Genomic DNA, 134289 nt, shown 5'->3' with positions numbered 1-134289 from the left:
GATCAGGAGAGTTGGGTGTGTTGGATTGAACAGGCAGGGTGTTTGAATTTGTTTGAACTACTGATTCTCCTCCTGCATCTTCTTCAATATATATATTTAAAGATGCAGTGCAAGGAGTGCGAGCTGTTGGAGGCCTTTCATTTAATGTTTATTTGGTTGTCTCCTCGCTAACACTTTTTAAAGAAAACTTTGTGTGTGGTAGTGAGCTACTGTAAGACCAAACTATACATACGATTCTCTGTCCCATCACTCGACATTTTGGCAATCTTGGCGTCAAGTGCGAGAATACAATAAAAGGCGCTGTCAGTCCAAATGGGAAGATTACAGGAGTTAGAGGAGATTCGATGATTTGCTTGACAGGTGAGCTTTACAGAAGGTTCCTGCCATCTTTTCAAACTGTAATCACCCTCTGTGCTCTGAGTTTGCTGCTCGAGCTTCAGGCTACCTGTTATGGGCTGACTAGAATAGGTAGTAATTGGTACAGTGTCTCTGTTCATCTCACTCCAGTCAAACCTCCATAGGCTGTTCACAGAAAGGTAGACTTTTAAAGTCCTCCTCTTCCCTGAGTGCTTTTTAAAAAGATCTTAAATTTTGATTAATTATAGTAATTATGTCTTTGTTTTATTTATTTGTCAGTCTTTTGCTACAGCCACTTTAGCCTTTGATTATATATAAACAGACTGAGATAAACTTTTGTTTGTTCATTAGAAAGCAGTCAGCAAACAGAGAGCCGAATCATTTTGCAGTACATATAGAAACTGGACATTCTGAAATAAGAAATGGTGAATAAATGTAGACAAAATATAGAAACCAAAAAAAATAAATCTTTGCTTTTCAGTCCAGCAGTTTTTATTTATAACGATCTCAAATGATTATTTCACAACACTGTTTTTCTTAAATAACCATTGCCTCACAAATCCTTGTGAAGCAACCTGTGAAACATGACAAACAGTCAGACTACCATCCTGTTCATTCATAGTTTTATACTGGATTATACCAATTTTCGCAGCATTTAAATGCTACAGTCTTTCACTTGAGGCACTGCAGACTTCGACAAGGACCTTGACTCTCATGCTGGCAGTCCTTGGACTGATTGCATGCTGAGACGTTTAAAAATACCTGAAAATATCTCTGTAATTCAATAATTGAAAGGTGTCCACAGTGCCAGCAGTGGGCTGATAATGTTTCAGGAGGCCTCATGCTGTTCCATATCATGGTGTGTGTTGAAGTGTAATATTAAACTGGTGTTGTTTTAGAGCAAGCTTTTTTTAATACATTACAAACTGTAGCTCACTAATGTAATGAAAGTAAAAAAAGACAGGTTTTACTATTATTTAAACCTTTTCATGTTGTGTATATATGAAATCCACAAGCCCTATGCAAATAACAATGTGCTACCCAAAGCTGCTTCGTACATAAAAGGAAGAAGCTGACATTTGGGGATTACTTCCACAAGCGTCCCAAATCTGGGTGTTTGAAAACTTGCCCTTTACAAGCCTTTGTTGTGATCAGAAAACTATCGTGAAGTCTAATTATGGTTCTGAGTTGTTTTATTTTCTAACTTTGAACTTAATTTCAATATTTGTTTGATGATTTGTTATTTATGCATGAAATTAATTATTTACTTCTTATCCTCATAAAAGTATTATCAGTCAATTCACAGTCAAGTTCCCATGAAATGCCTCTAGACTATGATTTCCTTAGGTGATTCGATGTTTTCTCCACATGAAACAGGGCAGTAGAACTGAATTTAACATCACAAGTACTTTGAATTTGACTATATCACTCGCTAAATATATGGTTTATATTATCTACAGAAACAAGTACCACCAAAAAACAACTATTTATTGGGCAATCAACCAACAACCTTCTAAAGGAGTTCATTAATTTCAGTAGAACTAATTTGAAACAGTGGTTCAGGAGCGCCTCACCTGCTGACATTCATTAGGTGGTTTATTCACCGCTCTGACCATTTCTGTCTGTTATGTTTATTTCCAATCTAATGCTCTGATCTAACATTAAGTAAAAAGCTAATTGTGTTATTTCTTTAGGTGTAGATTCGTACAGCTACAGTCTATGAAAAAGCCCACATACCTCTTTCACAACCCTGACTGAAGAATGATTTAAAGCATTTTAAAAGTCTACAGTTAACTTTTCCAGCAGAAATCTGAAGGTTGAGTCATGGCATCTGGACTTTCAGCAGAAACTGACTCCTGTGTAATCAAATTCTGTGCAATCAAGGCCTTTGTTTTACATGTACCATTGCTAAACTAGTTGCTGTGCACTTCTCCCTGTGTGTGACCTTGTCTGCAGCTGGTATAAAATATTAGACTTCTGCACCTGTAGCTTTGTGCAGCGTCTCCTCTCCTCCTTCAGTTAATTGTCTTTATTGACATCTGTATGATTTGGAGGAAAATTCTTTCTTCTTTCTTCCTCTATCCTAAAATAACGGCTTCAAAGTCATTTTTTCCTAGATTCTTTCTTATGATAGTCATTATATTTGAGTGTCACTAATATCTCTGTTATTAAGTTCAGGTTGTTTTATCAAGCTTCTCTCTGACATGTAGCAGACTAGGTTTTCAGTAATGTGTATCGGGCTCTGCTTTGCATTATACTGGGAAGTTCAGAACTTTATTCTGTCTGCAGGACCTGACACATCCTGTCACAAGGTTCAGTTTAGTCAAACCTTTAACAAGGCAGGACTATGTCAGAAATACCTATGATGACCAGGCATTGTCACCCTTTCAGTCCAAGGTGGTTTAAGTCAGCAGATGACTTATTTTGAACAGACACCCACCTCTCTGCGGCTTCATGCTGAGGGGTGATGAGGGTTCGAGCTCGCTGTGTGGGCCTCGATTCCCTTTTGATTGGTGTTCATTTAGAATCTCCTGCAGCGATGAATGCTGCAACACTGCTGGGAAGTCACAGACATTTCTCAGCGCCTTCCAGCAATTCTTTCCTGTCTGGCTGCCTTCTCCAAAGTGATGCTCATCTGTTTTTTGAAGGTGGTGGGTGTGGTGCGCTGTCACAGCACCATCAGGCATGAACTGTCTGGTGCACTGACTGATTGTGGCCATTTTAATAATTTAGTTTTCTTTAAGTCACCTTTGCAATCAGTGGTGGATTACTTTCTTCCCAATTCATTACATCCCATCTCTTTGGACTTACTTGGCTTATAAAAACTGCAATTGTCTTTTCAGGGGAGGGATTTGATTATTACACTACCACAATTATATCAATGGAAAATTAATCATCCACAGACACCTTCAGGACAGGCTTGATCAGCAGTTTAATCAAGCTAAGTACTCAACTAATCCTTCTTGGGTCCATTTTTTGCAGCAATTAATGCCCAGTAAGTATAATTCACTAAAGACATTTCAAAGTTTTTTATTCCATTTTCTTTCAATCACATAGTTATCAGGAAACCTGGTAAACAACTTGAACCATAGTCAAGCAGTTACTGAGAGTCAAGGTTGTTCTGCTTTTACAATACAAGCTTGCTCCTTCACATATATTCAGTTTATCCAAGAACAGCTAACAATCTTTCTGCTATTTACAAATTATTGCTGAAGATGTTTGATGGGATTCTCAGATTTTCAACCAGTTGAAAAAACAAATCATCAGACCAAATGCATTTATCTGTCTCCACCTGTAGGAAACTATTTGTATTTGCTACTAATTTGCACCAGCAAAACATAACACCAGCCAGATTATATTTTTACCAGCATAATTCAGAAACATTTCTAGGAAGGTAATTGTCAGTGATGCTTTCTCAGTCTGTTCCACTGTACAATGCCCCAAGTCAACCAAGGCTCAGCAACCAAACTCACATGGGCTCATGACTAATTCATTTGCTGGACAGTTTGTGTAGCCTGACATCCAGAAAGGTTAGAGGCTTTGGCAGCTGTTTGTCATCTTGATGTCCCGGTCAACACACAAAAACAATGAAATATCCAATCTAATCAGGCAGGTTTGTGCATGCCAGCTATATTTTGTGCATACAAGGATTTTATGTAGAGGAGTCTTCTGACTGTCTCTTTTCTTCCTCCCAGTGTGTGTTTTATTGTGTTGGCTTGTCCATTAACGAGTGGCTTGAAGACCCAATAGTGGTCCTGACTTTGTACGTAATCTTGTCTGAAAAGTGATGCCCTCGCTTGAAAGTGCCGCAGTGATCTTGTTGACAACAGCGGCGAAATAACGAGCAGGCTCTCACTGCTTTTCGCCACTTCAAAACCTTACTGTCTAATGGGTTGGTGAAGAGGCTTGGTTTGCCAACAAGGTTGTTGGAAGAGGGGAAGGGGAGTAAATGAGGGAAAAGAAAACTGAAGAAGAGTTTACAGCTCAGACACTCCTGCCTGGCTGTTTCTCTTCTCTCTCTTCCTAAAGCCTCCCAGTGCTTTCCAATCTGTTTTGTAGCCAGGCATGCTACTCCACTCCCAGTGTTTATCTGACATCATGAGGGGTCTCAACTTCCCCCGATCCGCTGACAGCACAAACCCTTCAGAGTGCACACGCAAGCCTGCTTGGCAGATGACAAAGCGCTGCTGAGCCTGTCGGCAGAACCACACAGCTACCAGCATGCTTTGCCCTCAGCACGTCACTTACCTGGTCTGGCACACTCAGCCTCAGAGACCACCTCATTATTCACTTTGACAGGGTTTTATGACCCGACAGCTACGACCAGACATGTACTGGGAGCATGAGCAGATGTTAAATTTCTTGCCGTGGCACTGTTATCAAACCGCAACTGACTAAGGAAGTATAAACTGGAGTAAATAAACAGGAAGGCAAACATTTTAGTTGGGATTGTGGTTTGTGTTTACTGGAGGAGAATATCAAATAATTTGCAGTGTGTTGACACTTAAGACAAGTCACAATTTTTGAACCCAGGAAAAAAAGCATGCTTGATTTTGAATTGAATTGTTATGCTGTGCAGGAATAGAGGTTCAAAAGAAAGCCAGGAAAGAGCCTATTAATGCAGCACACACATCTGCCTGCAGGTGCATACTGATCAGTAAAGCTTGATTGAGCACAGGATGATTTACCCAGGCCTTTATTTTGATGGAACAATTCATGGCCACACTTGAAGGGCCACCTTGCCATCCCTTTGGTGGTGAGTCTTCTCATGAAACACTGGGTAGCAGCCTGTTGCTAAGGAATGTGGCAACGCAAGCCCTAAATTTTCCACAGGCAAAGGGGAATTTTTTTCAATATATTTTCTCCTCCCTTTAATCAAACGAGGTTTGACCTTACTGTCGTTGGAATACAAAGTAGGCAAGACAGAGAGCCCCTCTTTAAAGCCAGATCTGAATAGGGTGACACAGCTTGGAAACTAACACTATCAGCACCTTGCACTCTCTCAGATAAGCACAGTCGGCTAAAAAAGAAAGAGATACATATGTTTACCATCAGTATACTTTGCTGCATCAGGGAAAAAATGTTAAGGACACACAAAATGGCTGACCTTCATAATGCTGCAGCAGCTGGACAAACCCCTCAAACAATCCTTATTTCTTAGGATCACAATATGCAAAATCTGCTGGAAGCTAGCAACAATATTTGAATTAAATAGATTACCTCATTAACATAGTTTTCCTGTGACAGTCCTACTTTAGTGTGTAGTGTCCCGTTGGTTGCACTGTAGCATTGCATGGTTTTGCCATTTTAGGCGGAACTAGAAATTAAGGGCTATCATTACAGATATGCTGTTCTCATCTGTCTCGTATTAGTGTTGGTCTTTGAAATTGTTCCAGACAAAATGCTGTTTCACATAGCTGTTAATGAGCAGCCAGGCAGAACATAGAGGAAAATGCAGGCTACAGACTTAAGCATTGTAGAAACCTTCTCATTGTTAGCACTACACAACCTTTTTAAGCGATCTGAGACGTGATTAGCACCGAGATGGTCGGTGATTAACATGTATTAGGAGTTCAAGACCATTAGGGTGTTGAATAAAGTAAATAGAGAAGCAGGAAGGAAAAAGTGTCATGTCATTTCTTGTATGTAGCACAATCCCTCTGGGATGTGATGTCAGTACAATTTCACATATTGTCACTAGTGTCTTAAAATTGTGAACTGTGTGTGTGCACATCTAGGTCTGTTCATGCATGTACGGACAAAAGAGAAACAATACCCTGCTGTGTGTGTTCAGTGCCAGCTAAAGGCCAGGCCAATCGATGAGCAGGAGCTTAACAGCTTATTCAATGAGCACATTTCAGCTTGCTGCTCTACGCTCTGTGGGTTTCCTGTGCCATGGTTGTTGTATTGCTGAACTCAAACTTTGAACACAGAGACAGAAGATTTTACAAAGTCTGACAGTGACTGAAATGTTTATTGTGAATATGTGAATTCACGAGGATACGAGGCTGCACTGAAAGGGTGAAATTAACCGATGGAGGTGAAAAGGTGAAAAGTTTAAAGTATTCTAGATGGGTTTGGATTATTATGGGAAAAACAGACTAAAAGTTAGTAAATTATCAGACTCAAAAACAATATGAAGGGATGGATGAAAAGCAACTTTGCAGACATTTGATTGTTGTGACATTTGATTGTCATGTCAATAGACCCACACCACATGGACCTTATTAGTTCATTGTCATGATCACTGGGAATTGAAGACCCAGGTTTCAGACCTTTTTCTAAAGACAAGAACAAACCCTGTCACCTGATGTCCTTTATGATCACATCAGCAGAGCAATGAACTGTGGGAAATCTCACTAGTACTCTCTACACAGTAGCAGTCTCTGTGGAAGTCCATACAGAGCCCACACCAAATATTCGCATGAGAGCCCTTGCAGACTAAATGATTTCTGGCAAAGGCCTCCCCTAACCCCTTTGCAAAGCCCGCAAGTCAGCAAGTCTGGGCGAGTGTGGACTTTCTGGATTCAGCACATCTTCTTTCTTTACCTCGTGGAGTTGACTTACTGCATCTGAAGTCTCTGAGGAAACAAGAGGCCTGAGCAGAGATACTGTGCTCGAGCATCTGCAGCTGGTTGGTTGTGTTTTCAGCGGCTTTGATTACCGTGCTCCAGCGTCCCACATCACTGGAATGCACCGCCAGTAGAGAGGGGGAGGAGATGCTCCTCTTCACGCAATCATCTCTGAGGACAGGGCTGACTGAAGGGAGAAATATGCAACACTGCTACTGTGGTCTAAAAATAAACACCGCTGGCATCATGAGGTGCAAGTCAACACTAATGGCAACCTGACTCCTCATTAAGTGATTCAAGCATTCCGTGTCAGCTGCCACATAGATTAGAAGGTAAATAAATCATTCTGTTTAAATGTTCATTTTCATTATTTGTGCTAATTTAAAACTGCTTTATTACAGTATATTTTGCAGATAAGAAGATGGGGCCTAATCAGGGAATTGGACCCACTCAACCAGCCAAAATCTCCATCCACTTACTTTATTCATTCTGTCACATTGAGAAAGCAGCTTTAGATGGATAAGAGGCAACAAATGAGGCTCATTAGAAAATGCATGTAGAAAAAAAGAAGCTGCAAAAAAGCAAAGGCCTATTGAGAGAGGAAAGCTGGTCAATGTAGGTCAGTCTGACCAGTGGAGTCATTAAGGCAGATCACAAAGGGCTCACAGCGTTTCCATTGATTCTATTATGAATGTAAGACATTTTCTGTAAATTTTCAACAGGCTAGAGATGGTATCACAGACAGAACCCACTATTTTCTCTCTAAAGGAATCTCAAATTAATAAGATTTGCTAATAGTTGTTAAATCTCCTCTGCCAGCAAACTCCACCTTCTTCTACTTTTCCTTTGGGCTGCTTCCTTCAGGGGTCGCCACAGCGAATCATCTGCCTCCATTTAACCCTATCCTCTGTATCCTCTTCACCCACACCAACTATCCTCATGTCCTCCTTCACTACATCCAAGAACCTCCTCTTTGGTCTTCCTCTAGGCCTCCTTCCTGGCAGCTCTAACCTCAGCATCCTTTTACCAATGTATTCACTGTCCCTCCTCTGAACATGTCCAAACCATCTCAATCTGGCTTCCCTGGCTTTTTCTCCAAAACATCTAACATGAGCTGTCCCTCTGATGTCCTCATTCCTGATCCTATCCATCCTCGTCACTCCCAGAGAGAACCTCAACATCTTCAGCTCTGCTACCTCCAGCTCTGCCTCCTGTCTTTTTCTCCGTGCCACTGTCTCTAAACCAGACAACATTGCTGGTCTCACCACTGTCTTGTCCACCTTTCCTTTCATTCTTGCTGACACTCTTTTGTCACACATCACACCTGACACTTTCCTCCACCCGTTCCAACCTGCTTGCACACGTCTCTGCACTTCTTTTCCACTCTCTCTTCGTTGCTCTGGACTGTTGACCCTAGGTACTTAAAATTCTCCACCTTCTTCACCTCTACTTCCTGTAACCTCACCGTTCTACTTGAGTCCCTCTCATTTACACACATGTACTCTGTTTTACTGTGGCTAACCTTCATTCCTCTCCTTTCCAGAGCAAACCTCCACCTGCTCTCTGCTCTCACTACAGATGGCAATGTCATCTGCAAACATCATGGTCCACGGAGATTCCTGTCTAACCTCATCTGTCAGCCTGTCCATCACCACAGCAAACAAGAAGGGGCTCAAAGCTTATCCTTGATGGAGTCCCACCTCCACCTTGAACTCCTCTGTCACTCCTACAGCACACCTCACCACTGTCTTACAGCTCTCATACATGTCCTGCACCACTCGAACATACTTCTCTACCACTCCAGACTTCCTCATACAAAACCACAGCTCCTCTCTCGGCACCGTCATACGCTTTTTCCAAATCTACAAAGACACAATGCAGCTCCTTCTGGCCTTCTCTGTACTTCTCCATCAGCATTCTCAAAGCAAATATTGCATCTGTGGTTCTCTTTCTTGGCATGAAACCATACTGCTGCTCACAAATGCTCACTTCTGACCTCAGCCTAGCCTCCACTACTCTTTCCCATAACTTCATTGTGTGACTCATCAGCTTTATTCCTCTGTAGTTTCCACAACTCTGCACGTCTCCCTTGTTCTTAAAGATGGGCACCAGTACACCTCTCCTCCATTCCTCAGGCATCCTCTCACTCTCCAAGATCTTGTTAAGTAGCCCAGTCAAAAACTCTACTGCCACCTCTCCTAAACACTTCCATACCTCCACAGGTATGTCGTCAGGACCAACTGCCTTTCATCCTCTTTCAACACCTTCCTCACTTCATCCTTACTGATCTTTGCTACTTCCTGCTCCACAACAGTCACCTCTTCTACTCTGTGCTCTCTAACATTTTCCTCATTCATCAACTCTTCAAAGTATTCCTTCCATCTTTCCATCACACTTGTGGCACCTGTCAACACATTTCCATCCCTGTCCTTAATCACCCTAACCTGCTGCACATCCTTCCCATCTCTGTCTCTGCCTCGCCAACCTGTATAAATCCACCTCTCCCTCCTTAGAGTCCAACCTATTGTACAAATCCTCATACGCCCTTTGTTTGGCCTTTGCCACCTCTACCTTCACCTTATGCTGCATCTCCCTGTACTGGCTACACTCTCCCCAGCTACTACTTTGCAGTCACTGATCTCTTTCAGGTTAAACCAGCAAACTCCACCTTCTTCAGTCTTTTCCTTGTTCTTGCAGTCTTAAAGACTGTCTGTAAAAATCCTCAGTTGAAAATAAGGTAACAAATTGTAGCAATTGTTCATGGCTTCCTTAGGTAATACCTAATACGCGCTATGAATATGTAGAGTAGATCTTCTGTAAGTATAGATTGAGTAGTTAATAACATTAGTATTAACGAACAAAGACACAATGTAAGTTAAACATCTTCCAGTTGTTTCTACAAGACAGACATATGGGATTGGCATTGATGTTCCCATCCCATTTAACCAGTCTTTGAAAAGTTCTTAATAAGGGTCAATTGGAGCGCTAGAAGTATTTTTTTATGTAAGGGAATTCACATAAAGATATTTGTGTATTTATTTACTTTTTGTAATTTTCCTTGATTTACTTATGAGGCATGCTTTTATGTATAGTTTTCCAGAAATAACATGGGACTGTCATTACAAAATCAGATGAAAATCAGGTCTGAAAACAGAAATTGCATGTAAACAATCTCCAAATCAGTTTTTTAATCTTCTTCTGTGATTGTAAAGTTGCAGGTTGAATTGTGAGCCACTGTGATCAACTTCTTATTATTGGGGTTATTTCTGATTGTAGGGGCTAGATAAACCACTTTCCGGGGAGAAATGATGGACACAAAGATGGACACCAGTAATCTTTAAAGGTTGAGAAATTCACTGTGACATGCACCTTCTGTACCATTCAGAAGCTCCCAGACATCCCTGGGTAGCCTCACTCGGCGATTATTCTGCTCTGCCTGTTGCTTATTCTCCTGCTCTTGCTGGACAGAAGGGGACATCTGGGATAATATTCTGAAGCAGATGCAAAGAGTCCATTACGGTTGGCCCCCCCAGCTCTGCAGCCATATTTCTACTGTCACTGCAACCACAGCAATGAGATTCTGAAAGAGGTGACCAAGAGCTTGGCCTCGTCTCAGGTGCAATCTGCTTTTAGGGCGGCAGAGCAGACGTGGTGGCGCAGCCATACGTGCTCACAGGCTCACACGGAGGGGCCGTGCCACATGGCCACGCCACATAATGAGGGTCATTAATGTGTTGCTGAAATGCGTGATTGACAGGTGGTGGGGTGCACTGAGTGGCAGGTCCATCCACAACCAAATAGATACAGAGACGGTGTCATGGCCACATTGGTGCTGTTTATATTATGATGCACCGGTGACAGTGTCAAAGCTTTTGCCTGGCGTGACCGAATCATTCGAATGAGACTCCTGATGAAATTGTTTGGATATTTATGTAAAAGTTTAAGAAGCTTTCCTGGTCCCCTTGCACCAGAATATTATTGATGCCATTTTAGTCTTGTCTGTTCTGCTTGGTTTGAAGTACTGTCATGGCTCGATATGATTATAGTGGGCCTTTTTCCAGGCAGAGGAGAGCAAGAGAGCACTTTCTGCAGTGGGAAGGCTGATACCTGGAAATATCACAGGCTTTCAGGGGACTTGAGTCTATGAACCAAAACTGTTGCGACTGAGAACAATCATGAAGATGAATGGCAAACCTAGGCTTTTTCTGAACTACACCTTTTACTAACTGGTGTTTCTGACAGCAGCTCGTGCATTATGTATTCTTACATTAGTAAACAGGTGAAGTTGCAGCAAAATACACTGGCTTCAGAAAATATTCACCCCTTTGAACAATGACTGTGTTGGAGATTTCATTTAAAAGGATAACTTTCTGTTTTAGGAAGCATTTCTTATAGTTAAAATGCCAATTTGATTCATTTCTGTTATTCAATACAATCTTGTTGACATGTTATATAACTGGAATCTGCCCAAACAAAGTGAAATGATTATGGCTCTTTAAATTCTAATGTTTGATTGTCAAACAGGAAAGCTTATCATCACTAATGACCGTTTCTCTGCTGACCCTTCAACCGAAACACAAGAGCAATAACACTTGATGAGGTGGTTCAAATTTCTCTGTCTTCATATTCTGTTGGAAAGTGGAAAAGGCTGTTGGATTGCGACACATGGCATTGGTGAAGTTGGGATGAGCTGGGGATTTTTGTGTTGAAATGATAAAAGCATGTTGGTTTTTGAGGCCCCGGGAAGAAGAGCTTGAAAAGTTCCAACTGGGGAGTGAGAGTTATTGCTGTCCAGTCCAGTCTTTGGTCAGCACCAGAAAAGCATTTTTATTACTTAGAGAAGCTCTTTCTGGTTAAATATCCAATATTAAAATTTCCTACCTAATATTGGATGCTTGTATTTCCAGTTTACAGCACACCAAACAGTAATAACTTTTGCACAACCATTTAACTTTGCTGTTTATTAGAGTTGCAAATCAATGTCTATGTGACTGGCTGGCTGCTCTACCTGAACTTATTAGGCTGTGTCTGTTATGACAAGTGGCAGACTGATGTTCTTAAATGTTTACAGACGTAGATAAAATGATTGAGCTGTAATAAATCATATTACTTTAGGCTATATATGGGAAAACAAATAGATGCTCCAGTGATTATACACAGCCAGATTAATGTTTCTTCTTGTCAACTTGCAGGAAAGCTCATAAAACTAAACAGCACGGCAAAATCAATAACATAACAAATATTGGCCTGCATTTGGATTTAGATTTTTGAGCCATTTCAACTTGGCAACCATGTTTCTCAGGTTTTACACTGTTTATAAGTTTGCTTTACAACAGAGATGCTTTTAAAGCACTTTTCTGTCTTTTAAAATGTATGTTGTTAGAGTAAGAGGTTTTCATTTTCCTAATAATTTCCAAGAAGAATTTCTGGAAAGAAATATAAAACAAACATATAAACAGTTATCAGGCTACACATAAATGTGTGCACTGGCTGCTTTAGTTTAGTCAGGTTACATTTATCAGCCATTAGAGGAAAGAGGAAGTTTGACTTACAGAAATGTGATGGGGAAATTTCCAGTGCAGGTACAATGAGATCTGACTTTACACTGTAGTACTATAGGAAACTTTGCAATGACTTTGCTTTTTTCCCTATGCCAGGAGTTAGTAACCTACAGCTTCAGTGGTAGGTCACTTCATCAAGGTGGCACTTCTTCACGATTCTGAAAATTAAAAGAATTTAATGCAGAAGAACATTAACAGGACAAGGGGCCTGTTGAGTTTTTTTTTTTTTTTGATTGCTGCAGAACTGATGGTCCCAGCATGTGGCTCCAAGGGCACATGATTGACATTTCCAAAGACCTCTAGAGCCACAGTGAGAGCCTGAAAGCGGCCGGATTTCCAGCCGTGTGAGCGGCTCCCTCGAATGCCCATCAGTGCCGAGGCTGTGTGTTCCACCCACATTAGGCATCTCCTGCTGTCTGAGAGACATTAACAAGGCGGGTTGTGCCCTGTCCTCTGCTCTCTGGTTTTTCCTGTTGACTGTTTACCACATTCTCCCTGTGCACTTCCTGGGAAGAGGTGACAGACCTGTGATGGTGTGTCCAAAAACACACTTTTCAATTTTGCAGTAGTCACTGTCATTGCTTTTCCTGCTGTGATGTTTAAAAGTTAAAAACTATCTTTTTACCACCGGGTGACAGCAGCTCTCTAAATTGTGTATCATTAAATTGATCAAAACACTTATCCCACACTCTGATTGGTTACTATTCAGCACTGACTGTCATTTAGCAGATTAAACTTTGAGTAGAAGCGCAGCTTGGAAAGCAGACCTCACCCCTGCAAAGTCAACCCGATACCCAAAATCTTTTTGTTTTTCTCTTGTCAGACAGCCTATGGGGAAATTAACAGATGAGATCATGTTGGCAACAGGGTTGCTATAGAAACTTCACATATAAGACTTAGGCTAGAGTTTGTCACCAGAGAGAAAACAAGAGAAGAGGTGGCTGTGTTGAATGCTCACTGGAGAGATATCAAAGGTAGAGTCATTTGCAACACAACATTAATGCCATGTTTTATTTCTCCTCTATACAGTATCCTCACTGCAATATCCACAGAAATCATCCCATCCTTCTGAAGACCTGGCTGGGATACCTGTGGGAGAGGATTTCTTTACATTCCAGCACAGCGTGTCATAAATTATTAAGGTAGACACCATAATTTTCTGTCACAAGATTATGAACAGCATTGGACAATAACTTATACTTATTGCCCATCACCAGAACATTCCTTGCTGTCAGTTTGTCTTTGTTTATTTCAGGAAATCACTTGTTTTGGGTGAAGTGACTGAGCAGTGTCAGGGTACAGGATGCTGTGTTGTTGAAAAGCTGTGTACATACTGATCAGATGTTCTGTTACTGGCCCCTAGTGGTTCAGGTTTGAAACAAGAGTGCAGTATCATAAATGTGGATATATGTCACATAAGTGTGTTATATATGTCACAGTATAATAACCTGTGTAGTCTTTAGGAAAGGTTATATGGTATGATGTATAAACTTTTACCTGTATAGCTAATGGAAAATAAACTTTTATTCTGCTGGGAAGTCTTTACAGCACTTCTGCTGCATAATCAATACATTAAAGTTTATATTATGTCCCTTAATGTAGTTTATATTGCAGATAGTGGTGCTATGATTTAGCAGGGTATACTGCGTTTCCTGCACATGCCAACATAGCAAAAAAAAAAAAAAAAACCTCTGTAAGGACAGATTGTTCTTCTGCATAGTTCTTTTTTCCAGACAGTAGCATTCAAATCTTTCATTACTGTGATTGAAAACAAATGGATAGCACATCTAATGGAGTGAGCAAAAGGATTTGGACTTTTCTTGAACAGCCTTTAAAGACATTACTTACATTTTTTATATAATCTATTTTCAGTTAAAGGAGCAGATGAGAAAAGCTGTACCTGTAGAGAAGAGAGGTTAAAAGTGATTAAATGGTGAAATTCATTTATAGCTGCAACAGTTGCGAAGGCAGGCTCTGCCCCAGATTTATGACTATCAGAGCCCGTCCTAATCTCAGTCTGTGTGACACATGAGCGTCGGCGCTAGTCTGGCAGGAGAGTTGCAGCACTGTCTCCCATCACTCACTCTTTCCTCCCACCAATCTTGATCCTCTTCTTTCTAAACTGCTTTCTCTGTGACTTTTAGAGAAGAGGAGTGAACATTGTCATGCTGAGCTACACTCGACATCTCCATCAAGTATCAGTACCCCCTGGAAAAAAGTGTTTTAGGAAAAAGACAGAAAAACAGTTTATTTTGAACGCGTTTCTGCCCATCCTCATCTCCCCCAGCACATGCTGCCAATGGGAAGTAGCAAATGTGCACAGGAAGCGTGTACATGCACAGAGAAATATGTAGTGAGACATTCAAAGCCAGATACTGCTGATTTGAGATTCTCAAGCAGATGCACTCTCCCCTGCTCCATCTATACATTGTAAACAAACACAACCAAACCCTCTCCACCTCTTTTTTAGTCAGTGGTGGCAGAACAATAACACTTCCTCAGAATAAACCTAACCCAGAGTTGAATAGAGTTGGAGTTGAGTGAGAGAGACAGAAAGTTGGAATGTCACCTCCTGCTCCTTGGCATCTCAACTGGGAGGGCCACAGAGAGTGCAACCGGTCACAGTGGGGGCCCCTCTGAACCCTAGCCTTGGGACAGATGGCAGGTTTGGACCTTCGGACCTGCTAATGAGTGGGTCGTGCCAAGCGGTGTAGGACACAGGGACATAGGTTAGGTTGCTCCATCAAAGCCGTGATCTGCTGTGTCAATGAGGTGTGGCTACGCCCATCTGCTTAGCTGGTGGTGACATGCAGTAGCTAATATTGGCCTGTTGTCCAGGGCTTGTGCTCATTCAGAAAAGGGTGGGGAGGGTTCAGGTATCAGCATCTGGAGTTAACTAAATCATGTGGGTATATATGTTAGTACAAAGTGTTAAATGCAGATTGGAATCCAGATTTTCAATTAAAAGGTTTTTGAGGGGGTTGCCAAATCCTGTCAAATTGAGAAAGTTTGTTTCTTAAAACAAATCAACTCTTACTCTAAATGTGGTCTTAATTAAGTCATCCTCCTACATTTTAATGGTTGTGGCAGTAGTTATCTTCCAGTAAGTGGGCTGAAGTAAATTTTACAACACATAAAAAAATAATGGCTTAATGTTGCTTCAGCGATGTGGCGTCTACAATATAACACAGTAGTTTAGAATAGTCTGTGTAGTTTTTTGAATGGAATTAAACAAGTGGTATACTGTATGTGTTGAATAAATCAGCATTTGTGTGTGTGCATCACGCCAAACCCCGTGTTTCCTGCCAGGAAACATTTTCTCACCTTAGACATCTGCATTTTACACCTCAGTGTCAGCCTGGTGGGTCTCCAAATTGGCCACTACAGTAGCTCCAAGCTATGATTGGCTCCATGTAGGCGTCAAAACACAAGGTCACGTCCAGTGGAATATTGTCTGGTTTCTTAATAGGTCTGCCAAAATGTGAAATTCATGTCAGTTTTATGCAACATGTGTTTCACCCTCAGATGGATGTAAAGTGTCTAATCTGCAATTCTGATTGGAAAATGTGAAAGAAACAAAGACGTACTATTTCAGGTCCAGCTAGAGCCAACTGCCCTTTGTCTGTCTTTATTTGTGAAGCCTTAATTTTCAGAGTGAAGTGAAATCGTGTATCTCCATCCTGGTTGTGGGTTTTACTGCCTGCACTCAGATATAGAGCTGTTTTATCTGAGCCAACACTTTAGTTTGGCTGTGAAGAATAGTGTGGAACTCTGACTACTGGTGGGATAGACAGGCTGCATCCAGGGAGCTCATTTGTAAAGAGTACAGGTGTAAGGAGAAAGCAAAGAGACAGGTGGGAACTTGTGATGGATGATGGAGGTACACAGTGGACCAGTGACAGAAGAACATCAATAGTTAAAGGCTCAATGATATATTGCATTTTGTAGTTTTGCAGCACTCAGTTGAAGTTGAAAGTAGTTGAGGGATTGCAGCAGCCCACACCCAGCGCTTTGCTTTGTCATATTTAGGAGGCGTGATGTTTTTGAAACATTATTGTCATGCACAATCAGTCATCAGCCTGCTCACTGGAGGCGTTTTTGTTCCTCCAATCAAAGAGCTGAAGGGCAGCTGATTGACAACACATGACAGTCCCTCACATTGTGTGTAAGTCAAAGCCTCAAGTCCTGCCTATTTGATATTGCTATATAATGTGTGTTTATGGGGGTTGTGTACATTTCTGGGTGTGTATTTATAACTTCCATATATCAGCATGGAGACTCTTTTAGTACCAGTGCCCTGCTTCACCTTCACACACATTTCTAGGCTTGAACTTCTTGGATCAAACAAAACTTCCTGCTGTCGAAAGCTCCAGAAGAACACGTGACCCCAAAGCCTTGTTCAGAGGCACAGAAATGTTCTCTGTCAAATTCTGTCACAATTGAGCATCATATTTATTCCTTATGTGTAATACGTTTACTGCCGACTCTCTTTTGTCAGTGAAAGTGGTATATTATATTGATTTAATTTTTTAAAGTTTAATGTGTACCAGCCTTTTCTTTAATATGAGAGAACAGTGAAATCAACCTATGACTCATTCATATGGTGTAGAATTTGAAATATAATGACTTTAGTGATCATTTGAGAGATAAATAGAATAATAAGAGTCTATAGCCATGCCATGCTTTTTGACTTATGCAATGCTTTGAAATAAATACTAATGTCAGCAAGCTAAGTATTGATCACAATAACCATGCTAGCATGCTGGTGTTTAGCAGGGCTAATCTATATTATTTTGCTTTTGCTGCAGAATATTTAAGTTACTCCCAAAATGAGCTAATGAAGTGAAGCAGGAGGGTCCTCCTTCCTGCCATGAGTCAGCCTTACACAGTTCACACATGAAATAAATCAATTACCCATTGATTAAAATTGTTCTACAGCCATCGTGTGCAATCAAAATTAAATCAAAGTTAACTTTCAACACAGAGGGGTTTTAACGTACACTTGAGACCCCCCTAGACGTCTTCACACACCTCTTCCTTCTACAGAGCCTTGTGAATGTATGTTATGGATCATTTTACCACAGTAAGTTGGTTCTGATACGTAAAAAGTCTTAAAGAGCAATCATATGACACTATATATAAGGTTTACTGTAAACAAACAAACACAGGAGCAAAGCATGGTGAGCTACAGGATCACTAAAGTATTTGTTATATCCACATTATATATATTTTTATTTTACATCATAATACATTTGTTGGTCCACAGACTTTTTGAGTCCATATCCACAGAATGACATCATACTCGTGTTGAAGTGAGGTGTGCTGCTGCATCATTGTTTCTGGGCAGCAAAGAGCCAGTGTGTCTCTTCTGCAATGAAACAGTGCCATCTATGGAAATGCTGAGTGTGAGGCCTCTTTTTAATGCACACAAACCTCTGGCAGTCTCCTCAAGTGTAGAACAAATCTTCCTCTGTGGACGTACCAAGGGAAACCTAAGCATCATGCAGCAATTTGTTAGAAAATGCTTCATATTTTTCTTCAGCTGCTTTCTACGTATTTTTATCTGACCTCTCTTTAGGTTTCCTCTTTAAACGATAGAATGTGAGAGAGAAATTGCTCTAAAATTAGTCATAGATAAATCCAGGGTTTATGTGACTGTACATATCCTGCTGACAGTTGGAAATGACACTAGTATGTCAGACTTGGTTGCTGTCAGTCATACTCAGAGGTTGCTGCAAGACTTGTCCCTTCAAAGCTCCATTGAGTTTCACCAAAGTTTTTATTGAAGTTTAAGACAAAAATTGGCAAATAAGTTGGACATAATAGACAAATAGGGAAAATTAACAAAAAAGGGCATATGTTACACGCTTTATCACTCATTGTTATTTTAGGAAATATATATATATGAGGAAATATTTAATCTTTTAATATTCTGAATCCCGATCCCTGGTGTATCTTCCGTACAGTATTGGATGGATTTCCTTGAAAACTGGAATGAACCCTACTACTAAATTAAAAATGTTCACTTTGGTGCTCCAAGACTGACATTCCCATCAGCCTCAGCTGTACCCTGTATGTAGTGCTAATTAGTAAACTAAAGAAAGATAATGACTCTACTAAATATTTTACCAGCTAAACATTGAGATGTAAGCATCACCCTGTGAGCATGGTATCACACTGATGTTAGCATTTAGGTCAAAGCACGGCTGTGCTTAGCAGCCTCACAGAGCCCCTAGCATGGCTGTAGGCATCTCATTTAGCCTTCTGTTTGTGCTGGGAATTGCAACATCTATTTGTGTTGCGCTTGCTGTCGTACAGTGTTAGTGCCACATTTCTAATAACAAGGAAACAAATAATATAATTTCATTTCTAATAAACAGTGTGAAATGTTGATGTATTGAACATCAACCAGTTTTGTCCTTTGCTTCAGTTAATCTTTCTCTCCTGCTGTCTTCACAGACACTTTTGTTTCTGGGAAGTTGTACTGACTGGGGCAGAAGAAGACAGCGAGGTGGTAAGTAAAGTTGGAGACAATCCCCGAGCAAGCAGATAACAAAGACCGAATCTCACTCCATTTCTGTTCTCTATTAAATGAGAAATGTATGGGCCCATCCTGGGCTGAGGGCTCTGGGAATGAACCAGTGCCTGAGGATTCTTAGAGGCTATGGGTTGGGCCTCGAGGGCCAAGAGCCTGTCTGTTTCTCTCCCAATCTTAGCCCTCAATTACTGAATCAAAGGCGAGAGGAAGCCCAAATCCCATCCTGGCCTTGGTCCTCATCTCACCCAGCTAGACCTGACATGCTATCTCTTCCTGCATGTTCACTCGCTCTAAATCGAACGCTCACGGAGCATAGCTCTTGGGAACCTTGCAAGTGAGCTGCTGGTTGCACTCCAAAGAAGCTTCAAAGTTCATTGCTCTTTCTTGGCAGAAGTGCAGATGGGGTGAGTTTCCTCCTTTTCCCACACACTACCTCACATGTTGCTTATTCCTGAGCTGCCCCCACGTGAATATGTGCAGACGGGGTATGTCAGTGTTGTTTTCATCCCACATCCACTGGTTATCTCCCTGCCTATCCTATGAGGAAATACACTTTTTTATCTTATTTACTAAACAATTTTGAAGCTTATAGCATAAGAAGTGAGGAGCTTATCCCAGCAGAAAAAAACTGCTGCAGTGACAGCTGGAATATGAGTATGACTGACATCACTTGGCTGGTTTACGTGAAATACACACCAGCTGTGAAAAAAGCCTCTTTTTTTTATTTTCCTTGGGTACAGCATAGATTTAAGACGGATATTCTCCAGGTGATTTCCTCTTGGGATGGGGGGATGAAGCGTAAATGTGCTCTCCTGAGGAAAAAACTTAATAAAAAGCAGCATCAGGAAAGGTAATGTATTATGGCAAGCCAAATGTTTTGAGAGTAAACTCAGATATGATGGAACACCATACACTGTAAGGTATATATGCCTGCCACACTACCGTTCTTATTGCTGAGTTATTGTTTTCTCGAAGTTTAGGTGTTTAAAGACTTCCTAAAACTAAAGATAAACCATCTTAATGTGAAGTGAAGGAGGAGGAGCAACAGATAGCAACATGAGACAACAATAAAACCTAAATATCATCAACCTTTGGTCATTCTCGACCTTGGAAACAGCTGAAACAATGTCTTTTGGAGCTACTGGCTGTAGCAAACAGGCCTCATCACCAGTCGACTTGACAGTTAATTTTTGACCAATAAAGATTTCAGTCCTGGTTGAGTTATAAACACCCAAATGAAGCACAAGAGTGGATCCTCAGTTGGGATTGTTTTGTCCTTAATCTTTAATGTGCTTTATTAGCTTTTCTTATTTTATTATCTAAGACTTCCTTTAAGATTCCACAACATAATTTCCTCATTCATTTGTTTTTTCAGATGGGTGTGACATCCATCAATGTCTTCACCTAATTTATTTAACACTATGTACGTCACATTTGCTGTAACTATAAATATAAATTTGGAACTTCTTTAGGGAGTTTGTGTGTCATCATTTTAAATACAATTATCCCTCGAAGCTCCTGCTTTTTGGCTTATTTCAGCAAGGCTGTACACTTGGTGCACTTTAACATGTCTAACTCAAACCCAAGAGGGTCATGAATATTTAAAAGAGGCCTCTACTGTAGTAAGAGCCTGTTTTAAATCACATCTGATTCTAATCACCTACACTCAGCAATGAGCGTAGCTGTTGATGTTGATGAGCCATAGTGCTTCAATACATTCAGTGCATCGAATAGATTCTTAATAGGCATCTCTGGCAGCACCGTGTACACGTCGTCTTGCCTTTGCGGTTTTCTAACAAGCTCCCGAGCATCGTCATGAAACAAAACAATTGATATTTAAGTTAACTACATGCTGAATGAAGCAGGAGAGCTGACATACGTTACTGTGATCTTGAATGAAAAGAGAGAAATTAGTTCTATAGTGTCCTCAGTGTTTCAATGTAGTGCAATTAGTTGTTCTCAAGGAATTGTCTTCAAACTGTTGAATATGTATATTTAGTCAGTATATGAATAATAGAATTTTAGAAGCTCTTTACCTCGACACTGCTATAGAGTGGAAATAACGTAAGAATGTGAATGTCTCGTTTTACATATTGACATGAACTGACCTGCTTCGGATGACGCAATGTTGGAGCCCCAGACTTCAGCAAGTTTAGTTAAGCAAGGCAAATAAGATACATAGCAGGGAATCGATTAAAAGACGCCCCTCTGAAATATGAACAAGAGTAGTAATTAAGTCATAATGTTATCCACGGGTTATAATTGTATAACTCCTGACAACCAGTACGTTAGATAAATGTAATTGGTGACAGCTGCCAGGCTGCTGCACTGAGCTGTGGAAAGATAACTGACGCTTATAAAGCAAACTGTTATCAGGGATGACAGCTGAGGACACTCACTGAAAACACAGTTAGCACTGGTGTGGACAGCCATTAAAATGGTCTGAATTAAGAGCCCTGCTTTCAGAGGTTTGGTGCTGCATTCTTTCTGTTGCAGTGAAATTTCTGGAAGACCCTGCTCCAAAGCCTGCGGTGATGGGCCACTATGCGGCAGCATCTTTGGACCAGGGAGATGAACGAGCAGGATGCTTATGTAAGGACTGTTCTGATTGCATCAAGTATCAAATACTCCAACCACAATTCCTAACAGTGTCATTAATTTTGTATCACTTCTTGGCCTATTTTCACAACTTAAATATAACTAGTCACTTACGGACCACAGCACTTAGAAACTGTTCTGACCTCACATTGGTAAAATAAGGGCTGTTTTAATATTTAATCAGAATAATTGGTATAAAGTTTATCTGAGGTGGAGTCTTAGTCTGAAGTGTGCTGAGAGCGACTTTGGGGTAATAAATGCACAGCTGTACTTGTTCTAGGTTGGCAGGGAACTTGTTATTCAACACAAAAAAAATCCCAATGTCAATAAGTGTTGATTTGTCAAGGACGAGTGTTAATTGGAGAGTTGTCTGTTCACGCGTATAACTCATATGACTTCAAGAAAGTATTCAAAACTGTGAGAAGTGTTTCAATGAGTAAATGTGGGTGTGTAGGCTTAAACAAGCTCTCTGTGAGCTCCAAGTTAAATTAACACTTCTTTTTTTTTTTTTTTAATTTGGCTTGAAAGGATTGTCTGAGCATGTCACATGGTTTAAACAACGAACAATGACATGTTGGACGAGTTTGTTTAATTCTGTAACAAGCCTATTGTATTGGTTATGCAAAAGCAGCATTACTGCACATGTAAAACATATTACTAATTGAGTAGCATCTATGTATTTGGTGCCAAAGAGTAAATTTCAAACAAAAATGTTGCCAAAAACTTTATGTACTTCCTTTTCCGCTGTAAAATCCCATTGTGAAACACACTCACCACTACAATATATTGTCACTTTAAAGTTTTATTGTTTTCTTGGTGCAGTAGATTAAAGTGCATTTATTCTATATTGTGTTTTATTCAATTGCCTCCATGGTGAGTTCCTGTTTTTATCCACTAACGTTTTTGGTTTTTCTTCTTTGTTTCATTTGAGGTGAGACTTTCTCATAAGTACCTGTAGCTTTTTAATCTCACTTTCACTAAATGAACATTTCTCTTTTTGTAAATCACGATGCAGACAAACTAATTAAATGAGGAAAAATAGCAATGAGAATTCAACTTACTGCCGTATATCGTTTGATTAGCTCTATTTCCACATTAGACAACAAAACCTGGATGTCTATACAACAGATATTCTTGGCTCTTGAATACAAAGTAAGAATCATATTAACACTCTATATTAGGAAGTGTAGTTATGTGTTATTGTGAGGAGAACTGACTTTCATCTCATGTCTTTACAAAGTGATTTAGTTGAAGATTGCTTGGGTGTATGTCACATATGCACCTACATGGTGTGGTTGTTTTTCTGATCCTTTTCATGGCTCCCAGCACAGTGTCCCCTTCAGCAGTGCCAGCTCCATCCTTGTCCTTTTAACGAGGTGATATCCAGACGCATGGGAGCAGATGTTGCAAAGAAAACACACTGTGACGTGATTGTGATCGATGCGCACCTCCCACCATATCCACTGCTTAATTTCGTGGACGGGATCAGGATAACAACCTGCATTATGTGGAGACAGCTGTCGCCATGGCGCCCGGGCAGCCATCGCATTGGCTCCCACCTTATTCCAGGCAGAGGCGGGGAAGCCAATTAGAGTGATTTACAGCTTGGTTGTGTCGTCACCACCTTGAAACTTGTATCTCGGTCCAGCTAAAAAAAAATGTGCAGCTAGTGGGTGGTAATGAGGAGGACATACAGTACTGAAATGGTTCTGGTCCACACTGGAGCTCTGTTAAAGTTAAACTTGTCCTTCAACTGAAGTTTGTGGAGTTTTGTGGAGGACAACTATGAATTTATGAAAAGAATTCCTGTATGACTGGAATATTTAAAATGCACCTGGCTGAGGATGCCTGCATAGAAACTCCTGGGGACCTTTTAATTTCTGTATGTGTCTAATTCAGTCTTAAGTGTTTTGAGGGCACAGGACTTGTTTTGGGGAACAGTGTCGTGTACAGCTGCAGAACAGCAACTAGGTTTTATATTTTACTCTAAGAGTACATTTCCATATATGTCTGGTTTTGCATTATTATTAGCATGGCCTATCTAAGCTGTGCAAATATGAATGACCTCTGTGTTGCAACTATGCTACCCCAAATACCTTTATATCAAACACACATAACCATTGAGAACTGTGCTGCCTGATTTAAAACAGAAAAACCTGACTGATGTAAATGAGCAGCGGTAGCAGGTTTGAACATTTTTGCAGTAATGAATCCGATACACAGCATTTGATGACATGGTGAGGCAGATGGAAACTGGGAGATGGCAAGTGTGTGAAAAACAGGAAAAAGACTCATGATTGACTGTAGTCACCGGAGAAAGCTTTGAAGTGTGGAGGCTGATGGGAGACAGTTTGCATGTATTCGCACTTCCATCAACAGCTTGAGAGGTCGTACGAACAGCACCTCTCACTGTGAGAGGAAGATTTAAAGTGGGCAGCTGTAAGATGATATACAGCATCAGTCTGACAAACTAGAATGAGAATGATGGTAGTAATTATTTTGCTTAATTGATTATTCTCTATTGATATGCTGCAGGGCAGCACGGTGGATGAGTAGTTAGCACGTTGCCTCACAGCAAGAAGGTTCCTTGTTTGAAACCCATCAGGGACCTTTCTGTGTGGAGTTTGCATGTTCTCCCTGTGCTTGTGTGGGTTTTCTCCAGGTACTCTGGTTTCCTCCCACAGTCCAAAAACATGTATGTCAGGTTGATTGGTGACTCTAAATTGCCCATAGGAGTGAGTGTGAGTGTGTGAGGTTGTTTGTCTCTATGTGGCCCTGTGATGGACTGGTGACCTGTCCAGGGTGGACCCCTGCCTTCCACCCAAAGAGAGCTGGGATAGGCTCCAGCAGATCCCTGGGACAACTAAATAGGAATAAAGTGCCTATAGATGATGGATGGATGGATGGATGGATGGATGGGGCTGCAGTTCATTTCAGAAAAATCCTACCTAACAAATTAGAGAACAGCTTTGTTGCAGTAAATTAAAACCTGTCAAATAGTCACACAAATGTTATCCAATTGCCTTTATATGTATTTAACGCCACAGAAAGGCATGTGAAGCACAGGCCTGCAGGAGGGCAGACGAGCAGCGGCCCTCCAGTCCAGTAGGTGGCACTAACAGCAACACTACAACAAGTCGTCGCTTTCTAATGACTCACTTTTCCCGCGACATTCAACCGGAGAAGGAGCTTTTTTTTGTTTCCTCCCAGAGCAGAGATTGTGTTTTGTTTCACTCCAAAATGCTCAAAAAGAAATCCAGTAACACGGAAAAGAAAAGGAAACACTCGCAGTCTGACGAAAAACGTGACGGCAGTAAACGCAGAAGCACGGAGCCCAAACTGGAGGTGGGTTATTTAAGCTAACAAATGCTAATGTTGTTTGTTTATTAGCTAGCTAACTGCAGCCGGCGTTGTTGTTGTTACAGCTGTTTATTGGCCTACAACAAACACAGTTCAAAGGTTTAGCAGGAGTCTTTTTTATTTTATTTATCTAAGAAGTTTTTGTTGTTATCGACGCTAATTCTCTCAAATTATTTTGATACGCCGATACAACGTCAGCACTACGTCGTCGTTTTGATTGTTTTCCACGTGGGAATTTTGCTTTTAAAAATAACTCGTACGTGTTTGTGGCAGGTTAGAGGATTTTAAATAATCCTGCACCTTTAGCTGGCTAAAACTGCAGTCTACTACAGCTGTTTTATTTTAATTCGAGGTATTTGTTTGTTCTGTGGGTGTTTTAGTGTGTGGTATTAACTGGTCACCATCTGAGAGGTGTTTCTAATGTTTTGTGCATCGCATTTTATTATTTAAACCAGGAGCCAAATGGGTGTAATGAATAGAAAACCACCAAACCACATACATTTTACGATGTTTTGCATCCTATGGTGTTGTTCGAAGTCGTTGTGTAAATTGGTGTATGCAATACATACATACAATGAAATTGCTTGAGTAATCTTATCTTTACGCTTGACTCTAAGGATGAGCTTGCTGACCCAGAGCTGGACAGGATTGGCAGTGACATTGAGGAGGGGGGACTGGACCTCAACCTGCCATTTCAGCCCATCACTGCTTATGTCTCTGACAAGCAGGAGATGCTGGAGCAGTGTTTCCATGCACTGGGGGAGAAGAAGCTGCGGAAGATGCTGCCAGATGAACTCAAGGTGATTTGTGAATGTCTGAATTCAGTGTTACACAATTAACCCAGCGTCTCAGGACTCCTGATTTAAGACAGGCTCAGTATAAATGTTACTAATGATTGAAAGTTTGGAAAAAATATGACTAGTGACCAAAGAGCATTTGTGGACTAAAGAACAGGGACATACCATAAACCACGAACCTGAGAAATAACTCTGTCTACCACAAATTTCAACAAATGTCATATTCGTTATCACACTGTTTTAGACATACATGGTTTTATGCACCTCAAGGTATTGCCTTCCTATGATATATGTTGGAGACATAAAACTGTGATCACAATTTTGCACTGTCGTCTTAGTTCAAACAAAAACTTGTACTTGTGATCGTCCCTTTGAAAGGTTTCTTGTTCTTTTTCTAGGCTTATTTTATGGTGCACATTACATCTGTGATTATTTCTCATTTTACCGCAGGTGATTGAAAGCAACCTTATGTACGTTTCAGTTTTACAAGAGTTAGAAATTCATTTGTTTTTCTTTTTTTTTTATAAACTTAGACATTTCTAAAATTCTGTTTTCTCTTTGTCATTATGTGGCACTGAGTGTAGGTTAATGGGGGAAAACAATTGTAATATCAGGCTGCAACATAACAAAATTGAAAAGGTGAATGGGGTCTGAATACTTTCTGTATGCACTGTAGTAACAGTGCTAATGTCCATGGTGTGTTGCTAGAGATTTTCATCTATAGCTATTATGTAACTCTGGAGCTGCAGAGTAAAATTGATCACAATTTAAGTTGAACACATACCTGCAATCGTGCCAACTTGAGAAAGTGTTGAAAATTACAATTAAAAAGTGACAACATAATTCACACAAATGAAGAACAAAGACCATAGTCTTCTAGACTGCTTTTTGCTTTAGTGTCTACTGAAGTAACGTCACAGATAATATGTGGACACCTGATCCTTTACAGGACTGTAGTTTAACTGAAATCAAAACGTTGTGCTGGGAGCAACTGGAGTCGATCTCAGAGAAGCATCTTACTCAGATATTATCAGGTGAGACTTCAGGCCAATTTGGAAAGTTTTTCACAGCTGTGTAATTTCTGCACTGCATGTATCAGTATTTCACATGAAGCATTTTCATTCAGTTAATGCTACTGTTTATTGTGTCTAGGGGAAGAGCTGACATATGGAAACACAGAAGAGACCCTGGAAAGCCAGTGAGTGAGCAGTTTACCAAGTAACTGAGGGCATAATTTCAGAGTGAAAGTGTGTGTTCTCATACTTTTTATGTGTTTGTTTCATTTCTCCCCATCAAGGCAAGACAATAATGTAGACTCTACATCCTCCCTCAAAGAAACAGCAAAAACCGAGGAGCCTAAGCAAGGTAATTAATTTGCAATGCACATAAAAAGCATCCCTCAGGCATTCAGTCAAAAAACTTCAAACAGAGAATGTTTTTTTTTTTGTTTGTTTTTTTTTTTTTTTTTTTTAAAGAACCATTTACATTAAATGCCTTGGTATATTTTTCTTTACAGAGGGTGGTGGTTCAGGCGAGGAAAGTGATGTCCTAAGCATAAATGCAGACACTTATGATAGTGACATAGAAGGACTAAAAGAGGAGCAAACTGTTAAAAATGTGCCTTCGGCAGTGACAGAAGGGGAGAGCAGTGGGGAGGTCGGTGACCTAGCTGTAAATCCTGACCCTGCAGATCCAGAGCCTGCAACAGCCTCTCAACCAACACAAGCAAAGAAAGATATTCAACACGACATTGACAGAAGTGTTAGTGAGATTTTAGCGTTTTCTTCCACTTCAAGCAACGAGGTAGCTAAAGAACAAAATAAGCCACTGCAGTCTGCAGATGTAGGTTTGCCTGATCAAGGAGGACCGATTTCAAGTTGTGCACCTGCAGTTTGTCAGCCATCCATTCAACAGCTGGAGCTTCTGGAGTTGGAAATGAGGGCTAGGGCAATCAAGGCTCTGATGAAAGCAAGCGATGGGAAAAAAACATCTGCAGTAAAAGGTGTTTAATAAGGGTGATTATTTATTTATGTGTTTAATGGTTTTATACACTCTGAAGAACTCAGTTAACAAATGAAGAACTTCATTTTTTTCCAGCTTGATGTATTCTTCTGAGTGTACCATTCAAACTGTCTTATATTATTACTCCATATTGGAATGAGGTTAGACTGTTTAATGGTAAATTTAACACAGATAGTCCTGTTCTGCTCTTACTAATTACCAAATGTAGTTTTTCCCTTTGTCCACTTGGTGGCACTGTTATTCTGCCACAGTAAATGCATGGTAATGTTTCTCATTTGTGCTTTGGAGAGCAACAGATGATTTATTTGCTTAAATTACAATAAATATAGTTATGAGAGTATGAACGTTGGGGTTTCTTGGTAGTGAAGTTCTTTAATAATCTGCAATAGTCGATATTCTTGAGTCAGTGGTATTGGATGCAAACCTAAGCAGGTGGCAGTAGTGTCGTTCATTCAGTATCATTTAAACATATTTGTTGTTTGTTATTGAATACCTGTTTGACCTGTCAGGCTGGAGCATATATAGTGATATCGTGTACTACCACCTCTTTCATATGTGCATCTTCTAAAGGTTCTGTCTGGTTTGTAAGACCACTTTTTGTTTGGCAGCCAAAAGAAAACATCCTTTCTGTCGCTATACAGGCACAACACAGAGAAATGCCAAAAATGAAATATATCTCAGATAGAGCAGCTGTCCCTGCATATATATCAAGTTGAAAAACCTGCCAGTTTATTCCACCAGAATAACTTTCAGTTCTTGTTTCCTGTACATCTCTATAGCAGCTAGAACTAATAGCGTCCTCTCACCTATTACTGTAGTGTTTTTGCTGTAATTTATTCTCAAGCTGCTTTGTTCCGGTTATAAACTGTAAGGTTACGGTATGTGTGCAATTACATGCAGATGCAGAGCAAAACAACTCTCTAACCCATTACCTCAAAGGAGACAGTGAAATGTATGATAAGAAGCCAGTGGCCTCCTGAGTATTTGCATATAAAAGGGTTATTTCATTGCAAGAAGTGAGGGTGTTAAGGGTTAAAGGCATTATTCTTTATGCACACGTGTGCAGGGATTTTTGTAGTCATTGATGATATCAAGAAGAAAATGGCCACTTTAGTTAAAAAGGGATACAATTCCATGATTGGTGAGTATTTATCAGTGTCATTTTGCTGCTATTAGAATGCCAATTATAATTTAGTATGAGCAGATAAATGGCTTTTTAAGCAGACCTCAAAATGAGTTGGCTAAAAAATGGATTGATAGAGGTGAGATGGTAGTGTTTAGTTGAAGGAGTAGTTTTTTGAATTCAAATGAACATGATGAATCATGATAAACCATTGAGGTATGATGTGCCTGTGAATGGTGCTATTATCACAGTCAAAAACAAGGTTGTACAAAAAGATCTTGTGCCCACTGATCATTTTGTTTAATAGCCACATCTGTCATTTTCCTTAGTGTTGTGACCCAGCCTGTGGTTAGTGATGCTTATTAGAGATTTTAAAAAGAAAATCATTGTTCTCTAAAGTAATTTTAAAGTGGTTAATTCTTCTTAATTCTAAGCTTTGAGAGATTTTCTGGTTCTGCTTTCAAAGGTTTATGGGGAAGTTCTGGACCACATACATACTGTGCTGTAGGATATAGCAAGACTGTTGTGCTGTTAGTTAATTTTGTTTTACAGTGCTCAGCATTTGGGGAGTTGCTGTATTGCTCCTTAAAAACAAAATGCATAAAGAAGTGAAATGGGAAAATTAGGCGGATTGTCACAAGTACCTAAACAAGCACAAAAAGCAAAAGCACAAACATTAAAAAAACAGGCTCTGAATGCACAATGCTGCAAATGTCAAACCACAATAGAAATGTGCTACAAAAGAGACACAGCGGGTTGAGTTGAGTTTTAACAGCATGGGTTTAATGATGGGGATGTCTGTTGATCCATAATGAAGTATTTTAACAATTACTCAATGGATTGCCATTAGAATTCATAGAGACGTCCATGTTCCTAAGATTGTGAATAATTTGATACTCCTACTTTTTTAGTAGCACCTGCAGATAAAATATCCACTCCTCCAACATTTTAGTTCATGAAACGATATCTAACGTGAAAAATGTTTGAGCCAGTTCATGTCAGCCTCAGCCACCAGCTGTGGTAGGACTATTTAGATTCCCGGCTTATGTAAAAGAAATAATGCATCAGTGTAAAAATACTACTACAAAGTACTGCTTCATTAAAAAAAAAAAAAAATTGATTTATTATATTGTTTGGTATTTTATGAAATAGAAAAGCATCATATTTGATAACCTTATAATTTGTGTAATATTAAACAGGTACACCCACAGACCACCCAAGTTGTTTTCACTTGTTGCTTCACTGACATCTTCGTCCTCTCTTGCTGATTTTGTTGCATGTGTTCGAGAGGGGCAGCTCACCCTGGCATCATTGTAAGTGCTCGCAGCAGCTTGGGAAAATCATTTACAGTTATTCCCAGCATATCTGCACACAACTCACACCTGACCAGAGATACAATCAGACAGGGTCACTGAAAACTGCTGTGTGGTGTGCAGAAGTGTAAAGTCGTGAATGTTACAAGGACCTCAATAGTTCAGTGTATAATTTAGTAAATGTGGTGACTTTCCATGGTTGGCTCTGCTGCAGTGTGCTTAGATTGCTGTGCTAACTTTAGTAACTATGCCTGTTAGCTCAATACAGCTACTGTAAGTTGGTGGTAAGTAAGATGCTTTGTTGACAAATGGCAGCTGAAGTTGATCTACTATTGAGGCACAAGCTTGTATTATATAAGAAACTGAGTTTGAGCACTTTTTAAATTACCACTGTTGAAGAACATGGGCCTTTCTGCACGTTTTTGCTGGAGAATTGGTGAGATTGATCTTAGTCTTTGTTGCTAAGTCAGAAACAGGTTTATCACTTCCTCCCCTAAAGTTTCTTTGGTGCACATTTCTGCTGTTTATCAATGTTTACAGCACTTTCTGTTTTGTTTTGTTTTTTTGTGTTTTTTTGTCATTTTTCTCACATGTTTGTGCTTTTATTCTTATGCTTTAGTGTTTGCAGCATTTCCAGGTTTAGGGTGCATTTCTCCTAATGTTTGTGCTCTCTGTGTTTTTATAGTAGCAGTAGAAACACAAATATGTTTGTGACAAAATATAACCTGTCAGTCTGTTATAAATCTCTAGGTGTTACAGTGGTACCACTACCTTTCTCTAAGGACAGCAGCAGTGAAAAACATTGTCATTTTTTTTTTTTTTTATTTCAAGAGCGCATCCTGTTTGCATAAATAAAGTAACTCTCTTTAGATTTCCTCCATAGCATCTGTGTTCTTTTCTGCAGCTAGAAATTAAATTGAACTAACAGCTCATGCTGACAGGCAATAAATAACTTAGCACCTCTGTATGACTAAATGAATTGATTTCCCCAAGCAGTGACTCATCAGACACATTTCATTTTCTTAAAGTTTCACTGAGTGTTTTTCTCAGTACGACAGGAGAGGTGTTTGTTTGTTGAATTTTTTTTTTTTTTAGTTTAACGTCCAATTCTGTGATGGTGCTAATTATTGTTGCATTAGAAATAATCATGACTGCCATTTTAGTAGAAAATGTAAGCACGTAAAGCCTTTCCTTGCCGTTACATTGTAGATTTTCTGGACAAGGTGTAGTGTATAATTTGAATGGTGGATCCTTCTGTTCTCTGCTGAATCCTCAGTTACTGAATGGGAAAGACTGACAATTGTTATAGTGTTATCACAGGTGTGCTGCACATCTGTTAACCATTCACTTCATTTGCGTGCGTAAATGCTTGGCTTTTTCCTCACAGAGCCATAAGCTTGGCAGAGCCCTCTCTGAAAGACGTGAAGCAGGTTATTGTCAGTTTAGTGCTGTATGAAAGAGAAAATCTCCCTTTTCTCCCTCCAAGAGAAAGAGAAAAAGTGATTTGAAAATTTAATATTCCACTCCAGTGTAGTATCTGCATTTGGAGAAAATTCCTCCCCCTCCACTGGCTCTGACATCTGACTTTTAGATTCTGTTCATGCTCTCTCCGCATGGGTTTTCCCCCCCCACACACACAACTTCAGGGTCTGCATTCAAATGGTGCATTAATACCATCAAACAACCATTGAAATTCTGCCGGGTAGGCCAACAAGGCAATAAAGCAAAATGCTTTGGAAGGATATCGAGAGACATCAGGCAGGATGGATCGCCTCGCACAATCAAATCAACATAATCGAATGAAATATCACAATATTACATCAAAGCCAACTCCCACTGCGACAGCAACAGCAACATGATCAACAAGCTCAGTCTTAAGGGTATCTGTGCTTTCTCACAGAAATTTGTGGTAGATGGCCTGCACTGAATATATTTTTACCACTGATGGAGTCGCCTTAGTAAATCTGTAATGTTGTGTGGCTTTTAAAAGCTCACGTTAATCTTCACTCAGTAAACATGAATGATTCCCACTGAAATGAGTATGCAGATTGCAACCCTAATTTATACTGGAGAGCCAAAGATTTAGCACTACTATGAGGATTAAGGGTGATAGCACCCATGATAATTATGTAAGCTTCAGAATATATTTCTTTTCCTACATCAATAGCACAAAACGCTCTGAAGCCCATTTGAGTATAATAATTCAAATAAGAACTTTCACGTCTAATAAAAGAGGCAATATTTAAAAATGCCTCCACTCTGAGTGGAAATACACCTTAATGGAATATTACTGAAATTATAACTAAACAATATAACAGCAACATATTTTGCATTGTCTATATTTGGTAATGATAAACAGGCAGAATTTAAAAAAATATTTGCATGTTTGCCTTTTCTTCCTTCCACTTGATCGTTTGTGAGTGCAGTCGTGCTGGATTTGTATCTGTTAGAACTACTTTAAGTCGCACCAGCAACATCTCCAAAACATACATTAACCGCAGTTTGTACTGTAATGAAGCGCACATGCATCCTAATTTGTTTTTTAAAGACTTAGAAATGTGAAAAAGTAAACTCTCAGGCTTTTCTATATCCAGTTTCTTTAAACTAATCACACTTTCTGAGAAGCTAAGCTTTAAACAGCTGCATGGTTATAGTCCCAGCTGTCCCATGGACCACCAAAGTGTCCCCCAGACAGATGATAGATCGCAGTGCACAACCCTGATAACTCGTATTTTTATGATGCTAGGTGAAGACTGCACCATTTGTGCTGGAGCTGAAAGACATTGAACTGTCAAATCGTTGTAGGATGCCATTTATTTATTTTTATTTGGATGATTTATTTCCCACAGAAGCACAAAAGGACTGAGCCAAGTAAATTACTTTTGTCAAAGTTGTGATAAAACTGTCAAATTGCTTCCCAGCACCAGCAGGCAAGCAATTGTATTACATAAGTAATTGTCAAAAGGAATGTCAGGAGAGGAGTATATTGCTTGGTGAGTTTCTGTCTGTCTTACTATCAAGGTTTTACGTTCCTTTTCTTAGTTTAATGACCTTGTCTTGGATTTTAACTACCTTGCAGCACATAGCTCTCTGGGGATAACAGGTACTGTAGCACAGATACAAAGTGAATATTAGCCCTTTTGTTTCTTTAGTTTATCAGAAGTTTCAAAACAAATAATATGTATGTTTCTGTTTTTGTGACAGGATCTTAGTTCTTAATTTTATAGTCCACTAAAACAAGTAGAGCCAATCACTTCTGATTGATAGCTGATCACTTTTTTTTTTTTACAGCCTTCAACTTAAATAAATTAATAGAAGAGAATGTGAAGTCGTAGTCAAACTATGATACACTAGACATGAGTAATGCGCCCAGCAAAGTGAGCCACACAAATCTTACCCCCACACCGCCACTTAAAGTTCAAACATCTCCGCTTCTTCATCACATCATATGAATGGAGTGCTATTTCAGTCCTACGTCTTGACAGCCAATTGACCAGCTTTTGTCTGCTTTACGCTTCCTCAAACTGATTGCTTATCCTTTATTCTGATTGTGAGGGGTTATACAGAAACCCCATCTTAAAAGGCTTTTTGATGCAACAACAATCAGGAAGCGTTTCTGATGGCCCTGAATCAAGCGATATCAAGTGCTGCTATTTATAGTTTTTATTATTTTGAGTCAGGATGGGTATTTACAATGATTTCAGCTACATAGCTGTTTCTTCCAGCTGTGCTACTTGTTTTAATGGTCTAAAATCTGCAGTTCTACCACCAGCTATGGCTGGATACACAAGATCCTTTTTTATTGCATGGCTGTTAGCAAATTCATTGAAGGATTCATTACAAAGATGCTTAACAGTGTGAGGAAACAAGCAAATTTCAAAGAACCATGTTAACCTTTTACTCTTCAGGTTCCCAAGGTGTTTTCACCCTTCACTGCTCTTGCAGTTTATCTGATCATATAAATATACTGTAACGTGGGGAGGATATTTTTATAAGTGTAGTAGTATGAAAGGTTAAGAATGTACCAGTTTGTGGGATTAAGTACTATGAGCAACAGATAGTTATGGGTTTTTAGGTTTTAGAAAGTGTCCTGATTTTTCTGCAGGCTGGTTCATTCTTAGGCTGCAGTGTAGTCAGTTGGATAATGATGGTTATTTGGCTCACTCATTAATGAACCCCTCATGTTTGGGCTTTGAAAGTGAGGTCATATTAGTAATGTTCAAGCAAAAACAGACCTGATGAGAGATTCAGGGACAGATGTTAAAATGTCATTTCTCATATGTATCTCAGCAGGAGCAGGTGTTACTTGGAGTGCTGGTAAATGGAGTCAGCATGCTGGGAGGAGAAGAGAAGTGGCTGTTTTTCTTCACGTCCATATACGCAAGCTTCCGGACTGGCTCCTCCAGCTCTTCAGGACCCTGCACTCCCACCTGAAGCTGTAAGTTTATGCCAAGTGTGGCTGCACATTATCATTTGTCAGTTCCCTCTGCAAATAAGTCAGTGGAAAATGATGATGGCATAAGTATTCATTACAAATGAGAACGGAAAAACCATTTGGTGCAATGTTGATGAGCAGAAATGTCATTGTCAAATGAAATTGTGCTACGTGCATTGTTTATGAGCTTAGGAAATGAACTATTTGTTTGTCAGACACCAAATAGTTCAGCACACTCATAATGATTTCTGTAGAATTAATCAAGGTGAGTTAAGTGACTTTAACATTAATTTAACATTAATCAATGTCCCCCTTCCATTCGGTTTAATCTGGTCCAACCCAAACTAATCAGAAGCAGGAAATGCAGCCCCCTTAAGGCTTCGCAATTGAGCTTCTATGCCATTTTTCCCCAAAGATGAATTGACTACCACTCTGTGCAATTAAATGTCATATGAAAGTGATGAGTCACTTCAGAAATCAACATCCTCAAACCAAAAAAATCCATCATGAGTCATCCTGCATTGACTGCACCTATCCACCTATTATAGTGTCCCTCAATATTGATAACCTCACCTCAACCTATTCCTACGGTGCTTGACTCATTAGTCACTGAAGTAATGATAAGTCATAAAAGAGCAATCGATGTTCTGAATGTGAGTGATGGCTGTGGCTTAAGACATGAGAGCTGTGATTCAGTGTATGTCTGATCTCAGGAGGTTTGGTAATTGCAGTTGGAGCCAAAGAGATGCCCACCCTATATCTGTTTTCTGTTTTCTCTGAGGTAAACAAACAGCATCCTGCCACAGAGGGTTAGGCTTAGCATTCACATAACAGTCATTAACAGTCATGTTGGATGTTTTATCAAAGCTTTATCATCCTTACGCCAGACTCATTACACGGGTGCAGAGGCACATAATAAAACGTGACTTAATCAAAACCAAGCAGGCCTCTAGAATAATGGCTCCCCACAGCAGAATATGTGAAGCAGTCGGGCAGGGGCTACTGTTGTACTTAACCTCATCAAGGTCCTCATTTAGGTGATGGAGGACACAGATGCTGAGGCGAGTGGCTGCTGGGGTGTTGTTTGTTATTTTCAATTTATGGTTGATGAAATGAGTCAGCAGTTTAAGTTTGGAAGCAGTAATTACAGTAGTACATTTTATTATATGAGCCTTTTTTATTCTGTATTAAAAGCAGAGCACTGTGTAATTGTTTTAACAGCTTGGGATGCCTTTATGGGTTTTTCTTAGAGGATTTGACCAGCAGCATTTGTTGCTTCTTCTTAAAATGCCTTTCACCCCCCAATGTCTGTAAATAAAGGCTATTGGCAGAATTAAATGACGCATGGGAACCCCAGAAAAGCTGCAACAAAGTGCCACACGTGTGCTTGTGCAGGTATTGCAAGAGTCAGCTTTAAAGGAAATTGCAGGTTTTTAGACTGGGGTTGAAATCTTCCTCAAAAGCTTTTCCGAAATGATGTGTAAGTGTCTGTTTCTGTAATGGGCTATGCCATGGGAATGTTTCCATGGTAACACGGCAAAGGCGCTAGTATAGCTCAATGCCGCTCTCTGGGGAGTATCTTGGGAGCTTCTGCTTAGTGGGAAATGATGATAATAGCACCGAGTGTTGGATAAAACTCAACTGGGGAAGACTAACCCCTTCATATTTCAGGGAAAGGAGACGACATTCATCTTCTTTTGGAAAATCTTTTGCTGTCATTTTTTTCCCAGTTCCCCTAGTTACCAATACAGTATGTTCCATATTCATCGTATTCATTTTTAGGACTTGGATCTCTTGCACCTTGACAGGCAGCATACTATAAGTAACTCTTTAGGAAGATACACAGTGGTGCTGATCATGTTCTAGAAAACCTCAGATTCGACTTGTATAGTCAGATTTCTGAGTAGAGCTCTCTGTAATTTGTCATTCAACTTATTTGGATCCATACAGTTAATTGTGAAAGCTTCTGCTTCTGTGACTGGTTTTAAAATTGAGCCTGATATGCTGAAGCATGTGCTGCATATTTTGTAGAAAATAGTTGGAAATCCTTCTACAGATGAAAAATATTTATGTACAGTTGCTCACACTGTGGTCTTAGGAAGTAGCAGCCTGAAAGACCATTTGACCTGGTGACTCCTCTTGCAGTGCGGAACCTCTGCTCCAATCAGATACCCGTTTATACCCCAACAGCACTCTGTTGCTCTTTTCCCAGCGCTGATATTCACACGTGTGTGCGTGATGTTCACTGTTAGATGGTAGATTTGAGCAGCTTAGAAAACACAGCTTTGTATTAGATCACAACCGAACGAGACTGAAACACTTTCAGTTGAAAATGTCACATTAATTTCAAACACATTACCACCTGCCGGAAAACTTAATGAAGAAGCCTATTAGAATGTCATACCTGCTTACTTTATCTGATATGTCTGAAAGAATTACACAAAGTCTTTGTGATAAGCAACTGCTCAGTGGACCTGAACCCCCACTTCTACTTGGGGAGCAATTGGATATTTTAGACACAGCTGTGCTTTGAATAATTTCCACAAAGATATTCTTCTTTGGCAAGGCACTCTGTGTTTCCCCCTGCCAGCTTAAAGGTTTTGTCCTTGACGCCACTTTGCAAAGTATGTGCAACTGATATGAAATCAAGACTTTTAAGATCTGTTGTAAAAGGAGCCTCGGCTGCTATCTCCAGACCCTGCACACACGCAGAGACTGACAGGGTGAGGCAAAATGCTGTCGAGTAAAGGGTCCAGTGACTTTTAAACAGAACAAAAAGCATTTTCTACTTTTCTTATAAGCCTCTTCTCTGTTGTAGTATTCATTTTATTCCATTGTGCCAGTAGTACAGTTCCAGTGTATAGACAGCTGGGCAGACATACTGACAATAGTATACATACTGCAAACATTTATAAGGAATATATAATTTCATACATTATTTACATTGACTTATTATGAAATCTGGCCCACTTGTGTTTAAAACCTCATCATTTTTATTTACCTGTATTCTCACAGTAGAGTTTGTGTCACTGGGGACATAGCATGTTTCATGTCCTCCGCAGACACATTGCTGGAGCACTGGATGAGTGACTAAGAAAACAATTCCCCTGGATATGACTGTTGTCTCTCTCCTCCTCTCTCTGGCGCTGTCTCTCTGTATCTCTTCGGGGTTGAATCACATTTCTCTTGCTTCCCTCCAATGTGTCTCTGTCATATGTAGGCGCATGGGCACATGCACACATACACAGAGGCATACGCTCACTCCTTTGACACACACACACGCAGTCTGACAAATCCCCCCTTCTGCCAAAAAGTCGATAAATAAATGCATTGTCTCTTCACTTTCTGCTGTTGGCATCAGCCTGTCTAAATTGTCTGAGAAGGCAGTGGAGTGTGAAATTGAGTTCAGAACTGTATGCTGTGTGAGGGGGCACACGATGAGCGTATGTTTGCTTATTTATTCATATTGCAGCAGCATTCAGTAGTGGTTTTGCAAGAAAGGGTCAGTTAAGCACGCTGAGGTGGTGTTGGTGGAAATTTTTGTTTAAAGGAAGAGGCTTAGGCAGTGGCATTTTGCCCTTACCAGGGGAGCAATAGGTTATTCATCTAAGGGTAAATGAAGCTTTAAAGTGAAATTGTGCAGTTACAGTGAGTCCAGTAAGTTTTTTATTCAGTCCCCGGGTGCCGTGAACCAGGATGACTTCTTTCTGACAGCCGCTATCATTGTTCTAAATGCCATCTACACTGAAGCTCAGTAGTTGCATACAAAGCAAAAAGGTAATTTTACTTAAATCACTAGGTAGTGATTGAATAACTTCACAGTGATTTGCTGGCTCCTATTTCTGAAAAGATGAATTTCTTTCCCAAAGCCAAAGAGTTCATGCGAGAATAATAGCACCTGCCCACACTAATTTGCCAAGAACAAATGATTTTGCTTGAGAATGTAACTTTTGTGCCGCTTTCCTGGGATTTAATCAGAGGTATTACACAAACCTTCCCTTCCTCAGCTCTTTCCTTGCCATTCTATGATGAATGTGTTGTTACCAGATGATGTATGTTTATAGATTGCTGAGGATAACTGCTGTTTTGAAGAGTTATAGCTTCCCCTCACATCACAGAAAGTGCCTCTGTGTGAAAATCATTCAGGGATTTCAGGTTTGTCTCTCAATTTCACTGAGTGCAACACAAGATAAATGTGCATTTGTTTAAAAAAATACATCCCTAAACTTTGTTTCCAGACTTTTTGATCAGGCTGTTTGAATGTCAGTCCCTACTACAGAATCTGGCAGTCAGTGGAAAAACTATTTACATATTACATTCTTTAAGCTTAGCCGCTGTAGTTGAAGTGTCCTTCACTGTCACCAGAATCTCCAGTATGAAGGGCAACCTCAGACTTTTTTTATTTTAGAGTGACAGAAATTGTAATGGCAGCATAAATCCCATCACAGCCTTTGCATTCTCAGCATTACCTGTAAGAAGTGTCCAGAGGTCGACAGATAGTGGAGCAGTCTTTATACCGCAGTCCAGTAGTAACACCTCCTTCATGACGGTGATAATGTTCAGTTTTGTCAATTCAACTGTGTGACCATTTTGCACAGCTGTTGAACTGTGCTGCATTATACTGTTATTTATATTAATTTGTCCATCCCACTTATATCATTTAGTTCTACTCCAAATAGCAGAAACACTTTACAGTGCAGGGTAATTTAACAGCAGCACAAACTACAGCCCCAATTTATTTATCCGCTTCCTTTGTATACCCTTATTCATTTACTGCATGTTTGTGACTTGTGGCCATTTTCTTCTCTGTTGTTGTTGTATGTTTATGTCTCATGCTACTTCCACACACTTCCACGGTGCTGATGCTCGGAGATTTCACATGGTCTCTGAAAAGTGTTCTCTGAATCTGTACTTGTTGAACCCAGACAGGTCTGTTGTGCATCTACATGTGACCAAATACTACAGGTGTCTATTCCTGGGCTTTCTTGGAAATACATTTTCATTTCTTATTATAGGATAGAACATGACGTATGAAATCGCCAATACCACAGTGATAAAGTGTGATCGAGCCTGAAAGGAAAAAGAAAGCCTATTTATGTTAATCACAGTACCTTAAGGACATATTGGCCTATTATCTACTTTTAAATATCTGCACTAATTAACTGAGTAAATACACAATTGCTGTCAGACTAATTAACATGTCATTTGGCCCTGTCCTTAATTATCAGAGCTATTATCTTCTATGGCTATGTTACATGCGCACCAACAGACGGATTGTTTTATACTATAGGTGTTGTTTGACCTTCGCTGAAATGCGGAGCTGTTTTAATGTGGTTAATGATGTAATTAGCTGTCCTTGAATAAGAGTCTACAGGCAGGCCTCTAATGCCTGTGCCTGCTGGATCTCCATTAACTGTCACATTGAATGGAGACTGGCTTGAGGCTCACTTTTGAGGCATCAACTCAAAAAGCACATAATGAACGTAAGCCTAAAATGCTACTGTTAGATGTCCTTTTATGCATGCAGTTGTATGCTGTAGATAGTAATGTTGCTTGATCTCATCGGTTTACCAAATATGCTACGCTGTTAGTGAAAGAAAATGCCATTGCTTTGCCAACGAAGCCCAGCCCGTAAATGTCACCCAATTTCTGAATTGATCGTCAGGGTCACTTTAACCTTTTGTTTTTTGTTTAAACTTCACTTCTTGCTGCACTTGGACATAACTTTTTGCAGTAGTGATGGAGTGTCCCTGGATAATTATCCATACATTCCTGCCAAGCACTTCCAGTGTTACTAAATTTAAAAAGTCTAGTTTGTCTTCTTTCTTATTTCTTTGACTCTCTGAAAGCCATCCGCTCTATAGCCATTATACTAGTGCCAGCCAGCAACTCCCTTGAAGTTTACTCAAATCAATATTTCATTGTAAGTTTGTCCTTAAACAAGAATAATTTTCCTTGACAACCTGAACAAGCGTTAAGCCAGTTAGAGGAGGTTTGCTCTCCTCAGAGCCCATTAAAAGGGTTTTAATGAGGGGAGAGTGGAAGACAGCAGTAGACCCCCTACTAGCTTTTGATACAATGCTGTGTCACCTCATTAAATCCAGATGACGTTCAGTGGTATTCCAGGACAGTTGCAAGACCCATGTGTTACTCTGTGGACGCTCAGTCGTCGTGGGGGCACTGCCGGGGGGCTGAGGGTACCAGCTGGACTTGGCACCACAGCTTGGCCCTAGACGATGATAATGGCCTCCCTGCTTCTTGTTCACATCACATGCTTTGTCACTTTAAACTGCTCTGTAATGGCCTTTATGGGCTGCCATGAATTGTGCAATAAAGAGAGGCATGAAGGCAACCCAAACAGAATAGTAAGCAAGCTGGAAGTTGGCTAAAAAGGTCTGCCCAGTGCTGTAAGTTTGCTAATTTGATCTGTTGTGCTGACATGGCCTAATGCAGTGGTCCTCAGTCTTGTCCTCTCTTCTAAAACTTTAATTTCATTAAAATAACCATAATATGCATTTTGTCATACTTTTCTCAAGAGTTAATATGCACATGTGGGGGGAAAAATGGATTAGTTTATGGACAAAAGACCAAGGATTCATCAGACATGATACAAACCTGTTTTATTTTTTATTTCTATCAAAAACTTGCCCCATCTGGTTGCATTGTTTTAACTTTGCTAACCCAGTTTTCCTTAGTAAATTCAGATTCAGTAAATGTTAGATGCATGTTTTGCAATACTTTAATTAGAATTGCAAGTGGTATTCATCCCCCATGCAACTTTCATCTTTGATTGATTTGCAACACTGGATTACAAATTAATTAATATCAATGAAAGTATTAATAGCAATAAAGTATTATGGCAAAATAACAGTTTAAGTAACTGGTGAAGAAATTATTTCCACATATGTAGAAATTATTAGTTCCTGGTTTATCATGTTTTCCCCAGAATATTAGGATGTTAAGATATTATATTATTATTATTATTATAGGCTCATATTTCTATACAAACACTGTAGCTTTAAATAATAAGCCCAAACATTTCAGTAATTTCCCAGTGAATAGAAAATCATCATTCAACATAAACTACTAGTGAACCCAAGTTTGATGATTTTTTTCACCCGAATGTGACAGCAGAACTGATGGACAAATTAAATACCATTTTGTCTTGCTTTCCTCTGAAATACATCATTTCCAGCGGAGGAGCATTTGATAAATTGTTGTCTGGAGAAAGGAAAACATTTTAGTCTGCCAGCTTTGTATTTTGGTTTTGTGAACAATATAATGTTGTTTTGTTTGGAATACGTAAAGTGCCCCAGCTCCTCGAATTAAGAGGTTCTCAGCTCTGAGCAAAGCCATTGCTGAAAACAAGCATGAGCAAATCATGTCACTGTTGTGAGCCTGTATTGTTTTTCAATTTGAATTAGTGCCTAAATGAAGAATTATGATACAGGCTCACAACCTCTTGCTTTATTATCCCAGCCTTTTCTGCAGTTGGTGTTATTTTAATCACATTGAAGCATGGTGTAAGCAGAATAATATAATTGCTAATTTTAAGAGCTTTCATTTTTCCTTTGACTCAACCAGGAGGTGTATATATGAAGGCTGATTCTGTTTTTTAGGATGCAGTTTGTAATTTATATGTCTGTGCTATTCCATGTCTCGAGACACTCGAGGCTTAGCAGCAGCATACTTAAGCTATGATAGAAATGAAATGTAATCTGTCACTGTCATACTGTGAGTTTTTCAGTACACGGATAATATCGTATCTCTCTATCTGAAGTTTTACACGGTCGTATAGAAGAGAAAGTCATAATGAGATGTTGAGATACAGCAGATGGGAAAAAGTAATAGAAACACAAGGCAATATACTGTAGGAATATTATTTACTTAGTGAGGAATATGGCCACCCTTTGGCCTCAGAGCAGCTTCATTCTTCCTTGTAATTTTGCACAAGTGATGAACTGAGAGGTGGGAAACTGAAGCAGCCCTAAGGAACGAAAAACTCCAGTTCTTTGAGTGATGAGGGAGGCGGAAATCAGGACTCCAGAAATTCCCATAATGCAATAGTTCCCCAACTTTTTCTCCCCTCAGACCAAAACATTGCAGTCTCTCCTTGTTACCCTCAGTTGCACAGGTGAAGCTGAGGGAAGTTGTGCCTTAAGTTGGCAAAGACTCATGCTCTGCTGTAACGTTACATTTAGCTGGGAGCCCTCACATAAACTACATTCACAGCAAAGACAACTTCCACACTTCCCAACCTTTCCTGCCTGTCCTCTACCAAAGTACATCTTTTACACGGTGTACTTCAAAAGACCAAGCAGGACAATACTTGTGTAAAGCACCAGAGGATATGAATATAGGTGAGGTATACCAGCAGAGAAGTCAGTAGTATAGTCTTACACATGTTCTACCACAGCCAGTCTGACCTTCACTTTGATTTTGAGCATGTGCTGTTTGTCACTGAACACATGGTGTATTGTTATCTACTGTGCTGTTATCCTGCACAGTAACTGTGGCCAGTGGGTGGAGGGTGGAGGGTGGTCAGAGAACAGACAGCAAAAAAGGCTTTGTGGAAGGCAAGAGATGCTGGTTGCACACACATGACACCTTTATGTCATATTGATGTTATTTAGTCTGTTGTCCCTGCTAGATACATAAATAAATAATGTAAAGTATTAGAAAAACCCACACAGGGTATTTTACTGTAAGTGTATTTAAATGAGCAAATGTTTCATATTTGTGCACCTATAAACCTGCAATAACAGTATAATAATAAACAGTAATAAATACAGTCAAGTTGTCAGCAAAGATTAGCTTATTTAACATCCAGCAGACATGGAACAACATTAGCATTCATGTAGAGTTGTGTTCGTGTCTACCTGGTGAATTTAAGTCCAATATCCAGTCTTCTTCTAACACTTGTCTCCAGTAACTCCTGATGGAAAGGTCTGGCTTTTTTACTGCTACATTTTCCCCAGTGTAGCAGTAAGTGGCTAAGTTTTCTGTCTGCTGTGTGGTGCAGCACAGGGTGTGTCCAGGGGGTTTTATTGCTCCATGCTGCCTGCTGACACACTTGTTAGTGAAGTTCTTAGTCGTAAATCAAAACACTGAGAAGAAAGACGGTAAAATGAGCAGCAAAGTCAAGTGATAATTCTCTGTGGGTTTGTGACTGTGAGTGACACCGTTCAGTTTGCACATCCTCATTTGAGCCAATGTAATATAACCGTTAAGGCACTGATTATAGCTGATTTAAATAACTGGAAATACTTTAAGCTCAGAAACTATCCTACCTCTTTGAATCTCGTTTGGTAACTGGTCTTATACTTGGATAGTGCTTTTCTACACACATGTCTACTCAAAGCGATTTTTGTCCGTTCACCCATTCACTCACACAATTTCTCCTGCACTCATACACCAGTAGAACAGCCACTGGGGGCAACTTGGGATTCAGTGTCTTGCCCATTAACACTTTGACCTGTGGACCAGTGAAGCCAGAGACCGAACAACCAACCCTGTGGTTCACGGTCGACCTGCTCCACCTCCTGAGTCACAGCTGGCCCATTTTCATTTTCTTAAAAATCCTGTAGATTATTTTTTCATTGCTCTTTAAAGCTAGCAGATAGCCTAAATTGACATTTAACTAAATGTTATTTACCTGTGTACCAGCCTCCAAATTTGCAATTAACTTAATTAGCAGCTGATGTCCTTTAACGGTGATTTGTTATTTGTCTTTTATGTGTAACAGCAGTGAGTTGCATATGGTTGTGTATTAGCTCAGTTTTTAATGATTTTTCAGTCACTATGAAACCTATTAATTGATGCATGCAGTTCACAGATAGTTATTCACTGGAGAGCTGAGTCTCTGAACTGTCCTCTGCCTAATTTCCCTGTTTACATTTACAAAACTGTCTCCATTTGACAACAGTCATTTGCCACTTTGGCATTTGTCACAGCAATTACATATGACTCTTCTTTTCATTCCCATTGCTTTTCAGTCATCTGGACAAAGACAGAAGGAGCAATTTTTCATACCATTCTGCATGCCCACTTACTCACTGACAGAGGCACTGTTTGTAATTAGACTACTATTACTGTCTGCCAAATTACTGGTTGTTTTTCCTTCAGAAGCTCCAAACCATCATATGCCTATATTTGCCAGTGAGCAACTAAAACCATTTTGTCCATTCTGGGGTAGATCCATAATTGATATTGTGAATTTCATTTGAAATATGTGACTTGGCTGAGAACCGGTTCCTGGCTGCTGCAGATTTGATAAGCCCCCTGCCCTTTTGTCAAGTTGAACACACTGTAAAAGAAGAGAGATGTACCCCAGGGACCAATGAGCAGCTAAACAGATGACATGAATCCGAGCAAGAGTTCCAATGAACTTTCCTTGAACTAGAGAGCGCTGGTGATCCATGGCCATATCTTTTTTCCCTCTCTCCTCATTCTCTCCTTTTCTCTCCTTCACTATAACTCATCTCTCTGCTCCACCACCCCATTTCTCGTTTTATTCATTTTCCCAGCTCTCTTCCCTCTCAGAAAGAGCCAAATGCAGTAGTAGTTCTTAAGCTAAAGTCACTAACAAGGCGCTGTCACAGTGCAGTGCCACTTCGCTGCTTTCCCATCATGTGGGATTTTGGTTTGAAAGACAGCAGTTCATTTTCCAATGTGTGGGCTTTCACTCCTACCATCCCCTCCTCTCTCTCCCATTGCGGCTGACCAGGAGTGTTCCCAGGCCATTGGTTTGATTTATCCACTCTGCTCATGCAGTAAGCAACAATAGACCACAGAAAATGAAAATTCCCCAACTTCTCAAGATATGCTTAGCATTTTAGCCTGGGGTTTCAGATTCACCATATTGCACAATGTCTCTGACAGAGTCCTGTACTTTCACCAAGCATGCGATTGCATATATTAATCTCCACTTGTAAGTGAGAATTTAGCTTCTTGTCAACCAATTTTTTAATTTAGAGGTGAGTGAAAAGCCTCATTAATAATATGTTTACAGCATTTACCTTCCATTCAGGCATTTCCTGTTCATGGTCATTTAGACTAAGGTTTTATATTGTTAAAACATGTTAAGGAGAAAAGAAAATGTTATTCCTACATAAATTGGTGACTTTAATCTATGCAGGCTTTTGTTGTGCAAATCTGTTTATGACCAACAGGGGGCAATGTAGGAGTTTATAATGGTGATTTCTTTTCAGAGTCAGCCACATCCTGCCTTGCCTTTGAGATACACAAAGGAGTGAGGAAGCATCGATTTACATACATCAGCGGTGTCTTTAAAATACTTTCAAACACTCATAATCACTGTCTCTTGGTGTCTGTCTGTCTGCTCTAACTTTCTAATCGACAGCTCCCTCTGCAAAACGGCAAGAAATAGCTTATTGGTCATTTCTTATGATGCACTTAGCAAAGTCTTATACTCACTAAAATGCACCTTAAAATGCCCACACACATTTTTGCTGCTGAAACTACATATTGTTTAAAACAATGCAGTGTGAAGAACTATACGTACAATAACTATGGATTTGCTCAGAAAGAGGCTTCGTGCATGTGCAACAGTGGATGCTTTGCCCAGTGAGCTGTGAAGTCTAATGTTTCTAGTCGTTTGCTGTGGTGTTCTACCAGGAAACTTGCAGCTGAGTTGATGCTTGATACCAGGATCACCCCCATCCACCATCCATATATACACCCCATAGTCTTAATGTGTATCCTGTCCAATGTCATTTTAAGGCATTTGCTTTTGCATTGTTTGTAGGACAGAATGTATAGGCTATTGTCTACCAAATTTAAAGTGGTAAAAATGAGAATTTTGTTGTGAAATGTGATGTATCTGTTGCTGTAATCATTTGTCTTAGACATGTCATCTACTTTGGCTTTTCTATTTTGGCTTTTTAATCATCTGTAGCTATCGACTCAGTTTTCGTCTGTCTCTACTTCAAAAATCTGTTTTTCTCTACCTGCTCCACCTCTGTCTGTTTTCGTTCCTGCAATATAAACAATTTACAGAGTGCATTAAGTAATTTATAACTTTTATCAACCTCTGTTGGTGACCGAGGAATTGGAAACAGTATTGACATGCCTCTGGCTCAGCTTTATGTAGGTTAAAGATGGGCAGTAATATAAAAGTGACAGATTAACAATAGGACAAAGAAGCTAGCTTATTGCAGCAGAGATCCAACAGAAACATTTAGTGAGCATAATAATTCAGCTTTGTCCCTATTTATGTGTTTATGATGAAGTGACTGTTGGTGCCCATCAACAACCCAACGCCTGGCAGATGTGCAGTATATTGTGGTTATTTTTTGCCATTTCAAATTTCTTGATGCTGAAGGATTGATACAGACAGTCTTGCATCTTATTTGACCTTTACAAATCTCAGTAAGTGTGATTTGTAATTTGACATGACATGTATTGATACTGAAGTTTCTGTGGTCTCTTTAGCCTCAGTTTTGATTTAGTCTTGACGTTCTCTGAACCTGATCTTGATTGAAACTTGATTGGACCTGGTCTACTGAGTCACACATGACTAAAGTAGACTTCTTGGCAACAGCCTGAATCCTAAGAATGTAGGAGAGTGATTCCTAAGATGATTTGTTGGCATGAGATATCTACACCTGTCAGTGCTAACATTTAATGTAAGCAGACCCTCGGGGTGTCCCCGAGTGTTTCACAGTTTTGAGCAAAACCCAAGAGAAATGTCGGACTGGTACAATATTTGCTCATAATACTGCCTAACGGCCACAAACACTGTACTGTCTTTAAGTGTGATACTATGATGTGTAATGATGAGTTATGAATACATAATGAAGTGTCACCTTTGCGTCTGGCAACACATTCAGACTTGCATGCACTGCAACTTACTGTAATTATTAATCTAACATAAATCTTAATTATGGGCTGAGTATTGAGTTGAGTTTTCAGGGTGCCACAACAGCCAGATTATTCATTACCTGCCCATTACTGATTTAATTGTTCTTAATTGTTGTCAAGTAACTTTAATTATCTGCAAATAAGCCATTACACACATTAGGCTTCAACCTACGAGGAGCTTTTTTTTTTTTTTTTTTTATTCTTTTGCTTTTTTAGAATTGCAGTCTTCAAGTTCCACAGTCAAAAGTATTATCACAGAAGTACCTGAAGTGAAAAGTAGACTTTTCACACAAACCTTTAGGGTCTATACACAATTGTTTGTCATGGTTTACAGCACTAGCTGTCAATCACAGGAAAGTGTAAGAAATACATAAAGGAGAGGAAGACGGTCAAGACAGAAAAAAATGTAGTTAAAATTAAGAAAATGAGGCTTTTTTCCAGTCATTACATTTTAATGTTTTCTAATTTCAATTCTGATTTTCTAAGCCTAAACAAACTATTTAAATAAAACAAGTCGTAGGTGAATTGTCACAAATGTAACAAAGGTCATTTTGACTTGAAGGGCCACCTTTTAGGGTGCAAGTTAATACCATTTTAGGCTGATCTAAACGTAGAGTTAGAGGCTGTCCTGAGATGAAGAGTCATAGCATTAGCCATTTGTTCAAACACTTTAAATTACCTATTTTCTTCAAAGGAGCTTGTGGTTGTGAAAGTACATAACTTTAGTCTGTCAGACATAAAGGTAGAAGTATTAGACCTCAGGGAGGACCAACATTCAACACTGATTTCTTTTAACCATTACCACAATTCTTCCTTAGATTTCAAGGTGTGTGTAATAAACCTTAAAATCAATCAAACCTTAATCAGGACATTCTTACAAGGATTATTATGGGAAGAAAGACAGCGGCATATGAATCTCTGAGAAGCTTTTGTATTCAGTACAGTTCTGATGTACCTTTTTCTGTAGGTGCAAAAAGACACAACTATGATCTTATGCCTTAGTGGAACTTTTCAATTGAGACAGCCAACACATGCTTCAAGTAAAAGCTCTTTCTTCCATGTTGTGTACATCATGTCTAGGCCAAACCTTCATAGCTGAAATACTATAACCTTGAATATTAAATGGAAGGGAAAAAAGTATTACCTGTGCTCCTAAATAATTTCTTTGGAAATGAACGTACTGTTGGCGAAGAACAATAGTGATAACTGGAGGGCTTTAATTTATTTATTTTTTTAATTGACTTGATCACTGATGCCGAGCTCAGCTTCTTTTGCTTTTTAAAGCAATGCTTTAAGACACATAGAAAATCATTACTGGTCTGTTTTGAAAATAGTCACCACTAAGCAATTATATAGGCCTTCCTAATTGGAATTAGATCTGGAGCTTTCTCCAAGCCTTTTGTTTACATCACTTTATATCGGGCATTTACTGGCAGGATGCCTCATGAAAAATTAAGCTCCAGCACAGTGATACTGTGGGGAGAGAGTAGTGGGTACAGGCAGACTGGCTGGTGCATCACTTCTTCTGAGGCTGCAGGAAGTTCCATTTGGGGGATTAAGGTCACATTATTCCTTATCTGTAGTGCAGAGCCCCCCTTTAGCCAGCTGGTACTTTCAGATGAGATCTGGACCTTACTGCTTCTGACAGCTGGATTGGCAGTCTATATCCCCCTCCTCCATAACTCATATCCTGGGTGTTGTCATAATAGAATAGAAGGCAACAAACTGGACAAACAGAGGGATCTAATATAAACCCAGAATCTGCACGTTATCACTCCAACACAGCTAAAAATTACAATCCTGTTTTCTCACATACAAAGGAGACACATCATGAAAAGAAAAATTGTTGCAGGACTTGAGGCAATTCAGGATTCCCAGTAAATAGAATTAACGTATGTGGTTTTCCTTTCCTCAGCAATGTTCAGAGGCTCCATCATTAATTCTTGTCCGATCAGGATACAGAAATACATTAGGGCACAATGAAGGTGCATTATAACATGCATCAAATTATTATTATTCTCTTTTCCACAATTCTGTGCTTGGTCATTGAAACAGTGCTAAGTGCAATTAAAGCATTTAATTAATTTTACGAAACATTCATTTGTATGAATGCTTCATGAAAATAAAGAAAAACACCAGTGAAAGTATTTTAAGAAACAAGTGCATTATCTTTCCACACATTTGTGAAGTGATGATGTCTGGTGTCCAGTGTTGGCTTAGTCTACAAGTAGGTTCTGGGCCTTAGGGTGTGTTATCCAACTTGATATGTTGAGATGACTAGACAGATAATCGTTTTTTTAGGCCTGTGCTGATATTAATATATGAGGTATAAAAATATGACAGCAATTTGTCAGGACATTCATTTTTAATAAACATACAACACATTTTTGATAAACGTCCACGAATTTCATTTTCCTGATGAACTGCTACCTAGGGAGCATGTGCTATAATTTAGGCTTGAGACAGTCAGTTACAGTCATTCTGTCACCAGAACAACTTTACAGTATACAGTACAAACCTAGCTTGGATGTGGAACAATGGACGCAATTGCTCTATGTGAGAAAGAAAAGGTGTTGTATAGCTTCCCACTTCTGCAATGGCTATTTATAAATGCTATTTATAAACCCTTGTCTTAGTCACTCACTTTACAGTATCTTCTCTTTTTAACTATACTGGCTGATTCTTCTCAGCTACTTTGGAATTTACCTTTTCTGACTAAATTTAAGCTGTGATGCTGTGACTCCCTGCATAAACAGGTGGCGGATGTAGATGCAACATTTTCCTGGCACTGTTTTCCACAGGGCCATCCCAGGTTTTTCAGCCTCACTGCTGAGCCTCAGATGCTACTCTGATGTATTTATGTTCCTTTTGTATATTGTATTTCTTTGTCTGATATTTTTCTATAGTGCCGACAGTTTTCCTGGCCAATAGGACCTATTCTCTGTATCTGTCTGTTCACTCGTCATGTTCGTAGTATTTGTATAAAGCCAGTTCAGTGCACAAGGTCTTTGTTTGTATCTAAGCTGTTGCTACAGATCTGTCTAAGGCTTCGTTCCTGCCTCGTCGACCTTAGTAAAAGCAAACTTAACTTCCTGACAGGATGTTAATTTGTTTAGAAAAGAAGAAAAAGTTTATTTTTAGATGAATGTCCCTTATTCACTGTGTTACATTAAACATACTGTTGTTGCATTTTAGAAAAGTTCTTACTGATATTGTTAAGATGATGTTTTGTATGTATTTCTACTTAATGCCTATTATTTAGTGAATCAGAGCTGGAAAAAAGGACATATGGACACATAACTTAAGACTTCCTCTAAGTGATATAATAGTGATTATCCCACTTCCCCTTTGTGGTTTCTGTATTTAAAGCTGTGGACAGGTTCATAAATCACTCACTTAGCTAATGTGCATATCCTTTTTGGAGAAAATGACTATGGATTTGGAAGTGATGGTGATTGCAGAACGAAAGTAAGCACATTTATCATTGTTATCATTCAGACTGGTGCTAGCCACTGAGGGTGCTATTCAGGAAATGATGAGACCCCGGGATGTAAATAGGCTGGGTGAGCTGAGGATAAATGGGAAATGCACTTAAATTCAGTCATTACATCGGTGAGCTCTTCTCTTTGGGCGTCTTCAATGCTACTAGATAAATGGTGATGAAATGGAATATGTGAAGGAAGGTCTGTAAATAATTTAAAATGTCATATCCATAGGTGATGACAGCACAGACATCATCAAACCATCAGGACATTACAGATTTCAAAGAACATTTGCTTCTGTCCCAGCTGTATTATTCTTCACGTTGCTGACCAAGAACCTTTCTACTTGAAAGTGGCTGGTTGGACCCAGAGTAAACCCAGAAAGCGTTGGCTGCTTTAAAATGTGTCCACTGTTAGCGCTTTTTAAACATTTGCTTTTGTTGTCTGTGGTGTGAAGTGGCAACACGAGATTTATCATGCAGCCTCAGTGTGGTATCAGTTTGACACAGCTCGAAAATGATTAATATCAAGAAAGTGCTAGTCATGTAAGCATGGTATGAGGCACACAACACAACAGCTGCAGCTGATGGGAATGTCATTAACTAGTCTTGCAGGTATTTGATCGTCAGTGAAGCTGTTAAACAAACCAGGTCCATCTGTGCAAAATAATAGGTCCTAACTAACCCATTACCATTTTTGGTAGCATATGACTACTTCAGTCAGTTTCGCACATTTCAGTATATATATATATATATATATATATATATATATATATATCTTTTTTTAAGAAGTAAAAAAAAATAAAATATCTCATGGATGCACATTCCCTGATAAAGTACAAGAAGTAAAATACATGCAGAACTTATAAGCAAATATTTCTTTTGGGAGAAATAAATTAATTAATTTAACATATACATAACATCAAATTTTAATTTTATAATGCTAATATTTTCTTGTCTTTCAATTTGTTGTTCCCAGAGAAGTTCAGGGTAATAATGCAGAGTACATTGCATTTTCACTCTACTACATTAATGACAGTGGATGGCTCACTTTCTGTCGTCCTTTTAGAGCCAGGCCTCCGGCCCTCTGAAGGAAGGAGCAAAAAACTTTGGGCCAAATCAAATTTGATACAAATTGCATTTGCTCCCAAGGAGGAGACATTGAAACCTTCTCACTAGAATAAGCTGACAGTGATTTCATTTGTCTAAGTAGATAAATCATACATATTGAGCTTCTCTCTCACGGCGTGTCACTGCTCAGACCTGATTTAATTTGCCTTTTTCTGGTCGAGCAAGTTTCCATGCTTAAACATAGAAACTCTGAAGGTTACACCATTTCAGCATTTTAATTAGTTCCCTCACTTTTCACATCCTTCAACTGGTCAAGCTCCTGTTCTTTGAGTTTACTGTCCATTGTCTTTGAATCACAGATGACTGAAAATGGGGATATTGCTTCTAGTCTAAAAAACACAACATATTTGTTTCATTGACATTTTCAGCGTTTGGGCATATGGTGTGACCTTGTCCACCCCCTGCTTATTATAAAGTCATTACCAAAAATTAAATAAGGGAATTCAAACAGCATCCTACAAAATGACCCATAAATTAGGTGCTGTTGGAAGGGTCAAGTGTACCTGATGTGAGATCAATTGTATTGAAGTGTGGCAGTAACTTTGCAGTGGGGTGGGAGCAATGGGTGCCATGTCTAACAAGAGGACAGAAACAGTCACAGGAAAAAGCAGTGATGAAAGACAAACCATTTGTGCCCACGACTGAATACTGAAAGCTATATTTTACAGCTGCTATTCTACCAAATTGCTTTTGTGCATTGGGGTGGCTTTTTAAATAATGCAATTGGTTAAAAGCTCTCTGTAAATGCTATGCTTATATAGCGTGGGAAGCTGGAATGGAATTGAGTGCATTTTTAGGAAAGAAGGTTATAATTTATGCACCATTGAAATATGGCCACTTTGTGTTTTTCTTTGCCACTTTGATTCAACAGGGTTCAACATGTACACAATATGTTTGGAGATGAGATCACAGACCCTTTGGCCCACTGTCTTTAATAACAGTCATTCAGATGAGTCTGGACTGTTTTGATAGCAGGGTTTAAGAGTATTATGATATGATGATAGCAACATGTGGCCTTTGCTTCATTTTGCCTTTTCAAAGAAATGATTAAAATTCACACTACTGGCAGAGCACCATTACTGACACATCAGTGTTTTGTACAGTAGTTATAATAAGAGCATTTTGCATCTCCATCACTTCTGCCTGCTTCTCTCTTGTAATTAAAAGCTGTAAGTGGCAGATTTTAGTATGGTCACGCATGCACTAGGGAGGCGTAGCTTGTTGACTCTCCCCACCACCGCTGCTGCTGCTTCTCATTGGCAAAACACACAGTTCACCCTCTGGACAATGGCTGACAAAATGATGGATCAGTTCTTCCATATTGGCTTGTTGATCCATAGTCACACCTCCTTTTGCCTCCTCGAACAGAGTGGATATTGGCATTTGCCACTCAGGCGGCTGGGCCTCAGACTCCTGCAACTGCTGATTAGTCAAATGAGTCCTGGCCTGTGGAATAATTAATGTTTAACATTGGGGTCTTTTCTCTGTGGATGACAGAATGGTACGAAGGTGAGAGTGGCAGGAGAGATTGGACAGCAGGGGCCTGGCATCCTGTGAGGACGGAGGCTGCAGCCTGATCAATGTTAATGTTAACCTGGCTTGGCCTGAGCGTGCTCGTGATTGGTGCACGGTGAGGACGAAGGTCGAGTGAGGGATTGGTGTCTGACACTGGACCTAGCATTTAATTCTTAATTTATGTCTTTATTGCTTATTGAATTATGGGGGGCCATTTATAACGGCAGGAATGGAGAGCCACATGTGTTTGTCTGTCATAATGACTCTCAAATGTCACCAAGTCTCTTTGCCTGTTAGATGTTTTGCCTGGAGAGCTGCATGTTTCTTTATTTAACATGTTTAACTGTGCTACCGTTGTGGCTCTGGGACAGCAGCACTGGCCTGTGGGCCTGTTGGTTGGTCAGTCAGTCCACCACTGTGTCCCAGATTAAGGTTTCTCAGCCACTATCATTTGGATTTCCTTAAAATGTAGAAATATTCCTAAATTTCCCCTCAGGGATTAATAAAGTTTATCTTATCTTTATCTTATCTTATATTCATGGCCCCTAGAAAATGAAACTACTGACGTTTGGCAATCCCCTGACCTTTTTCTAGTGCCAACATAAGACTGTAATTTTTGGCTTTACCTGAAATGCCCTGACAGCTGTTGTATATTGTCATGAAATTTGGTGCAGAGGATGATTCCACCTCATTCTAGCAACTTCTCATAAAGTGCTATCATCAGCCCTGTTTTAAGTATTACAGACAGAGTTGCTCACTGTAGACTTATGCCTGTTTGATATTCAGTCTGTTACATCTAATGCATTTGAGCTGACATGATTGTCAATTATTTGATTAGTTGAAGGACAGAGAAACAACGTAGACCCATTCTGGACTATTAGTTGGCAAAAACAAGCTCTTTGAAGACATCTAAGTTTTTTCACTTTTATTTTTTTCACTGTTTCTGACATGTTATAGAACAACCAGTCAACAAAATAATATGAGATTAATCAATAGTGATTATAATTGTTACTTGGAGCACTTTAATGTCTGCAGAGTGGCTTTCTTGTGTAATCTTACCAATCAAAGCAAACTTGTTCAATACACAACCTAAAAAACATTGCCTAAATATCCTTAATTTGATTCCTTCCATTGGAGACATTGTCAGTGATGAAACACATCTCTGTTTTGAAGATTACAGAAGACAGAAAATAACCTGGTGATCTCAAAAGAGGAAAAAACCCAACCCTGCTTATATTGTAAACACCAGAGCTAAAAGCTGAATGACTTGCAGGTATGTTGGAATTGGATGTACTATTTTTCATTTTGAAGTAATGAAATATTTAGTGGCGAGACAGAATACTGTGTGACATACTTGACCTTCAAAGCAGCAAGTCTGCCCTGTTATTACAGTATTTATATGGCTGTTCCTGCCCATGCAAGCATAGATATAAAAATATTTAATTACTCAATTAACTGAGGTTGAATATGACCCCGCAGGAAACAGGTGAGGGAATCAGGCACACGTGACCAGATTCATCAATAAGGAAACCACAGATGAACACAGATGAACAGTGCAAAGGCAAATACGTTTTCTGTGTGATAATATTCTTTTAATTTACAGAGTGCTATATGTGGTATATAACTTGAGATAAAATGAGGTGACGTTAAAAACAGGTAAATCACAGTCAACATTCTGAGACACCTCTGAATGGCATTGATGGAGGAATAATAGTGGCCTCAATGGATGGAAACCAATGGATTTTGTTGAAAGCACTGTATTGTTTTCAGTTTGTCAAGGAAAAAAAAAAGCTCTGAAAGAATATTCTCTTCTTAGCTCTGTCATTGCGTTTCACCCGTGATGTTATGGATTTATGGGGGAAGAGAACATTCATATCCCAGATGGGGGCTCTAATGTGGCCAGATTCAGTTCATTATCGATTGTTCCTCTTTTAACTGCACGGAAAGCATTCAAAGGAGTGATGAGAAAGGGATTACCGTCAGCGGGTCGGAATAAAACTTTCATAGGTGGAGTTTGCTGTGCCTTAATGCTCAAAGCTACTTTGAAAGTAAAATTCCAAATTTACATTTTTGTATTGCTTCACGAACTGGTCTGAAACTGCCCAGTCCAGTGGGCAAGAGCTCACAGCAGGAATCAGGGATATTGTCTGATGAAAAAATATACTTCTGTGGTCACTGCAGTTGGGTGCTAAGTAATCTGGAAATAAGTGCCCGGAATACCTGCCTAGTTATTAAAATGTTTATTAAAACCATAAATATGTATAGGTGTACTTAAAATGTCAATATACTGGATAATAAAGACACCCTACTGAGCATCCATTTATCTGAAACTTGCCAGTGAATATAATTACACCACACTTATTCCATAGTACTTTGATTATTTGCAGACAGTTAAACAAACAGCACTGTTTAAGCAACTTTAAAATTATCTTTTGCTTCCTCTTTGCAGTTTGAGGTCAGACACTGAATTACTAAGTACAGTTTATATTGTAATTCATAATAGTATTTGACAATATGCGTGTTAAATAATGATGGTGAATACAAAGGCAGAAGAAAAATGTAGAAACCTTAATTGTATTTTGCAATTCTGCAGGGAAACTCAGAATCAAAGCTGACAAAAGTCACCCCCTTCCCCTGGTAAATGAAAGTTTTTTTTCTCTTTTTTCTTTTTTCTGTCTGCAGACATTGATTAATCATCTTTTGAGACGTTTGAAGGTCCATTCATAAAAATGGAGGCTCCATTTCGCAGACTTTATGGGAGAGATTAATCATGTTTTGATTTCTTAAAAGACTGCTGAGTTGAAGTTGTCATAGAAACTTATTTGATCTTTTTTTTTTTGTTGTTAACAGTTTTCTAATAAGCAGACTTGTGCTGACTGCAGACAATTCATCCACGAAATAAATACTTAAGTTAAGGTAATACTGCCCAGGTAAAAGGAAGCATGCATTAAAGGCTGCCATGTTCATTATACCTTATTATTAGTGATAGTAAATATGCTACAGTAGGTAATGGTTACACATTACCTTGTGTTTTTTTAGATATTTGGAAAATTTGGCCTGATGAGTTCATTGTGTTCATTGCAGGTTGCCAGGCATTGACTTGTCAGAAGTAGTGGCACAAATGTTGAAATGTTGTGTAGTTTAGCTTTTGACTAATTTAGAAAGTGGCAGACACTTTTTCCTAATGATACAGTCCTTGCTGATTTAGCAATAACAATTTAATGAAAAATTCTCTTAAGGCCTAAAACTTAAGGGAACATTTTTGCATTGGACCAACAGTCAGAGGGGAAAAACAAAAATTCAGAATATATTTCTAGGGGCCATGAGCATCCATACCAAACGTCGCTGATATCTCGAGCATAGGTGCTTGAACATCTTGCTCAGGGCCAAACAGTGGGTTAGACCTTCAGATGGATTAACATTGCCACCCATAAGCCCTACTGCTACTACTGCAAAAGCTACACAGTCACACAGTGTCACAATGCAGCACATGCATTAATGCATGAAGTGCTTCCAGCAGTTTCTCTGTTTAGCTGTGGGGCCTTTTTAACAGCCTTATTATCTTGCATTAGCTGAGACATTGATTCAGATCATACAGCAGGAGCAATGCAGTATCAATTACAGGGAATACAGATCACACATCTTTACCGTGACACTCTTCGGCAGTCTACAAGATTGACATGCAGTCAATAGAGTCCAACCATTCTGTCTAAGGTGCATAAAATATTATAATAATAGAAGACATAAAAAAAAAATGCGATTTTAAGGCAGGCAGGTTAAAGCCCTGATAATCATTGTTAGAAGTGAGAAGTAAACCAAAAGCAGATTGTGTGTGCATCATACAGTACTGTATCTGTGCTGGTAGATTTGGAAGGCAGTCTAACCCAAGCCAATTTGTTTAGGAGGACTCATGCCAGACAGCTGCGCAATTACACCTCAGCACAAAGCTAAGCCAATCTGCTATAGACAGTAATGGCTCGCATTGATATGCCTGTGTCTGTCTGAACAGTACCCACACACTGAATTGTCAACATAATGTCACACTCACATCTCAGGTTGAGCAGTGGAGCAGTGTCCTCCCCGCACCCCCCCCCCCCCCACCGCCTGTTACTTGATAATGAAAGCAAGATGATGGCAGCGAAATGCACCCATATTAATCTCTCAGCATTTTCGACCATGACAGCACAATTTTCAGTGCCTTCTCAAACGATCATCCGCCTCAGTGTATATGTCTCTCAGAGCAGATGCAGACTACGCTTACATCTCCCAGATCCAATTTGGATATAATGTTTGAGGTCCGTCATTGTGAAAGAGAGAGAGAGGGGGAAGATGTTGACATGAAACAAACCTTGGTCAACATTTAGGATTTCAGGATCTTTCTTTAATGTCTATAAAGCAAATGTTTTGTTATTGTCACTATGAAACTAGGAATATGAACTTTCAATACATTTCCTAAATCTGAGGGACTGTGAATATAAACACACACCAAAGAGAAATTAATGATTGAGGATTGAACCTGCACAGAATGAAGAAGCCATTTCCTGCTCTGTTCTGATTGCTTGCACCTTCATTATTTGCTTGCACAAATTGAATGCAGTCCAAAAACTCAGCTTCTTTCTTGCTTCACCATTCATCTCTTTCTCTTTTAGATTGCAGGCTTTCTTCAGATTGAATTTTTATGGGCTTGATAAGCAAGGTGTCTGTATCTCTTTCTGCACTGTAGTAAACAAAATGATAAACACAGCCTCTTGCCATTCATAGAGTACCACACATTATTTCCAGGAAGCTTAGCTTGGTTTGATGATAGTTTCATGTCATACTGTGCAGTTTGACAGTAAGACTAAAAGATGCTCAAGGTAAAAGCAAAACTACACAGGCCTTTGGAAGTAAAAGACTTGATGAATGATACTGAAAGTGCTTCAAGCCTTATTGTAGAAACACACTAATAAACCACAATGCTGCACTGGGTGACATGTTCCTTTATTACAACAAACCTTGCCGCCATAGTTGATTTTTTTCACAACAACTGTATGGTAATTGATGCCTGAAAATAGTGCCCAACAAAAGCAATTTTTTACTACTGTTGATTTTAGATCAATCCTAAAGGGCCCAGTTGTGCTAGAAACTCACTTAACCTTTTTTTTTTCAATATGAAACTGTATATTTATTTCCCAAAGGAAGCGTGTGGCTGTTTAACCATCAGAGCTTCGCTGTGTTTGCCAGTTAAGTTTTTGCTCTCTACTGTTCAGTGCTGCTCACAGCGTCCGGTGGGTTAATCAGATCTCTTGTCGCTGTAAACAGCTTGCTAGTATGGATAAAAGCAACGCTGATTAGAGCAGCTGTAAAACCGAAAACCAAAACGATAAACAAAAAGACACTAAAGAGAGTGGCTTAGTCAGCTCTCAATAAAGGCAATAATACTAGTTGATTATCGATGGATATAAATAGCATCTATGAAAAAGTTTCGTGCCCCGTGCTGAAGTAGTTTGCTGTTATTAGGGATGTTTTAGGGTTGGTTTTTTTTTTTTGTTTACTTTAATTTTCTTGCTGTAGCTCATTTATTGTCCAATTGTTGCTGAATGTACTGAATGCACAACTTCTGATCTAAGCAAAACTAATTACTGCACTATCATGCCATGGACCCAATTGTGTAATACTACACAGAGTGTCATGGGAATACAAAATTTACCAATGCATGGGTTAATTGTTTTTTAATATGCAAACAGTTTAGGGTATACTAAATAATACATATTCTGTAGAAATGACTTGTTTTTCTTTAAATTGACCAGTAAGGAAACATAACACCACTTTGTGTCCTCCGTCTAACTTGACATTGAATTGTCGTGTACCGGATACGACTCAGGCCACATTTAAAGCCGACCTTTTTCAGTGACATTGAAAAGAGCAACAAGCTAAGGAGGCACTTAACAGCTTTGTCAGTATGGAGTGACAGGGGTGTTGTGTGTAGAGTAAAAGTCGGCCATGGTGTCTCCTTGAAAGATACCACATAAATAGTAGCACTGGAATGCCTTTCTTGGTTGCGTTTTCTGTACCTTCAGGTTTTCGAGGAATCAATAGGTATTAGCCATTTTGGACTAACAGGTTCTCAAAGAATGTTGCTTTGCTGTGGTGCACACATGGACACCGAGGCTTGGATTGGCTTTCTGTCTTACTCAGGCATAGAAAAAATATGGGATGAGACTGCAGATATGAGGGGAAGGCAGTAGAAGCAACAACAATAAAAACTCCACTGTGGTTCTGACTTTGGATGAAGACTGGACTGTAATAAAGGTTGTCTGCCTTTCTCTGTTATCTCCTCTCACTCTTACTAAGTCTCCTATTCTCCCACACCATATTTCCTGGGACCATTTTCTGACAGGAAACATTACCGCCATTACAGATCACTAGATACTGTTCGCTGGATGTCAAAAGAATCAGACTGATCACATGGCATGACAAAAGTGTTGCACTGTGGCAGAGGGGACAGTCAAATGGCAGAAAATAATAGGGTGCTTGCCAGGCCTGACAGATAAGTTGGAGGAAGCCATACAATAGGCGCGCAACATGGCTGAGCTCCATAATAGAACAAGCAGGAAATGGCTTTGCATTTCAGTCGTCTTCTCATTTCAGCTGACAAGCCAGATAGCGTATGTCACGCTGTAGAAAATATCTATGCAAGGATACAGTGAATCACAGCTGCAGGCATCCAGCGACCTCCTGTTACAGGCCAACCTGCAAAATGTGCAGATGCAGAAAAATTGGTTATTTTTGGTTGCCACCAATACAAGACAATTCCTAGATTCATGCTCATTAGCTTTTAATTAGAAATCAATTTCATTTGAATAAAAATATCAATCCTCATTCAAAACAAGCAATTTATCTACAATTACAAAACCCATTAAAGCTTAATTAGACTTTTATATGAAATATCACATCAAGATAAAACAGAGACTTTTCTCCAGTGAAGAAGGCAGGATTATGAAGTGGCTAACACTTATTCAGTTCATTGTTTATTAAAAGAATATTTTAGTAATTATCAATTCAGGTTGTATCATTAAATTGCTGATATTCCCATCACCCTCATTTGTTTATTCACTAGTGGTAAACAGTATAGTAAATAAGTCATGATGGGTCAAGATAAATTGAGACTGACACAGTCTCTTTTTGCTGGCATTTTTTGAGACCAAACAGTAATGGGTAGATTGAGCTATAATTAAAATAATCATTAGTTGTACCTCTACATATCATATCCGATCCTTTATAGATGGTTGTCAGAGGTTTGACATATAAAATAATTTATACCATGGACCACTGTGAGGACAAGATTGCATTAGTGGTTACCAAACCAAGCAGAAAAATAAAGAAAACAAATCTTTGTTGGTAACATTTTATGACCATCGATTTCCATTGAGAGTCAGATTGGCTACTGAATAAACAGAAAGTGAAATGCTTCGTCTGGCGAGCACAGTCCATTCAGAGATTGATCAAATTGTACATTGTACCATCTTAATAACAGCTCTCCCATCACATCTTGACTATAAAGCTTCTAGTTGTGTGCAGTTGTAGCAGCAGTGCCCTGCAGTAAAACCCCCAGGTTTCTCCTTTGTGTGTGGGCGTTGGCGTTCACACATCTTGTCATAAAATATACTGTTAGTGCTGTTTAACCTTGAGCTGTTGCTACTCGGGCACATATCACCTTTGCAACCCCCTTGGCTACTGATATAAATCAAACTGTCCACTGCCGTTTTAAAATGAATCAGCAGTTTTGGGGGATTGATTGAATTTTATCTTGATTTCATAAAACATTTAGACAAACCAATTAAAGAGGTGGCTGACTGCAGCCACCAGCACTTAATCCATCATACTGTCAAGGGGATAAAATCAGATTGACACTAATGTAGTCGATATGTTGGTGTATTTGCAATCTGGTACATTAAGGTGCAAGTTAATTAGAGTAACCTGAAGAAAGAGTCATGTTTGGTATGAAAATGGCCACACCTTAAACAACAAGCCATGATTATTTTAGAGCATGAGGTGTAAATTTTTAACTATATTGGTTTATCATGCCCAACTTTCCTGTCCCCTTTGACTACAATGTATTCCGCCTCACAATGCAGCAAATCCATTGCAGGCCAATGGTATTATACTGCAGTGCGGTTCAAATATTATAATAAGATGGATGGCTGCTGCACATTTTCCTGGAGGATGGCTTTTTTGGTCTTGTCCACCAACTGCAGGTGAAATACAGCATGCCCATTAGCATGCAGTGGTTCTCTCCGGAGTTAACGGCATACTCCCACAGAACTCCTTCTCCCTTTGTTTTAAGGCAGGCTTCTTAATTACTAGCTGTCCCATTCAGGTTGTAAATGGCCCTTTATTACCATTCTGTAATCAGAATAAATCCTCAAGCCTATTCACTGGCCTGATGCCCCTTTCTTTGATTTACAAATGACCCATGTATTATTAATCCAATGTTTTTCCCCTTTTTACTTCATTATAAACCCTATCTGAAAGTAAAGGGCACCTCTGAACAGTGTGTTATCGCACATAATGGTGTTTTTCCCGAATTCTCTCTGAGGTTTGTTTTTCGATATGATACTGTGTTGTCTTGATAACAAAGAAAAGGCAAAGGAGTGCGGTGATATCAGCGCTTCCCCCTACAGTTAATATGGAGCATATCGCCTTTATCTCCAATGTTCTTTTGTGCCTTTTCTCTTTTGCTTTAACCTTTGTCTTTATAGGAAAGACAAAAGTACACTGTTACATGGCAAAGCTGTATAAAATGTACTTTTAAGCAGGAAATTAAAGTTTACAGCCATCTAGGCAGTTGTGAGTTTTTCAGAGGATGTTTTTGTTTTTTTAGAGAAGACGGTCAAAAGACAAAGAGACTTCAGCTGCTTTGATGAATAATGTTGGGCCTAGAAGCTTGATGTAAAATAATCTTCTGAGATATATTTTCATGACAAGACACTTTGATGGTGACCATACATTTTCTTACTAAATAATACTCATTATGCAATGTCCATGTAATGCATTCTATTATATGAATTGTAATTTGAATGGTTTTGCTGTGTTTTCAAAGGTTTAATAACATGAACTGAAAAGGACACTAAATGTGCCAAGGACATGGAGTGAGGCTAATATAACACAAGACAAGCAGTGCAGTCCAGAGGGACTTGTCATTTAAAACTAAGCAAACATCTCACTGCAACACAGCCTGTCGTAGAAGCTATTGCCAGCTCTTAAATGAAACTGAAGATGGTTATCGTAGAGATGCATGTTTCCAGTTCGTTGAACCACTGGACCTCCTAAATATGGGAATTGAATAAGATGTCTTTATTGACCCCTTAGTTTCACATTACAGCCTGAAATGAGATCACAAGAATGATAAAAGCTCTGATCAATGCCACAGTGGAGCACTGAAATTAATAAAAGTCATGGCTGTATTGACAAAGCCTGTTCTAGATAAAGGCAGACTCAGAGAGAATCACAGTAAATATGATTCATATAGTTCAGATAGTTGTTTTGATTGTACTAGGCTTCCTATCTGCTTGTAACATTTTGGAGATTAATACACTGACTTCACTCTCAAGTATTTTGCTTGTAATCAGACAGCTGACAGATTTTGTATGTGCCATAGAAGGAAGTTAAATATTGAGGAGATTACAGGCCAGCAGCAGGAGCTGAAGCACTAATTAATAGGACAAAGTTAACTTAAATTTGAAAACCATCATTAGCTATCTTAGCTTGTTAGATAACAGTAAGGAGGAGGTGTGGGACAATTTATATTGAAGCTGTGCTAAATTAGAAGACCATGTCCTGAGCTTCTAGCAAATTACCATGGTAACATATGGCCATTGTCTAATATGTTACACTGAGAAGAAAAATGCTTGTGAAATAGGATTAAAACTTCAAGCAACATAAACTTCCTTTTTAAGTCTCCTCTTGCCTCTCTGCAGTCATTTCATTGCACAAGGAATGTACAGACACTGGATGCAGTCGTCAATTCTAATCAATATGCTGCCTGAAGTCCATTGTGCTCACAGTTTCATCTCCTTCAATTACCATAGCAAATTGGCTTTGAAGCTTGAGAGTCAACTGAAGCAGTAAATTCTTAATCAGCATTATGGCAGTCAGTGTGGTATGCACTGGTCACATTAATTCATTATCTTTCATGCTATTGTATTTGAAAAGGACTATATTTAATAGTACCTGCAGCAGATTTATTCTTTACTACTCTATGCATTTAAGAGGGGAATTGTTAAATATTACACACCACGTCTAGCTGTTGTTCAAACAATGAATAACAAAGAGGGCTCAAGGAATTTTCTGTATGGAGAGCAAAGAAGCTTTACATATCCACAATCTGTCAGAGAAATAAATAAATTACCCCGGTGCTTCTTCAAAAACAAACAGCTGTCAAAAAGTCACTCAGGGGCGCCTCACATGCACCTCTTTCCCCCTGGAAATCAAATCCCAGCAAAGAGGATTTTTTTTTTTTTTTTTATTGTATTCCAGTTTTTTATTGCACCATTGCTTTGTATGTTTCCATCTAAGAACCAAATCAAACAAATATCGTCCCTAGAAGTGTCTGTGTTTTAATGTGATGTCTGCTGTGTGGTGTCTCACTGCAGAATAATCCTCCTTTAGCCTGGGGATGTTTCTATGATCTCAGCTTTGAGAAAGTCAAGGAGGCTTGGCAATAAAAATGTCATTATTATCATGTAGCACCTTACACTAAATGCAAATAAGATAAATTAGGTGGGAGAGAGCAGTTTGTAAACAAATACCACGGTCAGAGATGAAAGCATAAAATTGTTTTCTGTCTTGTCTTCTGAATAGTGATGCAGGTTGATTTGCATGTCTTCTGCTTCTGAGCGTGCTGACTGAAACAGGAAGAATCTATTTTACCGTTGTTGACTGGATTATTTGCACTTTGTTCATAAAGCTAAACCCACTGCCTGTGAGTTTGTAAGCAGTTTCGAGATAACTTTCCTCTTCCTGAAGACACACATTAACACATTGCTTCCTATACACTAACATATATTATATATGCTATAATGAACATTGTACTCCCTTTTCTACATAACCAAGAGTGTAAAGACTGATGCTGCCTCATTTTCTACAGATTTGCAAAGGCCCCTGAAAGAAATGTGTGATTTTTGATTGTATAAATAAATTTGACTACATGAGTAGGCAGGTTGGTTAGGATGCCCCACATTAATGACAAAATATAGTCCTATGGGGGTGTACTGACAGCTACTGACTGGAGACTGTCCTCACAGGAAAATTGACAGCATGTGTAATTTGTTCAAACGCTTGGCATTGTTTTTAATCCACAAAAATCATAAGGAAGAAGTTTGGATAGCAAAGAGTGTGACTATGACACAGGAGACCATTGTTTGCATCCTATTTTCAGTCAGTGTTGGTTTCTTTTAACAAAGAACATGGAGAGCAAAGGACAAAGTTGTGTGCCCTTCTTAAAAAGACAAAGTCCCCAGAGGGAAGATGTTGGGGTGGGGTCAACAAAATGTCAAAGAGTGCTGTTTGTTTCTCGTTTCATACCAGCAGCCGAACAGTCAGCAGATAAAATTGTGCGTTTTGTTGTTTAAGCTGGAGAACTTGTGCTGTTTGTGTTCATGTATAGCTGAGTTTAAATTAAGTTTGACATCTGAGAATTCCTTAAAATGTGTATCAGATAATTGGACCACCTAATAATAGTACAGACCGCAAACATTTTATATCTGTTAATCATAAACAGATTAGTCAGTACAAAAGTGATATTCAGGAGGTATGACTGGTTTACATAAGAAACACTAGTACCTCTCTTTCTTTAGAAATACTTTATTTAACCAACTAAAATAAAATAAGACAAAGTATTTTCAAAGTACTTCTTGTGTATTATTTGAGCCAGGTATTTCTGTTCAGTTTGAAATGTTATCTTAAGTCTAACTTAATTTCATCCATTTCATTGTGTTCATGTCTGAAAGGTCACAGAGGCAGTTGACAGCGCTCTGAGGTCACGACTATGTTAAGCTGTCTCACACTACGGTGCTCGGTAAATACCTCAATCCAGTCTGACAACATAATTTCCATCTAACATCAAGATAACTGCAGGCTTCACAATGCTTCACACCTCCACTTAATGGAGTCACCTGTGCATGTAAATCTAGGTTATGTCAAGAAATCAGATCTTTAAATCTCTCTCTTTAAATAATCCCTTAGTTACTATTGTACTATACGTACTATTGTGCATCAGATGTTGGAAGAATTTGAGCAGAACCGTCAGGCAGCAACTGAAGTCCAATAATCTCAGGGCTGTTTCTAGAAAAAGCTTCATTCTTTCCTTTATTTCAGAACATAATCAGTCATATACTTAGGATTGTTCAGAATCACTGCATATACACTGGACAGAAAGCCATGTGGAGTAAAGTAGGAGAATAGGAGACACTTTTACTGTAAAAAAGGGATTTAGACATAATTCAGTCTTGAGCTAGTTCTACAGGGAATGGCCCTCCTCACTGTGTAGCTTTATATAGAGAAAATTAAAGGGATAACTCACAGATTTTAACATTATTTGCCAGTGCCTTTCTTTCCCTCAAGGTTAAATAGAAGTGACAGAATACAGAGAGCAATATTTAAGCCCTAGGCAGGTAGAAAGCAATGGACCCTGGTGTCAACAAATGCACCTAAGGTTCTGAGTGGCTGCAGGAAAAACTGAGGCGTTAGCACATCCCCTGATGCTTCCTGTCCAGCATTTTTAAATCGCAGTTGAATTTAAGCACCTGTCAGAGGCAGAATACCTGCTTTAGCATATGATTGGTTTGTGGTTTGGGGTGCAACATGCTGAGCGGTTTTTACACCTGCAGAGTAGGGCAACACCAGCTGTTTGCCTAATGTGGTTAGATGCTTAGTCACCTTTTATAGCAGTTTTAGTAATAAGAAACAGTGTTTTTTTTTTTTTTAATTGATTATCTTTTTAGAATGAGACATATAGCTGTAATGTAAATATTGTGTTTTTAAGATACCACCAGTGATTTCCAATTACAAGAGACAGATGTTTGGCTGGTTGGTAATTGAAAATGTATGAATGCTGGATCACATTAAAGGATTATTAAGAGAGGTATGCCTATTCACCCTTCAGCTGATCCCTTTTTATCATTATATCTCTTGCAGTTCACATTGAGACTTCACATATTGTTTCTACTCCTGAGTGAATTATAACTTATTTTGAAAACAAATCCAGTGGCAAAAGTTTGAGCATTTGTGTATCTGGATTATTTTGGCTATGTCATTGTAAATTTTCTAATTGCTGAATTCAGTTTGGCATACATTCACTGCTGTCTTCATTCAAGTTGAATTTTTACACAAAAGAAGCTACAAATTCCATCTTCACCCTGAGCTGCAGCTCAGCATGCAATGCAAGGCAATTCTCAAGTGTCACTCAGTCATGCCGTTTTTCTTGCTGTGTGTTGGAAGCAGGCTGTGCAGGACCTATCCAGTGGTGTGTCTAGATTTGTGGGACTGGTGGACTGGTCATGTTGGATGGGATCTTGAATAATAGATTTTAATCCTTATTTGTGCCTATTTCATGAGTTTAGGGCCCTAGTGCTGAAAGAATGTTTGCATTTCATTTTCTGACATGAGTAGTTGGTTGGCAGATGGGTCTGCAAACTCCCATGGGGGTTGCACACCCTGTTACCCTGTATAACAACCCCTGCAGAGCAACAATAATTACCAAATCAGCAATAAGGCTTAGATGAAAGCAATGTATCAGGTATTTAGTATCTTTGTACCATGAGATGAGCATATTTTCTGCATTGTTTGCATGAGAAATAGTGTACAAGGTATCACAATGCAATATATATAATACTTCCTGAATACCAAATATGGACTAGCTGTTGTTTAAGCAGTTTATTTAAAAGGGGGCTGTGTGTCATTCAGTGGTTAAAAAAAAAAATCCAGTCAGATTTCTTTTGCCAATATGTGAATTAATGGTGTATTAGTAACATTAACCACTCTCATATTTTGGCATAATTATTGATTTCATCATTGAGCATATAATATTGTAACGAGCAGCTAATCTGCATAGCGATACCTTAAGGCAACAAATAGAAAATTAAGGAATACATCTAGAAGTGTTTTTCATCTCATCATACACTGAATATTTGTACCACATTGTCTTAATTTAAAGGTATTTAAATTGAAATTACCCTTAAATTAAGGGTATCTTATCTTATCCTTTCCTCTTGCTCTGTATACCTGTCCTCTGTTATGTGACTTTATCTTACTGTTGATTATCTGCAACCTGCCTGTTTGTAGACACATTTGTACTGAGGGTTTTGCTGCAATCTAAATGTAACTGCATCTGCTTTGGTGTTATGCTTGTTACCAGTGCAGCTTGCCTCCCCCCATAATAGCATCATGTGTTTTTGGAGCTAACAAAGTAATGTGAATTTATGGTACTGTATATTTTTTTTGGCTCTGAACTAGAACAATAATTACTTAGTGTTTTCTGACAGGTTTTACTTCTTCATCTACTATTATAATATTATACTTAGATTTAGCCTGAAATTGTATACATGACATATGATACTTCTGAACCAGTGCAATGAGTCTTGGTTACAAATGGGCATGGACAAAAATTTAATCTCCAGTGTTGCCAAATGGATGGGAGAAAAAAAAAATCGATAGAGAAGATGAGACAGGGAAAGAAAAGAAAGAAGAGAAGGTGCGGCAAAAGAAAATTCAAATAAAGAGAAAAGTTTTGGCACATCAATTCTTTTGGCCAGCTGTCGGAGGTGACATTTCATTAGTACACTTTGTCAATAGAGAAATCGTCTGCAGAGAAAGCAGTTGTGTGCAGGTAACAAGGAAGGACAGAGACACTCAGAGAAAGATATCCTATGAAGGTGAGGAAAGAGCATGGTCCGTTTTCATTAGACCCTTCCTGATTCCAGCCACTGGAAATTAGAGACACTGTGGCTATAGGCGTGATGAGAGAGAAGGTGGGTGTCCATCTTCCATTTTAAGTCTCTATCAATCATCCAGCCTTTGTTTTTTACCCCCTGCCGATGTGGCATCACCAGCCCACATGCCTTTCTGCCTGTTCAGGGTCCAAGAAAGTTGTCGTTCATCCTTTCCTCCACCAGCCAACTGGCAGATACATTTGAAGGAAAATCACCGGCATAACGACTCCTGCCATTTCCCATAACGTCCTCATCCATCAATTAAGAGGTTTCCAGTGGTGGAAGATGGATATGGCAGAATAAGGCCAGACTTTCTGATGACTATAGCATAGAAGGAATCAAAGGCCCCCACTGTTACCCCATGTAGTCCTATAATCGCAGCAGTGGCTGCAGGCCGTTTGTGGCATGAGGGGTACTGTCGATCACTCATAGATTACACACTAGTGGTAGCTTGTTATCACCAAATGCTTTTGAGGTTTGAACGGGAACTGGAGACGTAGTCTCTGAGGAGTAAGTGTGTCTAGTTGCAAGTTGTTTTACAGTTCATACCAGCACTAGAAACCAGAAGGTGAGCTGTTACAGCCAGTCTCTCCTGATCTGGTCCCTATGCATTAAATATCTTTGGATTTCCGACTGTCGGTCGGACAATACAAGGGAACCTTGACAGGCATTTACCATTATTTTCAGATGAATTGGAGAGTAACCAGTAGTTGCAGCCCAATAACAGTGCCCTTACTTTTGTGACGATCTATGTTTGGACCATGTGGAGCTTGGACATTGCACACAATTTACACAACTGTAGGATTGATTATACATTTATATAAACTTACTTTACTGTACTTTCCTTTCCAAAACATGAAACAAGGCTTAGTCATATAATCTTTGATCAACTTTTTAGTTCAGTATAACTGTAATACTCTGAATGACTGAATTTCACACATTTATAAGAATCCAAATATGTAAATGGCAGCGTCAACCTGCCAGATTCCACTTCCAAGTGTTCCAACCTTCACAGCCCACTTAGCCCATATTCCCCCAGCACTTCAGCACAGTCTTTGCCGTTACTAGTTTAACAGCGATCCAATGGGCTTCCCGTTGGCTGCTCCTACCCTGCCGGCACTTAGAAGCTCACAAGATGCACATCATAGGGAGCAAAGAGGGAAAAGTCGTCATTTTTCAGTCATTTCAAGTGTAGAGAGCAATACCTTGAGGCTCGCACCATGTGAGACAGCATCTTGAGATCGAGACATTCCTGCCATTCATGTTGGTCCAAGATGTTTTTCTCCTCTTATTTGCCCATCATGCACCATGGGGTCTGCACCATGCTGGGACACAAAACATAGCAGATAGCAAAAAGTCAAAATACAACAAAAACGGGGTGTCAAAAGCTTTAGTTTCATTGTTTAAGGTTTGGGGCTGGAGGAGGGGGACTGAGAATCTGAAGATAATTAGACCTTTTGGGGTAAGCAAACACAGCACTCTGCTATTTTGCAGCTACTGCTGCTGTCCATTATTTTAATTTGCATCACTTGACAGCAGATAAATAATAATTAAGAGGTGATAGTTGGAATGAGTGTGGGTGATTTGTGCTGTCCCAGAATGACCCTCACCTCTGAGTATCCATGTCCACTGGCAGTAGCTCTATAGTCACAGTCTGTTGCTCTTCACTAACCTGTCTTATTGTTAAGAACGAGGCAACGAGCAAAAGTAGGTAGGTGTAGCATTTCAAGTTGTCAGCATTTTTCTCATTAAATTAATATAGGTATCGTGTTCTCAAACAATTAATATGACAGTTGACAGAACAAGATAAGAAAAGAGCTTCAGCTATTAAAACTGGAACTTATTAAGCTGTTGATGTAGCAACAAATCATTTAATGCTAATATTAAATAAGAAATTACAGCACTGCTTCAACTCCTTTATAATAAAAAATAATTTCATATAAAAGTAACACCTGAAAAAAAAATTTGCTCTTGATATTGTTGATGAAATTTGTCAAGAATGGCTGTTTCACAAAGATAACGTATTAACACTGTGGTTAACAAGATACTGAAATATGACTCTTTTCTACTTCAGGATCATCTCCTAAAGCATGAACTTTATCAGCCTGTCTTAGGCGTTGGCATTAAACCATTTGTTTTTTTGTTTGTTTTTTTTGCATATTGACTGTAGAGCCTTGACCACTGTGTAATCCCTTGAAATCCTTAGATGTTGTCTGTTTTCAGCCACAGAGGGGAACTCATAAGACTGGAGAAGACAGAGAAAGTGGGATTACAGATGACAGTATGACATATAGCTTGTGGGCGCTGACATGGCTGGAATGCTTAATTGAATTCATGCTAAATGGTTGTGATTTTAGTTTGTTGTTGATATAAAATAAGTAAGAACCTTCTTTGTTTTGTTATCACTTAGCCCTGCTTATCCAGACGGTTCTCCGCATATTTTCTGGTACAATACAAAGGAATAGTCTGACAGAGCCCATTTTTGTGCTTGGACAGTGAAAAAAAGCAGCTTGTGCTGTGTAATTATCATGGCGCTAAGCCCATAATGAGATGACAGTGACCTTCCAAACAGTGCTGAGGGAAAATGTTGTGTGCATTTTTGAGAAGAGCTGTTTTAAGGTGTCATTAAAATGAAAGAATAAGTCTGGTTTTTCACAACTTGGGCTTTATTTTCACAATGTTGGTGTTTTTATAGCACAGAGTTGATAATCGCATATGTGCCACAGTGATACTGTAGCTTGAGCTTGTGGACAAGGCCGTGTGGGCAAAACAAAGAAGGGATGACAACACTGACATAGTATCACATTGATGTGCTGCACAGATGCTTATTCACACATTAAACTGCAAGGAATAATACTATCTTTAATGTAGTCAGTGGAAATGTAAGTTATTAATAATCACTTTCTTTTAGCATGATTTCCATCTCTATATCTTAAGGAAATATCTGTCTCACTAAAGGTTAAATGTTACTCCTCTACTTACATTTAATGCAGACATAAAGCCTTCATCATCTTTAAGGAACTGCATAGAAAATGTTCAGCGTGTCCCAGCATCCCAACCCTCAATTCAAATTCTAGTATGTGTTGAGTTTGGAGTATGTTTAAGGCAGTAAGCTAAACTGTTACTGCATCAGCTGTCTCTGCCACCTCACTGATCACTCAAACACACATCATAGTCCATTATGATGATGCATATATGATTACAGCCACTCTGTGCCCAGTGAAGTCATTACTCAGTAAGCCACAACCTGACGCGATTAAAACTCACTCCATTTATGCCCTCAGCTCTTTGCAGACAGTCTCAGTATTCTGAAAGAAGAAGCTGTGTCTCTGAAACAAACAGGATACTTGAGGAACTGAGAAAAAGGTTTCCAGAGTTTCCACATTGTGTTAAGCCACCATTTAAAGTCTTGTCAATACTTGCAGCAAAGTATTGATCACCCGAGTCTTCTTGAAGGCCCAAAGCTTTACAGCATATTGATAGATTATGTAGATTCACTTTGCGGTGTTTGGATGAGCTGTCTATGCTGTGATACAAGACCATGACAACAATCTCATCTATTTGTGTTACTTGAGTTGTTATGCCTTTCAAAACAGGCTTCTCAGTTTCCATAGGCAAGCTGCAAATCCACTGTGATTTAGAGGAAATGGCTGATAAAGAGCACTCTGTATACAGTCCATCTGGGTCTATATGGGCTTAAATACACAGTCACCAACCAAAATATCAGTTTTGACACAAAAGCTTTTAAAGTTACCTGCAATACTTTCTCAGTTTCCTTTAAGTAATGCAGGTGTTGATGCTTCTTTGAGGAGGAAAACAGGATTAGAGAGTAAAGTAAATTGCACTGTCACTTTGTGATGGGTACTGAGGCTGTATTTCCCTGTGACACTACTGCTACACAGATTGACTTAAACACAGATGACAAGGTGTTGCTATGGAGACCTTAGCAGGGAACCTGCAGCAGCCTATCTATGGACAGTTTATGCAAACACAAAGATGAGTGTATCTGTAGCACCGTTTTGTAGAAAACATGAAAACCTTCCAGGTTAAACAGTGTCTCAGCATCAACACTGGCTACGCTAATTAAAACAAAGCAGCAATGTGACAAACCTGTCTTGACGATGTTGGTGACTGCATGAAATAATGTATGTTTCCCTGTGAAGGCAGCTGAACAAGTGATAGCCACATGTCATTTCATTTTTCAGTCATAACTAAAGCCTGTCAAACTCATTGTAGCTTATCACAGATACAGTACAATCTTTGCCTTTGGATGTGTTGCCATGATCTTTCATGCAGACGTTCATAATGTCCAGAGGATGAATCCTACTGATTCTGATAATTCACTGACTTGTCCTGTAACGCCACCATATTTGTGCTGTTGACAAGTGTTGAACCGCAGTAGGTGGCACCATGACTTTTCATGCAGTGTCATTAGTTACAAATATGTGCGATTATTTGTTTATGACCAATTCCTACAAAACTAATGACATTCCCATCAACCGGAGTACTTTATTGTTTAGTGCTAATTAGTGCTAATGTTAAAAATATACCTGCTTCGTCGCATGCCAACAGTATTAAGCTCAACGTACTGATGTGCCTAATTACATCCCCACAGATTTGCTCAAAAATAGATATTGTTGTCAAAATGTGTCCAACATAAGATAACATAAGATCATTATAATTTTCTATCTGTAGTTAAGTATTTGCATAGCAGTTGATAATGGGTCTCTTATAGGTTTGTGATTTAGGAGGAATTTGAATCCTAAAACCCTTCTATATCAAGATACTAGCATCCAGTGGAACCAGTGTGTGGTCATAAGTGAACACTTGGCTGTTCTTTATTTCACTGGGGTTGCAGACAAATCTGAATAACTCTCTGGCTCTGGTCGCTCTGGTATTCTTCTGAATTGATTTCGGTAGCTCTGCTTTTTTTAGTTAGTTGGGAATGTGCAAAAGCTAGAAATAATGGTGTGTGTGGGCTGTTGTTGGCGGTTATGGTTTGTGGAGCTTTAGGATTCTGCAGTCCTCACCTGTTGACTTATCGTCAGACAGTGACAGCAGGGATCAATCATGTTTTATTTTTCTGTATCAAAATCTGAATCTGTGTGTGTAGTTGAGCTTATTAGTGACCAATATTTGAACAGCGTTTGCCCATGTTCATACTTTATGAAAGTCCACTATTAAACCTGATTTACATTATTTTCATGAGGTGTTGTTTCAAAAAAAAATTCCTCCAGTGTGTTTCAAGTGTGTTGCAGCAAGCGGTAGTTTATGACTCGTCATTATGACCCACATAAAAACATAGTTTCTTCTTTCGTCTTCATTTCTCTTTGTTGGTAAAATGACCTAAAAATTGAATAATTCTGGGAACTATGCAAATAGGCAAAGCAAATGACCATTATGATTATGCATCATTGAAATTCAGATGAAAAAGATGAAACCCCTATTTTGTAACATCCATCAGTATGGTAATTTTAACATTTACTCTCCCTGTTCTCCATTTCTTGGTTCTGTACTTTCTCCTCTCTGAGACTTGAAAGCACTGCAGCAGCTTGAAAACACACACACACACACACATACGGTGCATACTGTACGGACAGTTTTCTCCTTTACTTACTTATTCTGATATTAACATTCAGAAATATTAATCAAATTATTTTTTGCATGAAGTTTCATTAAATTTGCTCTAGGTGTTCAGGTCTCTAGATGATTCCTGATACACAACCAGTCTATGCAAATAGGGCAAAGTCTTTGTTATAATTAAGGAATTTTAATAAAAAACAAAAATACACCATACCCATTAACACAGCATCTTTTTAAAGCATGTCATTGTTTGAAATGAACTGAGGAGATTTTGCAATAACATTATTAAGTTGTTCTGTCACTAACAGGAAAAGAGGCAGTTGCTACAATGGATATATTTTCTGGTTAAACAGATTATTTCAGTTAGAGGACGAGTGTGTCAGTAATTGGGAATCAATAATCTGATTATTTTGAATGCAACAGAAAAATTGGGTATGGCCAAAACAGACACATCCATTATACTGAGTATGTTAAGTATTAAAATGAATATTGGGAGACAAATTTATTGCTTCCTGAGTATTTAATTCATTGTGTTGCAGTACCATCTGGTTATATTATGTATGAGCTTCTTCTTAGTTTAATTGTCAGATAATTTACAATATTATGCATGGTCAATTAGCAGTATTTGTCAGCTGTTAAAATGCCTGAAATCATTTTGACATGTGACAACAGAGCTCTAAAGACCCTAAATTAATTTTTCTCCTAATTGTAGGAAAATTCAAAAACTTATAACTAAACAAATCTAATGAAAAGTCCAAAATCAGCCATGCATACTCTCAACATATGGCACTCAGCCCTAAGCTTACAATCTTACTACAACATAGAAACTGTTTTCAAATATAGCTTTAATTTTTTTAAAATACTAGATAATTTCCTAGTAAAGTTGGGCTCTGTAGTTTTTTCAAACATCACTCAAACAGAAAGAAATTGTGCATTTGCTGGAGACTTTTTTTCAGCTGCAGATTAAAACACATTTGATCCACAACTGAGTATTTGCCGCAGCAGGGTCATGACTGAAATTAAACTACAGTGCAAATCTTTTCACTGGAATGAAGAACCATGTCACCCAGTGCAACAGTGTGGTTTCATGATGTGCTTTTTGGTAAAAGTAAATAAAATTCCTTGCTCTTTAATAACCATAAAAACATCACAAAAGAAAATAACGATAACCAAATAATAGATGTATTAAATAGGACCTGATATAACTCACCTTTGTTTTAAATGAGACAGAATAGGACAAGTAAGTTATTTATGTTATTTTGTCTGCCCCCAGTATGCGCATAAAAGTATTAATGTACTGCCATCAGGGAGATGTGGAATAATTTTGATCTTAAGTTTATGTTTGAAGCTATAAAATCAGTAATTTTATTTCATTTAGGAAAATAAAAGTGGTGATAAGGTGGAGCACTGCTGGGAACATTGTTGTAGTGCTCTCTGCATCAACAACCCATGGTTAAGTTTCTCCTCTTTAGGCTAACTAAAAATAAAGCTGAATTGCAGCCAGGGAAGGTCAGTATGGATTATGGAGCACTGCACTCCCTGTGGAAAAGGGTTGTTTGTTGTCCGTCCCAATGTCAGATCAAGAATCAGGAGAGAAAGTGCCTCTCTCAGCAGGTCCAGACTTCCTGTCAATGATAATCTGATGGAATGGCTGATCTGGGCAGGATGGACCAAGGCCAGCATGGGCAAGACAAGCCAGAGAGCCTGGCTGAAGCTTGTATAGTACTCAGAAACTGCCCAGGCTGATAAAACGAGTAGAAGAGATCAATTGTTTACACAGATTGCATGTTGGATATGTTTTTAAAGTATTTCAAAATAATGCAGCTTTATAATGGCACATTCATCAGAATCAGCCTGTATGTAGAGTTTTAATAAGCCCTTACATTGTTAAATGAAGTCATGTGAGGATGTCTTAAAACTAGGGGAAAGTAACACTTCATTTAATATAGGACAGGAGCAGATCACAGCTCTAGTGTGACGTGCATACCAACACCTGGCTTGGTTTGTACATAACCTGGGAGGCCCAGCTTTCAAATAATTTATGCATTCCTTCAAGTTGATTCTAGGCCAGCTAGAGTTGTAGTAGAGTAATATTAAGTTGTCTCAATTCAAGGAAAAGGAAAAAGTATTCACTATGAGGCCGAAAATAACAGCAATATGAGCTTGGCAGAGATGGAGGTCGCACCTGTGTTTGCTGACAGGACAGTATGTTGCACACTCTGGGCCATGACATCCAGATGGTGAAATCTCATAGAGCTGTGAGGAGAGGCCCAATTACTGGAGTTGCAGAGTAAATCTTCACCAATGTGCTTTTAAATAGTGTCCAAGACATGTCTGTGTGTTTTGTGGAATGAGTACAAACACCTGGCTGCTCAAACCTCTTTGCTTTAAAAAGTAACTGCACCTGAGAAAATAAATTTGCTTGGGCTACCTTGCTCATTTATGCTTTTCAGTCCACAGGGGTCAGTGCAGCAATATTTGCCTTTACCACAGTTCGTTGTAGGTCTCATAATTTCTCTCTGTTTATAGCATTGAGATGGTTTGACTGAACAAACTTGAAGTTTAAGGTGTAAACAAGTAGTGACAATAAAGCAGATAGTTTAGATTTTTTAATCACGTCATACAACACTTTACTGGTTTTTGTCTCAAATAGCTAGTCTTTACTGTTCGTGACGCTGACAGAACAGATAAGCTCCTACAATATTTTAATCAATCCAGCATAACAACTCGTGCTATGTCTGTGTAAACACAATTTGAAGTGTATTTTTACACTTTGTCTATTTTATTCCATTTTATGTGTGTAACTGCATGGGTGACCTACACTAAATGCTGTGCTGATCACATTACACCTTTTGTTTGGACGTAGTGTTTGCCCTGAGCTACAATAAAAAAAAAAAAAAACAACTGGTGACAAGCAGCGACCTCCTATCCAAAAAGCTCAGTTCTTTGCGCCTGTTGTGGAAAGCTCTCCACTCATAATAGCATGAGCTGGACTTGCAGTGCTGCTACTTCAGAAAACTAGATTTATGTTCACAGACTTTCACAAAATGAGGCATTCTCTGTGTTGATGCTGAGAATAGATGCTATATATAATTGTGGTGAATCTGAGAAGTACAAGTGAGTCATTGAATAAATTATATGCTGAACACCCATCGCTCAAGCAAACGAGTACACACATGCACTTATCAAGCACACCTCATTTTGAGGATCATTGATCATCCTCGTCTTTATTACTTTTGCCAAATTATTTGACTTCTCAGCATGACAAATCACTAATGGCCGACATTACCAGCAGGCAAAGGTGATGCTGCCCATAGAGACTCACCTCTGTGGGATTTGGCCCTTTAAGCAGTTGCAGCCTTGCTTGCGGAGAATGAAAGAGGGTGAGATTGCGTCCTTGACTAATGCAAATGCGTGAATGATTGATGAATGTAGTAGGAATCGATAAGTAAGGCTGTTGAAAATGAAAGAGAATGATGTGCCTTGTGTTTTCTGTACTGTATAATCATTTCCACATAGTCAATAGTATTGTTGATGTTTGTGAAGAGAATTATAAAAGACGTTTACTACAGTCATAATGCCACCATAGAGCAGAATAAAGCAGCAGAAATGATTGGTTACCTAATGTCCAGGGCTGATTTTACACTCTGCCTATGTGCTTCATCTTCCCTGCACTGCATAAACAGCTTCAGTGATGTGATTTATGCTAGTGTACTAGTGTGTTCCACCAGATGTCATAGGAAACATGAGCTGTGTCCAAATTTGTTCATTTTCTCTATTCCCAATCCTCTTAGACACTGTTGTGCTGTGAATTCTGTTGTCACAGAATTGTAAATAGACTTGCCATGTTAATAACTGTACAGTATGTGTTGCATTGGCTTTAAATCACTGCTCAGATTATAAGAAAATTGGAGGTTCATTTAATCTCTGAATATGAAACTCTTCACAAAATAATGAATGTAGCTCAGTTGAGGCAACAAATGAATTAATCATAATGTCCTGCTTTTCTAACTTTAAATTATAAATGGTTCTTTTCATAAAGCAATGGAACAATAAATAAAAAAACACTGTAAAGTTTGTTTAGCCTAAACTAAAGAAATGAGCCCAGAATTTGTAGATTTCGAAATCACCATTGGTAAATTCCACAAATCACAATGTACATAAAAAACAATGTTCAGTGCCCCTGCAGGAAGAACTGTGCCCTTTATAACCAAGATCTTTACCTTGACCAGGTGCTTTAGTTGCATCCCTAATCTACCTATACAAAAGCTGATAGCAGGTATTCTCAAAAAATCATGGGACACAAAAAATGAATGAATGACACACAATGTATAGTTTCCACAGGAGCCTCAAAAATCTGCTGGTGACACAGACTTCAGTTGATTGTCACGGGTTTGGTGTCCTGTTTTGTAATATGTGTCTTCCATGAGAGCAAAGAGGTTGAGAGTTATGACAGCTAGTCTAACTCCTTTATGATATTACCCTTCACCTGTGATGAGTATTGAAATTACACTGACCCATGATGACCAATCCTTTATGTCTGTTGTAATTGTGCGTTTGCATTTACTCAGGTGGCAGCTTTAATTATAGACCAAAAAAAAAAAAGCCCGTGAAAGGACAAAAGTTGAATCATTTCTGGAAAGCAGCCCATTAATTATGATGTGCTGTAATTGCAGATCTTTGGGGCAGGCCAATTATCAGATTGAAGTGAACGCAGGCAGCCCCAGCCCCCTGTGTTTTGGAAATACCTGACATTACTAACTACTAGATTACCACCGCTGTGACTCAGTCAGATCAGATCAGATCATATTTACCATAAATAGAGCCAGGGTCATGAGAAGGTACAAGGTTGGAAATGAGCACATGACATCTACTATAATTTGAGTAGTTTTTCATGTACAACTCTTCCTGGTTGCCGTGCAAGGTTGATGATGTGACCATCTTTGAAAAACGAAGTTGCATGGAAGAAACACTCCTTAAAATTGTCTAACCTAAACTTATACACTAATTTATGTAGATGCTAAATTTAAATAGAATATTAGCTTATTTTTGTATTAAAACTGTGGATCATGCATCGATATACAGCTTAAACTGTGTGTGTGTGTGTGTAAGACACACACCTCCATATTATATATTGTCGCATGTAAAAGTCTTACACGTTCAGGTAAATAAGGTTCTACCTTTGTTGGCTGATTAATTTGCCTTGTGTGTGTCAAGCACTGCCACCGGCACTCCTGTCCTGTACCGTTCCTCATGAACACACATCAGTTACTGTGATGAGAAGGAGGCATTAGTGCCCTTTTCTCTACATCTTTGTGACCTTTTTAAAATTTGAAAATAGTGTTCAGGGTTTTTTAGGTGCCAAAGATGGGTCAGTGGTTCTGAGAAATGAGCTGGTCTCAGAACATTATGCAGTTAAATAAAGGCCTCGGTTGCCCACTGTCCAAGAAAATTATGGGAAAAATCTAAGACCCTTTTAAAGCTGTACTAAAATGTAGGTAATTTTCCTCCTGTAATTATCCTATAAATATTGTGCATTATTTTCCTTAAGCATTATACCTTTTTCAGACATATTTGTGGGAAAAAATTGAAATTTCAGGCCTCTTGAGTGAGTGAGTGCACGTCGTGTTAGCAACTGACTGACCTTTGAAAGGAGCAAACACACAACGTCTGTGGTAGCCTTGCCTACAGATATGAGTGCAAGACATTTTTGACGAATCCTACCAACAGTTGGTTATTTATTTAGTCATTGAAAACGTCTGTACCTGTATGACATTTGAGATGCCTCATCATCGTGTGAAGTTTATATCCTTATTCCAAAGCTACCTGATTAGCTTAGCATGCTCAGGTTAGCACTGATTTCCACACTTATTTGTGGCTAAGGCCAAAGACTATTATGTGATGTGATTCTGGGCACTGTGGCCATAAATGCACCACGCTCGCTAATCTCATTGCTGATGTTCTATTTCAGTGACACAAACCCCTGGTGGCTCACTTAAACACACTTGCCCTTTCAGCCTCAGTTACCTAATAGCTGTCAGCACATTGATCAACCTCAGTGCTGTCTGTCACCTCCTGTGTACCAAACACAAGCACTGATGAACTTGGACAGACAGCGTCTCTAGAGTGGTGTTCCTCTCAAGGTACTGGAATCTGTGACCTTTACAAGTTTGGACCACAATTTACTGAAGATTAGCCAAGTCCAACATGTAAATTATCCAGAGAAAGGGCAGTAGAATCAATTTCTCTTTAGTTTAGATGTTACTGTATCTTCAGGGGGGAGAAGCAGTGGGACAGAACCGAAAACAATTATGAAGATTTAAAAGCAAAAGGAAAGAGGAGATAAGCCAAACCGAGATAGCCAGATGTGACCTTTTTAGTTTGAAAAATAAAGTGCTTGGGTCCTTTAAGAACTGTACACTTAAAGTGATCATTAACCACGATTTTTCAGAGCCTCTGAGCAGAGAAACTTGCAAACTCATCGGTTATTTTTTTTTCTCCTCATATTGAAGTTATAACTCTTTGCTGCAATGCATTATCTTTATTTTAAGTGTGTTAAATATGCAGCGGTGCAACCACAAAGTAGTTTCATGTCTACGTATGCATACCGCCTCCATCATGTCAATTCCATAATAACACACTTGCTGCAAAAGATGTTGACCTATACCACAAGATGTCCTTTAAAGAGGCAATGGAGAAAACTGTGATTATGGGTAAATGGTGCATCAAGCCTTGCTCTTTAAATCCCCCCATTCGGTTTGGATATCAAGAATTAATATGCTTCTCCTGATGGCACAATACTTTTTAAACCAATTAGGTGGCCATGCCTCCCAAGACATCACCATTGACAAGTAGCCAATGCAATTTCCATAACAGAGCGATTGGCACCCTCAGGCCAGTCTCAACAGCATTCAGGAAGGCACAGCCATGCATCTTAGCGTTGTTTTCAATTTGCTGGTTTGGAAAGTCACATCATCAACAAACCAAAGACTTAAATGTCTCAAAAGATTAGAGTCAGCAAAGTTTTGAGCTTTATTTGCCAGTCTGCAATAATGTCGTAAGTATAACTCATGACTCATGACCAAAATGATTGACTGACCAACAGACCTAGAGCCATCCAGCTAGAGCAGCAATGTAAAGGTTGGTTTATGCTCTGACGTACCAGGAATAGCAAACAGGCTTTATATATTTTGTTATATTTCACATTTCACCATGTGTGTTAATGCTGTAAATGCTGTAGCCTGTAAATGTCATGTAGAGTCATTCTCAGGTACTGACACAGCTGCCAAAAGAAGCTTTTGTAGTGAACATTTAAAGATTTATGATAGGTTGAGCTCCAGGCCTTGTCTGTTTGTTTGTTTTAAGCAGAGAATAGGTGACAGGTGTTAAAAAAAACACACTGTTGACTTTCTAGTCACATGTATTTGTTACCACAATTTATATGAATTCTGGCTCGGTTTAATTCTTTATGGCACATTTTGGAGTAATGTTAGTTTTTATGGGCTATAGGAGCTGGTTTAAACCTTATATATTTACAGGGATATCAGACAGAGCATGCACATGTGTTATTTTTCAGGGTTTGATTTTTAAAAAGTTCAGAAAATTGCAGCACATGTGAAAACCCAAGTGCACACATCAATAGTTGATTCAAACATGCCTCTGCCTTTTCATGGTCACCACTGCCCTTTAGAAAACCTGCAGCACGCTGCATACACAGGCTCAGACCGCTGCATGAATGGATGTTATCACAATCTTTTTGAATTATCAAAAGCCTGCATAAACATGTCTCAACATTTGGCTGAATTACTTTAGCCTTCCAGGACCCCACGGATGTCCTTGATGGGATGTGATATCCATGTAATTAATCAATGCAGATCTAATGAGCCAAATGCTTCTTGCATTATGAATTCTATAGATGTATAATCAGAATGACACAGACAGCAGGACAATGGGGGAGATGAATGTGCAGCCAATGAAATTTTACATGCTTTGTCCCTTTCAAACATGTGCTTTGTGATAAAAGTCTGTCTTATCAACGTTGGTTGCTGTGATAACATGGTGCTATGATAAATCAGTCTATTGGTAAAACACTAAAGGGACTTTTAAGGCATCTTTTCTCTGACTGATTTAAAGGGGAAGAAACAATCATATTATTTTGATAGAGAAATCCATAAGTCACAGGTGTGAAAAAAAGAACCGAAGAATGCTAAAAAAACTTGACTCTAATTAAGTAATAAATTGGGATGAGTCAAATCATGAATGTCAACGTGTTGATCCGAAAGCAAGTACATGAAAACCATCCTAACAGACATTTTATAGTCATATAACCACTGAAGAAGAACCTTTAATCTGGTCACTAGCAGCGGTCTGAGCATGTCTTGCAGCAAGTGATACAAACTCCATCCATCCATCCATTCATTATCTATTCCCACATATTCCTGTTTAGGGTCACAGCGATCAGCTGGAGCCTATCCCAGCTCTCTTTGGGTGAAAGGCAGGGGTACACCCTGGACAGGTCACCAGTCCATCACAGGGCCACATAGAGACCAACAACCTCACACACTCACACTCACTCCTATGGGCCATTTAGAGTCACCAATCAACCTGACATACATGTTTTTGGACTGTGGGAGGAAACCAGAGTACCTGGAGAAAACCCACACAAGCACAGGGAGAACATGCAGACTCCACACAGAAAGGCCGGGTTGCAAACCCATGACCTTCTTGCTGTGAGTCAACAGTGCTAACCACTCAGCCACCATGCTGCCCCCAATACAAACGCTGAATACCTCAATTAAATGTTATTTCAAAACAGTGGGAGAGCAGTTTGACAGACTTCCTAGGCAGCAGGCAGCTGTAAGAGATGCTGCATCCACAGTCTCAGGCTCTTCAATTGAGTGTCTCTAGTCACGTAAGGTGTGTGGGCGAGTGAAGCCTCTGGTTTCTGTCTTAGCTGGCCTGCCGGTTTCATCAGGAGGTGCACCATTCTGTTACTCGACATCCTCCTCCAGAGAAGACACCTGCTGTTTTCATCTTGAAATCTCATGTCGGTCTATGATCAATCACTCTCTGTCAAGAGAAAGCAATACTGATATATGGCTGCAATGTTTCACTGTTCTCAGTGCGTTGGTTGCACCACAGCATACTTGAGGTGTTCATTGGTTGCATGTGACTTTCCTGTGTCAATAACAGCAAAAAGATGAGAAAGTGCCGAGCAAAAGGAGCTTTCTCTATAGCTACCATGAACACATCAGCACCACTTTCTTGTTAATTCTTGTGTAAAAATGAAAAATGTTTGATTCCTAGTAATACAGACCCTAATTTGTGCCACATGAAAGAAAATAAGAAAGTGTTGGCCCTAAAACTGGATGACTTTCACAGCTAATGGTGCTGTCAGTAGCTAATCACACTGTCAGCTACTATTACCGTTAAGGCGTCCATCTTGTCTCTGTATTCAACTTTAGCCTGAAATTAAAAAGTGCTTTAATTGTTAGATGGACACAATTACACAAACCGTACCCTTTGTAAGTCTCTCTTGAGATGAGTCTCCCTTGAGATAAGTCTACCATGTTACCTTTACTGATTAATTCCCCCTTTTTATATGCAGTTATTTTGCTATTTGTCTTTCTTCATTCTGTTGCACTGCAGCCACTCGGTATGTCCATTAATGTTTTAATTAATTTATTCGTTTAAACTTGTACCTGGGCAGCACGGTGGATGAGTGGTTAGCACTGTTGCCTCACAGCAAGAAGGTCCTGGCTTCAAAACCCAGCAGGGGCCGTTCTGTGTGGAGTTTTGAATGTGAGTGTGTGAGGTTGTTTGTCTCTATGTGGCCCTGTGATGGACTGGTGACCTGTCCAGGGTGTACCCCTGCCTTTCACCCAAAGAGAGCTGGAATAGGCTCCAGCAGGTCCCCATGACCCTGGTTAAGGAATAAGCAGGTATAGAAGATGGATGGAAAATTGTACCTTCGTTAGCTCGTCTTGGGAAATTTGCCTTGTGCATATGAACCTTTCTAACTATGCAGGACCAGTGTCCAGCAGTGCTGCAGGAGAAGCTCCAATTCAATAAACCCAGAACCTGTGAGGCAATAATGTCCATTATTCTCATTTATGTGTAGCATGTACACATATAAATGAGAAAAGGGAAGATGTAGTAACAGTCTCCTGTGGGTGGTTATGGTGTCATTGCAGTTGACAATCAACATTTTCACCAGTGATTTTTCTAAATGTGTGTGGAAGAGAGAGGAAAATGATAAGACAACATGCAGGATGATTTTATTGCTGACTAAACTGTGACTAGATGTGTGATATGTATAGTTTGAGGTTCAGAGCACAAATCAGATTGTTAAATTGCTAATTTTTTGCATTGTGAGCAAGTGATATAATCTATTATACTTGATTTATACTTTATTTCTGATTAAAATAACATGAATTCTCATTTTTATGAGTGAGTTCTATGTTTTCCTTCAGGAAACTGCATACATTTTCTCTGGGCTCTAACGCTTTCTGACACTCTTTGCTGTTTGACAATATTTTGCATTCTCAATTAGGTAAATCTGATCAACCAGACACTTTTTTTTTTAAGGGGACTGCGTGTCAGATTTCTCTGCTCTGTGCATGCCACATCAAAGCAAATGGAGAATGGACTCTTCCTTCAGATCCGCACAAATTAACCATGTTGCTTGATGTTTGTCAGTGTGCCAACATTTGTGTGCTGTTATTAATCTCTGTAATTTCAACAGACATAAGCGCGGATGCTATCGCTTTTGTGTCACAGGCTGAGCGCAGAAACATTGGCTTATTGGTTATGGTTGAATTATTCATTTGAACCACAGGATTGCTGCTTGGCTATGTGGTCCATGTCAATGACTGTTTGGAAGCTGACAGGCTGAGTGCTGGTGATGGTAGAGTGAAAATGATCTATGCTCTCTGCTAACTTTTCTTCATCAGCAGAATTGCTCCGTTTTTTTGTTGTTTTTTTTTGTTTTTTTCTTACCAGTGCAATGTGTCCTGGCCCTGATCCAGCAATGTTTTTTAGATCAAACATATTGCACAATAAAACATTTTGTACATACTCAGATAGCTCCTGATGAATTGATCTCTAGCTCTGCAGAAACATAGTGCTATATCATGATGATACATGTTTTGATGGAATTGATCATCACAAACCACTAAAGCAATTTATGCCAGCTGGTTGACAGTAGCATACAGCATATCCAGACGTCTTCTTCGCTTAGGAAAAGTTCTAGACAAGGTGAAACTATCACACTCTGATTATTCTGGTTTCTTTCTTTACATTCCCATTTTTGACATCTGATATTCTGATAAGGACTCCTGACAGGGACTCAGATTAAAATGTAGGATTATCTCTTCACTTCATTACCATAAGTGATTATTTCTCCCATGGCTGGAGCCTTTTTAACAGTGAAGTTTTTACATTTTAATAGACCTTTAAATCTGCACTTATGAATGTTAGCAAGTCATGGGTTTCTACAGTAATCCATCATGTATTACGCTGTAAACTTTAATTATTCCCACCTAAATTTTCCATAGCACTTTTGCCGGACATAAATAGTCAAACACACGAGAATATATTAAAGATATAGTTGAAAAAAAAAAAACAAGTGTCCTGAAGAACCAAAAAGGGCGATTGCAAACAATTCACTAGTAATAGTAAACAAACTAAAAGTTATAATGAACAATTTCCAACATTTAATGCACCAAATGATCAGTTAGCTAATAATAACAAAACAATAAGAAAATAATTTGCAGATTAATTAATTATTGGAGGATCTGTTGTCCCATTTTCAGAATGTGCTTAATTGTTTATTATTGATCAGTAAAGTAATTAGTAAATTATGTGTTTTTGTTAATCATGTAAATCAGTAGAAGTTAGTTAGAGTGGGACAAAACATTTTTCAGATGTAGCTGTTCCTCATGCTTGTTCTTGGTTGTCATATATTTTAATCATTATATGTGCACTGCCAGTTCTGTAATGGATGCCCATGTTGGTGCCAGATATGTTTGGCACTATCATGAGAGGAACTTTAATTCCATATGTTGACTAAACTGAAGGATTGTGAGGCCCCTAAGCCCACCAATGATAATGCCAAATAAAATGTAATAGCCCTAGAGCCTATGATTCATGACTTCATCCCTGCAGCTACATTAAACAAGCATTGATCGTCCCCAACGCCCACCCTAATCCTAATGCAAAAAATAAAAACCGCATAAATTCCCCCAGCAGATATTCCTCCACTTTCTCTGAGAGCGCGTGCTGAGTGCGTGCAATCAATACATGCTTTTGGGTGTAAAATAACCTTTTGATGACCAGGGAGGAAACGCAAGCCATTCAGACCGTTTCTCACACACTCCTATTGATTTCCCCATCTGTGACCCCCACCCCACCCCCCACCAAAATGCCATGGTCTCTTCTTTATTCTGGCATTCACTGGAAGTCCTCTGTCCTTCCAGCACATGTGGTTGTGAGTACAAGTGCATAGGTGGTGGGTCCTGCTCCACCCCTTTCTTTTGCCTCAGTGGTTTTAAAGGTTGGTTTGGCCAGTTCGCTACCCCTCAGTGGTGAGGGGAAATCTGTCCTGCTGTGCTTACTCAGCTGAGCAACCACTGCTACAGTCCACTTAGTCATTTTGTTTGCCTTTTTGGAAACGCAGTTTTTTGTAGGTAGGGGAATATAAAAGCAGTTCATCTGTTTATTAGGTATTATGTAGGACACTGGAATATGGATATGATGAAATCATTTTGATGAGTACAAATAAAGGTGGTCACACTGTAAATGGAATTAAATTAGGTTTTTGGCATTTTCACCTCCCTGAGCTTTAAAGCGCTTCATTAACCATTTAGTTTATACTTACACATTCTTGAATTATATGTAATTGTTCATGTTATTTGCTTTTAACCTTCACATTCGTGTTTGTGTTCAGGGTATTGCACAGAAACACACACTAATTACCTTTTAGGGATGATAATGGTTTACATCCTCTTAAAAATCTGGACTCAGTTTCTACCATTTTGATGAAATTCTCCCTGAAAGATATCTCCTGCATCCAAATATTTAAACCCCAGAGTCCCTAGTTGTTCAATATATTTAATGAAATATGTTAATAAATCTCCCTTTTCCACCAGAGTAAGCACCCCCGCTGCACACTCAGCTTTCTTCGTGGACTTTGGCACCGGCCAAATAAGATTTGTGCCCTACATCGTGGGCATTTACTTTGTCTGACGGCTTATTACCGTGCCTGTGTTGCAGCATAATCTACAGTGGAATGGAAGGCTAGGACTAATTTGCTAGGGTGTTAGGTTAAGGGTAAAGATTTCACAGGGGACAAGAGTCTTTTGCAGTTAGAAATACAGATGATATAGGATGAATGGAAGAAATTAAGTAAAGGGGAATGAAAATTGAGACAGTTTTTATTACAGTTTAAAAGAGTTAGACATATCAGGTCAATATCAGCCATTGATTGTGTGCAGAGTGCATGAACATAAATCTTACTTCGAGTGCTTGATGTTTGGGTAATAATGTATGCAAGTTTCTATTACCAATCTGTGAATCATTTTTGAAGCCTTTTTGTGACACGATGTTAGAGCTTATGTACCTGAAAGACCTTCAGCGAACATATCTATGTGTCTAGGATTCTTTTAGCACATTGGCGAGGAAGCATAGCTCAGCAGCAGCAGCTGCTCCAAGACATCGTCATCATTCTCCGCATAATGAGCCCAGGGTGAGATGGGAAGGTTGGGCAGTAGGGGTGGGGTGTGCCAATTGGTGCTGAGGTAAAACTCCTGCAGGGACACAAGCTGTCTACATGGACGTGTGTTAGTGCCACACTAGCCTTTCTGAGGTTAGTCAGGTGAGAGATGAAGTGGCCTCATGAATGGAGTCATAATTTTAATGGTAGATCTATCTATCTGTCCGTCCGTCCGTCCGTCTGTCCATCCGTCCATGTAATCTGTAAATCTTTCTAGCATATACTTATGGTATACTTGATTGTCATGCAAATACTGTACTCATCATCTCATTGTCAGTGAGAAAATACAAGTGCAATTAATAACCTTTAACGGTATTTGACAGTTTTGCCACAGCACATCATAATTTCATGCCCTCTCTCCTCGAATCACTTCATAGCAGCGATGACACCTAATCGGCCACAGTTGTTGTTAATCAGCATAAAGATGCCTACAATTTCTTAACTGCTGCTTCTTTTTACCCCTCTTCTTGTGTTTCTGAGGGCCCAAGAACCTGGGCAGAGAAAAAGGCAATTAAGCTAATGCAGTATGGGTGTCATAAGGTTGTAGATATTTCAAGAGCAGAGCAATTTACCACTTGGAAAAAGAGAAGAGGACTTGCATTAAACATTCCACTCTCTCCCAGATTTATTATGCTTTTAGTTGTGTTATATGTGATACAATTAGCAGTAGGTGCCAATAAGGCCCGCAGCTCAAGGACGTGGTCATCGCCTGGCCATCTGTCATTAATTGCATTTTCCTGTTATGCGGCAGGCAGGCTGGTGAGCAGGCAGGCCCAAGGGGAAGGAGTTGAGCTGTGTGTCACAAGGCACATCACACCACAGGTGTGGGTTGAACATTTATGTCACTGTGGATCTGTGCTTTGGTGGGAAAAAAAAATAGGATGGTGGACATGTCCTAGAAATGAAAAGGTAAAGCTAAGAATAGAAGTCTGAATGTTCTTTTGAATGCACTGTAAGTTTTTGAGCAGATTTTTGTAGAATTTAATTGTTGGACGCAGGACTCTTTAAGATAGAAGACATGCAGAGAATATGCAGATGTGACATGTTATCATGATAAATGTCTGTTTTAGAATTATAAGAATAAATGAATAATCCTTTCCACAGAAACTCCATAATGGGACAGCAAAAGCCTGCTCAATTTAGAAATTCAGCATTGTCGTAAAGCAGCCTATTATAGCCTTATCAACTCATTTGGCTGTGTCATCTTCATTAAGGAGCAAATGGGTGTAGAACTGCAGAGGGCAGCAATGATATGTACCAGGAAGGCCCCCGAGTGCCATGTTATCTGTGAGAAGGGAGGGGAGACCTGACTGCAAATTTCCCATAGTGCTCACACACAGTGGCAGTACGTATGACTTATGTCTGTGGAGCAGCAGAGTTGCCTCTTAATCTCCTCTTTTTAATCAAGAATCTGGGGCTAGCTTGCTTTATGAGCTCTGTTTTATAGGCTTTACATTAGTGTGGAGTCTGATACTTGAGTGAAAACAGGACATTACAACACCCAGACAATACAAAGCGCCTGATCTCGGTTTCACTGCTGCTTTAATGGGCATGGACATCTTCTACACTTCTAGGCAATGCCTACTGATACTGGTGTTGCTAGTGCTTTTGAACATCTTGTTTCCTTGCCCCAGCGGCATGGCAGTCACACCCTTTGTCAGGAGCTGTTAATGTATGCTGTGAAAAATTTAAAGGCAAGTGTGAAAAGCTTCTTATAGGTCAAATAAACCTGGTGTCAGCTTGATGTGGTCTAATCTGTGCAGCCTTTACAGTCAGAAATAAGTACATTATGCTTATTGACAGCCAAGACATGTAAGTCTAATGGTAACAGCATTACATTACTTGCATACATTTACATCTCTTATTTTCAGGACAAGTAGGTCAGGTGTTATTGACATTTTTCTGAATAAAAAAGTAAATTCTTGTAGCAATAATTTATCTTTAAAATACACAAACTAACATGGACAGTAAGTGGAGAATGAAATGCAAGTAGTAGCTAAAGACTGCAGTGCATGAACATTTTATATTAGACTAGTCCACACCCTCTACCAGTGTGTCACTGATGTTTGCAAGCTTAATGGGATTTGATCTAAATTTAGAGGGATCATGTTTCGCTTGTATTTAAAATTTGGATTGCAGATACCTGGGCAAATTGCTACTTTGCGTTGCTTTCTGACAATGCGTCATGATAAAGACTCACCATGAGGTCTATTTTAGGGGGGAATCAGGAGGGGAAAGGCACCATGCCCCCCTCTCATCAGCGAGAGCGAGTAAAAGCAAGATGGCACCCTGTGGCGTTGTTGAAGGACAGGTGGGGAGATGAGTTCCTGACACACTTTGGCATGTGTGTACAAAATTGCCCATCATGTCGGGGTTTGACAGTGTTCATTTTGTCGGTGAGGGTTTGACTTGACAGGTTGGCAGAGATGCAAATGATCATTTCCTGCTCCTTCTTTTTTGGGTTCGATGAAAGCCAAGGGTTGGCAGGCGAAAGTTGCTTAAGCATTCAGGGCTGTAACACTGGATGTCTGGCCCATCTTTGGGTGGGTTGATAGAAATGTGATTGACAGATTTTTATGACTGAACTGGCAGCGTACATGCAAACAAACAGACAAAGGCAACATGTTTGAAATCTTAGGGGTCTGGTGAAAATGGGAAACCTACTGTTTTGATTGGGTCAGCATCAAGCAGAGAAGCTGCTGAATATTAGTGTTTTCATCGCAGCATCTACATTTTGATGTATAGCACACACACACCGACAAAAATATTATCAGGTCAATCTTCTAATTATGTGCAAGTCATTTCATTTATAACATCTTGAGATTTGTAAATATTTTGGAAGTATTTGTGAAAGGGGGCATGGAAGATCTGGAACAGAAAGGGTCCTCTGACGGACTGGGGAATAGCAGGCCGGGATACACCATCTGGCCTACTCTGCATATTCTTTCCATTTGAATTGCAGATTGTAGGTAGACGGAAATTTTGGAACGTGAGCAGTGGCAGCCTTCACGGGGAGACGACCAAAGCAAACAACAAACAGTTTGAAGGTGATGGTTTTCATGAGCAATAAGAGACTAAAGTAAGCACATGAGTTTTGGTCAATTTGAGCTGTAGCCATTCACTTGTTACCTTGATGTTCAGGGCAAAATGCAGAGTTGTCAGTGTTATAAATCTTTTACTTCTAGTGAAGAGCATGTGTAAACACTGTAGTTGTAGCCTGCAGCCTCTACATCTCGTCAAACTGCAAGACTAAGAGTTCACTGTTTCTTCGTAAAGGAGCAGTCAGCCTTTTAGGGAAATGTGCTTGGTGTCTTGTCAAGCTTTAAATGAGAATGAAAATGATCAACAAAGACTGGTGGCAGTGGGAAACAGCCAGTTTGGCTCTCCTCAAATACTGATGAAGCCATTTTTGTATACATGTTTATTATTGAAGGTTAGAGGTGTTTGTTAGCTGTATTTTTCAACTGTAGAGAAAGGCAGGCTAGCAGTTTCCATAGTGTATGCACACATGCTTAGCTAGGCTAGTTATTTCTGGTTTAGGTCCATACTTCATGCACAGTACCAATCTCAGCAGCAAAGCATATAACTGTATTTCCCAAAAAGTCAAACCATTCTTTTTATTTTTCTCTTTTTTATTGATTAAATGTTAAATTGTTGATTTAGTGGCTTAACATTTTTTAGAAAATAGTCCATCCTATAAGAAAAACAGATTTTGGGGTAAATAAAATATTTTTAATTCCAAGTTCCACTTGCTTTGCCAGACCTTTCACATGCATCTCCTTTAGTGTCAGATGGCAACCAATTATTTGTCAAACAGGTATTTCTTAGGTAACATTTGTGGTTGTTTGCCAGCAAAATCCCACTTTTAAATGTGCTGATTCATTTTCAGTGTAGTGTAGTGGAGGCAATTTAAGTAACCTCGAGTTTGTGCACCTTATTTTTATGGTTATAAACTCCTACACTGTTATCACCGCCCTTAATACAGCCATTCCATTTCCAAGGATTTTAGTTTCAAGTATCTGAGATGTGTATGGACCCAAACACCCCCATCATAGACAATTTCAAGGATTTTGTTTTACTTAACACTTTAAAAATGTCGGCCATAATGTGCTACTGTGGTCAATGTTTATGAACAACCATAAAGGCAAACTTAGTGTAGCGTCACAGCCAAGCTATTATACAATAAAAGTTAATGTCCATGAAGAGAGGAGAGGACAATGCAATCATTAAATAGGAAATTACTGCTGTGTCACTCAACTGAATGCTGTGCATAATAACAGCACTGTAGATTTTAGTGCAATTGTAAATGCAGCACAAAAACTTTAAACAGACAAAATGGAAAAATAGCTGTTTTTATATGGCCAGAAAAGGAAGACAATAAAAGGATTTGTTACAAAAGACAAGAAAACAACAAACTTAAAGTGCATTCAGTGATTTCTCAAAAGTGAAAACACTTAATAACACCCCAAGGCACCGAAAAACAGATATGTGAAATAGTTTTGAGAGGAAGCCAGAATATATGAATCTCTCAAAACCTGGACACTGACTCAGAGCAGACATAGGAAAAAATCAATAAAAACACATACCCAATTTTTCCCTATACATGTGTATATATATATATATATATATATATATATATATATATGCGTGTGTGTGTGTGTGTGCATATATATATGCACACATAGATACATAGATAGATATGTAAACCCTATCCTCAAAGGTTAATGTCTATATTCTTGGTCAGTGTAGGAGCACTTGAGCCTGGGGACAAAGGTTGCAGGGAAGCAGGAACTAGGATGGACTTCACATCTCTGGCATTTCATCCTACCTTTGGAAGTGATGCAGCATTGCCCTGACATTACTCAGCCCTGAGAAGATGAATCAGGTGCAGGCAGCCACAATGCAGTATCTGGTTTTGAGGCAATAAAGGTGTCAGTGTATTGAGAATGTCAGGTGGATTTAGATTACATCTGTGGATTTATGACTGATTGGTGAAAACACGTTATAAAACACCATAAACTGAAATTTAAATCCTTTAACAGAAGTAAAGTCAGCTAGGATCAAAGTACATTCCTGATTCTTTAATCTCTGGTCGACATGTTCATTTATAAAGCACTTTCAGTCTTCCTAACATCATTCAGCAGCAGAAGCAGTACACTGAGATAATGGAAAATTCCTGGTGGGTCACAGAATATAAATCTTTCCTTGCCCTTGCCCTAAAAGCTTTGCCATATTTTAAGTTGCATAGTTTGAGAGGTTGAAGTAATAAGAGATATTATCTGAATGAGTATTATTGGGTTCCAAGTGGGTTATGGCTACTTGATGTGGGTGGCTCTCAAGAGGCAACATTTTGAAAATGTAGTGCAGCTGCTCGCATCAGGTATCGACATTAACCGTTTCTTTCCTCGATTCAAGGTCTCAGCCGCTGCACGCCTTCCTGTCGACAGCAACTTCATCAAAAGAGCTTTGCATAACATATCTGTTTGCCGATTACATAAATCATTGCATCCCACGCTTTCAAATGGCAGCATCAGACCACCTACTAGTTAATAAATGCTTATAGGGACGGCACTTTTAAAAGAGCAATTATTACCCACCTTCAACCTGCAGGAAATGATGATCTCTTATGTGTTTCGGGCTTTAAGAGCTCACATTTTGGACTGATCATAGGAGATTTCTGGATAGAAAGGAAGACTTATTCCAGACAAAGGCAGAGAAGCAAGCTGACCCCAGAAAAGGACATAAGCTAGCTTCCACAGACAGTAGATTACACTTTATCACATTTAAAGGACTGGGACCTTGAAATAATGCACCTTTAATATAATTACTGGCAACAGTGCAAGAAGGGAAAAAACAACCACACATCTTTTGAGTGTCACCTCATATCTGGCCTAACCTTTGGTGAACCACTTAAAATTCCTGCTAGCGAAAAATCTTTTGTCCTCCCAAACTTGATTTCTGTCTGAAATGGGGACCTTAGTTGAGTTGGAATCTTTTAATCCAAAACTGTTTTATCATCTCTGCTTTCCCTATCAGTACTTTTTGATAAGGTTTGGAGAATTGGTCAAAGTGTATATTGATTAATAGTTGGTATAAAGTCTTGTTGAAGATTATTTGAGTTCCCAGACTTTCTTACCAAGACTGGAATTCACATCAGGGCTGAAAAAAAATTTACTGCAGACAGACTAACCCTATATAACCTTCAGTGTTGTGTTGCTGTCTGGGGTGTTTTTTTGTTTGTTTGTTTGTTTGTTTGTTTGTTTGTTTGTTTCCTAGTCTCTCTTATTAACACAGTATGTTACAATAAATATTTATAACCAAGACATCAGTTTGCATATGCTGTAAGGAGACATGTTAGTTGTGCTTGTTTGGGTTTTCTGCCCCCAGTGGTCATACATGAAAATCATGAACCTGTATTTTTAAAATGAACTTGTCATTAATACCAATAGCAATAGGACTGAAATCATTAGGACTATTATTATTATTATAATTTTTATTATTATTATTATTATTATTATTATAACTTTTTTTTGGAACAAGCCTATTTTGAAGTTTTCATATTAGTGGCCAATAAAATATCTTCTAAAACAAAGTATGCACAAGGTGAATCATCCAACATTGATAAAAGTCCTGTGAAACATTAACTTGCTGCTGCCAAGCTTCATGTGTTAGCTATTGCTATTCTTGTTGGGGTCAGCAAGATATATTTGCCTGGCCAGATTATAACTTGATTGGTTTCAGTGGATATGATCTACATTAGCACCATTATTGGAAACCATAAAACTCAGCAGAGAATGGACTCAATCTTATTAATATCAATATTCTTAATGTTAAAAGCATTGAGGTAGCTATCTAAGGGGAGATGGAGGAGAGAGACCAAGAGGGAAAAGGAAAGAGATGTTCTGATGCACTGCAGCTAAGGGAGGGCATATCTAATCTGACACCTATAGAACTCCTGCCTAATGTCTTAATAGGGCATAAGTGGATCACCTCTGCCTTTAGAAGAAATTTCCTGGTGCCCCTTGAAAGAAAGAGACAGAAAAATCCTTGTGCTTTTTTGCCAAACTGTGCCCTCTTTTCTCATGTAATATTTTCTCTGTCTCAACCCATATTGATTTCGGATTACAGTTGCTGTATGTTTCCCTGTCTCCTCTGCTTTGGTACAGTGAGATTCCTCACAACGCTGCCAACTGTAGTGTAGGTTTTTCAGCTCATCAAGCCCAAGGGCTGTTTATAGTCCTCTGTTGGATTGGTTAAAATGTGAAAACAATTTTCTCAATGGTACACTGTTCAGCAGTGTATTAAAAATGAGCTTTTGTAGGAAATGTATGTGCAGGCTGATGCAAGAGCTGGGAGGAGCATGGTCGTATGCTCCATGTTTGCTTTGTCATGGCTAAAATGAAAGAGCAGCACTGGGTAGAGCTTTGTTGAAGTGTTGCTTTACTTTGCTTATTAGCATTGGCGCAGACGTCTCCATCTGCACTGTAAAAGCCTGCCTCATTTTTACTCTACATGGTCGAGGTAAACAAATCTTTTTTTCTATTTATAAAACCTTAGCTGTGCTCTGAAGGTTAAAGTAGAGAATACTCACCAACTTATAGCTGCTTTGACTTTGGAGTGACGCTGAAATGAATGCTTCATCAAGCGAGTGACTCACCCCTTAATGCACGCTTTTATATGTTTGACCAATAGATCATTTAGGAAACATAACCACTGCACTGACTAATCACATATAGGAGGTAAAAGCCAACAATGCGGCAATGCTGCAAGTCAACAATTACCCAACGGCTGGTGAAAATGACAGGGTAGACATCCGCCACTCCCGTGTCCCCACTCACCACGATTGATGAGTTCATTTATCTCTCTCTGGCCCATCTTCTGCCTTTTCGCCCCTCCGTTGCTATGAAAATGAATAGCCTCCTTAAAATGGAGAAATCATGTTCTGAAAAAAAACCCTCTTTACAATACCACAGAGGCATATTTATTTCATCTTAAAGGGGAGGTTTGAGGTCACCCTCCAGTCCTTCCCCAGTGACATTTTCCAACTTGACATTCTGTGACATTTCCAGTTAAATATTGCTGATATTCCTGCAGAGGAATTAAAAGCATGGCTAAAAGGGACACCAGCATTAAAGTGCTTTCTCTCCCTTTCTATCTTCCTCCCTCAGTCCCTCCTTCCCTCTCTGTCTCTTCATCCCGAACAGTTTCCCACTGCCTTACATGCTCTACCTAGTAAGTGTGGTTGACTTGCGTTTCCAGGTTTTGCAAGGAGTCTTTTTAATCCAAGATTACCAAAAATTCTATCACCCAGCTTATACAGGACACAGACACAAATTGTGTGACTGGAAGAAGCTTATGATGCTATTTTGAGCAAAAATTCAAAGATGAAGATGCAGTAGCATGCCAAGAAGCACACATGCAGGACAGACAAAACACATGAGAGACGTGTTCCACAGCCAATATGTAAAAATGGTTCAGACTGAAGAATATGAACACTTAGCTCTCAGACCAGCTAAGTGTTGTACATGATGCTGTGGTTTCAAAAGAACTTGAGTTGACTGAAGCGTAAAAAGGGTGTTATGGAATATGGTTGATATACAGAATCTGACCTGACAGACTGATTAAAATGCTGTAGTATCTTTCTCAGGCATTGTTTGGATTGTGATTACAAATCTTTATTGGAATTAAATAATTGTCATGCTTTTATTATCTGCGCTGTAGTTAAACAAGGTGAATCAAGATATGTTTAATTAGAGATATTTTATTTTACTAGGAAGCCACATTTATGCTGTCATAATTGGAGCAGAGCTTTTCAATAGCTAACTGTGACTGTATGATATTTTTGATAATTCTCCATTGATTTGTTTCTCTAACCACAGACATTATTTATAGTCCTATGAACCTCATGTAAACTGTCAGTAGCTGTGACTTTGATTTATCAGCTTCTCTGTGTTTCTAACCATCATTGTGACTATTATACTTTTAATAAGGGGACTGAAATGATAAGAAAAGTTCACACTAACATGCTGTATATGGTAAGAAGGTGCTGTCTTCTAAGCAGCAACTTGACTTTATCTTGTGGTTTTGTTATTATGCTTTTTTTGTCCTGGTGGCAGAGTCGGGCTCTGTTTCCGACTCGAACTGATCCATGTGCCGCCTCTCCACACCCGACATGTCATCCGCACTCATCATAGAGAATCTCTGTGTAAATAGTCCATGATAAATCTGGTACTACGCCCATCTATAAATCTTTGTCATTAGAGACCTTGGGATTTCATTTTCTACTTACATTGCTAACAAGATAATGATCAGTGCCCTGCATCGCTGAACAAACCCTAATTGCACTGAATTTTAAGAGACTTAAATAGAAACTTTTTTCCAGTAGCTGAATTTTCACTTTGTTAAACTGCTGCTCGTGTCTGCAGAATCCACCACCTTAGTGTTTGGACAGAACCTCAGAGTCAGATCTGGGGTAGGAGGTAGTAATTGATTGTAATCAAAATGTAAAATAAGCCCAAGCCACCTCACTAATGGATCTAATAGTTTGTTTGATTGCAGAGGTGAATCAATCTTAAGATATTGACCACAGGATCCTAAAGGATTAAGGATGGGCCAAAAGGTTGCAGGACAGACCAGTGTGTTTGCTGTGAGAAGGTTAGTGCTTGGTTCTAAGCAGTTTAGCATATTGAATGGAAATTAACCTTTCTCTGAGGGAGAGCCCAAGACAAGCAAATCCTCTTTCATTTGTTAATTCATTCATTAGGAATGACAGGACTACTAAAAACAATGTGCTGCTCAGTTTGCAAAAGTTTCCCAAAGACAAAATTCTTTCAGTAACTTACAGGAAGCTGTTTACTACATTCTGCCACTAGGACGTTATTAATATTGGATAGATTTCATTTTGAAATGCAAACGCAAAAAATTAAAGTGTTTATGGCCTCACGGTGGCTGAATAAAAGGCCTGCCATTAAAATGATGTGTGCTTTCCTCAGCGCCAGGTTCCACTGTGAATATTTCCTTGAGGATAATGCAGGATCAAGTGCTCATGGTATTGACACTGTAAGCATGGTAGTGATGGAGGGTCTGCAGTTAGTAGCCCTCAATGGGGCACAGAAAATAACTTCTCTTACAGTCGGTGTCAGAACCAATCAATGGCACAGTTTAAAAAAAAAACTCCAGCGAATAAAATATGGATTATGAGCGCTCTCAGTCTTCATCTCACATCCGTGGGTATATATGCATGTGACATATTTTCTCAGTAAATGGAGATAAACCACCGACGTATCTATTTACGTGCTGTTGATGCTGGCACTTGACCATACAATCAACACAGAGCACTCGCTTCAGCTTGCAAAATTAGAAGTGAGATTTTTGATTGTCCCATTAAAGAGGGCCCTCATTATGACTTGGCAAGGACAATTTGCATGCTCTATTCCCCAGAATCTGAATGAGGCTCCAATCAATTATACTCATTATCCAGGCTACTGATTGGTATGTGGTCAGGCACGTGTCGAGGTAATGCTGGGCAGGCTAACGACATGCACACATGCAGGAAAACTTTTAGCAACTGGCCCTTTTCTTATGTGTCTGCCAACATACTCTCTCCAGCCACACATATACAAACTGATTGTGAAATGCAAGATAATACTGCTATATCACATTAAAGCACTTATGGTTTCTTGCTTTTGTAGTTGTTTGACATTGAATTATATGGTATTGTACATATTAAATCAGTGATTTTGACATTGTTCTTCTATATATTTGAAAATATCTGATGTACGTGTTGTTGTGGTAGTTTTTTAGGCTTCTCTGTGTGCAATATACATTCATGATTTTACAGCAAGTCCAACTGGTTGATGAATGTATTAATGATAAGTTAAGTTAAATAAATAAATAAAATAAATTAATGATTTATAGTAGGTTCTTTGGAAACTGTTTTGGTAGTAGGCTAATCTTTTAAACAATTTTTCAAGCAAAAGCTCCAGCTGTTCTCTGGTTGTTATAAACTAAATATCTCAGTTTCTAAATGGCAGTTTAGTCAGACAATTCAAAATAATTATAGATAGACACTTATAATTAATATATGAAAATAACTGATAGATGAATCAATGATGAAACTAATTTTTGGATGATGCTCTAAAGCGGTGATCAGCGATAACAATAGTATCTAGTCAATACAGTCTTTGGATGCAATCATATGTTCAAATGTGATATTAGCAGGGAATCTCTTAGCAGTGATAGCACCCTAACTGCTGGCAGACGTTAAAAAGGGTTGCTCCCACCCACACACTGTCTCTGTCTCCCGAAGAGGAGGGATGCCTCACCCACCACCCAAGTTTAAATAATAATAAAAACGTAAGCAACCTGTGTGTCTGTAGCTTCAGAGGAATCCCCCAGTGAAACTCCCTAACAGCCAGGAGAAGTGCTTGCGAACATAGTGCCCACCGACACTTTGCCAACTTGAGGAATGCCTTGGCAGTTATTAGATAAGGTTTTCTTCGCCTTGTAGTAGTAACCAAACTGTTTTCCTGCCACCAGCTCAGCTAGGCTGCAGGGCAATATTTGTTCTCATGAGTATCTCCAAGATTATGCTGCTATTGGCAGGTTAAATGACTGGACAAGAGCCAAATGCACAATGGCCCACCACAAATCAGCTCACCCCTCTGGCAAATATGCTTATGAAGAGAGATACAGTCTGGGATGGATGCTGCAAATTCAATGTTTTTTTGGAAAAATCACGGTGGCCCCAGTAATCAATGCTGGATTAACCTCTCCCATCAGAAAGATGTTTGCAGCCTCAATTTAAGCTACCACAGCTCATGTTTTGTGCATTAAACCACAAATATCATGATTGCTTTGCTTATTTGTGCTTGTCTGTGGAGAGTTGTTGTTGTTGAGCTATTAGTCTGAGAGATACCACAAAATTCATCATAGTCACCCTGCGGTTGTTTCACAAATTCATCATTTCATTACTTTTCCACAGAGGGTGGTGGTGGGGAGGGGGCTAGTAGAGACACCATGTTTGTGATAACAAATTCCCTGAAGAAAACAAAACACACAGGGGCTGTCAGGCTGTTAGGGTGTGGTTTGAGAATAAAGTTCCCAGTAATTGCCAAAACAAGGGCAAGGATTAAAATGTAAATTTATGAGTGCTTGGTTAGAGGACCTAAAAAGGTTTTCATTATATCTTGATCAGAAAGTAATTTATCTCAAAGCTCTCAATAAGTCTGGCCCCCTAATCTGTCGGACAGATAATTAATATCTGCTTATTGAGTAAATGAAAGTCATTATCTTGATTTCCTTTAGATAATTTATCTGTGTGTGCTTCACTGAAAGCACACTTTGCCTCAGCAGGTATTGATTAGAGTTCTAATACAGTATAAGCTCTTAGGCTTTTATTTTGACATAATCAACCGTAAGTGCAAGCTGCTCTTTGTCAATGAGCCTAAATTACAGAAACGGCCTTAAAACAATACGTTAAAACCATTAGGATCTCTTCAGTCTGAGCACTTCTGGTAGTTTTAATCCATTTCTTCTCTTCTTCTGAACCTGCATCACGATCAAAAGTCTCCTATTTTATTCTATTACAGTGCCCCCACATCATTACAAAGCCCACTCTCAAATGTAGATCACAACTCACAGCACATATGAGGACCAGAAACCATAGCAACCGCCATACATACTTTGTTTTCTGCATTCGCTGACTACATATAGGCAGTTAATGAATAGTTTACAGACAGAGACACAAAAGAGAGGCTGTAATTTGGAAATGTGTTTTTAAATAATGTTGTAATTACCGATTTTCACATTCCACATTTACATAACAAATGCAGCTATGTCCGACTGGTATTTCACAGTGCACACTCTAAATGTCACATACTGATATGCATGAATGGTCATTGATTCAAATAATTTTTGGACCACTTAAAATTGGATATTGGTGAAAGGACTGCATAACAAATGTAACTGGTTGCTTCCTGTAAATAAATATACAATGTTGAATTAATGGCAATGTTTATTTTTATGGGATACATTCAAAAAAAAAAAAAATAGGGAGGTGAACAGAAGATGATCAGATGAAAAAATCCCAACACTGAATTTTATTCTCACTGCCTTTTTTTTTTGTTTGTTTTTAACAGTTCTGCTGCATCTCAATTAAAAGGAATCGGTTGCCTGACACCACTTTTTCATTTAGCCTTAGATGCATGCCTTCCCACACTAAACATTCCTCTAGATAGTTTCACTATAGTATGTATTACTGTATTGCTTCAATATACATTAGTACATTTACTCCCCTGCCTTCTTGTGGGATTTGGCTCTGCTGAGCAGAGCAGCAGCGTCTATCTACGCCCTGCTGTGAGCCCTCAGGGGGGAGTGGAGTCTGTGGTGTTTATCACCCAGGTGGACATCCAGCTAGAGAGGCTGCCTCAGCTCGGGCCAGGCCACCCTGCTGGCAAGCCTCTGGCCATGTCCCTTAACTTGGCTGTTCCCTGTCGTCTGGCTCAGTGGGTGGGCTGCAGTTGATACTCGCTGACAGGGATTGTCCCTCTGTCCAACAGAGGCAGAGGTGAAAATAGAAGAAGTGTGACTTCTCATCTGAAGGGTCAAGGCATTACCGTGAGACTGTGCAACTGATCATGCTGTTCACGCTTGTGAACGTAGCCAAGAAAACATACACTTGGTGGCTGGCAGTGCTGCGTGGGTTGTTCACGCCTCAGGCTTAAGTTTAAACCCACTGAGCAGTAGTATCCATTTTAGCCTTTATCCTGCATTCGCCCTATATTAATGCTGCAGACATTTCTCTGTTGGATGTTGGAAGCCAATCAGTACACTGTCAAACAACACTCGAGTGCTCTCAAATAACTAGTCGCATGCTCATAACTTGTCATTTGCAATCACTTAAAAGAGAAGCAAACTTGATTTTAATTTTCAAAAGACCCTCAAAATGCAGCTGCAGCAGTCGGAGTAATAGAAGGAGCAACAGCAAAACCATCATGTAAAAATACTTTTACAATGGTGAGGTGTGGAGTTTGCAGTAGTATAGTATTACTGCGTTTCATATTTTTAAAGGAGTAGTTTGACATTTGGCTAACATTTTGGTTCATTTTTAGATGTGAACATAAAATTAGTCTCATAGCCACATAAAACCACAAATGGTCCTTCTTACACTTTTTTAAACAAATAAGATGTGTTTCTGGGGAGAGTTTTTTTTTATTATTTTCAAACGGGTTTGATGTATTCCCCTGATTTCAGTCTTAAAGTAAAGCTGGGCTAACTGACTCCTGGCTACAGCCTTATGTTGAACAGAGGAGGGGAAATAACTGGCCTAATTCTCTCCTGGTTAAAAATACTCCTGCTAACATGTTTAGAGCTAATTCACATGCAATTTCTAATTTTTTACATACACAGAGACCAAGAATGATTCCAGTACATATCTTATCATATTTTGCAACTGATGTATTATGTGTTAATTAGAAACCTTAGAGATGTTGGTAGATGCTTTTTTATTAATTGTGCAGGGGGCTGCCTGGTTCCAGTTTTTTTTGATAAACATTAATATACATTTTTTTTAAATGCCAAGGAAATAATAGTAGCTGCTCAGTAAAGTCCATGAAACATGAAAACTCAAATATTTTCTGTCACTATACTGTAAGTAGCCTGTAAGAAGTCAAAATGTGAGCTTATAACACAGGTTCATAACAATTATGTATAAAAAGCAGAATTATTGAAAGAGGATGAGAGTGAGCATATGAGATAGGATTAAAAAGCTGAGGAGAGATGCCTGTGACTCTTTACAAAGCAGATGTTTAGCTTGTCTAGCACTGAGGAGCTATGTGATATTTAGGATCTCCTCTGTCCTGTCTGCCAGGCCCCTCAGGGATGAAGGGTGGTGGGGGTTGGTAGTGGTGGTGGGCAGCACTTGCCAGAGACTGACAGGACGCTTTATCTCGACATCTCTGTCACTCACCCACATTAGACCTTCCCTCTGTGTTTGGAGAGCTGTCATGCCACAGTTTGCCGCTCAACTCCTCTGCGCCACGCCGCTGCCTCCCCCTCGTTACATAACCTGCCACCCCTATCACAAAGACCCATCACAAATCCACGGCCTTACACACAAACCGCACACACATCCACGGCTAGAATGAGAGCTGCTGTGAATGCTGGCAGTAAAGGGCGCTATAGAATATGTGGGTGAATAAGGTCCATTGCAATGATAATACTGATCATACAGTGCTGGAGTAAAGCAATTTCCTCCCCTCTCCCCAGCACCTCCGCCTCTGTATCGGACATAACATCCTGAGACGGCGGAGATTGGTGGCCAGGATGCTGAATTTTTCATGAGGCAGGAAAGGTTAGATAAGATCCTCCCACGTACTGGAGATAGTGCACTTACAGATCTGTCTTTGGAGCTGAATGATAAAAAATAAATTTGAATGGCTCAGATATTGAATGTGACCTCTTAGCTAAAAGAACATTCATAAATGAAATGTTTCTGGGTTTGAAAGTGTTGGAACAATGGTGCATCTGAGACAAAATGTTTTCGACCTGCCATCATGTCTGGTGTTGCATTGTTTAGACAGGAGTTGCGTATATGTCAAGACTTACAGTTTAAATGCTTTCAGTCACACAGTTTTGGTAAACACTGACTGCACAGTAAAAGCATAAAGCTAAAACAAAAGGGTAAACAAATACTTCATATTTCTGTCAAGGTACATTTAAAAGGTTCAGCTTCTTTATCAAAAAATTACAATAGATCACTTAATAATGCCAGTGATTTTATAGCATAATGAAGATTCACCTTTTCAGAATGAAAAATAAAATAAAATAAAATGTAATTCTGATTGTCACAATTATCTTTGAAGTTTATCACATACACAGAGGAGGAGGTGGGAAAAATTCAGTAATATCATTGTGCAAACGATGATTTTGGATCAAGAACCGATTTTTAGTTATAAGAGAAAACGGATGCCACGTTGTAAGGTTTAGTTTTGTTTTACTTCTCAGTCATGTTTAATATAATAAATGTTTCTCTAATGATTACATTTACTTTACCAACAAATATTTAATACTGTATGTGTGGTATGTGTTTGGTGATACAGAAATGTCTCTGGAAACAGAAACATCCCCATGATGATACTTGTTTTACCCAAGATGCTTTGTGGGGGAACTCACAGGCTAAAAATGACCACAAAGCCACACTAGGAGGAATCCAGCACAGAGATGGGAGATTGATGGAGGAAAAGGCTTGATGGCCTGGTAAATGCTCCCCTGGGCTTTCTGCAGCCAGAGACATGTACAAATATTTCCATAATCACTGAAAAGCCCAGTGCCTGCCAGGCCTAAAGCCCAGATGTAGCAGACAACATGTTTGAGCTTAGTCGTAAAGGTCAGTAGCTGCTCCTCAAATATGGATAAAAAGATATGCTTCCCGTTCTAGTCGCTTTCTTAACTATAGGCTGCAGTCTTTTCTTGACAGGGCTGAGCTCTGTTGCCACAGCCAGGATAGCACAACATCAGAAAACATGAGCGTGAATCATGTTTTTCAATCAAACTTCTCGTCAGTGTATAGATCAGTTTTTACTTGGCAGTAATTTGATGCAGTTTGGTGAGTTTGTTTTGGCCCACATCATTTAAGAGTTTACGTGTGTGTGTGTGTGTGTGTGTGTGTGTGTGTGTGTGTGTGTGCATGAATCCAATATAATTATGTGTATGAAATTTGCTGGTCATAGCCAACCACCACTTTTCCTTGCTGGCATGTTCACCTAATCAGCTAAATCTCAGCCCAACCTCTCACTGCCTCGCTGGAGGTCCTTCAATTGAGGACATGTTTTGACATGCAGGTCAGCACTAAATTAAGCATGTATGACACTAGCAATAATTAAGAAATGGCATTCCATTTGAGTTAAACTCTGCTTGTTGAGCTGACCATTAACTGACTATGACTCACCACTTGTTTGGTGGCTACAGTGACGTGTGCCAACGCTGTTGCAAATAATGATTAAAGGACTTTTATTGGAGTGAGCTTTTCATGTTGCGGGATAAAAATGACCTTTGAGTGCTTTTCAGAGTTGAAGTGTTGTCAAAGCATAATGTGGGAGGGTGAGTTGATGGGTATGTAATTTATGGGACGCTATGAATTTGTTTTTTTTACGCTGGTGCCAACAAAAGAAGTTTCTAAATTCTAACCTTTATGAAAGCTATTTTTCACAAGAAATTTGATTTCTCAGAGGCCATTGGTAAGCAAAGACTGTGACATTTTTTTTATCATTCTGTTGAACAGTACAAGATTATATTACAAAAATCTAGTTCATGTTATTTAAGGCAACAGAGCTTGTAACCTAAACTCATTTTACCCTATTAGGGATCCCTTTGATAAAGGGTGGAACTGCCAAATCAATGGCTGGTAAATGTTCCAGTACCTCTGACACTCAAGGACATATTAGATATAAGGAGGCATGGGAGCTGGGCAAGAGTCCACACGACTCTTGACACGACATTTGATGACCCCTACAAGTGTGCTTTGATAAATATGTATGTGTTAGTAGTGTTTTGTGCAGTCAGGCAAGGTTACTGTACAGAGGTGAGCATTTGTAAATTCAGGACGGACACAGGTCGTGTTGTTGCATGCGGGGATTAGTCCGGTTTTCTTCCCCTGCTGAATAAAATGACCTCTGAGAGGATGAGCTTCTTTGTCACAACCAAGGCAGCCTGAGGGTACAGATGGGTTGTATATTAAATGAGGCATTATAAATCACACATTAGTGTCTCTGTTAGTGGTTTCTTTCAACTGTGTGCGTTGCTTTTTAGGAAAGAGTGGGTGTTGAGAGATGATGTATGTTTGGGTTTCAGTTTCCAGTTCCATCTTTCTTCTGGTTTCAGGTTGGAAAATTACCCCAGTTTACTAAATTTAAGGGGAAACTGACAAATCTCATTGAATGAGGTTGTTTTCTTTAGCAAGTGGAAATGTGTACATCAGTCAGGTGAGAAGCTTATCATATCTGTCCAGCACTGGTTGTTGATTTTTCTACAGTAGGTAAAATAAAATATGTTGTCAGCAGCAGGTTATATCGGCTGTAGTTAGTAAACTTTATATTATTAGTATCTTAGTATCCAAAGGCCAAAATACAGCCTGCAACACCACTCCACGATCAGGAGTATGGCTGTGTTTGTTGTGAGCTCTTTTAAAGTGAAATGATCTTTTGGTATTTTAAGTCAAAATATTCCTTTAACCTATGGGAACATTATAGTTTTGATTTGGGACCTGCAGTATATCGAGCAAGTAATTTGTGCAAAATAAAGTATGCAGAAGCAATTAGGCTACCCCATAAAAGCACTCACAAAAGGTGTTTACAGATCTCAGCTGAGTCTTTCAGTTGTGTTTTATTTATTTACAACTTTAAAACGAATGTTGAAACTTAAATACTGAGTGTGAAAGTTCATCATTGAGTAATACTCTATACCAATAAATACGATGTACCGCCAGAGCTTTTCTGATTGACTTCTTCTGTGAATGGAATTTGTGTAGATTATGTAATATACATAATAGACTGTACAATACAGTTTCACTGGCCTTGCCATTATTGCCTGTGACACCACTGAAGTCGTACTGGTTGTGACATCACTGCCGTCATATTCCTTGTGATATTACCGCACTGGCTCACACTGCACATGAGGCGTGTATGTGTCACCTTTCCTGTTGCTCTCAACTGCATAATATAATACAATATGTATAATATATATATAATATAAATGGCATTCATATTTTATGTTTCCTACTGGCAATCTAAATAAATTATGTTCCGTTTTGTTTAGAATACAATGCATAACACTTATTTTTATGTGGATAGAAGAGTCCCTCTTTCGATCATTTTGGCTATACATGGCCTTTTCAAATCCCAAGGGGGTAATCACTACATTTCCCAGTGATGCCTGCTTGGCTAAGCAGATTTAATACACAAATCAATTTTGCATTACCCCCTTCAGGCTGTGAGTGCTCATAGTGTGAGAGCCATGAAAAATTGATGGGCCTTAGCATGCAGATTGCAACCCTGGTGAATCTTAAATCTGGCCAGGTCTTTTCTTTTAACAAGACAATGTCAAAGGGTTGGGGTTGAGTGTTTGTTTTGCTTGTAAAACTGTTGTTCTGCTTTTTTACTTCGCTTGACAAGAGATAGAACTGCTGCACATTTAGAAAGAAATGTTAGGAGGCACAGCATGAGAAAAAAAATAACGTGTGAGGGGTGAGGAAACACAGAAAGTGAAAAAGTTTTCAGTAACTCCAAATGACACACACACACATCCAGACAATATAAACGAGTATTATTCCTGATTGTCTATATTAAAATGTCCTGAATATAATGACCAGTGTCTTAAAAGAGCATTTGTTTTTGCCACAGCAATTATATTGTGTCATTTGGTGAGCTGCTCTTTATTTGACCAGCTGATGACTTGACTGCTGAAAGAAATTATAGTGCCCATAATTAGTTTTCACTATGAAATGAAGCTATCATGGGAGAGAATGAGGAAATTTCACACTTTGGAAATTAGATTTTGCAAGGTGCTGTGTCGATGTCCTTGAGTATAGACACATCCAAAACCTTTTTGTTCCACTCTCACTCAGCCCTTTCTTTGACAAATCCAGACAAAAATCTGCAATGAACATCAAATTGAACAGCAAAGAGGCGTTTTGAGGATCTAACTGCCACATTTGCTAATGTAATGATTTCTTTTGGTCCTACTGAACAAGGCATTTCTTAATTTATCCCTTGCGCTTGAAATGTGCAGCATTAGTAAGTACAATTAAGTCTTTTCCAAGCATGGCTTTGTGATATTATTATGGTAGGTTTCATCAGCGTTAAATAACATTATAACTATTTCATATTTTATCAGTATTATTTGTCTCCCAGACTTTGTTTAGGAATGTGAATTTCCAGAAATCTGTCTGTGGAGTTTTTCTGCAAACAAACAAAAGTTAGAAATGCATTTGAGTGTTTGCATCACTCACCATACCTACAGGTAAAGGAAAAATAAGCTATTGTTCTTTACATTTTAATTGCAGAGTAAGAACATTTATGTGGAAGGTCTACAGAAAATGTATAATATGTGGACATGAGAAAACTATAAATGTAGTATATTTTCATCCAGAGCCCTGTAGTCCAGTGTAGCTCGTATGGATCATGCAGGGAAACTGCTTTAATGACATGTCAGATGGCTGCACACTGTATTTGTGCATGATGCTATAATCAGTCTAACATACAAACATGTTGACTTACATGCTCCACTGTTGATACTCTTTAGTTTTATCTGTTGATTTGCAGCACTTTAGCCTATCAGGGATGTGTTTCTTGCTAATAGTCATGATTTGTGGTGTTCACAAATCTAAATCTGGTCTACCTGACTCCAAAAACAGGATGCTGTTTTCTACGGTTTCTGTATGGAGAAGGGGGTTTGTTGCCATGACAATAGTAATGGCAGAGATGTTAAGATGCCGGGCGTGTTGCATTTCATATGCAGGTGCTCTGCGCAGAAAAGAAGTGATACAGATAATGGAATCAATTTCCTGTGATTTCTGAAGCAGAGAGCTTGCTGAGAAATAATAAAGGAATTAAATGAGGTAGCACTAAACATCATCCACCGGTTACCGATGGCTATTTGACTTCAGATTGCTCCTTACCTGGAAGAATTGACAAAAAACAGATTTTTTATTCATTATTTGCTGTGATTCCTTAGAAGCCCACTTTTCCCCTCATAAGCAAAATGCACATGGAGTTCATCATTTCTTTTTGGCCACACTTAAAAAAAACACAGGGCATTAGTTGCATGTGGACCAGCAGTGATTTTGGAGGAAACTGACTGGAAATAACAGAAATAGTGACTGAAGACAACAAACTAATCCACCGTAAAACCCTTGAGATAAAATAAAGATTTGTAATTGACTCCACCACAGTGATAATGTTTCCATTTAACGCATGGCTGAGTTGCAGATCTTATTATTGCAAGTACAGTAGCAAGTAATCCGATCAGTTTTCTCCTGTATTGGCTATCTGATAGTTTGTTGTAGGTCAATGACAATGATTTTTTTTCTTGCCATTTGCCTGCTCAATGCTAACATGCTTATCTTGTACTTTTGACCTGCCCAGCCTTGTATACAGTAATGACCCCAGAAAAACAAGCATCTGTCATGGATTAAAGCTTTCATGGAAAAATTTATTTTTTAAAGCTTGATTGGTTGAGGCCAAGGTATCTGTAAATTGAAAATATTCAGGCCAGTATCCAAGTACGAGTAAAATATATATATATATATATATATATATATATATATATTTTTTTTTTTTTTTTTTTTTTTTTTTTTTTTTTATCAAGTATGTCTGCCTTTGGAAATTTTAGGATGGCTGCACCTTCATGAATTTGCTTTTATATACTATTTGTGCTTCACTGCATACCAGTATCCTCTTGTGCCACTATCTGTCATCATATGTCAAGCTGCATGTTTGTTGTTCCAGGAAGTTGTCCCTACTGGGTTACTACACTTTAAGCTAAACCAAAGACCCTGTAGACTGAATGCAGTATTTTAGTAGGATGCTTGCTACTTACAAAAAAATATTTAGATGAAGTAAATTCAAGTAAAAAGGAAGAGTGTCCTTTAGGGTATTTCTTCATTAAAGTTATAATTGTTATGATGGGCACGATAGAAAAAAGCAAAGTACGTTCCAGTTGCATCTGTCAGTGTGTTTATGTCAATAATGGATTGAATGTGTATATTAAGTTGCTCATAGTGATAAACCAACAGACAATTAACACCTGACTGCTGGCCCCATCATTCCTAGAGAACATTTTAGTGTTTTTCAGCTCATTGTGGTGCTTTGGTCAGAAATATGTCTTTGATATGCTGCACATTTAGTCTGGTCTTATGATAAACTACTGAATATTAAAAAGAATAGCCTTTCTGCCTTACTGTCTCATTTAGAGAAATATAGCCTTTAGAGTGACAGCACTAATCTAAACCAACTTCTCCTACATTCCTGCTTTCTTGTTAATATGAATTGCAACCTTTCTGGTAATTTCATTATCCTCCTGTTTATTTTTCAAGCCAATATACTGAGACTGTAGTCTGCAGTGTTTTCTTGTCTCTTAACACTTTTCAGTTGAGCTAAGTAAAAACCCTCTGCTTTCTCCTTCTCTCTGACTAAATCCTGCAAAGACCAATTCGGCTGCTGCAATAATTTTAGCTGACCATTATCAAACACCAACTCATTTGGCTGCAAGGTGGCTCAGTCTCCCATTGCTGGACAATCCCACGGATTGGACAGTCCTCCGAACATAATTTTAGGCGTGTTGAAGGGGACATTAGCTGCCTGTGCAAGCTGTTCCGGGCACTATTGGTCCTCTACATCAACTCAAAGAGGCTAGAAAGCCAAGTAATTCTCTCTCTGTCTGTTCAGTGACAGTGAGCCATATTACACCAACTTAACGTGTGATGGCTGGTATGTTTGCGGCATATCCACACAAGTCACTTCATGGTATGATTAGTGTGGTAATTAAGCAATTGACACTACATGATACTGTTGTACATGAAATGTGTTCTTCAGGATTCTTTTTTTCTATTTTGGTGCATGAATGTGATAAATTATTCCTTGTTTATGTTTGGGCTTGAAAATAGATTTTTGACCATACATCAGATTTTGTGTTTGCCACATCAGTCAAAGATGTAGTAAGATTTTAAATATTTAAAAATTCATGTTATGTCATCCAGCTTGTCTCTGCATCTGGGCAGACCTGCCACAGAACAGATAATGGGTTTATAGTATGCTCCATACTGCACATTACCTTAGTAAGCCAGGGATCATATTTCATATCATCATATATAAGGAAGTGTATTAGGTGGGAAGGAATTTCCATTTACAACTAACAGCATTTGAAGCCTTGGATGTCATGTGCAAACATAGTTCACAAAATCCTGCTGATTTACCAAGTATGACTAAAAAAAACGAAACAAATTCTGATAATTAATCACACAGGTTCATGCCAGTCGAAATTTGCTCAGAAAGCTTATTTTCTCCAATAGATACTCAACAGTTAGTTCTTCACTTGTCAATAATGGTAAGTAGTGAACCATTCCTGATAGCAACTCTGTGTAATTCACAGGGGACACAAAAATATTAACTAATATGTAAGAAAGTGAGTCTTAATCCAAAGCTATGGTCCATTTAGCAGCTGATTTTGTGTTAATCAGGAGCGATTCATTAAATCAATGAATGTTCAATGTGCAGATTCCTACATGTAGGAACTAATCATCAGACATTTGTTCATTAAGAAATTCTACATACTCTAGTATCTAGCAGTCTGTCCTCCAGGTACTTATGATGTACAGTATAATTCTTGCAAATTACTTACTTATTCATGAATTTGAAGTTAGTTCCCAATTTGTTTCTAATCACACACTGGTATTTACTTAAGATTCTGTGTATGCTATCAAGGATTACACGATCAGATTTAATGTGTCCGTCCTATGAAATGATCCTCCCAACATACTCACAATGAAATAAGTCAGAACGATAACATTGCTCTTGTGTGAATGCCTTATATGTGTGCTGTATTTCTGTCTGTCTATGTGTGCTCATCTGTTGGCAAGAAAGGGGAAGGAAAAAATGGTGAAGGAGAATGGGCGAGATGTGAGTGGCCCATCTATGAAAGCGCCATTAAATTGTCAGTTATGATGGATGTTCCGCCTTTTCTGCATTAACTGGTACATTAGAAGTCATTAATTCTTCAGGATATGCACTGGAGATCGGAGCCTCCCAGGGGGTCTCAATGCCTTGATAAAGTAGGGGGGGATAGAGGAAGAGATAAAGAGGGTGAAGTGCACTAGCTGAAAGAAGAAGGGACATGGAAAGAGGGATCCTTGCAAAGTAATGACCATTTTGGATTCTGATGCCTCATCAGTGGCCGTGAGCAGAGAGTGATGTGATGGTGACGCTTTCTCAGGCTGTAATGGACATCTGAGAGGCAGCCCTTTTGTTCTGCCAAGAAAACACAATTAGCATGGTTTATAGCACTTTTCATCCAACTGCGGATAAGTTAGATTCTGTCTCTAAACGCCAAATTAGGGTTTTAAACTCTCAAAGTATCCTTGTCCTTTCTAGTTCTGTAAGTTGCACTACCTAAAACTCCAAAGATGGTATATAGCAATCTTGTATTTTCTCATTAAGTAATCAGCAATTACACAGCAATTCTCTCAGGGTTGATTTTATTATAAAGCAAAATGCTTTCAGAAAACAGCAATTACTCCACTTAGTTTGTCATAAGCATTAGAGGTAGATATAGTGGAGTCGGTGACGTTGCTTCTCTCCTAACATCCTCTGTAAATTGTCAAACCAGAAAACAACATTTCACTGCCAATTAAACAACAATTACTGGACATGGCGCACTTCGACGGGTGACTAGGAATTGCTCACAACATTGCTAATGTGTCTCTCTACTTCTCCCACACACAGACCACTCTGATTTTTAAACAAAACCTTGAGAAATGGACAAGAGCTGAGCTCAAGCATCACTAACTAAACTAAAGGAGATTGATCATTTTGCTTGCCCACTTCTGCAGAAAACTAAATAACACCCTGAGGATTTGAAATTGTTCTGTGGCTCCTTGAGGTTCTATTTTCATGACCCGCTTTGTGCAAGAGCAACCCCACCATCTGTTGTGTTTAAATGCAGTAAATATGTTGATTCTAGGGTCAACAGGGACAAACAGGGGAAGTTAGCACCTCGGACACGCTGAAACAAAACTCCCATCAGTGTCCCACAGTCCCCCAGTAAGTAATTCCACTTGACCATACCAATCGCCAGGTATTTATCATGCCATGACAGGAGGTCACAGGCAAGTCACACAGCTATTGTTACTGTCCTCTGTATGTACTGCCAAACTTTCTGGGCTGAGGCCGAAGCTGCTTTTTCTGGTTTGAGTATCACAACGTAATTCAAATTCAAACACAAAACCACAGCACATTTTTCTCAGGCAGAGTAATATATTTTCTAACAGTTTTAAAGTTAAAATGTAAAGTTTTCATGTTCAGTTTAGTTACAATAGAAGGTTTATGTTGTTGGAATTAAAATTTTATCATCCACTCAAATGATGAATTATATTTGAACTGGATTAAACACTTTAATATTCGCAGTCTTAGACTCCCACAGTGTTTAAAGTGTCATTATTGGTAAAATAGATGTTTGATTATCTGTGGATTGATAAATGGAGATTTAATGGTTACTATTAAAGTCCCATATTGTAAACAGTGTGAGGCTTTAGACAAATATATCAGTCACAATTGCTCATTTTCACCAGTGATAACGCCCGTTCTGAGTCACGCTTACACTTTTGCTCTCATCAGCAGAAAGCCATATGGTTGAGAGCTGAATGTTCCCACCTATTAAAATGTGTCAAATATTTCATATCTATTACACAAACTGGTTAAAAAGTTATCTTCTGAACTAGTTTGAGTCACGCCACATTTACATTTTCCCCTATCACTCTGCTGTACTGGATCTGTTACATCTGTGATGTGGAAGCAGCTGCATGTAAAAAGAAAGGAAAGCCCTCCCAAGGATCGTGAGCATATGTGTGTGTATTTTTTGCCGTTATGGTTCTTGCCTGATGATGATCGTAGCTGACCCTGGGGGCGTTAAGTGTGCCAAAACTTCACTCCATTACTTCAATACAGCCCACACATTCTGAGCACAGAGTTGAATGGAGAGGGGCTCTCAAAGCACTAAACCCTCCACTGAGCTGGCTGACCTTTGGCAGATTTCTCTGATCTCACAAGACCTTCCTGGAATACACACTGGGCCTGGCTAATTACTCTTAAAAACAAGTGGGATGTGGGTGGTTGGTAATTGGCAAGTGTCAGCATCCAGTGAAAGATCACTCGTCTTGAGGGCATATGTGTCTGAGCCTCCCATTCATGTAGTCTCTTCTCAGCCAGTGGATTTCTACGCTGCTGCACTTCCCCAGTTTGATTCTGCATGCTGTGAATTTGTTTAAACTCACAGTTTTTCTTATGCTGGAAAAAAAACTCAATCTAGAGATTTAAATAGTCAATTTGCAGTAAAAAGGGCATTTAATTACAATTACTACCTTTGACAAACATTTATTCAGATGAAAGCACAAAGAAAAGACAGCAGAAATGCATGGGCAGTTATTTGAAACCATAACTGCAAATCAGCCAGCCAGCAAGCCCAAGCAATCGGGAAGACAACCTCAACAGTGTGATCTCGATGTGAGTGGGTGGGATGCCATATATTACAAACAGCATATCCACTGACAGGAGGCAGCAAGAACAGGGTCACTGTCTTTCCAGTTAGCCACATTGCTGGTAACCCATTCCCTGATGTCCGTAAAAACTGGATATTTCTTTTAGTTTTTTACAAAACGATTAGAGTAATGGATCTACCTGAAGATACTTTAGCTGAAGATGGAATTTCTGCTTAGTAATTCGGCCAGATGCCTCTGTGGGGAGGCTTTACATGTGAGTAGAAGTTGTTTTAGTTGGTATGACAAGGACTTGTATTGACATCCACTGAAACCTGCCGTCTGAGAATGCGGGTTGCCATCTGTAGAAAATGTGAAATCCATTTCCCCGCCTCGCTACAAGGCAGGAGCCGAGGCCTGCTGTTTGAGTCAGCATTCATTGGTTCATCATTCTCAATAAAGCAGCGCGTCCAATACCCTTTTCATGTGAAGTGTAATTACAGCACATTCAGCGTGATTATGCCGGGGCACAAGATGGCAGGCAAATAATAAAGGAGATTTCACTTTAGCTGTCACATGTCATGCTGCTGAATGATAAAAGAAAGCGGAGAAGGAAGAAAAGTAGGTTTCAAAAACCGTATATGAGATACACCAAGTACATCAACAGCGACCTTAAACTTTTAAAGGAAAAGATATTGGAAATGGAATTATGAACTGTCACAGGCGAAAGTAGTAAGTCATTTCCTTTTCCCCCATGGCCATTCATGGCCTTTGCAGTGACTCTAATATTAGAAAATATTACTGAAAGAATTATTTTCTGACATTCAAATGTTATTGCTTCCACCAGAACGTGTGTGTGTTGCTGCTCCCTTGTTCATACAGATACTTGACAAGTATGACAGATAGGAAAAGAGGGACGTTGCTGGGGGTTGTTGTTTTTAGACAGTAACAACACACTGTCCTACTGGCCTAACTCTCTGCAGCTCCTTGGACAGACCATAAATGCATCAATAATTGAGTGTCTCACTAAAAAGGGTGGGGTGTGGGGGCATTAAAAAATTTATGACTTGTCATTATGCCCCCCTCAAACACCACCACACCACACCACACCACCCACATTTTCCCTCAGCAGTGTGTCTCTTCTTCTCCAGCAAAACCACTGTCTTTTGGAGACGTCTCCCAGGAGCTAAGTAGTCCCACTACACATCAGTCAGTGCCCTCAGCTTCACAGGATCTTTTAAAAGTATCAGCTGCTGAAAACCTAAGAAGAGCCACAAAGAAACTATGTGCATAAAGTGAAACGGGCTTTCTTAGAACATGCTATGGGTTTGATTGAATTTGATTTTTCGCTCTTATGCTACATACTCAAAAATGCAACAGTCTTTTGTCAGCACTATTATCAAAAGTTACTTGAATGTGAATATGTATAGATATAGATATTAATAGACTATACAGTAATTGTGGTCCTTATCAACAGAACATACTAGTCAGGAACAGGTCTATTGTTTATACAAGTGATAAACTTATCAAAACCTGTTTTGCTTATTGTGTTTTTCCCTAAAGAAGCATAGGAGTCAAGTTCTTTTTTCAAGAAGAGTATTTTTATGTCTTAATATGTATCTGGAGGGGACCTTTAAAAAACATTAATAAATATAGTAGTACTACCTGCAAAGCAGTCTGGCAGTTCAGCAACATAATTAACTTTATGTCAATATTAAAAGTGAGTCTGTTAAAAGGGTTAACTTCATATTAGCGTTTACACTGGTGCATTATATGACCTAAATCACTGCTGTCAGCTGGAGTTTTATTTTTTTCTGCTTTTTATTTCTTTTCACTTGTTAATTTTCATGTTACATAAACGTTACATGAAATACATAGACATACAGTAAACAGGGAACCAGCTACTTTAATCAGATGTGTTCATCAAGCAGAACTAATTATATAAATACTTGAGTGCTGGTGCATCATCAAGTCAAGCGATAATAATACAGTGTTGTGTCTAGACACAGCTTTTGGTTTTTGTTTTTTAATGTAGTTATTTTTCAGGGGAGGTTTGGTTGGTCAGACATTCAATAATTTATAGCTGTTTTTTTGACTTTTCCCTGGTGCTTGCCAAACAAGCATTGCCAAAAGTCTTTCTGTTCATGTGTTATCGTCAGGTTTTATTGTGTTAGGGAACTGTGTGAAAACACCTTGCTGTTAAAAACACACAGCCATGACTCACTCCCAAGTTCTCCACACTGCTGAAATTAGGTTGTGAATCTGTCATAATTTGGTAATGGTACAAACTGTTCCACATGTAGCCAGTTTACTCACTTTCCTTCTCTTTAGAGTTGTGTTACGGGTAGCAGAGCGGCTCGTGGTCAGCCTCTTCCCACTGACCCGTCTTGACAGGAGGCCATTTTGTTTCTCTTGGTATGTGTCAAGTTCTTCTATTTTTTGCACTTCATTGTTTCTCTGTGTGTACGCTGTGACATGATGGTCCTTGCATGTTCGCTGGAGCATAAAATTCTGTCGTTACAGACAGCAGGACTCTGGTACAGTACCTGGTGTTTGACAGCCTCTCACACTGTCTCTGCATTTGATGAGAGTGCTTTTGTGCCAGCCACTGTTTTTTGGTATTTCACCACGCATACAGATTGTGACTGCGCGTCTCTTAGCAGAACCTCCCCAGGAAAACTGTCAAATCCGGAGTTTGCTAAGGTGACACTTGCTACCTCCCACCATCACCAGCCTTGTGTATATGTTGCTGGAGGACTATATACATATTTGGAGGAGGATTGCTGTGTGTTTGTTCTCTCCACACCCACAGAGACTTTTGTTTTCAAACTGTGGGGACGACACCTCCCTGAGCCAGCACTGCCTTTCCAGTTAGCTCCAGAAACAGCCCTACTAGTGAGTCAGTAGGTCATGGGGATTCACCCAGCAGGCTGTCATGCCACAGCCTCCAATTACTTGTCCTTCACCCACCCAGTGAAGCTTTGCTTTACCAGGACCATTCCCTGAAACATACCTCAGCTACACCACACCTGTCAGTGGAAGGGCTTTTAGACGCTCACTTTGCCCTTCCTGTTTCTCTCTTTCTTCTTTTTTCCTCCTCTGCCTCATTCCCAGAATCCGCCCCTCTTCCTACACTGACTGTGTGTCATCCTTCTAGTCTAATGAGAGGCAGGGATCAGCATGGCAGACCCCTGGAGTTTGACAGAGCTACCTGTTGTTTCTCCATTCCTCGCTCTCTCGCTTTTGCTCTTGCACGTTCTCTGTCTCTTTCTCTCTGTCTCCCTCTCCCTAAACACCAGAGCTGTCGACTCCTGGCAGTTTGATTCTAAACTGTTCCCCCATTTCGGGAGTAGCTGCCATGACAGAGAATAAAACGAATGAAATGTAGAGTTTGTAGTGAACAATGTGAGGATTGGTTTCCTCTCTCCGTGGTGAGTGGAAGGCCAGAGAGTTCTTTTTTTAGTCAGTCTGGAAGGGATTAGTCGTTATTTCACTGATTTCTGTGAAAGAAATAGTTCACATATAGTTTGGAAAATACACTTTTTTTGAGTTTCTTTCCAAGAGTACATTGTGAAAATTTAAATCGGTCTCATTTCTGTGCAGATCTAGAGTTGGGTATGTTTAAACTAGCTTAAGATAAAGACTGAGAGCAGGGTGAAATTGAAGGCGTCCTCATTTACACTGTATGTCTTGTTTATTCAGACTGTACATAAACAGAAATATAAAAATGAACATTGACATGATTTTTAGCAGGTTTGTGTTGCATGTTTACATGGCTATGTTAGGCTGTTAGCACTGAGGACCTATAGTTAGTCATTAAAGGTTGCATAATTTTAACGCAATATTGTTGGTCATAAGAAATTTCTGGTAATGGCATGGACTCCTTTTTTTTAACCACAGAGTGTCTTTAGAGGTGCTGTTTTGAATGTAGCCACACTAGTTGTTTCAGGCTTCAGGTTTCAACACTAACATCACTTCATTTTGACACTACAGCTCTTTGTGTGATGCAAAGTCCTGGGGATGATGTTGATCTTCTCACCTCTTTATCAGAAATAAAGCAAATAAGCTTGTTTTGCAAAACAGTATATGAGGCAGATCTATATCAGGCATATCTAACAAATGCAAGCTCACTGGAAACAGATCAGAAGAAAGGCAAAGATCAAAATCAGCAAATAAAATGTTTCAGATTTCTCTGTCAGACCAGGCCTGTGTGGAATTCAGAAACATCCCCATTAATGAGAGTAAAGTAGCATGAAAAGCCTCAACACCTATTGACTCCCATCACTGTGGAAACTCTGACATGTGCTATTGTTCTTCACTGTAAATCACCCAAGTAAGGCCATGGAATTACGGAGAAAGTCTCTCTTGCTTGTTTCTTCCTATGTTTAGCTAAACTGTTATTTACTGGGGTTTTTAGTCTTACTAACAGTTTCCATGGCAGCCATATAATGAGTGACAGCAAGAACTTTTGAGCAGTCACCAATGTGGTACATTATTTCAGTCTGGATATTTCCAATTTTGTAGAGCTGCTTGAGGTCAAGTTGGATTCATTTGCACTGTGACCTTTTACTCAATGAGCTGTTTTATATAATATAATACTATTATAATATTTAGTATAATCGTGAGATATAACAATTTTAGATGAAATGGCAGAGGCATAAATGGTGGCACAACTGCAGATCATCCTGTTTTATCAACTTGCTTTCAGTGATGCTCTTTGCAGTATCTTCGTCCTGTCAGTGAATATATTGTCCCTAAGATTTGTTTTTATTCAACCTAGGTGTTTCTAATTTGATTCCTACATGAACAGAATAAGAGCTGTGATCCTTCATTAGTCTCATGAAATTGATTAATGTTATAAGTGAAATGCTACTTGTCCTTTATGGTAATGAAGTAATTTATTCTGCACTTTTCTGTTGCTTTAATACATGTTGTGCTTTACACAGTGCGGCATACCACAACACTGAAACAGAGAAAAGAGAAGGAGGAAACAGTGAAAAGGAAAAGTCAGACGCTGACTTCTCAGGCTCTCCTTGTTCAGCTCACCATTGTCAAGTAGGTCACTGCGACAGGCTTGACTGATTTCTTTTCTGTAGTGCTTTTTGTTCAAGCTCTCACTGAGTAGGTGAGAGCCACCAGTTTGATAAAGCTTACACAAATGTGAACTGCATGTCTGATTTTGTGTGGAGAGACCTTGCTTTGGGCAAAGCAATAGATTATTCAGTATACCTAAACAAGCAAAAGAATCAGCAAATTGCAAAAAAAATTTTAAACACTAATGAAATTCATCTAAAGTGCATCGAATGCCATGGGACATATGATGATCTTTAAGCTTGGATGCTTTTTTAGGGACAAATCATCTCCATGGGGACCAGCTGAGCCATTCTTATTGAAGTCATCTTCCCTCACAATTGTACAATTGCAAAATGTTGAGCATAATGACTTACCCTCCACTTCATAGGCCCCTCTTCCTGCACACTCGGCTGCTTCAAAAAGACCACATCTGACTCATAATAGACCTCATTAGACTTGTATTGAATGAGCTCTGAGCCGGCGTAACTTAGCCTCACTGTTAGCTGCTTTTTGCCTCTGTGTGTATGTTCCATTAGAGAATTAAAGATTAATTGCCAAATTTCTCCAGTTTAAAGCATTGATTAATTACAGTGCGAATCACTGGTGGATCCAGAAGATTAATGTCATGAGATTTGCCTCCTTTAGATAGCTATTGATTTTGATTTGCTCAAAAATGCCTGTCTTCTCTTCCCAGGAGGGCAGAGGCTGTATAAAGTGCAAGCAATGTGCCAGCTAGCTCTAAATTACATTTTGTGAGGCACAGCTTAAAATATAAGCATTGTGAATTAAGATTCACTTAACTGGGTGGCAAGTGGTTATACCACAGAGGTTACCAATGGCAACAAAGGATCAAATACTATATTGCATAAGAAAATGTATATTCAAATCAGGCATTAGTAAGGCACAAAAAGATTAAATGCAGCCTTAGTTACAGTACCTTTCCCATGGCTTACTCATTACATCCAACATACAGTCTAGTTTCTATAACATTTCTATTTCCAGAATTGAGTCTGTCCCCTTTCCAGCCTCAGCTTATGTGTCTCCTGCTGCCCACGGACGATGCATAGCATACAGTAGCACAGGCAAAGGAGGAAGACAATTGTCTTTTTGTCACATTTTTTCTTTTTTCATAACAAATAACTGAAGCATTTCATCTTTCGGAGAGGGGAGGTTTTAGTATTTGCACACCGCTGGGAGACAGTCTTCCAAACACAGGATTATGCCCATTGTGATCTGTCTAAGCACGCTGTATTAGCCATGTTCTCATGAAATAACATGAAAGCTACTTTGAAACGTAGGATGCTTCTGATATGGCAGTGTCAAGGGAACAGGCGCCATATCTGGGAGCGCGTGATCTCGGATTCAATTATGGTTCCATTTTAAATGAGACATCTTTTCTGTAAAAATCCCAGATTGTAGGTCTTTAAAAGGGAAAGGGAGTAATTCACGAGACCAACGTGTGATCTGCAAAAGAGTTGTATCAAACGGATTTGCGATGCCAGTCTCTGTAGAATATTCATCCTTGTTTTCACTGCAAGTGCAGGTATATTTAACATTGCATAAGACTGGAGGCTAGACATGAGTGCATACATCAGCCTGTGTCGGTTGAACACTACACATATACAGCTGCTTCAAGTGTAATATCGGAGCAAATCCTTGTATTTGGAGACCTTGGCGATGGCCTCAACATGACTGAGACTCGTAGAAATATCTTATTTCTTTTTGATCCTTCTTTCATTGCCTATTTTTTTTATTCCAGCACTTGAATTTAATTCTGCAATGACAACAGCTCTACCACTAAAGTGCCTCTCTCTTTCTTCCCAGGCTAGGTCCTACCTGTATGTTTCGAGTGGATGTCTTCGAGGCCCACCATCCCAAACATGTTGAACTCAATCAATAGAGGTAAGATGGACAACTTGTTGCAGGTCACGTAAGCTATGTCGAGCGAATGTGTGTGTCTGTGATTGAACCCTCCCCTGGGTCTATGTTAAATGAGCTCCCCATAATCACACACAAGCCCATATGATAAGTGTCTGCAGCCCTGGAAAATGTAGGTGACATTATGCTCATGCCTGGATCTGAAACACAAGAAGAGTTCATGTCTTCTTCTTCCACATTTTGACTGAAAGCTACAGTAATAATTACTAACTCACCGACCATATATGACACGTTTTAGTAAATGTTTCAATGGCATTTATGAATGCTAGCAATATGACTCTAAAGGTGGCAGTTTTGATAGGTACTGTACCACTGAGGGGCCTCAGTGTGAATAAATATAAATAAATATTTGTCTTGATGTACAGATACAAAGCTAGTGAACTTTTTTTACTTACAAAACAAATGGAGCTGATGCAAAAGAAGACAAATAAAGTGAAAAAAGCTCATCCTTTGTCTTGCTTTCACTAACTTTGAGTTCAGCATCTATTGAAATAGAGCTCTTTACCTGCTACTCTTTTCTGACTCTAAATGACAGCAGGTAAACATATTCTCTTCAAGGCCTTGGACTAAAGTAGTTTTAAATAAATGAGCAAGTCCTCTTTGTCCTCTATAGATGTGTCACCAATCGCATCCCAATAACTCCTCTCGCAATAATGAATGAGATACATGGTCAATTCATCTTCCCAGTAAAGCTGGGCTTTCTAATTTGTACAAATATTTCTTTGGGTGGAAGCAATTAACTGTAGTGATGCACTAATGTGACACAAAGCCGAGTCATACCTCAGATGGTGATCCAAAATAGGATCCAACGTGTTTCTCTTTAGTTAAATTTATTAGAGCGAAGAAGCCATTATCTCAGCAAACTGCCAGGACTGAATAATTAATCATCCCATCACTTGTTTGTTTGACTTTAATGTATAACATTTTATCCCTCACTTTTCACCCCCTAATGAAATCCTTTCTCTAATTTGAGAAAAATGTTGGCTCTTCATGTTTAGTCCACTCTTAATTTTGCTAGTGCATAATAAATTGCAATTACGTGGCTTTTTGAAATACAAGGTCAGGCACACCTTGAGATATAACAAGAGGTCCTTCGGATTTCAGAGTAATGAGCAGATAATTCTTCAACTAGAACAAACACTTTGTGAGTTTTGCATGTTTCTAGTGAGTTGTAACTGCAACTTTTACCTTATATGCAACATGACAAGCAAAAGTTTTGTCATCTTGACTATTGTCTATTTGTAATTTATGCTGCTTATCCTATGGAGGCTCGCAGTGTGTACACAGAAACTAAATTATTTACTGTAATTTAAGACAAAGCAGTTTTTATATTTGGAAAGCTGAGGCCATGAAAATGTTTGTCATCTTCACTTGTAATAGTAATAATATACGTAAGCACAGTACAGGAGTAAATGGGGGTTGACTCTGTGTTTATGTGAAATTTGTGTGACAATATTTCCTCCTAAAATGTAGAAAAATATAAAGACACATGAAAATTCTCAAGTATAGTGCAACAGATATATCTCAAATGTGTACTTGAGTGCAATGTTTGTTGGTTGTTGGTCCTTTCAGAGCTACTTGGATACATCTTTGGCCTTTACAGTACACTAGAAAAGAAAAAGCTATTTTTTGCTTGTTTTGTAAAAGCTGACATTTTAGAGCTACGTCATAAGGCTTTCACATGGAAATGGTCAAAACACCACAACAATAGCAGGTGAAAATAGAAATAGATTTTGGCTGACAATAACCACAACTACTCACCAATGTACCTGCAGCTACAACAAGGGTTCTTGTGCTTTTAAACCCTAATGAAACCGGAGTAAAACACCTTCTGTGTTCTGATGCGTCCCTCCTTTTCCTCAATTGATTTTTTGTTGCTATAATTGATTAGTGGGTGAAATAATACAAGGACTGACCATGCAATATGTATTAGGTAAACGTTTTTAAAAGCACAGATTATAAATGGTCTTGTGTTTTTGGAAGCCAGGTCGGCAGCTGCTAAAAAAAAAAATTGGCCATTTCAAGGCTTGTGTTATTCATTAGAAACGAATTGTTCAAGGAGCTTAAAGAAATGCAGTAATCTGAAATAAATTAATTCATGACTAACTTTCCATTGGTCACAGTTTGACCCCAGTGTCTTCATTGTCGAGTGCACTGTGAACCTCCTGATGAAGCAACACAAGCCTGTGTCATCAATTAAGACACTGTGCTAAAGCATTACTGATCTAATGGTGTTATAATGAGCAGGCTCTATTGAAAATGAAATAAATAGTGGAGACAAAGAGAAGAAACTGCTGCTAATCAAAGCCCATATTTTCTCAAAAGTCAGTATATTGTTTAAAGACTTGTGAGAAGAGGCTGGAGGCAGAGACATTTGGCTTTCAATCACACACGAGCTCAGAAACTCCCTCTACCTCTCAGACATTTGGATTTAAAAGGGAGCCAAGGATCAGATTGCACTTAAGAGACAAAGTGTGCAGAGTCTAGAGCTGCTGTTTAATGATGCCCTTTGTTTGTTTTCTGGGAAATTCACTTTCTAATCTCCTGGACTCTGTGAAGACTTGCCAGGGAGTAGTGCCACATAAAACCTCTTGATTTCTTATTTTATCTGTGGACAACCAAATCGATTGTTGTCTCCCCAGCACCTTTCTCCTCCTTTCCCCTGCACCCCCAAAGATATAGGCCCATGCTGTCCATCCTGATCTCCTATCAGACCATTTAGACCAGGCTATTTCAGGGGCAGAATGAGGCTCTGGATGGTCAAGCGCTCTTCAGTGTCTTCCGGAGACAAGTGTGTATAACAAAAGCATTGAAATATCCTGGGATCTTGACACTTCTAATTGAGATTTCATGCCCTATTTTCTCAGAGATCCGAAAGCTCAGTCTGTTTTTCCACAAGCAGTATTTCCCCAAGGGTCGAGATGAAAGAAATTGTTTTCAGGTTTTATTTGGTTTTTGTTGCTTTAAGAGCTTTTTTTTACACGCTAGAGCAGCTTTTCAATAAAAGTGTCTTTTTTTTTGTTCGGTAGCCAAAGTGACTGTGTTTGATTTGATTTGTCTGAAAGGGAGTAGAAAATATTTCTTTCATCAGAATAATTAATTTGACTGCATGCATAGTTTTATAGTTTTGCCACAAATGCTGCAACAAACTGCAATACCTTTTGCAGCTGCTCCTTCTCATTATTTTAGTCCGACCATCACAAGATGCCTTCAGCTGTTCTTGGCTGTCAGTCAAATGTTTGACAAAGAGCTAGACAATTGGTGATGCTTCTTTTAGTCCTCTTGACCTTGAATATTTATTCTAAGAACATCCATTGCATTGTCAAACCACCCTGGTCCCTGGGGTCTAGAATGAAACTTGAATTGGTTAAATAAGATGTAACAAAACAGAAACTTACACAGTAACCCCATGTACCTGACTTTTCACAGATATTTTGGAATAGGGTAATGTAAAACATATATGCAAAGGAAAGCAAATATTTAAAGTAAAGCCCAGTTGTCTTACAACACAAATATCATATATAAATTAATGTCTGTAATATGTGCTATTACTGTATGTAATTTTTGCCTTTGCAGTCCCTGTGCTCCTACAATGATATCAGCCAGGCTTGCATTACATAGTCCAAACAGTCACAGTGGGAGCCCTAACTTCCCAGCAGGACCCATATTGGATAGTCTACAATCAATGACATCATGCACAAGCATCAACCCCGTGTACTATGGGGACTTACACAAAAAGGGTAGTGATCTCAGCCCCCCAAGGCCCTTTTTCCTGGTTTAAAGCAGATGACATGACAGCAAAGCATTACTATCAGTAGAGCAAAGACATTAAGTCTTCTTGTTCTTTGGGGTTTGAGAATTGATGTTCTTGCTGTTTGTTCTTTTTTATGCTTCACATCTTCAGTGCTTACATAAAAAGTATCAAAAACCTTACTAAGTTATTTTGAATGAAACATTTTATATCAAAGAGGAGAAAACATGAATTAAATCTTTTATTCTGCATATAATACATTTCTCTGTACTACTAGTTTTTGTAGAATACTCATGGTGCAGGTTTTTCTTGCTGCAATAATTCCTGTTGTTCATACAGGCCATTGAAAGATCACATATCTCCAGTGTGAGTGATGGACAAAATGTATTCAGAAGTTCACCTGAATCTAACATTCTTCAGCAGTCTGAGGTAGATATGAAATGCAGAAATTATGTGGATATCTTTCAAAGTCAAAGAAAATCTCCACTTCACTGCCAAAGCTTCATATTAACTTCAGATGAACTGTGTGTTGCATGCCAGTCAGGGGCACTGTTTCTTGTGTTTTTCTCCCATGTGTCTCACTTTCTTATTCTGTCCTTCCTCCCAGGTAACAGGTTCCCACCTCTGAGTGAGAAGCTCTCATTGGCTAATTCAAATCTAAGGGGCCCAATCACAGGGCAGAGCCCTTTACAAGGCAGCGCATGAGGCTTTCTTTGTTTTCTGTCTGAGTTTGTGTCCTTAGTAAGAGAACAGGAACAGCTATGTGGTGGGAGGTAGGATTTTAGGTAAGTTGAGGTAACCTTTACACACTGTCTCACGCAGGTTACTTTGTTGTTTATACACACTACTTTTATTGGTTGGTGCCCCCACTGAAAGGTTTTTGACATCACTTTGTAAAGAAAAAAGGTCAGGCAGGTCTTTTGTTTGTAGTGAAATATTTGCGGTTTGTTTTGCTTTTATTAATTGTATTTTCTTTGGCACAACCACCTTTCCTGTCCTCCTCCACCTTTTGGTGTCATTGTAAATAGATTAAATAAACAGCTTTTTGTTATATCTTCTCTTTGTCTTTTTTCTTTATCTTGGTTGTTTTGTTACTGTGCCTACTTTTATTACTTCATGGTGGAGACATCACACTTTGGGAGATATAGGCCTAGATAATTTACAAATTTGTCCCCGTCGTGTTAGTAAGGAATTTCTTAATGGAATAACTGTAGCAGGAAAAGCATGTTTCAATGTTGACATGTGAACCTAACTTATTTTTAAGACCCTGAAAGAAATAGAAAGAAAGAAAGTTGAGCCACTACTAATTTCTATGAAGCCTCTGGAATAATTGAAGCACCGATCCTTTCTTGGTGATTCTTTAAAAACAGCAGATATTTTTTAACATCAACTTTTCAGTCAACGTTTATGGATACACATACTTTTCTCTCAATAATTTGTGATTTTACTGAAATTTAACACCAGGAGCTGCATCCCATACTTTGTATAGTTAGTTTCAGGTTTAGTTGACACACTAAAACAGAGCTGTGTTTTAACCTTAATTGTAACCAGCACAAGAACTAAAATTTGACATGCCAGTGATGTCACAAATTTAAGGATTATTTGGATCATATAGAAGAAAATAAAAGAAAGTTATTATTCTAATGTATATTTGAGCAAAGCGCTAGTTTGTCCCTTAACAGGACCACTGATAATTCATATATATATATAATATATATCCAGTTCATGCAAATCTTGCATTGCAAATTGTGGCTTATGTCATCATCATTCTGATCACAGTAGTCTTTAGACTAAAAAAGACTAACAATACGGCACAGAAGTTTTCCTATTAACCTTTTTTGCAGCCCTTCAGGAAGTTCATCTTGGAATATTTTTGTCCAGTCCCAGCAGGGAGCATTAATAATCACCTCCATGCAACACTGACCCTCCATTGTCACACAAGAGGCTCTAGCACAGGAAACGTTAATGTCTCAGAGGAATTACTATTGACATCTCAGTCCCTTTTCTAGAATTTATTAGAGAGACTGAACGCCTGTGCGTGATAAAACGCTGCCCTGTCATCCAGGCAGGTTTTAAGTGTACAGGGAGGGTGTGGAAGTCAAGAGCACGCACCCTTGACATTTAAAAGTGGGAGTGGGGCTCATAGATAAAGTGGATGTAGTAAGGGATGATGTCACCCATTGGTTTGCATTGGAGCCTGTTTAAAATCCAGAGTTGTAGCTTGTGGTCAGTGCCATCATTTCCACTTGGAGCCAGGACCTTCCAAATAAGAAGTTCAGGGTGGGGCCCATGCCCTGCCACCTCGACCCAAACGCTAGTTTACAGACAAACCAGCTGCACTTCCTACTGAATTATGAAATGCTAAGTGATGTAAACCCCATAGTTGTGTTTGATAACTGTCATTTCAGCTTCACCTAATGTATAAGCATTAACATGCCCCTCTGCACCAGAGACAAAATTAGCTATCTAATTAGCAGACTAGCTATAAACAGAAGCTTTGAGAGTCCAAGTCAGGAGCTTGTGAGGAGAGCCAGCAAACAACAACCCACACAGCAGACATCAAAGCCTTAACATCATTTTAAAGGGGCAATAACTTCCAAATGACCTCTTATACCTTTATTTGATGGCCAGAAATAATGTTGTTTCAGTTATTGAGCTGGTATTTCTGGAGAGAAGTTGACACTTTTTGTATTGGAGGCAGTTGGAGTCAGGATGTTTTAGCATCATACATACAAGATACTTCTGTGTTGGCTTAACCCTCCAGCTGTGGTGGTGGCTGACTGGGTTGGACACACTGGATAAGCAATACATAATATCAATGAGCAAAGAGGATCCACAGGGAAATATTTCAGGACTTGCAAAATGCATTTATCAGCACCTTACTTTATTGTACTACTTGAACTGTGTTTATCCTTAATTTTTACTCATTTAGCTATGGACTGCCATTTCAAATACGTAATGGTGAAAGTGTGCAGTGGTGGATAAATATTTAGATCTTTTAGGTAAGACAAGGCAGCAGTGCCACGCTGTAGTTTTATTCCAGATTAGCTACAGACCACAAGAGGCACGTCTGGGATAATTTAATTTGAGTAACTAGGCAGAACAGTGTTTAAGAATTGACCTGGAGCATTCCCAGTCACCATGCTTTGCAACCATGGCACTTCAAAGAAAGTATAGTAAAGTATAGCATGACATGGATATCATCATGGCATGGATACTTGGTGGTTCTGACAAAATCCATTTGGCATAAGATATCCTGGAACTCACACAAGCTAAAAGCTCCTAGTTGAATACTTTATCCACAAGTAGGAATAGCAGTGTGCTAGCCATGCAATTTTTAATTCCAAGAAGTCTGTGAAATTAAAATACATTTTAATTGTAAAAACAATTTCTGTACTCTTTTTTTTTTTAAACCACTAGCCAAATCAACTACATCCATGCTACCAGACTGTGTTGTTGTTCTTTGTCTCCTTGGTGGAATCAAGATGGTTGTTTTCCTACTGCTCCCTGGGTGTAGTGTAGCTGGCCATGAGCATGCTGTGACGCTCTGACAGGAAGATGGTGCTGGACTGAAGCTACAGGAGTCTGGTAGGATTTTCTAATGATTGTTGCCTTGATGGCTATGCAGGGCAACCTCATGAGTGGGGCAACCTCATGAGTGGGACAACCTCATGAGTGGTATATTGTTTAATACACCAGTGCTCAGAGACTTTTTGTATTTGTTCAGCCCCAAGCCATAATTATTGACGGCTTGACTATAATAATTTAAGTCGGACTTCAGGATGGGGCCCAGCTGTATTTGAAGTGGAAGAGTTTGTTGAGATGACAAGACAAATTAGCTCAGCAGCCCCTTTATTAGGTGTTAATTTGCTGCCTCCACATTTTTCCTGTCCAATTCTATTCCTGGAGACAAGTCAGAAGTACTGGAAGCCTTACATTTCTCTGATTTATCCTGATATATTGACCCTTCCTTGTGTCTGATCTTTTAAATATAATCTACCTACTGAGTAAGTCTTCCTGACATTCTTTTGAGACACACTTTCACCAATCACCATTAAAAATAGGGGCAATAGGTCCATGTTCTCTTTCATTTTAAGAATTCTTATATGCTATCTAAATGCTAATGATCTAATTGATATTTGTGGGCATGAATAATTTCCCTAAAGCCAGAAACCAGAGCAGCAACCCTAAACCATGTGCTGTCATCAAGAAGTAAAGCCTGGAAATGCCTTACAGAAGATTGATATTGATGTTTTTTTATTTTATTATTTTTACCTTAAAATGTTTGTCCTTTGTCATGCAAATTTTAAGGAGCCCGAGCCAGAAAATTGGACCAACATCAAACTGTCTTAATAGATTTTCACTGGAGATATACCCCCAAGAGTGAAGGACAGTCTTGTACTGTGTTTCTAATACTATGTATGTTGAGTAGCACATGTTTCACATCCTTACAGATGTATGCTCAAGTTAATAATATACTTTTGTTGGCAAAATCCAATTCAAGAAATTAATGTACTTTATCATTTTGTACTAAGAGGAAATGATGCATGGTGTGCACCAGCAGAAGTCAATTCAGCTGTGACTGCAGAATGCTTACACCTAATTAAATTTGAAAACAAATCACAAATACAATCATCTGCTTTCCTAAATATTAGCTTTTTTCTTTATTTCCCAGTTGTTTCCAAAGCTTTCGGACCACTCTGAGATTTGTTGTCTTTTAGCTGTGAGAAGCTTTTTTTTAAGTACTTGTCTTCTTTCACAACACTGAAAGGTTTTGTTAAAAATTTTCAACTAAATGCACATACAAAAGTTACATACTCATCTTGTATAATTTTTGTTTTCAGATCATATATTATGTAAGTTTCCAACAATTCCAACACACCCATTGACTTAAATTGTGCTTGGTTATGCCTCTGGTTGCTGCTTAGGGTGATCACAGTTACTCCAAAACGTTTTCCAGCACACTTTCCACTTTATATCAGACCTTAAAAATGATAACATAATATATTCCTATTTGAAACAGATGTATTCCTTTATTAAATTAATGCAACTACAGGAGCGCACAATCCAGTGTCTTCATGTGCCGGTCCCAAGTCCGGGTAAATGCAGAGGGTTGTGTCAGGAAGGGCATCCGATGTAAAATTTAAGCCAAATCAAACATACGAATCACAAATATGGAGAGTGAGAGGATGCCTGAGGAATGGAGGAGAAATGTACTGGTGTCCATCTGGAAACTACACAGGAAAGCTGATGAGTCACACAATGAAGTTATGGGAAAGAGTAGTGGAGGCTAGGCTGAGGTCAGAAGTGAGCATTTGTGAGCAGCAGTATGGGTTCATGCCAAGAAAGAGTACCACAGATGCAATATTTGCTTTGAGAATGCTGATGGAGAAGTACAGAGAAGGCCAGAAGGAGCTGCATTGTGTCTTTGTAGATTTGGAAAAAGCGTATGACGGGGTGCAGGAAGGAAGAGGAAGTCTGGAGTGGCAGAGAAGTATGTTCGAGTGGTGCAGGACATGTATGAGAGCTGTAAGACAGTGGTGAGGTGTGCTGTAGGAGTGACAGAGGAGTTCAAGGTGGAGGTGGGACGGCACCAAGGATCGGCTTTGAGCCCCTTCTTGTTTGCTGTGGTGATGGACAGGCTGACAGATGAGGTTAGACAGGAATCTCCATGGACCATGATGTTTGCAGAGGACATTGTCATCTGTAGTGAGAGCAGGGAGCAGGTGGAGGAAAATCTAGAGAGGTGGAGGAATGAAGCTGAGCCGCAGTAAAACAGAGTACATGTGTGTAAATGAGAGGGACTCAAGTAGAACGGTGAGGTTACAGGGAGTAGAGGTGAAGAAGGTGGAGGATTTTAAGTACCTAGGGTCAACTGTCCAGAGCAACGAAGAGTGTGGAAAAGAAGTGAAGAGACGTGTGCAAGCAGGTTGGAACGGGTGGAGGAAAGTGTCAGGTGTGATGTGTGACAAAAGAGTGTCAGCAAGAATGAAAGGAAAGGTGGACAAGACAGTGGTGAGACCAGCAATGTTGTCTGGTTTAGAGACAGTGGCACTGAGAAAAAGACAGGAGGCAGAGCTGGAGGTAGCAGAGCTGAAGATGTTGAGGTTCTCTCTGGCAGTGACGAGGATGGATAGGATCAGGAATGAGGACATCAGAGGGACAGCTCATGTTAGATGTTTTGGAGAAAAAGCCAGGGAAGCCAGATTGAGATGGTTTGGACATGTTCAGAGGAGGGACAGTGGTAAAAGGATGCTGAGGTTAGAGCTGCCAGGAAGGAGGCCTAGAGGAAGACCAAAGAGGAGGTTCTTGGATGTAGTGAAGGAGGACATATGAGGATAGTTGGTGTGGGTGAGGAGGATACAGAGGATAGGGTTAAATGGAGACAGATGATTCACTGTGACGACCCCTGAAGGGAGCAGCCGAAAGGAAAAGAAGAAGTCTTCCTTTAAAGATCAGCTTTTTATTTTAGTTTTTTTTTTTACATCTTTGTGGAGCCCAATGTCCTCCAGTTATTTCACATCTCTACCCATGAATTGAGACCTTTAGGGGAATAGTATGACTTATTATCTCCCATTATTTGCACATTTAAAAAATGATTGCTTGTTACAATGGATGAAACAGGCTTTGCATGAAAAACTTTTTACACCATTAATTTAATGATTGTATTATTGTATTATCAATATAATGTGTTGTAAACCAGCAAAGGGATTTAAGAAGATCTGCATTCAGACCATTTAATTTAAACCAGCATGCATGTGATTTCACATGTATACATGGCGTATTTCAAGAACACATGAGATGTCACTGCATGGTTGGATTTTCAGTCATACAGGTCCTGTTGTGTCGGAGGTTTTCTGCAGTGACCTTACGAGCTCTACAGCATTTTGCCAGTGCCGCTGAGGACATGGATGCATGTGAGCCTGTTGCTCCACCCTCGACTGAAGATGTGCATGGGATAAGTCTGATGTAAAGTGTGCCTTAGAGTGTGCATCGTGTTCACACCGCTCCAATAATACTGCAAGGAAGGCTGAGAGAGAAATCATGTTTGAAACGTGTGGAGGGAGCCCAGATTTACTCCGCCTGTGTCTCTAGCCTGTAGCTGTGCACTGAGGGCTGACCATTGACTGTAAGTCTCTGAGGCAGACAGCATGCAGGCTGTACTGTACTGGAGAACTGCGCTGTCCCTGGTGCTGAAACCTGCTGAATGCACGGATTTGCTTTCTGCACCGATACAGTTTTGCACCAAAATCGGGCGCTGGTTTCAGATATCTTCTTCTGAAAATCTGTCAGTGCTGAAATGGCGCAGACAGCGAGGTAGCAAAATAAGGAAAATAAACATGGCCTAATGAGGGTGTTTCGGAGTTGCTTTATTGTCTCATAGAAAGAAAAGTAGAGTATATAACCTCCACTTGTAAAACGGAGCGATGCCTAACGCGTGAAAGCAGCACACAGTGTTAAAGGGACTTTTACATGGCCAGTGGTGATGATGGGGTGTAAAACACATCTGAGAATAAACCAAATACGCGGCGTTACTCCCTCCTGCTGCACTGTGCGTGTCTCGACGAGGCGATGTTTGACTTCAAATGCCATATTTAGGAAAAATGCTTGATCGCTTTGAGTGACTGGGGGGAGGGCGAATGGCATCTTGTGATTTGGAAAGACGGCTGCGCCCAGCGAGGACCACGTTAGAGCCAATGGTATTGGAGAGCATCTATGTGCATGAGAGGTGGATGGAGCTACTCTGGGTATACTTCCGCGTGTTCATTTGTAGGTTGAATGGATGAAACGGGGAGAGCGGAGAGGTATAGGCATGCTGTGATACGGCCCTATATATTTGCCGGCAGGACTATCTTCCTTTTAAAGACAACCTCCTCCTTGCATTGGTTTTCACTCAGTGATGTCGCGTATTTGTGTGGCGCACCTGTAAAGAGCGAGACAGGCAGAAGCCGGCTTTTTTAATTATTTGATTCCTTTTATTTCTTCTGTTCTTTTTCCTTTTGTTTCATGCATTTGCTGAAAGGAAATCATTTCTGTGTTTTGATTTAATAAATATTTCATTTCCTCATTTTATCTTGTTTGTGTTGGCTTTTATGTTTCCAAGTTTGAACTAAGAGAGCGGAATTCATCATTTCACAAGCTATTGACCAGGTGTTTCATTCTGAGATTGTTTGCCTAAGGACGTCCATAACTTTCATTTATATAAACGGTAAGATATTTTTACACATTTGCTCATTCACCTGAAACATTTTAAATCCATATCCAGTCTGTGTCAGTTCTTTGAGGACAGTGAGTAGCGCAGATCATGCATTGACTGTGTAGTCTGTAGACTGCATGTAAACGCGGTATAGTCACCGTGATGCATTCGTATTTCCACTGAGGGCTGATTTTCAAATCTGAAATGCGGAGCCATGGCACATCGTGGACTTAGGCTACGGATAGGATAAGTAGGCTATAACCGCACATGTGCTCAGTTCGTGTTTTATATTGCTCTACAGTGCAGAAATACGGGCCTTGGTAGTGCTGATACATAGGATCCGCATAGTAGTCGACTGTTTTAGCGCATTTAAAGTAAAAACGTCCTGTGTTAGAAATATTAGACTATCAGCGTTGTGTTATATTTAAAATTTCTTTTTTTTTTGTAGTTGAAACAAAAACAGCAGTGTGCAACCTAATTAATATCGAAACTTAAAATTTATTTAGCATATAAATATAAAAAATATGACCGAGTACAAGTGTGATTTACCTGTAACTTGGGGAAAATATTGAATTTGAATGTAAAATAAGCTATAAGACTGAAGATGTGCATGAGATAAAATGAGTAGGCTGACACTTCATAATCCAGGTTAAGTGCATTTTAATGTGTTATAGGATACCTGGAGTTGCTGGATGATATTTTCTAAATTCTGCTATTACAGGATATTTGTATGCTATTTCTGAATTTCCACTCAAACTCTAGACAAGCCTGTACTAAAATAAATCAGCAAATAAAACCCTCTGGATGTGTATCCCAACCCCAGATGTCTGCACAGATGCATATAAATTCCTTTATAATGGAATATCTGTAATTTTGCTGGTTTCGCACCAGAAATAGCCCACAGGCACCGTGTGGCGCTCAGAGGCGCCTCTGGGGACCAGGACTCCAGCATTTTGCGGGTCAGGTAGACCACGTCCTGTAAAGAGGGTGGGTCACGTGACCGGATGGAGCACGCCCCCCCCCCCCCAAAAAAAAGTAGCTACACCTGCAGCAAATCGGTGTTAATCGTTTATTCCCGGG

General features: G+C 39.2%; 1 protein-coding gene across 3 annotated transcripts; it reads left to right on the top strand.

Moving 5' to 3' along the window:
- The first annotated feature begins 24802 nt into the window (after window positions 1-24802).
- On the top strand, window positions 24803-125975 carry caap1 (caspase activity and apoptosis inhibitor 1). Of its 3 annotated transcripts, XR_003295167.1 has the most exons (8): window positions 24803-24971; window positions 25604-25786; window positions 26733-26817; window positions 26936-26981; window positions 27081-27148; window positions 34532-34679; window positions 121148-125441; window positions 125620-125975. XR_003295167.1 is itself a non-coding variant. In XM_026299161.1 (7 exons), exons 1-7 carry the CDS (start codon window positions 24867-24869, stop codon window positions 121221-121223), a joined length of 711 nt encoding a protein of 236 aa, XP_026154946.1. In that variant the 5' UTR covers window positions 24803-24866; the 3' UTR covers window positions 121224-125975. The 3 variants fall into 3 exon arrangements, 2 of the variants coding, with proteins under 2 accessions (XP_026154946.1, XP_026154945.1); XM_026299161.1 differs by having other exon boundaries at window positions 121148-125975; XM_026299160.1 differs by lacking the exons at window positions 34532-34679; window positions 121148-125441; window positions 125620-125975 and adding an exon at window positions 27300-28153.
- The last annotated feature ends 8314 nt before the right edge of the window (window positions 125976-134289 follow it).

This window comes from Mastacembelus armatus, chromosome 18 (assembly GCF_900324485.2).
Source record: "Mastacembelus armatus chromosome 18, fMasArm1.2, whole genome shotgun sequence".
NCBI classification, from domain to species: domain Eukaryota; kingdom Metazoa; phylum Chordata; class Actinopteri; order Synbranchiformes; family Mastacembelidae; genus Mastacembelus; species Mastacembelus armatus.
Note: the sequence above shows the minus strand (reverse complement) of the source record. Positions and strands in the feature narration are given on the sequence as shown.

What these genes read in the sequence shown, in the direction of transcription:
- caap1 (XM_026299160.1), top strand. Translation starts at nt 24,867, where the DNA reads ATGCTCAAAAAGAAATCCAGTAACACGGAAAAGAAAAGGAAACACTCG. An exon ending in TGCTGCCAGATGAACTCAAG is followed by an intron (nt 25,787 to 26,732) that starts GTGATTTGTGAA and finishes GATCCTTTACAG; the next exon opens with GACTGTAGTTTAACTGAAAT. An exon ending in GAAGAGACCCTGGAAAGCCA is followed by an intron (nt 26,982 to 27,080) that starts GTGAGTGAGCAG and finishes CTCCCCATCAAG; the next exon opens with GCAAGACAATAATGTAGACT.